Raw genomic sequence first — 114,391 nt, forward strand, 5'->3', positions numbered from 1 at the left:
TCGTTAGCGATGTCTTTGCGTGTAAAGCCCCCTTTAGAAACATTGAAGTCTTAAAAACAAGAAGTAAGTATGTGTCTTGATGAGCCTTAAATGGTCCCAGGCGAATGACCACATAGGACCTAACTGGGCCACCTTTAAAACCCAACGTGGAGCACAACAGACTCTAACGGACCAGAGGGAGAGAAGCAAGTCATGGATCTGGGATAGGTGCGTAACACAGGGTATCAACAGGTCTGCACCTTCATCTACAATGGAGCCTGTTGAGTAATTTGCCACAGACAGCAGGACAGAGCTGCTAGATGACCCCCTCATTTGCCACTGCCCCCCATTCTTATTAGCCTCTTCACATATAAATGTTTCTCCCATCCATACTGCACATTATAGCAATAGTGAGAACTTTCTTCTGGGAGAGATGAGACGGGTGGGTGTATTCACGTTCTTCTGGTTGTGGGACCTAGAAGACTAGGAGGCTCTTGGTTTCACCCATCATCTGAGCTCTAACTTTAAATTTCTTGCATAAACATGTCTGTGTATTTTTCTCCAGTATGTGTGTAATGTGAATGCAGCTGTATGTGTGTATGTAAAGAGCTTTTGTTACACATCATGTGTGTGTTTGTATACATGTATATAATGTGTGTGTGTATACTTGTAGATGATAACAGTTTCACTGACGGCTGAATAGTTTTCCAACCAAGCTCATAGGAAAAGCCCTTCATGTAAGTACCGTATATGATGTTACTTCCTGCTTATACCGGGGAGGGAAGCAGATACAACAGGACAGTCTCGCCCGGTGATCTGCAAGGAACCCACCGTTGACGCTTCTTCAATTTGTATCTGACGGAGCACAGAGATCCAGGTGAGTCCAAAGTCCTTTCATGTTTCCTTTCTCTTTGCAAACTATTGTTTTGCAATTTTTTTCCTGTCGTTAAGACTCTTAACAAAACACTACGCCTAAAGTCTTAAAGGGAACCTGTCACCAGTTTTTTCACTATTAAACTAAAAGTAGCACCATATGCACCTTCTGGGCTGCATTTTATGAATCTGCACCTTGCTCCCTGACTCCCTTTGCAGACCCCAAAAATAACTTTAAAAAAGCTGACCGCCACGTATGCTAATTACCTGATCTAGTCGGATGGGCGTCCTCTTTTTCGGCTCCTGTCCCCCTCCTGCTGCTGATCGCCGTCCTTCTTTCATGACTGACGAGATGACGCCTCCGTCATCATCCACGTTGCTCTTTCAAATTTTTTGCCTGTGCAGTCATGTCCGCTCGCGCAGGCGCAGTTCGATCTGCCATATCGCGGGCAGAGCAGAAAATATAACTGCCCTCACACGCGCCGGTGAGCTAAATGTGCAGGCACGAGGATTAGGTCGGGTACGAGCATGATGCAGTGATGCTATGCACAGCGCTGACCATAATCTCACGCCTGCGCAAATAGCTCACTGGCGCGTGCGAGGGCAGCTATGTTTTCTGCTGTGCCCGCGATATGGCAGAGCGAACTGTGCCTGCGCTAACGGACATGACTCTACACAGGTATTTGAGAGAGCAAGGAGGATGATGATGGAGGCGTCATCCACATCAATCAAGAAAGGAGGATGGTGAATAGCGGCAAGAGGGGGGACAGGAGCCGAAAAAGAGGATGCCCATCCGACTAGATCAGGTAATTAGCATACGTGGCGGTCAGCTTTTATCAAGTTACTAGCTGTAATACCTGGGAGTTGCCCGGGATAGTGACTGTCACTGTCTCTCTCCCAGTGTCTGTCTGTGTTTCACTGTCTGTCTGTCTGTCTCTCTTTCCTTGTCTGTCTGTTTCTATCTCTCTGTCTGTATTTGTTTCAGTCTATCTGTCTCCATCTGTGTGTCTGTCTCTATATGTGTGTCTGTCTGTCTCTCTCTTTCCTCGACTGTCTCATTCCCCGGCTGTCTCATTTCCAGGGCTGTCTCTTTCCAGGGCTGTCTCTTTCCAGGGCTGTCTCTTTCCAGGGCTGTCTCTTTCTGTCTTTTTCTGTTTCTCTCTATGCATCTCCCAACCGACATCTTATTACCTCACATATAAGCTTCTTATACTAACAAACATAGTCTATGAGTCACATGGAGTGTCTGTGCAAAATTTTGAGGCTGTAGCTGCCACGGTGCAGATGCCAATCCCGGACACACACACACACACACACACACACACACACACACGCGCATACACACACACACGCATGCATACACACACACAAACACACATTCAGCTTTATATATTAGATTTTTGGGGTCTGCAAGGGGAGTTTAATAGTGAAAAAACTGATGACAGGTTCCCTTTAAGGGAAACCTGTTGCTCGCTGTTGTTTAGTTCTTTTCAAACAGTTTCTGACTTTATTGTCACTGCAGATTATGAGAATCCATAGTTACATTCTTCTTGTAAAACGTACTTAAATACATGGCTGGGCCTTTTAATACTATTTATAAGCTTTGTGTTATCCTGGGGGTGAAATGTGGGTGTGAAGTGTTTCTATATATAGAACACATGTATAGACATAGAACACATGGATGTCTCCAGTATATAAAGTGTTGGGCTCAATGGTCAAAGTACAGATGTGAAGATAATGCAACACCTGAAAGATGTCCGTGATGAAATGGAAGAAAGAAAAACACACATTAAATATATATATATGAGTATGACTTGAGGCAGTTTATTCAGTGCATATAGAGAGAGAGAGAGAGAGATATGATATATATACTGAATATATATATAGATAGATATGTATACTATATAAGATATATATGTATATCTATAAATATATATACATATCTATATATATAATTGCCTTATTCTGTCTGTCTGCCTGTCTGTCATGCTCCAAAATTGTGTCCTTACGGTGACACAAAACTGATTGGCCGCTGGGCTCGCCATGGCCCCGCCCCCCCACACGGATTGGCCGCTCGCCCAGGCTGCGCCCCTACACGGATTGGCCAGCCGCTCGCCCAGGCTCCGCCCCCCGACAGATTGGCCTCTCGCCCCGGCACCCTGCAGGCATTGGCAATTCGGCCACGCCACGCCCCGCCCCCCTCACGCAATGCACGCTAGCTCTGGCCCCGCCCCCTCCCTCCGCGCATTCCCCGAACTGACACGGCTGTCACGGAGGTGAGTACTGTACTCCCCCACCCCACCCACCCCCACCCCCCACCCCCGGCCCCCGCTCGCACGGGAGTGGTGTGGATACGTTGGTAACCATGCTCGCATGGTTACAAGCGCATCAAGGTCCTGCTGCGGCGGAAGATCCACACGCACACACATAACAGCACACACACAAACATACACACACATCAGATCACACTCACTCTCACACACACCTCACACACACCTCACATCGCATCCACACACTCACAGCATCCAGCGATATCGCTTGCTTCTTGGCCTCGATACTGTGCTGTTGTGACCTTCCAGGACCTGATGGAGGATCACATGGCCAGAGGCATGTGGTATCTCCGGATGTTGTGAGTGTGAGCGCGTATGTGCGATATCGTCAGTGTCTGTGTGTGTGAGTGGATGCGATCGGGTGTGTGTGAGTGGATGCGATCGGGTGTGTGTGAGTGGATGCGATCGGGTGTGTGTGAGTGGATGCGATCGGGTGTGTGTGAGTGGATGCGATCGGGTGTGTGAGTGTCGGCAGAGGAGCACGGCGTGCTGGAGGAGGCTGGGAGCAGAGAGGCTGATCATGGGGAAGGCTGGGAGGGGGAGGCTGATGCTGGGGGAGACTGGGAGGGGAAGGCTGATGCTGAAGGAGGCTGGGAGGGGGAGGCTGGGAGGAAGGAGGCTGGGAGGAGAGAGGCTGATCCTGGGGAAGGCTGGGAAGGGGAGGCTGATGCTGAGGGAGGCTGGAAGGAGAGAGGCTGATGCTGGGGGAGGCTGGAAGGAGAGAGGCTGAGGCTGGGAGGAGAGAGGCTGATGCTGGGGAAGGCTGATGCTGAGGGAGGCTGGGAGGGGAAAGCTGATGCTGGGGAAGGCTGGGAGGACGGAGGCTGGGAGGAGAGAGGCTGATCCTGGGGAAGACTGGGAGAGGGAGGCTGATGCTGGGGGAGGCTGGAAGGAGAGAGGCTGATGCTGGGGGAGGCTGGAAGAAGAGAGGCTGATGCTGGGGGAGGCTGATGCTGGGGGAAGCTGGGAGGAGAGAGGCTGATGCTGGGGAAGGCTGGGAGGAGAGAGGCTGATGCTGGGGACAGAGAGGAGAGGCTGATGCTGGGATGAGAGAGGCTGATGCTGGGAGGAGAGAGGCTGATGCTGGGGGAGGCTGGGAGGGGGAGGCTGATGCTGGGGGAGGCTGGAACGAGGGAGGCTGATGCTGGTGGAGGCTGATGCTTGGGGAGGCTGATGCTGGGGGAGGCTGGAAGGAGAGAGGCTGATGCTGGTGGAGGCTGATGCTTGGGGAGACTGGGAGGGGAAGGCTGATGCTGAGGGAGGCTGGGAGAGGGAGGCTGGGAGGAAGGAGGCTGGGAGGAGAGAGGCTGATCCTGGGGAAGGCTGGGAACGGGAGGCTGATGCTGAGGGAGGCTGGAAGGAGAGAGGCTGATGCTGGGGGAGGCTGGAAGGAGAGAGGCTGATGCTGGTGGAGGCTGATGCTTGGGGAGGCTGATGCTGGGGGAGACTGGGAGCGGAAGGCTGATGCTGAGGGAGGCTGGGAGGGGGAGGCTGGGAGGAAGGAGGCTGGGAGGAGAGAGGCTGATCCTGGGGAAGGCTGGGAAGGGGAGGCTGATGCTGAGGGAGGCTGGAAGGAGAGAGGCTGATGCTGGGGGAGGCTGGAAGGAGAGAGGCTGAGGCTGGGAGGAGAGAGGCTGATGCTGGGGAAGGCTGATGCTGAGGGAGGCTGGGAGGGGAAAGCTGATGCTGGGGAAGGCTGGGAGGACGGAGGCTGGGAGGAGAGAGGCTGATCCTGGGGAAGGCTGGGAGAGGGAGGCTGATGCTGGAGGAGTCTGGAAGGAGAGAGGCTGATGCTGGCGGAGGCTGATGCTGGGGGAGGCTGGAAGGAGAGAGGCTGATGCTGGTGGAGGCTGATGCTTGGGGAGGCTGGGAGAGGGAGGCTGATGCTGAGGGAGGCTGGGAGGAGGGAGGCTGGGAGAGGTAGGCTGAGAGAAGAGAGGCTGATGCTGGGGGAGGCTGATGCTGGGGGAGGCTGGGAGAGGGAGGCTGATGCTGGGGGAGGGTGGGAGGAGGGAGGCTGGGAGGAGAGAGGCTGATGCTGGGGAAGGCTGGGAGGAGAGAGGCTGATGCTGGGGACAGAGAGGAGAGGCTGATGCTGGGAGGAGAGAGGCTGATGCTGATGCTGGGAGGAGAGAGGCTGATGCTGGGAGGAGAGAGGCTGATGCTGGGGGCAGAGAAGCTGATGCTGGGGGCAGAGAGGCTGATGCTGGTGCAGCATGGGGATGGAGCACGATGGGGGGGTGCGCAGCATCGGGGATGGAGCATGATGGGGGGGTGCGCAGCATCGGGGATGGAGCACGATGGGGAGTTCGCAGCATGGGGGATGGAGCACGTTTGGGAGTGCGCAGCATGGCGGGTGGAGCACGTTTGGGAGTGCACAGCATGGGAGATGGAGCACGATGGGGGGTGCGCAGCATAGGGGATGGAGCACGATGGGGAGTGCGCTGCATGGAAGATGGAGCACGATGGAGAGTGCGGAGTATGGCGGATGGAGCACGATGGGGAGTTCGCAGCATGGGGGATGGAGCACGTTTGGGAGTGCGCAGCATGGGGGATGGAGCACGTTTGGGAGTGCGCAGCATGGCGGATGGAGCACGTTTGGGAGTGCGCAGCATGGGAGATGGAGCACGATGGGGGGTGCGCAGCATAGGGGATGGAGCACGATGGGGAGTGCGCTGCATGGGGGATGGAGCACGATGGGGAGTGCGCTGCATGGGGGATGGAGCACGTTTGGGAGTGCGCACCTCCCCCCAACACACACACACACACACACACACACACACACGCACACGCACACACGCGCGCACTGCACAACACACCACACACCACACACACACTGGGAACCACAAACAACTGCCCTACACAGACACCCACACACACAGACAACGCTGCACACACACAACACCCAACACACAAACACCGCGGCACACACAAATATACGCACATACCGCACAACACACACATTGCACAAAACATACCTCCCCCCAAAACACACCACACACACACAAACCGCGCAACACACACACAACGCTACAGACACACAGCGCTCAACAAACAACGCAACACACATACAACACCGCTCTCACCCCCCGTCACACCCAGACAACACCCAGAACATGTACAGCGCCCTACACAAACACTTGGTAACTACACACAACAACATCTATATATATATATATATATATATATATATATAACAAAAATCATACATGAACTACACAATACGTAAATTCTAGAATACCCGATGCGTAGAATCGGGCCACCTTCTAGTATATATATATACATATATATCTACATAAATATATATAAATATATATAAATATACATATATATATATATATATATATATATATATAAATATATAATATATATATATATATATATATATATATATATATATTTTTATATATATATATATATATATATATATATATACATATCTATATATATATTTTTATATATAGATAGATAGATAGATAGATAGATATAGATATATTTATATATCTTATATAGTATATATCTCTCTCTCTGTATGTGTGTATATGTGTGTATATATATATATATATATATATATATATATATATATACATATATACCGTATTTTTCGGACTATAAGACGCACCGGACTATAAGACGCACCCTGGTTTTAGAGGAGGAAAATAGGAAGATAAAACTTTAAGCAAAAAAATGTGGTCATGACACACTGTTATGGGGCGAGGATCTGCTGCTGACACTGTTATGGGGGTAATATCCCCAAATTCTCTACTAAGGTACCCCATCCTGGTACTGATCCTCCTGCCTTGTATATGATCCTGCTATAAACCCCCATCCTGCTTATATACCAGCATAATGCTCATATTCCCCCATCCTATTCATATACCCCATCCTGTTCATATACCCCCATCCTGTTCATATACCCCCATCTTGTTCATATACCCCCATCCTGTTCATATAGCCCCTATCCATCCTGTTCATATAGCCCCCATCCTGTTCATATACCCCCATCCTGTTCATATACCCCCCATCCTGTTCATATACCCCCCATCCTGTTCATATACCCCCCATCCGTCCTGCTCATATACTCCCATCCTGTTCATATACCCCCCATCCTGTTCATATACCCCCCATCCATCCTGCTCATACAGTGCCTACAAGTAGTATTCAACCCCCTGAAGATTTAGCAGGTTTGATAAGATGCAAATAAGTTAGAGCCTGCAAACTTCAAACAAGAGCAGGATTTATTAACAGATGCATAAATCTTACAAACCAACAAGTTATGTTGCTCAGTTACATTTTAATAAATTTTCAACATAAAAGTGTGGGTCAATTATTATTCAACCCCTAGGTTTAATATTTTGTGGAATAACCCTTGTTTGCAATTACAGCTAATAATCGTCTTTTATAAGACCTGATCAGGCCGGCACAGGTCTCTGGAGTTATCTTGGCCCACTCCTCCATGCAGATCTTCTCCAAGTTATCTAGGTTCTTTGGGTGTCTCATGTGGACTTTAATCTTGAGCTCCTTCCACAAGTTTTCAATTGGGTTAAGGTCAGGAGACTGACTAGGCCACTGCAACATCTTGATTTTTTCCCTCTTGAACCAGGCCTTGGTTTTCTTGGCTGTGTGCTTTGGGTCGTTGTCTTGTTGGAAGATGAAATGACGACCCATCTTAAGATCCTTGATGGAGGAGCGGAGGTTCTTGGCCAAAATCTCCAGGTAGGCTGTGCTAGCCATCTTCCCATGGATGCGGACCAGATGGCCAGGCCCCTTGGCTGAGAAACAGCCCCACAGCATGATGCTGCCACCACCATGCTTGACTGTAGGGATGGTATTCTTGGGGTCGTATGCACTGCCATCCAGTCTCCAAACGTCACGTGTGTGGTTGGCACCAAAGATCTCGATCTTGGTCTCATCAGACCAGAGAACCTTGAACCAGTCTGTCTCAGAGTCCTCCAAGTGATCATGAGCAAACTGTAGACGAGCCTTGACATGACGCTTTGAAAGTAAAGGTACCTTACGGGCTCGTCTGGAACGGAGACCATTGCGGTGGAGTACGTTACTTATGGTATTGACTGAAACCAATGTCCTAAGAGTCCATGAGATCTTCCCGGAGCTCTTTCCTTGTTATCCTTGGGTTAGCCTGGCCTCGGCACGGGAGGAAACTTTCAATGGCTGTCCAGGCCGTGAAAGGCTAACAGTAGTTCCATAAGCCTTCCACTTCTGGATGATGCTCCCAACAGTGGAGACAGGTAGGTCCAACTCCTTGGAAAGGGTTTTGTACCCCTTGCCAGCCTTTTGACCCTCCACGATCTTGTCTCTGATGGCCTTGGAGTGCTCCTTTGTCTTTCTCATGTTGACCATGTATGAGTGCTGTTCACAAGTTTGGGGAGGGTCTTAATTAGTCAGAAAAGACTGGAAAAAGAGATAATTAATCCAAACATGTGAAGCTCATTGTTCTTTGTGCCTGAAATACTTCTTAATACTTTAGGGGAACCAAACAGAATTCTGGTGGTTTGAGGGGTTGAATAATAAATGACCCTCTGAATAAACTTTTCACAATTTAAAAAAAAAAAAAAAAAAAAGAAATAACATTCTTTTTTGCTGCATTTCACACTTCCAGGCTGATCTACAGTCCAAATGTCACAATGCCAAGTTAATTCCGAATGTGTAAACCTGCTAAATCTGCAGGGGGTTGAATACTACTTGTAGGCACTGTATACTCCCATCCTGTTCATATACCCCCATCCTGTTCATATACCCCCATCCTGTTCATATACCCCCCATCCATCCTGTTCATATACCCCCATCCTGTTCATATACTTCCATCCTGTTCATATACCCCCCATCCCTCCTGCTCATATACTCCCATCCTGCTATATGCCCCCATCGTGCTCATATACCATCCTGCTATATGGCCTGTATCCTATAGCACAGAGAAAAAAAACCAAACGTTTATACTCACCTTTTCCTCACTCCCTCCAGCACCGATCATCTTCCTCTCTGCGCCGCTGACCTGTGTGTGTGGAGCCGTTCCCCTGCAGCACAGATCAGCTGACCGGCACAGACAGGAAGACATCGCGTGCTGCGGGGGAACAGCTCCACACACGGGGACGGGTGAGTGTACTGATTCACTGCACCCCGCGCTGATAATGATGTGCGGGGGGCAGTGAATACAGCCGCACATTATCACTCCAGGCTGTAATTGCCAGGGGTGATCATGTGGACCGGCTCTTTACTATGCGCGCGTCCCCGCTCGTCCTCCCGCCCACCTGTCAGCGCCGGCTTCTGCGCTGAGAAATGGGCGGGAGGATGGGCGTGCATATGTAATGAGCGGGCACACGTGGTCACGGCAGGCTGCTATAGTAGCCTGCTCGTGCCCCCGATGACCCGCTCCACCGCAGCACCCTCATTCCCCGCAGCCACAGTCAGACCATAAGACGCACCCCCAACTTTCCCCCAACATTTGGGAGAAAAAAGTGCGTCTTATGGTCCGAAAAATACGGTATATATTATATGCAATGCACTATCCCCATTGCTGTTCTGCATAGGCTTAAATCCCCTCAGTCAGATAATAACAGAGTCTGGCTATGGATACAAGTTCAAGAGTTGAAGCATCATCAGCCACCTACTCTACATGGATGACATCAAGCTGTATGTGAAAAATGAACGAGACATCAGTTCACTGATCCACCTGACCAGGATATACAGCGATGACATTGGGATGTCCTTCGGACTGGAGAAGTGTGGCCGGCTGGTCATAAAGAGAGGCAAGGTAGTAAAGACTGATGGAGTAGAACTACCGGCAGGGCACATAGCAGATGTACAAACCTGCTACAAGTACCTTGGCATCCCACAGGGATACGGTAACCACGATGAGGAGGCAAGGAAAGCAGCAACATCCAAATACCATCAAAGGGTAAGACAGGTCCTAAAGAGCCAGCTCAATGGGAAGAATAAGATCCGCGCCATCAATACATACGCTCTGCCAGTTATCAGATACCCTGCTGGCATAGTGTGCTGGCTAAAAGAAGAAATGGAAGCTGCAGATGTGAAGACCCGGAAGCTCCTCACAATGCATGGTGGTCTCCACCCCAAGTCAAACACGCAAAGATTGTATACCAACAGAAAGGAGGGTGGTCGAGGCTTGATAGGTGTCCAAGCCACCATCATGGATGAAACAAGAAGTATCCAGGAATACATCAGAAAAATGGCACCAAAAGATGAAATGCTGAAGGAGAGCCTAAGACAGCAACAACAACAGTCCGAGAAGTAAGAACAAGAACATGAAGTGCCATGGCAAGACAAGCCGCTGCATGGGATGTTCCATAGACAGATAATGGAGGTGGCTGACATGAAGAAATCCTACCAATGGCTGGAGAAAGCTGGACTCCAGGACAGCACAGAGGCACTAATCATAGCAACACAAGAGCAGGCGCTAAGTACCAGATCCATAGAAGCAGGGATCTACCACACAAGACAAGACCCAAGGTGTAGACTATGTAAAGAAACCACGGAAATAATCCAACATATAGTGGCAGGATGCAAAATGCAAGCAGGAACAGCGTACACCGAACGCCACAACCAAGTAGCGGGAATTGTATACAGGAATATCTGTACAGTGTATGGGCTAAGTCCCCCTATGTCCAGGTGGGAGACACCAGAAAAGGTGGTGGAGAATGAAAGGGCTAAAATCCTGTGGGACTTCAAGATCCAGACAGATAAGCAAGTGGTAGCTAACCAACCAGATATCGTAATAGTAGACAAGGGTCAGAAGACAGCAATGATAATAGATGTGGCAGTGCCTAATGACAGTAATATCAGAAAGAAGAATATGAGAAGCTGGAGAAATACCAGGGCCTTAAAGAACAACTGGAGAAGATGTGGAAGGTGAAGGTAACAGTGATTCCAGTGGTGATAGGAGCACTTGGAGCAGTGACCCCTAAGTTGGAAAAATGGCTGCAACAGATTCCAGGAGCAACATCTGAGCTCTCTGTCCAGAAACGCGCAGTGCTGGGAACAACTAAGATCCTGCGCAGAACCCTCAAACTCCCAGGCCTCTGGTAGAGGACCCGAGAATGAGGAAGGACAAATAACCACCCACAGGGGGTGAGAAGGTAATTTTTTTATGCACTGAATAAACTGCCTCAAGTCATACTCTTCTTCAAGGTTTTTCAAGTTCCAGTTGATGCTGGTAAACCTGGATGTAATCTAGAGATGAGTAAATCGCTTCAAACCAGATCGAAATTGTCTGGCGTTTCACAAACAATTTAGATAAGCCAGAATCCAACTTTCAAGTGAATCCAGTAAAAGGGTGGCCGATGGAATCATCTGTTTTATTCTATTCTCTTGTGAAGTCCTCACTGGACCATCTCCAGTGTCTAGGCCACGACACATGCCACGCTACGTCATGAGTCTGACATCAATCATGCCACCTCATAACTCCTAGGCTTGTTCAAAATAGAAGAGCTTTGGTGCGCTGTCTGCCGAGGAAAAGTCTCTTAACCCTTTAGGAGAACCTCAACGGGAAATATTCAGTGCCACAGTCCTACACAGATTTATAGACAACACACTCACCACTGCTTCCATATCCATCTCCACCTAGTGCATTCATAACGCCGTAATTCAATGTTTAACTTAGGAGACTCGGAAAGGCCGGGCATCAGAAGATGCTGAAGATTGTCTCATTAAAACCAAACTGGTGACGAGACTGAAGAAGAAAATGTTTTTTGTTCTGGAGAGACCACAGAGCAAAAAAATGTATTCTAATAAAATTAGAGCAAATTTAATTTCCTAGCTAAATCTTAGGGAACTGATGAATTAGAATTTCCGATTTGTTCATCACTTGTGACATGAAATATGGCGGCCACCTCAGAATTGCCACTGAGATCTCTTAGATTTCCATTTAAATTAATTTCTGAATCTCTCTCTCTCTCTCTATCTATCTCTTTATCTCTTTATCTCTTTATCTCATTTTTTATCCACCCACTTTTTAAGGATGGACCATATATGCGCAATAGAATTGACATCTGGAGAATTTGCTTGGGCGTAGACTCACATTTTCAATGTTTTGTTCATGAAACCACTTAGCAATTATTTTTCTCTTGTGACGTTGTCTCCTTCATGCAGGCAAACGTATTATTCATCACAAAATTGCTTCTCAATCGTTGGAAAATTAAGTCTTGGAGGAATATGTAGATATCATCTTTTATTCCTGGTAGTTTTCTTAGACAAATTATGAGTAAGCCCCATCCTTTGGATGAAAAGCCCCGACACATGAGTGGTTTCAGGATGCTTTACTGTTGGCAAACACAAGATTCATTCTAGTGCACACTTTTTCTTCTCTGGTCAATCATTCTTCCAGATATTCTAGTATGAAAGGGGCTTCATCAGAGAAAATAATTTTACATAGGTTTTCTGAAGTCAAGTCCAATCCATGTAGTTTGTGCAGAATATCCATCTGCTCTTTCTGTTTTTCCTATAGAGAAGTGGCTTTTTTGCTGCCCCTATTGACACCAGACAAGTTTCCAAAAATCTTTACCTGACTGCATGCAGATGCCCTGACACCTGCCTGCTGCCATTCCTGAGCAAGCTCTGCAGGGGTGTTAAATCAATCCTGTAGCTAAATCCTCTTTAGGAGAGAATCTGGAACTTGCTGAACTTTCTTGTATGGGCTGAATCATTCTTCAAAGCAATCAAACCTTTCTTTTTGAAGTTTTTGATGATTTGATAATTGGTTGATTTAGGGGCAATCTACACAAGCAGCAATGTCCTGGCCTGTAAAGCCCTTTTAATGCAAAGCAATGATGACTGCACAGGTGTCCTTGGTGGTAACCATGGTTAACTAAAATAGACAATGATTTCAAGCACCAGAAACCTTTTAAAGCAGTCGGCCCTTATAATTCATCCAGCATGACTGCGTGATATCAGTTGCACTATATCCTAAACTACCAAGATGATCACTGAAATGATGTAAACAGGTCATTTTGTGTCAAGGCGAAAATTTAGTGTAAATGAAGTTTCTGTGAGGAAGTTACTTTTCATGGGAAGGAATGGTTTTACAATTTTGGCAATTCATCTGGTCATTCTTCAAAACAATCTAGAGTTAATGCAAATTATCAATATAGAAACTGAACAGCAAACTTTGTAAAAACTAAAATTGGTGTCAGTCTGAAAACATTTACTATGAAGGTTAATAAAAACTGAGTTTGGTTCGGAGTTCGGGTGCATTACGTATGAACACCACTCCTGCAGGCATCTGGTACGCTTCATGCTCAGCCCAGTGCGAGCCACTTGCAGTGAATGCATGGCTCCCACTGGAGGTAACAACAGCGTGATTGGATGTAGTGTGCACCCCCTCACAAAAAAAGGAAAAACCCCACCCAGAAGTGATCTGTTTAGGGCTGACTAAATGTGGGCAGAGAACCGAACTGGCCAATTAGTGACTTCCATTGGGTTCAGGTCAAGTCCGGGTCCCAAACCAAACTTTATGTAAAGTCCAGCTGAACCCGCCAAACCGAACTTCCACGGGTCTGCTTATCTCTAGTTACTATTCCATATTCTTATAGGGAAAAGTATAAACATTTTATCTTTATACAGTGCGTCCACCCATATCCTGTCCACCGCCATTAACTTGAAAATGGCGGCAGCTATAGGCAAAGAAATGGTGACTAGGTATAGTAAAGTAGCCATGCGCTACTCAATGAAACTACATATAACGCACCTGGTGGAAAACAACGGAGTTAGCAATTTTATCTCGAAAATGGAACGAGATAGAGAAAAAAAGTAACTTAAAAAGTTGTAGGGCATCATCAATTCAATACGAATCGACACCTTGTATACAGAAATGCTATGATTAGAACGTGTAAAACTCACAAGGCTGCGGATGGAAAGCGATACCTCATGGAGACCTTTCTACAAGTCATTGGGTATGGTGGCTGTGTGGAGTGGCCTCCGCTCACCTGACCTGACCCCATTGGACTTCTTTCTGTGAGGTCACATCAAACAGCAGGTGTATGCGACCCCTCCATCAACATTGCTGGACCTACGACGACGTATCACAGATGCTTGTGCAAATGTGCCCCCTACCATATTGCACAACGTGCAGCAAGATACAGTATGCTGTGCAGAGTCCAGATGTTTATTGCAGCTGACGGGGGCCACTTTGAGCTTCAAAGTTAAATGAGCGCCATATCTCTGACCAGTATTCAATGTTTTTGGGGGGGTCATCATGGGTTTCATATCAAAGCATTTCTGTATGCAAGGTGTCGATTCGTATTGAATTGATGATGCCCTACAACTTTGTAATTCACTTTTTATCTCTATCTCGTTCCGTTTTCGAGATAAAAATGCTAACTCCGTTGTTTTCCACCAGATGGCGGTATAGGTGGTTTCATTGTGTAGCGCATGGCTACTTTACTATACCTAGACACCACTTCGATGCCTATAGCTGCCGCCGTTCTCAAGTTAATGGCGGTGGACATGATATGGGTGGATACACTGTATGTAATTTTATCATAGAGGACAAGAAAATTTACAGGTGACAGCCAGGTTGCATAACACACTCTTGTATACATTGACTGTAATACCATGTATTTAATGTTCCTGTAGATCACAATGGAGCTGGGAGTGTCAGGGACTCTTTTCCTTGCTGTCGTGCTCAGCCTTGTTCTGTATTTCTTCACTTGGAAGAGGAATCTAAAAATGAAAAATATGCCCCCCGGACCACCGCCTCTGCCCTTACTGGGCACTCTCCTGCACATGAACACTAAAGAACTGCATACATCTCTGATGAAGGTGAGTCTGGGTGCCAGAAAAAGTACTACGATGGCTGCACAATATGTCCTTTATTTGTATATGTTCAATACTGAGATCCCCATTCTCACTAACCTCTGCAGAAAATCCTTATTTCATTATTTTTACATGGGTCACATACAGCAAAGCTCCCTTTAAAGTGTTGTGTTACACACGTGTCCCGGGTCTGTGCTCTGCTCCCTCCATCCCAGTCCATTAGACTTTCTTGTGCTCCATGTTATGCTTTGCAAGTAACCTATCGTGCTTCCATGTGATGACCTTCCTAAGCCTATTTAATGGCTTTCAAGACACACGCCTGGGTCTTGGTCTTAAAACTTTCTAGTAAGAGTTTTAATCTGGCCTTTTGTTCAGTCTCTAAGAAGTCTTTCTGGCCGCCTGTGGCTTCCAATTCCACAGTTACCTATCTGCCGGCAGTTTCCACCATCACTTTCTACAACCGATTTGCCTGCGGTTTCCAGTATCTCACAATGTTCCTGTGATTTCCAGTATCCTACAACCTGTCTCTGGTTTCCAGGACGTCTTTCAGGCTGTCTGTGGCTTCCATGGTATTTAGACTTACTGGTTTCTCCTGAGTTCCGTTGGTCTTCTTGGACCTCTTCTACGTGTTCGCTTGCCGTTTCCAGGACATTTTTCTGGCTGTCTGTAGCTTCCCGTTCCACTGTTACCTACCTGCCTGTTTCCAGTATAGCTGCAGTCTCCAGTCCCTCTGCTGTGCGTGTCCTGTGTATTTCACCCTTCTGCTACATGATTGCCCATGGCCCATGTGCCCACCCAGACCTTGGTCTTAGACTTAGAGGATCTACCTCACCGAGTGAGTGCCATAACAGGTTAACTCACCTTGTTAAATGTATAAAATTGCATCCATGTTGGATCTGTCCATCTTCAGTGCACATGAGATCCTCTAAGGCGGGCTTAGCACACTATGACATTGCAGGTGTGATGTTGGAGGGGTCATGTCGAAAGTGACGCACTTCCGGCTTCGCTCTCGACATCGTAGTGTGTAAATCCTAGATGATACGATTAATGAGCGCCAAAGCGTCGTAATCGTATCATCGGAGTAGCGTCGGCGAATTCCATAATTACGCTGAGGCGACAGTCCGATGTAGTTCCTCGCTCCTGCGGCAGCACACATTACTGTGTGTGAAGTCGCAGGAGCGAGGAACATCTCCTACCTGCGTCACCATGGCTCCCGTCGGCTACGCGGAAGGAGGGAGGTGGGCGGGATGTTTACGTCCCGCTCATCTCCGCCCCTCCGCTTCTATTGGCCGCCTGCCGTGTGACGTCGCTATGACGCAGCACGGCAGGCCAGAGCGACGTCGCACGGCAGGTGAGTGCATGTGAAGCTGCCATAGGGATAATATTCGCTACAGCAGCTATCACAAGGATATCGCAGCTGCGACGGGGGCGGGGACTATCGCGCTCGGCATCGCAGCATCGGCTTGCGATGTCGCAGCGTGCAAAGTACCCCTAATACTGCAAAGACAAAGCCGCCTCTGTGAGTAGCAGTATTCCACGGCTCTGAACTGTCACTCTTAAGGCATGCACAGCTTCCTTGACAAAGAAGAAGGCGGGAGAAAGGAGAAAGAGGAGCAGTGTATACTGGAAGAAAGGAGATTGGAAAGATGCTTTAATTTGACACCAATAGGATGCGATAGATGCAGCTGGGTGCAGCTCTAATCATGTAATGAACTGTGCACCTACAGTTGAAACCAGAAGTTTCCCTCCGCTCTCTATAAAGACGCATCTGCAGGTTTTTCCCTCCGCTCTATAAAGACGCATCTGCAGGTTTTCATCTTCGCTCTCTATAAAGAAACATCTGCAGGTTTTTCCCTCCGCTCTCTATAAAGAAACATCTGCAGGTTTTCCCCTTCGCTCTCTATAAAGACACATCTGCAGGTTTTCCCCTCTGCTCTCTATAAAGACACATCTGCAGGTTTTCCCCTTCACTCTCTATAAAGACACATCTGCAGGTTTTCCCTCCGCTCTCTATAAAGACACATCTGCAGGTTTTTCTGACTATATATGACATGCAATCAGGATAAACCTTTCCTGTTTTCGGTCAATTATTATTAACCAAAATTATTTATATTTGCCAAATGCCAGAATAATGAGAGAGAGAATGTTTTAAGGCATTACTTTCTGCAAAACCAAAGTTTACATACATTTCATTAGTATTTGGTGCCATTGCCTTTAAACTGTATGACTTGGGTAAAATGTTTTGGATCCTTCCACAAGCTTCTCACAATGGTAGCAATTTTGGCCCATTTCTCCTGACAGAACTGGTATAGCTGAGATGTTTTTAGGTCACCTTGGTTGCACCAGCCTTTCCAGCTTTGCCTATAAATTTTCAATCAAAATGGAGTAGAGAAGGGGTTAACGCACCGCACATCAGCCAAATGAAACTGTAGAGATGTTGATGAATAATATCTTTCTTTTATTTCATCGGTCTAACCGTTTCGAGGTCGAAACCTCTTCCTCAGGACCAGTATATCAACAAAAAAAAATGCTTTTGTTGATGTACTGGTCCTGAGGAAGAGGTTTCGACCTCGAAACGCGTAGACCGATGAAATAAAAGAAAGATATTATTCATCAACATCTCTACAGTTTCATTTGGCTGATGCGTGGCGTTAGCCCCTTCTCTACTCCATTTTGAACGCTCATTCACTTGGGGCTGCAGCAGATGCCATTATCTTATGCTTATCAGTGGTTGTGACTCTCACAACCAAATTAGCTGAATGTATATTTCCTATATACTGCACTTGTTCATCTGGTGTTACACTATCAGCGCTTCTTATTATTAGATTTGCATATAAATTTTCAATATGACTGTGATGGCCACTCCAAAACATTGACATTGTTATCATTAAGCTACTTTCTAACCAGTTTGGTAGTATGCTTCTGGTCATTATCTATTTGGAAGACCCTTTTCTGCCCAAACTTGAAGTTCCTGGCCAATGTTATGAGATGTTGCTTCAGTATTGCCACATAATCTTCTTTCCTCCTGATGCCATCTATTTTGTGACGTGTGCCGGTCCCTCCTGCAGCAAAACAACCCCACAACATGAAGCTGCCGCACCCGTGTGTCACACTTGGGATGGTGTTATTAGGCTTCAAAGCTTCTCCCTTTTTCCTCCAAACGTACCGATGGTCATTATGGCAAACATTTACATTTTAGTTTCATTAGACCACAGGACGTCTCCAAACATTAAGGTCCTTTGTGCATTTGAAGACATTAATCTGGCTTTTTATATGTCTTTTGGAGTAATGGCTTCTTCCTGGCAGAGTGGCCTTTCAGCCCTGGTTGATACAGTATTCGTTTCACTGTGGATAGTGATACAATCTTACCAGCTTCCACCAGCATCTTCACAAGGTCTTTTGCTTTTGTTCTTGGGTTGATATGCACATGTCTGACCACAGCACGTTCATCTCTGGTATACAGAATGCATCTCTTTCCATAGCAGTATGATGGCTGGACATTCCCATCTTGTTTGTACTTGCATATTATTATTTGTACAGATGAACGAGGCACCTTCAGCATGTTCTGAAATGTCTTCCTTCTGATAAACTCGTTGGTTTCCAAATGTCCTAAAGACAACAATTTCACATACATTTTTTATTTTTTTTTGGCAAAAACAAGCAACTTGTAATTTGCCTCTTTCAAAACTAGCTGTCCTTACGAATAGAGGGATGTTCAGTTTCATAATTTGCTGTTAGTTGCCTTGGTTTCTGGCCAATTTTGCAGTTTCAAAAGTGTCTGGTTTCCTAGACATGAACCACATACTTGCAAGATCTTTAATTCAGAGCAACAGTCTAAAGCTGGCGGGATCAATGGAGCCTGCAAATTTCAGTTCCCCGCTCTTCTCCGATGCTGGAGAGGTAAAGTTGCCATTACGTGGAAGTACCGAGCTGCCAAAATTGGCATAGGGAATACAAGTGATTTCGACAATTTTTATTTTTGAATATTTCTCTTCCAGCTGAGTGAGACTTATGGTCCGGTGTTCACCATCTACATGTCAAAGGTACCTGCAGTTGTCCTTGTTGGTCAGGATTGCATAAAAGAAGCTTTGATAGACAATGGGGATGTGTTCAGTATGAGAGGACATCTTGAACTGTCTAATCTGTTCACCAAAGGTTGTGGTGAGTAACAGATCTTACATGGAGATTGTAGCATTGTGGATAAACGTGTCATAGAGTTATGAGAAAGAAAGAATTGATCCAGTTCAGCTGTGGCAGGGTCCGCCATGCACAGATAGACACTCTGAAGGTGCAGGAATGCAAGTAAGGAAAGGAATCCAGCTTCCGGAATATAGTAAAATCTTTTCCGAACTTTATTTTGAAGAATATAAAAAATATTCAATACAAAGCTGAGCAGCAGCACTCAATGTCAAGCAGCAGCTGCTAAAGCAAACAAGATTTTAGGGTGTATAAAAAGAGAGATAAGATCCCGTGATCCCAACGTATTGTTACCCCTCTATAAATCACTTGTAAGGCCACATCTGGAATATGGGATCCAGTTTTGGGCTCCACACTTTAAAAAGGACATTCAGAAGTTAGAGTCAGTTCAAAGGTGGGCAACTAGATTATTACTAGGAATGGAGGCCCCCATATGATGACAGGCTGGAAAAGTTAGATATGTTTAGCTTAGAAAAAAGACGTCTCAGAGGAGATCTCATTTATATGTATAAATACATGTGTGGTCAATATAAAGGACTGGCACATGACTTATTCCTTCCAAAGACAATACTAAGGACCAGGGGGCACTCACTGCGAGTGGAAGAAAAGCGATTCCGACAGCTAAATAGGAAAGGGTTCTTTACAGTTAGAGCAGTCAGACTGTGGAATACACTACCACAAGAGGTAGTAATGGAAGATACTATAACAGCTTTTATATCAGGGCTGGATGATTTCCTCAGTACACAACATTGTTGGTTATAAATGACTTAGTGACCAAATGTAGAACTGGTGGAGGAAGGTTGAACTAGATGGAGCAGGGTCTTTTTTCAACCTTAGTAACTATGTAACTATGTAACTATAAAAATGGATAGGGAAGGGAGCCAGGTACGGCAACGTGTTTCGAATGCTACCTGCATTCTTTGTCAAGCCTAAGGTTTAGCCTTAAGGGGGCTTTACACGCAACGACATCGCTAACGAGATGTTGTTGGGGTCACAGAATTCGTGACGCACATCCGGCCTCGTTAGCGACGTCATTGCGTGTGACACGTATGAGCGACCGCTAACGATGTAAAATACTCACCAAATCGTTGATTGTTGACACGTCGTCCATTTCCCAAATGTTGTTGCTGGTGCTGGACACAGGTTGTTGGTCATTCCTGAGGCAGCACACATCGCTACGTGTGACACCCCAGGAACGACAAACAACACCATACCTGCATCCTTTGGCAATGTGGTGGGCGTGTCTTTCATACGGCTGCTCTCCGCCCCTCCGCTTCTATTGGGCGCCTGCCGTGTAACGTCGCTGTGACGCCGCACGTACCGCCCCCTAAGAAAAGAGGCTGTTTGCCGGTCACAGCGACGTCGCTAGGAAGGTAAGTCCGTGTGATGGGTACTAGCGATATTGTGCGCCACGGGCAGCGATTTGCCCGTGACGCACAAACGACGGGGGCGGGTGCTTTCACGAGCGACATCGCTAGCGATGTCGCTGCGTGTAAAGCTGCCTTTAGGCTTGACAAAGAACGCAGGTAGCGTTCGAAACATGTTGCCGTACCTGGGCTTCCTACCCTATCCATTTATATTGAATATTTTTTATATTCTTCAAAATAAAGTTCGGAAAAGATTTTACTATATTCCGGAAGCTGGATTCCTTTCATTACTGTCATATAATTTTGGTTTACCTAATAAAAAAATTCTATACTTTGCACTATCTGGCTTGATGGAAACCCATAGGGACAACGTTTGTCATGACATTCTGATTAGACAGTGAACTCAAAAATAGCAGAATAGGCAGTAAATCCCTAAGCTCCATCCAGGGGCAGTGAAAAGCAGACTGGACTTTACATGTTTCATCTATAGGTATGCATGGGATCTAGGGCTCTGGATGAAAAAAACAATACTGCACTGACCACTAAGAGGTAGAGTTGAGCAAAATTTTCTAAATTTGATTTGGATATATTTGCAAAATTCAGAGCTGGCATTTGACTCACTTTTCTCCTTGGCCAATCCACCGACTGGCTCCACTTTGTTCATCTTCCAACGACCTACGGGTTTTCCATGAGACACTAGCAATGTTGCTGATTTGGCCCCATACTGTCAAATAAGGCATGGTGTAAAGGGTACCCGCCCCCGTCGGTTGTGTGTCACGGGCAAATCGCTGCCCGTGGCGCAGAACATCGCTTACACCCGTCACACGGACTTACCTTCCCTGCGACGTCGCTGTTTCCAGCGAACCGCCTCCTTTCTAAGGGGGTGGTTTGTGCGGCGTCAGAGACGTCACACAGCAGCCGTCCAATAGAAGCGGAGGGGCGGGGATGAGGGGGCGGAATATCCTGCCCACCTCCTTCCTTCATCATTGCCGGTGGACGCAGGTAAGAAGATGTTCGTCGTTCCTGCGGTGTCACACATAACGATGTGTGGTGCCGCAGCAACGACTAACATCCAGCGGCATGCACCACCAATGATCTTATGAAAAGGAGCGACGTGTCAACGATCAACGATTTTTGACATTTTTGCGATCGTTGATCATCGCTCCTTGGTGTCACACGCTGCGATGTCGCTAACGATGCCGGATGTGCGTCACTAACGACGTTACACCGACGATATATCGTTAGCGATGTCGCAGCGTGTAAAGCACCCTTAAGTCAATAACATGTGCAGCTAGGCACATTGTTAGAAAAACTGGAGAAGGAAGAGAATCCGATGCGTACCCTCATGGCAGAATAGGTATAGAAAGAGCCAAGAACAGTATAAGAGGTTTCTTTATTAAAATCCATGAACCATCAAAATGTATGCAACCATTTGCAATGTACGCAAAATGAATAATACTAAATTCAGATTCCCCCAAATCCACAAATTTGGGGAAATTCTTTTAGAAATGACTCACTCGCCATTTCCTAAAAAGGTATATACAGAGGGTGAAATAAGTATTGAACACGTATCCAATTTTCTAAGTAAATATCTTTCTACTCCAGGTATCTGTGATAACTCATGCAACCCACTCAGGCAAAGAAATCAAACCAAGATGTCTATAAATTAAGTTATGTGTAATAATGAGAAATGACAAATTGAAAAAGTATTGCACATTCTTCCTAAAATTTATTTAATACTTAATACAAAAGCCTTTGCTGGTGATGAAGCTTCAAGATGCCTCCTGTATGGAGAAAGTAGTCATATGCATTGCTCAGGTGTGATTTTGGGCCATTCTTCCACACAGACACTATTCACATCCTGAAGGTCTCGTTGGCTCCTTCTACCAACTCTGAGCTTTGGTTCCTTCCATAAATCTTCAATGAGATTCAGGTCAGGTGACTGGCTAGGCCACTCTAGCAGCTTTACTTTTTTCTCTGAAACTAATTGAGAGTTTCCTTGGCTTGTGAAGTGGAGTCCTGCGTGGTGAGCGTGCATACAGGCCATGGAGGTTGAGTGCATTTACTTATTGTTTTGCTTTGTTTTTTATACCAATGTACCTGCTGTACCTTAACAATCCAAAGAAGAAACAGAAAGGCACTCACCGGGCTGCTGTGAAGAATCTTATTTAATCTGACATGAAATTACAGGGGATATAAAAGGCTGTGGGGGAGGTGCACAGAGCACGTGGGACGACGGCCGTTTTGTGCCTATACGGCACTTCGACAGGTCCACCACTGGACCTGTCGAAGTGCCATATAGGCAGAAATGGCCATCATCCTGCGTGCACCTCCCTCCCCCACAGCCTTTTATATCACCTGTAATTTCATATCGGATTAAATAAGATTCGTCACAGCAGACCGGTGAGTGCCTTTCTTTTTCTTCTTTGGATTGTTCATGAATCTCTCAAGCTTTGAAGTGAGCACCACAGGAGACGGCTGTTTATTGTACTGCTTTGCTAAGCGGGACTGTCTGATAGACAAAGGTAGCTTGATTAACGGAATCACTCTATTGATAGAAGCAGTGAAGAGGACTGAAGTGCCCAGTGTTCTGTCTTTTTTCCGGTACCTGCTTACCTTGGCTCTTGGACAACTCTTCTGACACTTATTTTCACTCCTCTGTCTGAAATCTTGCGGGGGCCATCTGATTGTGGCCGGTTTATGGTGATATGATATTCTTTCTACTTCTCGATTAACAGTGTTCACTGGAACCTTCAGTAGTTTAGAACTTCTATAGCCAATTAAATCAGTATGTTATGCAGCAATACGTTTGTGAATGCCTTGAGACAGCTCATTGGTTTTACCCATCATAAAATGTTTCTTGTTTTGCACCTCGGTAATGAGACACCTTTTTATGTTCCATCAGATGATCCAACTGAAATTATTTTTCACTAAGTGACAGGATTGTGTTCTAATTACTAATAGATTTCACCTGTTGTCATACTTCTCATTGGATCTCTCTTTCTTCAGGTGTTCAATACTTTTTCCCTGTGTCATTTCTCATTATTATACTTACTAAATTTATGGACATAGTTTGATTTTTTTTAACTGTGCAGATTGGATAGATTGTTACTGATATCTGGTTAGAAATTCATGTCAATAGCACTTTTAGAAATATAATTACTGAGAAATTTTTTGACGTGTTCAATACTTATTTTACCCATTATACATGAAAAAAAATGAACCTGTATAGAATGATGAACAAAATACATGATATTAGAATACGGAAATTCACTTTGTGGTGAGGTGATGTTTCTTGTTATCGAGAAGGACATCTATTTAATGCATTTTAATCTCAGGAGTGATATTTACCAACGGGGAGAGATGGAAACAGATGCGCAGGTTTTCTATTACTACTCTAAGAAATTTTGGAATGGGGAAGAGAGGCATTGAAGAACGAATACAAGAAGAAGCGCGTTACCTGACGGAAGAGATTGGGAAGATAGGAGGTGAGATACGGATGTGGCAATAAATAATGTTTGTTTATTTTTTTATCCTTTACTTTTAATGTCCTATTGATGCATTGTGGAGCCGGCTTTCAGTCAGTGTCGGGTGTGATTATAGCTGCAGCTCTCAGTGCTCTGAGCGGTGAATGAAATTGCTCTAGCCACGCCTCCATGACTGAAAGCCAGCAGCTCCCAGGAGAAATAAAGTTCATTTGCTCCCGGGTGCTGCACTTTTAGGACAGCGGCTAAGCACCTTAATAGCTCTATTAACCTGCAGATTAACCTACAGTACAGACCAAAAGTTTGGACACACCTTCTCATCTCTAGAACAACTATTAAGAGGAGACTTTGTGCAGCAGGCCTTCATGGTAAAATAGCTGCTAGGAAACCACTGCTAAGGACAGGCAACAAGCAGAGACTTCTTTGGGCTAAAGAACACAAGGAATGGACATTAGACCAGTGGAAATCTGTGCTTTGGTCTGATGAGTCCAAATTTGAGATCTTTGGATCCAACCACCGTGTCTTTGTAGAAAAGATGAACGGATGGACTCTACATGGCTGGTTCCCACCGTGAAGCATGGAGGAGGAGGTGTGATGGTGTGGGGGGGCTTTGCTGCTGACACTGTTGGGGATTTATTCAAAATTGAAGGCATACAGAACCAGCATGGCTACCACAGCATCTTGCAGCGGCGTGCTATTCCATCCGGTTTGCGTTTAGTTGGACCATCATTTATTTTTCAACAGGACAATGACCCCAAATACACCTCCAGGCTGTGTAAGGGCTATTTGACTAAGAAGGAGAGTGATGGGGTGCTACGCCAGATGACCTGGTCTCCACAGTCACCAGACCTGAACCCAATCGAGATGGTTTGAGGTGACCTGGACCGCAGAGTGAAGGCAAAAGGGCCAACAAGTGCTAAGCATCTCTGGGAACTCCTTCAAGACTGTTGGAAAACCATTTCCGATGGCTACCTCTTGAAGCTCATCAAGAGAATGCCAAGAGTGTGCAAAGTAGTAATCAAAGCAAAAGGTGGCTACTTTGCAGAACCTAGAATATAAGACATATTTTTAAGTATTTCATTCCACATGTTTTATTGCCTTCGATATGAATCTACAATTTTCAGTCATGAAAATAAAAAAAACTCTTTGAATGAGGTGTGTCCAAACTTTTGGTCTGTACTATAGATAAATGCAAGTTAATATTGTTATTGGACATAACAGATTCCTTTTTATGATGCATTTTGTTGTTTGTATGCTATTTAATAAAAAAAATGGCGCTGAAGCCATTACATCTCAAGTCACACAGTGTTGTTTAATTACTAGTTAAAGGGTTTTCCAGGACTAAATTAGAAAATAATTTTTTTTACTATGTGTTGAAAACCTAAGGCTATGTGCCCATGGGACAACATACCCACAAATTTTGCCGTGGAAAACCTGTGGATTTATCTGGATTTTCAAGATAAATCTGCAGGTTCTAGCAAGTACAGACACTCCCCTATGGGATTTGGGGAGTGGTGTATCAATGGTGCGGTATGTGCGGCTGCGGAATATGCTGCGGATTTCCCGCAGCCGCACGCAACTGCATGTCAATTATTCCTGCAGAAATACCTGCGGAAATCCCGCTCCTCCACTATGGAGATAGAGGCCGGGAATTCCGCAGGTATTTACGTACTTGTCCCGCAGGTTTACCGCAGCAATAATGCTCGAAACCCGTAGCAATGGATATTTGCAGATTCCGGGGATCAGCTGCTGGAAACCTGCGGACAAACGTGTGGAAATATCCGCGGGTACGTTGTCCCGTGGGCACATAGCCTAAAGGCTACTTTACACCCTGCAATATCGGTACCGATATCGCTAGCGAGCGTACCCACCCCCGTCGGTTGTGTGTCACGGTCAAATCGCTGCCCGTGGCGCACAACATCGCTAACACCCGTCACACGGAGTTACCTTTCCTGCGACGTCGCTCTGGTCGGCGATCTCCCTCCTTTCTAATGGGGTGGTTTGTGCGGCGTCACAGCGACATCACACGGCAGCCGTCCAATAGCATAGGAGGGGCGGAGATGAGTGGCAGGAACATGCCGCCCACCTCCTTCCTTGCTCATTGTACCTGTGGACGCAGGTAGATGTTTGTCGTTCTTGCGGTGTCACACATAGCGATGTGTGCTGCCGCAGGAACGACGAACAACATCGTACCTGCACCTGCAACGATATTAAGGAAATGAGCGACGTGTCAACAAGCAACTATTTTTCACGTTTTTGCGCTCGTTGATCGTCGCTCATTGGTGTCACATGCTGCGATGTCGCTAACGGCGCCGGACGTGACCCGACGATATATCGTTAGCGATGTCGCAGCGTGTAAAGCACCCTTAACAGGCAGATATTGCTAACCAGTTAGCAACTACCTGCCTGTTCTACCCGTAAAACTGCTGGTTCCAAAACAAAGTAAAACAGACACTTGTTTTTTAACCCATGAGTCCTGATTTTTAGAATTTTTTAATTGTGGATAATAAAACATTTTTTTGCATGAATATTTTATAACATATTTTTATACCATTATCTATTGTTTTCCCCTCTTTTCTTTGCCTTTTATACATGTAAATGTGTGTGCTGTTACATGCGTCATTCCTACCCGCCAATTTTTTTATTTTGGGGGTGTGGCTTGACATTTTTTTCTTTTTTCTGGGTTGTATATATGCTGGGATCCTAGGATCAACTGCAGATATGTTTTTTTTGTACTGTATGTCCTGATGAAGGGAGCAGAGCTCCTGAAACGCGTAGACAACAAGCTACAATAAAGGAACATTGACCATCTCTTTGTCCTCCTTCCTGATGAACAGCGCGGCATAAAACCCCTTCTCTATTGTTCTCTGTTATCAACCACGGGGCTGCAGCAGACTTCATCTCTACAAAATAAGCTTTTATAGTAGTTGTGACTGTCACAACTACTGAAGGTTAGTGCATTCCCTTTAATTTTTTCCCGGATATATACCGGGTAAGACCCTATTGCGCTTTTTCTTTCCACAGTTTATTTCGCTTTCTACCCAGAGCCGACACAGGGCAGTCATTGACCACTACTGCGGACAATTGAGCTGCTCCACATCAACAGAGTAGCTCTTCTTCTTTTGGGCTGCTCTGTTGACGAGATGTGACTGCAGCTGGGAGCCGGCTGTCAATCGGTATGGCATTGTCAGCCACATCCCATCAGCACACCAGAACAGAAGAGAAGCCACAGCTCTGTCAACATGATGTCAGCGAAAAACTCAGAATCGCCAGCAGGAGTGACTGCTTTGTGTCCTCAGAGATCTGCACTGGACACACACAAATGAACTGTAACGTCCCTCTCACAGAGGAGTGAGAGATGCAGTAATAAGGCTGTACACTAGGTGGCACTGGGTATACCTAGACGCTGAGGGAAGTCAGACAGGTTGGGGTCAGAACCGAGAGGACATGGAGAGACACAGGTAGCAGACAGGAGAGAGGTCGTGAGACAAGCCGGAGGTCAGGTAACCAGGTGAGAAAGTATGAGCACAAGGGGAAGACAACAGAGTTGTCAGGAGAGTAAGCCGGGGTCAGGAGCCAGACGGGAATGGAGAAGTCAGAGAGGAGTAGACTGAGGCACGTCAGGAGGTCAGTCCAGGGTCGAGTACCAATATCAGTCACTATACCAGGAGACAGACGCTTGCAGCAACACAGAGAGAAGATTATACAACTGGCAGAGTTCTGGAGGAGCACGCTCAGTAAAGAAGCCTGAGCAATTACCCAGAGGGTAGAACAGCTGAGCAATCAGCACCTCCCAGAATCAACCTGGACTCCAGTATAGTGACCAGGCTGCTAGATATGTAAGTGCCGCAGAGCATCTCCAGGTCTGTGAGATGCTCTGCACAGAGAACGGTGACATGAACATTCGTTCTTAGGCCAACAATAAAAAATGAATATAAGTAGACATATCACTCTCTACTCGCTGCTGACATTACATGTCTCCTCTGCTATCACTTCAGTGTAGGAGAGAGCACACACATCCCTCTCTCCTCGCTGCTGACATTACATGTCTCCTCTGCTATCACTTCAGTGCAGGAGAGAGCCCACACATCCCTCTCTCCTCGCTGCTGACATTACATGTCTCCTCTGCTATCACTTCAGTGCAGGAGAGAGCGCACACATCCCTCTCTCCTCGCTGCTGACATTACATGTCTCCTCTGCTATCACTTCAGTGCAGGAGAGAGCACACACATCCCTCTCTCCTCGCTGCTGACATTACATGTCTCCTCTGCTATCTCTTCAGTGTTGGAGAGAGCACACACATCCCTCTCTCCTCGCTGCTGACATTACATGTCTCCTCTGCTATCACTTCAGTGCAGGAGAGAGCCCACACATCCCTCTCTCCTCGCTGCTGACATTACATGTCTCCTCTGCTATCACTTCAGTGTTGGAGAGAGCCCACACATCACTCTCTCCTCGCTGCTGACATTACATGTCTCCTCTGCTATCACTTCAGTGTTGGAGAGAGCCCACACATCACTCTCTCCTCGCTGCTGACATTACATGTCTCCTCTGCTATCACTTCAGTGCAGGAGAGAGCACACACATCCCTCTCTCCTCGCTGCTGACATTACATGTCTCCTCTGCTATCACTTCAGTGCAGGAGAGAGCACACACATCCCTCTCTCCTCGCTGCTGACATTACATGTCTCCTCTGCTATCACTTCAGTGTTGGAGAGAGCCCACATATCACTCTCTCCTCGCTGCTGACATTACATGTCTCCTCTGCTATCACTTCAGTGCAGGAGAGAGCACACACATCCCTCTCTCCTCGCTGCTGACATTACATGTCTCCTCTGCTATCACTTCAGTGCAGGAGAGAGCACACACATCCCTCTCTCCTCGCTGCTGACATTACATGTCTCCTCTGCTATCACTTCAGTGTTGGAGAGAGCCCACATATCACTCTCTCCTCGCTGCTGACATTACATGTCTCCTCTGCTATCACTTCAGTGTAGGAGAGAGCATACACATCCCTCTCTCCTCGCTGCTGACATTACATGTCTCCTCTGCTATCACTTCAGTGCAGGAGAGAGCACACACATCACTCTCTCCTCGCTGCTGACATTACATGTCTCCTCTGCTATCACTTCAGTGCAGGAGAGAGCCCACACATCCCTCTCTCCTCACTGCTGATATTACATGTCTCCTCTGCTATGACTTCAGTGCAGGAGAGAGCCCACATATCACTCTCTCCTCGCTGCTGACATTACATGTCTCCTCTGCTATCACTTCAGTGCAGGAGAGAGCACACACATCCCTCTCTCCTCGCTGCTGACATTACATGTCTCCTCTGCTATCACTTCAGTGCAGGAGAGAGCACACACATCCCTCTCTCCTCGCTGCTGACATTACATGTCTCCTCTGCTATCACTTCAGTGCAGGAGAGAGCACACACATCCCTCTCTCCTCGCTGCTGACATTACACGTCTCCTCTGCTATCACTTCAGTGTTGGAGAGAGCCCACACATCCCTCTCTCCTCGCTGCTGACATTACATGTCTCCTCTGCTATCACTTCAGTGCAGGAGAGAGCACACACATCCCTCTCTCCTCGCTGCTGACATTACATGTCTCCTCTGCTATCACTTCAGTGTTGGAGAGAGCCCACACATCCCTCTCTCCTCGCTGCTGACATTACATGTCTCCTCTGCTATCACTTCAGTGTTGGAGAGAGCCCACACATCACTCTCTCCTCGCTGCTGACATTACATGTCTCCTCTGCTATCTCTTCAGTGCAGGAGAGAGCAGACACATCCCTCTCTCCTCGCTGCTGACATTACATGTCTCCTCTGCTATCTCTTCAGTGTTGGAGAGAGCACACACATCACTCTCTCCTCGCTGCTGACATTACATGTCTCCTCTGCTATCTCTTCAGTGTTGGAGAGAGCCCACACATCCCTCTCTCCTCGCTGCTGACATTACATGTCTCCTCTGCTATCACTTCAGTGCAGGAGAGAGCCCACACATCCCTCTCTCCTCACTGCTGACATTACATGTCTCCTCTGCTATCACTTCAGTGCAGGAGAGAGCAGACACATCCCTCTCTCCTCGCTGCTGACATTACATGTCTCCTCTGCTATCTCTTCAGTGTTGGAGAGAGCACACACATCACTCTCTCCTCGCTGCTGACATTACATGTCTCCTCTGCTATCTCTTCAGTGTTGGAGAGAGCCCACACATCCCTCTCTCCTCGCTGCTGACATTACATGTCTCCTCTGCTATCACTTCAGTGCAGGAGAGAGCCCACACATCCCTCTCTCCTCACTGCTGACATTACATGTCTCCTCTGCTATCACTTCAGTGCAGGAGAGAGCAGACACATCCCTCTCTCCTCGCTGCTGACATTACATGTCTCCTCTGCTATCTCTTCAGTGTTGGAGAGAGCACACACATCACTCTCTCCTCGCTGCTGACATTACATGTCTCCTCTGCTATCTCTTCAGTGTTGGAGAGAGCCCACACATCCCTCTCTCCTCGCTGCTGACATTACATGTCTCCTCTGCTATCACTTCAGTGCAGGAGAGAGCACACACATCCCTCTCTCCTCGCTGCTGACATTACATGTCTCCTCTGCTATCTCTTCAGTGTTGGAGAGAGCCCACACATCCCTCTCTCCTCGCTGCTGACATTACATGTCTCCTCTGCTATCACTTCAGTGCAGGAGAGAGCCCACACATCCCTCTCTCCTCGCTGCTGACATTACATGTCTCCTCTGCTATCACTTCAATGCAGGAGAGAGCACACACATCCCTCTCTCCTCGCTGCTGACATTACATGTCTCCTCTGCTATCACTTCAGTGCAGGAGAGAGCACACACATCCCTCTCTCCTCGCTGCTGACATTACATGTCTCCTCTGCTATCACTTCAGTGCAGGAGAGAGCACACACATCCCTCTCTCCTCGCTGCTGACATTACACGTCTCCTCTGCTATCACTTCAGTGTTGGAGAGAGCCCACACATCCCTCTCTCCTCGCTGCTGACATTACATGTCTCCTCTGCTATCACTTCAGTGCAGGAGAGAGCACACACATCCCTCTCTCCTCGCTGCTGACATTACATGTCTCCTCTGCTATCACTTCAGTGTTGGAGAGAGCCCACACATCCCTCTCTCCTCGCTGCTGACATTACATGTCTCCTCTGCTATCACTTCAGTGTTGGAGAGAGCCCACACATCACTCTCTCCTCGCTGCTGACATTACATGTCTCCTCTGCTATCTCTTCAGTGCAGGAGAGAGCAGACACATCCCTCTCTCCTCGCTGCTGACATTACATGTCTCCTCTGCTATCTCTTCAGTGTTGGAGAGAGCACACACATCACTCTCTCCTCGCTGCTGACATTACATGTCTCCTCTGCTATCTCTTCAGTGTTGGAGAGAGCCCACACATCCCTCTCTCCTCGCTGCTGACATTACATGTCTCCTCTGCTATCACTTCAGTGCAGGAGAGAGCCCACACATCACTCTCTCCTCGCTGCTGACATTACATGTCTCCTCTGCTATCACTTCAGTGCAGGAGAGAGCAGACACATCCCTCTCTCCTCGCTGCTGACATTACATGTCTCCTCTGCTATCACTTCAGTGCAGGAGAGAGCCCACACATCCCTCTCTCCTCACTGCTGACATTACATGTCTCCTCTGCTATCACTTCAGTGCAGGAGAGAGCAGACACATCCCTCTCTCCTCGCTGCTGACATTACATGTCTCCCCTGCTATCACTTCAGTGCAGGAGAGAGCAGACACATCCCTCTCTCCTCGCTGCTGACATTACATGTCTCCTCTGCTATCTCTTCAGTGTTGGAGAGAGCACACACATCACTCTCTCCTCGCTGCTGACATTACATGTCTCCTCTGCTATCTCTTCAGTGTTGGAGAGAGCCCACACATCCCTCTCTCCTCGCTGCTGACATTACATGTCTCCTCTGCTATCACTTCAGTGCAGGAGAGAGCCCACACATCCCTCTCTCCTCACTGCTGACATTACATGTCTCCTCTGCTATCACTTCAGTGCAGGAGAGAGCAGACACATCCCTCTCTCCTCGCTGCTGACATTACATGTCTCCTCTGCTATCTCTTCAGTGTTGGAGAGAGCACACACATCACTCTCTCCTCGCTGCTGACATTACATGTCTCCTCTGCTATCTCTTCAGTGTTGGAGAGAGCCCACACATCCCTCTCTCCTCGCTGCTGACATTACATGTCTCCTCTGCTATCACTTCAGTGCAGGAGAGAGCACACACATCCCTCTCTCCTCGCTGCTGACATTACATGTCTCCTCTGCTATGACTTCAGTGCAGGAGAGAGCACACACATCCCTCTCTCCTCGCTGCTGACATTACATGTCTCCTCTGCTATCTCTTCAGTGCAGGAGAGAGCACACACATCCCTCTCTCCTCGCTGCTGACATTACATGTCTCCTCTGCTATCACTTCAGTGCAGGAGAGAGCACACACATCCCTCTCTCCTCACTGCTGACATTACATGTCTCCTCTGCTATGACTTCAGTGCAGGAGAGAGCACACACATCCCTCTCTCCTCGCTGCTGACATTACATGTCTCCTCTGCTATCTCTTCAGTGCAGGAGAGAGCATACACATCCCTCTCTCCTCACTGCTGACATCACTCAGGTATATCTGTGTAGCCATTTACATATTACAATAAAGTTATTTTTTGGGACCAATACAGGAACAGATTTGAAATTAAAACAATGATTTTTATTGTCTTCCATCTTGTATAAGGCTATGAGGATAGCTCATAGACTAGTCGTACAGCAGCTTTACAGGATGAATGTCTATAAAGCTACACATTAAACGGATAGATATTTGGTATTGCAATGTGATAAATCCTCCTTTATGAAGTATCTCCCTGTTAACATATACATTGTACAGATATATTCACATCAGTATTTTTAGGTCATTGATTCAACAGGTGTGGACTTCTCCTTGCAGGCGCCCCCTTTGACCCAACACATCGATTGAACTTGGCGGTCGCCAACGTTATCTGTTCTGTTGTGTTTGGAGAACGTTTTGACTACGAAGATGTCAAATTAAGGGAACTTCTTACCCTAATAAAGAAAATCATGCAGCTTATGACTTCCATTTGGGGATTAGTAAGTTTACATTTTACATGACTTCTAGTAATCCTACAAGGCAATTAACGGTGAGGCATCGTGTCTCAAGGCATAAATATAATGAAGAACGGTATATGTAAGCATTGAATGGCTTGACTTTACGTTATTTATTTTTACTGTGTTTGTTTCCTTTGGCTGCTGTGCCATTTACCATCTCATCTATTAGCTGTAATACCTGGCATTGCCCAGTATAGTAACTAAGTGTCTCACTGTCTCTCTCTGTGTCTGTCTGCTTATGTCGCTCTGTCTCTCTGTCTTTCTTTCTGTTTCTCTCTCTGTCTGTCTCTCTTTATCCATCTCTCTCTGTCTGTCTGTTTCTTTGTCTGTCTCGGTTTGTCTCTCTCCCTCTCTGTCTGTCTCTATGTCTCTCTGTCTCTATGTCTCTCTTCCTGTCTGTCTCTCTCTCTCTCTGTTTATGTCTCTGTCTGTCTGTATGCCTCACTGTCTCTCTCTCTGTCTGTCTCTCTGCTTGTCTCTATTTGTCTCTCTGTCTCTCTGTCTTCCTCTATGTCTTGCTCTCTCTCTGTCTGTCTCTTTCCCTATCTGTCTGTCTCTTTCCCTGTCTGCCTTTGTCTGTCTCTCTGTCTCTTTCCCTGTCTGTCTGTTCCTGTCTGTCTCTCTCTGTCTCTATGTCTGTCACTCTTTATCCATCTCTCCACCGAAATCATATTACCTCACACATAAGCTTCTTATACTAAGACTGTCCTTTGTTCCTATAGCAACCAATCACATCTCCTATTAATGACCTGTAGCTCCCACCTCCATTAACTTTAATGGAGGCAGGTTTCTTGGTGAATAACTGTAAAGCTGCGGGGTTACATTTTTCCCTCAAAACATAGTCTATATGGCGTTCCCTGAGTCAAATGAGGCGGCTGTGCAAAATGTTGTGATTGTAAGTGCGGATTTCTTTAATGGAGATACACACACACACACACACACACACACACACACACACACACACACACACACACATATATATACATATACATACACACATATATACATATACACACATACAGTATATACTCACACATATACTGTACATACACACATACATACAGTACATACACACATGATACATACACACATACATACTGTACATACACACATGATACATACACACATACACATATATACATATACACATACACATATATACATATACACATACATATATAAATACAAATATACACACACACATATATACATACACACACACATACATACACACACATATATGCATATACACACACATATACAGTTAGGTCCAGAAATATTTGGACAGTGACGCAAGTTTTGTTATTTTAGCTGTTTACAAAAACATGTTCAGAAATACAATTATATATATAATATGGGCTGAAAGTGCACACTCCCAGCTGCAATATGAGAGTTTTCACATCCAAATCAGAGAAAGGGTTTAGGAATCATAGCTCTGTAATGCATAGCCTCCTCTTTTTCAAGGGACCAAAAGTAATTGGACAAGGGACTCTAAGGGCTGCAATTAACTCTGAAGGCGTCTCCCTCGTTAACCTGTAATCAATGAAGTAGTTAAAAGGTCTGGGGTTGATTACAGGTGTATGGTTTTGCATTTGGAAGCTGTTGCTGTGACCAGACAACATGCGGTCTAAGGAACTCTCAATTGAGGTGAAGCAGAACATCCTGAGGCTGAAAAAAAAGAAAAAATCCATCAGAGAGATAGCAGACATGCTTGGAGTAGCAAAATCAACAGTCGGGTACATTCTGAGAAAAAGGGAATTGACTGGTGAGCTTGGGAACTCAAAAAGGCCTGGGCGTCCACGAATGACAACAGTGGTGGATGATCGCCGTATACTTTCTTTGGTGAAGAAGAACCCATTCACAACATCAACTGAAGTCCAGAACACTCTCAGTGAAGTAGGTGTATCTGTCTCTAAGTCAACAGTAAAGAGAAGACTCCATGAAAGTAAATACAAAGGGTTCACATCTAGATGCAACCATTCATCAATTCCAAAAATAGACAGGCCAGAGTTAAATTTGCTGAAAAACACCTCATGAAGCCAGCTCAGTTCTGGAAAAGTATTCTATGGACAGATGAGACAAAGATCAACCTGTACCAGAATGATGGGAAGAAAAAAGTTTGGAGAAGAAAGGGAACGGCACATGATCCAAGGCACACCACATCCTCTGTAAAACATGGTGGAGGCAACGTGATGGCATGGGCATGCATGGCTTTCAATGGCACTCGGTCACTTGTGTTTATTGATGACATAACAGCAGACAAGAGTAGCCGGATGAATTCTGAAGTGTACCGGGATATACTTTCAGCCCAGATTCAGCCAAATGCCGCAAAGTTGATCAGACGGCGCTTCATAGTACAGATGGACAATGACCCCAAGCATACAGCCAAAGCTACCCAGGAGTTCATGAGTGCAAAAAAGTGGAACATTCTGCAATGGCCAAGTCAATCACCAGATCTTAACCCAATTGAGCATGCATTTCACTTGCTCAAATCCAGACTTAAGACGGAAAGACCCACAAACAAGCAAGACCTAAAGGCTGCGGCTGTAAAGGCCTGGCAAAGCATTAAGAAGGAGGAAACCCAGCGTTTGGTGATGTCCATGGGTTCCAGACTTAAGGCAGTGATTGCCTTCAAAGGATTCGCAACAAAATATTGAAAATAAAAATATTTTGTTTGGTTTATTTGTCCAATTACTTTTGACCTCCTAAAATGTGGAGTGTTTGTAAAGAAATGTGTACAATTCCTACAATTTCTATCAGATATTTTTGTTCAAACCTTCAAATTAAACGTTACAATCTGCACTTGAATTCTGTTGTAGAGGTTTCATTTCAAATCCAATGTGGTGGCATGCAGAGCCCAACTCGCCAAAATTGTGTCACTGTCCAAATATTTCTGGACCTAACTGTATGCAGACACATATACAGACACACACATACACACACACACACACATATATATATATATATATATATATATATATATATATATATACAGTTAGGTCCAGAAATCTTTGGACAGTGACACAATTTTCGCGAGTTGGGCTCTGCATGCCACCACATTGGATTTGAAATGAAACCTCTACAACAGAATTCAAGTGCAGATTGTAACGTTTAATTTGAAGGTTTGAACAAAAATATCTGATAGAAATTGTAGGAATTGTACACATTTCTTTACAAACACTCCACATTTTAGGAGGTCAAAAGTAATTGGACAAATAAACCAAACCCAAACAAAATATTTTTATGTTCAATATTTTGTTGCGAATCCTTTGGAGGCAATCACTGCCTTAAGTCTGGAACCCATGGACATCACCAAACGCTGGGTTTCCTCCTTCTTAATGCTTTGCCAGGCCTTTACAGCCGCAGCCTTCAGGTCTTGCTTGTTTGTGGGTCTTTCCGTCTTAAGTCTGGATTTGAGCAAGTGAAATGCATGCTCAATTGGGTTAAGATCTGGTGATTGACTTGGCCATTGCAGAATGTTCCACTTTTTTGCACTCATGAACTCCTGGGTAGCTTTGGCTGTATGCTTGGGGTCATTGTCCATCTGTACTGTGAAGCGCCGTCCGATCAACTTTGCGGCATTTGGCTGAATCTGGGCTGAAAGTATATCCCGGTACACTTCAGAATTCATCCGGCTACTCTTGTCTGCTGTTATGTCATCACTAAACACAAGTGACCCAGTGCCATTGAAAGCCATGCATGCCCATGCCATCATGCTGCCTCCACCATGTTTTACAGAATATGTGGTGTGCCTTGGATCATGTGCCGTTCCCTTTCTTCCCCAAACTTTTTTCTTCCCATCATTCTGGTACAGGTTGATCTTTGTCTCATCTGTCCATAGAATACTTTTCCAGAACTGAGCTGGCTTCATGAGGTGTTTTTCAGCAAATTTAACTCTGGCCTGTCTATTTTTGGAATTGATGAATGGTTTGCATCTAGATGTGAACCCTTTGTATTTATTTTCATGGAGTCTTCTCTTTACTGTTGACTTAGAGACAGATTCACCTACTTCATTGAGAGTGTTCTGGGCTTCAGTTGATGTTGTGAACGGGTTCTTCTTCACCAAAGAAAGTAAGCTGCGATCATCCACCACTGTTGTCATCCGTGGACGCCCAGGCCTTTTTGAGTTCCCAAGCTCACCAGTCAATTCCTTTGTTCTCAGAATGTACCCGACTGTTGATTTTGCTACTCCAAGCATGTCTGCTATCTCTCTGATGGATTTTTTCTTTTTTTTCAGCCTCAGGATGTTCTGCTTCACCTCAATTGAGAGTTCCTTAGACCGCATGTTGTCTGGTCACAGCAACAGCTTCCAAATGCAAAACCACACACCTGTAATCAACCCCAGACCTTTTAACTACATTGATTACAGGTTAACGAGGGAGACGCCTTCAGAGTTAATTGCAGCCCTTAGAGTCCCTTGTCCAATTACTTTTGGTCCCTTGAAAAAGAGGAGGCTATGCATTACAGAGCTATGATTCCTAAACCCTTTCTCTGATTTGGATGTGAAAACTCTCATATTGCAGCTGGGAGTGTGCACTTTCAGCCCATATTATATATATAATTGTATTTCTGAACATGTTTTTGTAAACAGCTAAAATAACAAAACTTATGTCACTGTCCAAATATTTCTGGCCCTGACTGTGTATGTATATATATATATATATATATATATATATATATATATAATATTAATTACGTTCAGCTTTATATGTTAGATAAGGAAGGGGTCTTATCCTATTTTACCTCTTCTTACCTTTGCCTCTACCCATATAGGTGACTTGTGATTTTAATTTTGACGTATGTATGAATTGGCGTATTTTTTGCCATACTTGCATTTTTACTATTATATCTCCACTTTATCCGTGACCGCTTTCTTAGCATCATAAGGTATGAGGCACAATGTTACCTCTATAAGGCAAGATTTAACTCCAGGATCGAGTCAGACTACAAGTGACCAATTTCTTATTTATCTCATAGTCTATGCACTATTTTCATGTTAACGTTGCAGCCATTTGTTATGTATAAGTATTTACTTATTTTTCGAGTCAGTTGGGTTTCTGATCGTCTCCCCTTTTTTTAAATATTTTGGGTTTTTTATCACCATAATTAAAAAAGGATATTTTTTATTCTTATTTGTGTCTGGTAAAAATGAGTGGACCCGTAGAAGTTTGGTTCAGTGGGTTCATCCAGACTTTACATAAAGTTCGATTTCGGACCCAGAATTGACCGGAACCCCAATGGAAGTCACTAACTGGGCAGTTCGGGTCTCTGGAAGCCATACAGTAACTCTGTTTTTTTGTGTAAAGTCTGTCTTTGGTACGAACACCAAACACCGATCCTTGAGTTCGCTGACCTCTAGTGTTGAGCATTTGCTCCCCCTTTTTCGTTATATTTACAATATTACTGCACAATCACTGAGCCGATAAAACAAGACGTTGAACTCACTGTGAAGCGCGACTGACTCCGGCGTTACTCAACCAACAGCATAGAAGCAGAGAGTGCAGAAGTCCAAAAAAAGTAATGAAGTGGTGGCACTCACCAATGATGATCAGTCTTTATTTCTTCACTTAGTAAGAACAAGCAGTTGGGTAGGTGTGGAATACCTACGGATGTCCCGCACCTACCCAACTGCTTGTTCTTACTATGTGAAGAAATAAAGACTGATCATCATTGGTGAGTGCCACCGCTTCATTACTTTTTTTGGACTCCTGGATTTATGACTTCAAGTAAATAGTGATGAGCGGGCACTACCATGGCTCAGGTGCTCGTTACTTTTTTAAAATTCTTTACTTATACAACAGACCCTTACAAACCATAAAGCAGTCAGTTGGCAAAATAGACAAAAACAGTTGAACAGAGTTTAGGAGAATACATCTCAATACAAAACCAATAGCATCTGAGCCAACCCCACAAATTATCGAACAAGGTGCTCGTTACTTATAATGAGCAGTTGGATACTCAGATGGGCGCGACTCGAGCACTTGAATATAATGGACGTCAATGGGGAGCTTGGGCATTTTTCCCGAAGATTTCCCGGAAAAATACTCGAGTTCCCCATTGACTTCCATTATACTCAGTATACGATTCATGCCCATACAAGCGTCCAACTGCTCATTACGAGTACTGAGAACCAGAACATGGTAGTGGTCACTCATCACTGGTTACGAGTATTAAGCAACCGAGCATGGTAGTGCCCGCTCATCACTAGTTACCAGTACTGAGCACCCGAGCATGGTAGTGCCCGCTCCTCACTAGTTACAAGTACGGAGCACCTGAGCATGGTAGTGCCCGCTCATCACTAGTTACCAGTACTGAGCACCTGAGCATGGTAGTGCCCGCTCATCACTAGTTACCAGTACTGAGCACCTGAGCATGGTAGTGCCCGCTCATCACTAGTTACCAGTACTGAGCACCTGAGCATGGTAGTGCCCGCTCATCACTAGTTACCAGTACTGAGCACCTGAGCATGGTAGTGCCCGCTCATCACTAGTTACCAGTACTAAGCACCTGAGCATGGTAGTGCCCGCTCATCACTAGTTACCATTACTAAGCACCTGAGCATGGTAGTGCCCGCTCATCACTAGTTACCAGTACTGAGCACCTGAGCATGGTAGTGCCCGCTCATCACTAGTTACCAGTACTAAGCACCGGAGCATGGTAGTGCCCGCTCATCACTAGTTACCAGTACTAAGAACCTGAGCATGGTAGTGCCCGCTCATCACTAGTTACCAGTACTGAGCACCTGAACATGATAGTGCCCGCTCATCACTACTAGTAAAGTCTTTGGTAGAAGGAATTTGGAGTCTTTGGAGCTTAATGACCCTCTTGTTTTCCCTCTTTTTCAGCTTCTTAATGTCTTTCCCAAGATTTTCACCTATGTTCCTGGACCCCACCAAAAGATTTTCTCCTATGTAGAGAAACTGAAAAAGTTTATTTTGGAGTCTTTGGAAAGTCACAAAGTGACAATTGACCCAAATTGCCCTCGGGATTTCATTGACTGCTTCCTGATAAAAATGGAGGAGGTGACGTATTACATTTCCGAAAAAACAGACCCATCACAATGTCATAGGGCAGTTCTAGAATAATAAATGGTTTGTGACTTTGCAGGAGAAGAGCAATCCGAAATCTGAATTCCACTCTGATAACTTATTTGGCACGGTTATGGACCTCTTCGTTGCCGGCTCGGATACAACAAGCACAACCTTAAGATATGGGTTACTCTACCTGCTCAAATACCCAGATGTGCAAAGTAAGCGCTTCTTATTATCTTAAGAGAGACAATGTTTGTCTAAAATCACGGGATTACTTTAGTGAATATCACTGATATTGCAGAGGGAGAACTTAGGCAGTCTTAATAGAATTATCTCTCACTCTCTATGACCGATTCCTAAAGGCTGCTTTACATGCTTCAATTTCTCGTGCAATCGCACCCGCCCCCATCATTTGTGCGGCACGGGCAATTTCTTGCCCGTGTCGCACAAAGTCCTAAACCCCCCGTCACACGTACTTACTTTCCAAACGACCTCGCTGTGGGCGGTGAACATCCTCTTCCTGAAGGGGGAGGGACGTTCGGCGTCACAGCTACGTCACACGGCAGGCGGCCAATAGAAGCAGAGGGGCGGAGATGAGCGGGATATAAACATCCCGCCCACCTCCTTCCTTCAGCATTGCCGGCGGGACGCAGGTAAGCTGTGTTCATCGTTCCCGGGGTGTCACACGTAGTGATGTGTGCTGCCACGGGAACGATGAACAACCGGACGTTCGATTTTAGAAAATGAGCGACGTGTCAACGAGCAATGATAAGGTGAGTATTTTTGCTCGTTCACAGTCGCTCGTAGCTGCCACACGCTATGATATGTCATACGATGCCGGATGTGTCACTTACGACGTGACTCCGACGACATATCGTATGATATATCGTAGCGTGTAAAGCCCGCTTAAGTAAGGTTATGTGCACATGAAGCTTTTTTGTTGCATTTTTTTTGTACGGATTTGGTGCAGAAAATACTGACAGTACCAGCTGAGTGGATGAGATCTCCGAAATCTCATGCACAGGCTACTTCTTTTTTTCCCATGCAAGTTTGTGTCAGATTACAATCTGCAATATATAAATTCTATGCAGATTTTTGGTGTTTATTTCACCCATATTAATGAGTGGGGAATAAAACGCAACAAAAAGGGAATAAAATTAGAGCATTTTTTATGCAGCCTTTTCCCTGGCAACACAACAGGATTTACAGCAGAATTTTGTGCTGTAAATTCATACCGTGTGCACATAGATGGGAATGGGTACTGTGTAATGCTACATTTTTCTGTGGTGGCACTCCTGGAAATTTAAATATTTACTGATGGAGTTCCCCTCTTAAGATAACAGCGGATCATTGGAGGTCACGTCAGGGGGGTACTTTAATGTTCGCTTATCAGCAAAGGTCCTTTCTAAAGGGTGCTTTACATGCTGCGACATCGCTAGCGATCTCGTTAGCGATGCGATACGCCAGATCGCAGATAAGATCTGCCGAGATCGTACATGTGACCGGTGCTTTAAAAAGAACGACCTATGTGCGATCTCGGCAAATTGCATCTGTGATCTGGTGTCGCGGGCGGAGGAGGGGATGCTGCGCTCTCCCACTGCTCGGGTCCGGCTGCTGCTGCCGCTGCTGCTCGGTGGTGGCTCGAGCGGTGGGCCGGATCCCTGGGACTCGAGCGGCGCTCCTCGCCCGTGAGTGAAAAGGGTGTTTGATTGTGGGGATTGGATATTGTCTGTGACGCCACCCACGGTTGTGGTGATATTGGTGACACCACCGCTGCTCTAGACGGGAATCCAGGGAGCGGTGACAGGGAGCAGCTTTGTTGTTAGTTCTCCCCTCCGTGGGTAGGGGGTTGGTTGTCCCGGGGCCCGGTGATGGGGTAGGGATGGATGGCAGGCGGGTTACGGGGCCTGGTGAGGTGCAGGGTCGCGGGGGCAGCCCTGTGCCGCACGGCACGGTGGTACTCACTCAGCCAATGATGAGGACACAGTTCTCGGTAAAACACACGGCTGGGTGGACGGGTCCCACAGACGGCTGCGGTGTTGTTTCTCCCGGCAGGTTGATGGTGACTGCCTTTCCCTGCACCTATGTACTGTAAACGGTTCCAATGGGTTCCCACCGGTAACCCGCTCCCCAGCTTGGATGGGAGCTGAAGGAGCCCCTTTTGCCCGCAGGCTCTGGCCCTGGGAACGGTAGCCTTGGCGGTGGCTGTGTTTCCCTCTCACGGTTGGACTGTTGCCTTCTGTCGGGACTTGGCTGCTGGGAAACCCAGGAGGTTCCCTTCGCTGACGGATTTGGCAAATTCACGGCGACTCCTAGCCTTGCCGGGGTCCGTAAGCCCCTGCCGGATGGTGCTGGCTTCTCTTTGCGTACCGGTCCGGTACCGCCGGGCCACCGCCCGTCCACGGTCCTTACGGTATACTCCGATAGGCCACTCCTGCAGATGGTCACCACCGTCTGCCAACCTTGCTGTACCGCCCGGGCCACACACCCGGACGCTGTCAGTTAGTTGCTCCACTACCACTTTCCTTCCTTCCACTTTCACCTCCAAAACTAATCTGTCTGGTTTTCCCGCCTCCAGGACTGTGAACTCCTCCGTGGGCGGGGCCAACCGCCTGGCCCACCCCCTGGTGTGGACATCAGCCCCTGGAGGGAGGCAACAAGGGTTTGTGTCTGACTTCGGTGTGCCTGACCGGGAGTGTGGGGTGTGTAGGTGTTGTTCTCTGTGGCCCCTGGCTTGTCCTGGGCGCCACACTGGCGTGTCACATCTCTAACGAGATTGCTAGAGATGTTGCAGCGTGAAAAGCACCCTTAAACAGGAATTGTCCACAGTGGAGGATTAATTAAATACATTCCACATTAAAAGATATAGTAAAAAATATGGCTGCTACTATGACTACCATGCTCCTGTGCTCAGTACTCATTACTAGTGATGAGCGGGCACTACCATGCTCGGATGCCCTGTACTCGTAACTAGTGATGAGCGGGCACTACCATTATCGGGTGCTCTGCACTCGAAACTTGTGATGAGCTAGCACTACCATGCTCGGGTGCTCTGTACTCGTAACTAGTGATGAGCGGGCACTACCATGCTCGGGTGCTCTGTACTCGTAACTAGTGATGAGCGAGCACTACCATGCTCGGGTGCTCTGTACTCGTAACTAGTGATGAGCGGGCACTACCATGCTCAGGTACTCGGTACTCGTAACTATTGGTGAGCGGGCACTACCATGCTCGGAACCTCGATACTTGAGCATGGTAGTGCTTGCTAATCACTAGTTACAAGTACCAAGTACCTGAGCATGGTGGTGCTCGCTCATCACTAGTACTGAGCATGGTAGTGCTCGCTCATCACTAGTTACGAGTACCGAGCAACTGAGCATGGTAGTGCCCGCTCATCACTAGTTACGAGTACCGAGCAACCGAGCATGGTAGTGCTCGCTCATCACTAGTTACGAGTACCGAGCAACCGAGCATGGTAGTGCTCGCTCATCACTAGTTACGAGTACAGAGCACCCAAGCATGGTAGTGCCCGCTCATCACTAGTTACGAGTACAGAGCACCCAAGCATGGTAGTGCCTGCTCATCACTGGTTACGAGTACAGAGCACCTGAGCATGGTAGTGCCCGCTCATCACTAGTTACGAGTACTGAGCACCTGAGCATGGTAGTGCTCGCTCATCACTAGTTACGAGTACCGAGCAACTGAGCATGGTAGTGCCCGCTCATCACTAGTTACGAGTACCGAGCAACCGAGCATGGTAGTGCTCGCTCATCACTAGTTACGAGTACCGAGCAACCGAGCATGGTAGTGCTCGCTCATCACTAGTTACGAGTACAGAGCACCCAAGCATGGTAGTGCCCGCTCATCACTAGTTACGAGTACAGAGCACCCAAGCATGGTAGTGCCCGCTCATCACTAGTTACGAGTACAGAGCACCTGAGCATGGTAGTGCCCGCTCATCACTAGTTACGAGTACCGAGCAACCGAGCATGGTAGTGCCTGCTCATCACTAGTGTTAGGTTATTTACCTTACAGTCCGAAATTTTAGAACATCAGCTGTTCCAATACTGTCACATCCCTTCAAGAAAAAAATATTTTAGTTGATCTTCTATTTAAGCCTCCTTTTATGGAATAAAAAACTGGGGGAAGTTTGCAGGAATCCACAGAAAAATCTTGAAATCTAAGCAAATGTTGTCTTTCAATGACCAGATGTCATGAAAACTGTCTAATGATTCCTCCGATCAACTGGGTGACTTAAGCACTGGATCCTGTGTTTCGTAAATCCTAATTTCTCTCATTTCTGCTTTTTTCCTAAATTGTGTTCAGTATAATACTATGAGATATAATAATAATATTGCTAATAATACATAAATCAGTACAATATTAGGTCTAAAGAAATGAATTTTGGTTTCTCCATTAAACCCTGAATTATGATATGTGCCCATAAAGGTAAGATTCAAGAGGAGATAGATAACGTGATTGGCCAGAATAGATGTCCATCAGTGGAGGATCGTGTCCAGATGCCTTACACAGATGCCGTTATACATGACATTCTGAGGTTCGCGGACATCACCCCAATGGGAATTCCACATGCAACCGGTCAAGACATAACCTTCCGAGGATACCACATTCCCAAGGTAAGAAGCAAGAAAACATCAACCACCTCATGTGGTGGCGGGCAGATGTTTGAAGCATGTCCTAGGAACTTTTTTTTATTTTTGCCATGATGAGTCTTTATTTTAGCTTTCTGAACTTCAAGATAGCCATGTCGTATACACTTACATCCAAAGAAAAGTAGCAGACGTGTCATGGGATGGGAAACCATAGGTGATTTGGGTGTTGGTAAGTGTCTATGATGTGAAGGTCATACTCTCTTCTACATGTTTGCAGGACACTCTAGTTTTCCCAATGCTGACATCTATACTGAAGGATCCCAAGTCTTTTAAGAACCCAGAACAATTTGATCCCACAAACTTTCTGAACGATGATTGCAGCTTCCGGAAGAACGAGGCCTTTGTGCCTTTCTCTTTAGGTAATTATTTATGACTATTTATTTCCTGGTGGATATTCCATACCTTACCTTAATTTTCCATAATATATGACACATATTTCAACTTCTGCAATGATGTTGATTGTTTGTTATGATCAAATACATCGATGTCAAGGGTGTATCAAGGTGGGGGTTGACAGCATTGATGGGCAGGTTTGCATCCTGAGACAGAGTTTGCCCAAGGGAAGTTAGTGCTATTAATCATGGAGGTGGAGGATTTACGAGCATAGTTTGTAGATTTTCTATGGGTGAAACAAGTGCACAAAACCTAATTTTCTTACCACATAAAAGTGTCACAGGGTATTTAATGATGGAACAGGGGCCCCTAGGCTGGCCCTCAGACTCGAGACCCTTCGCTGTCCCTTATTTCGGAGGTAAGCTTGATGGTAGCCAGGTCTGAGCCCCCTGCTTGACCCTGACTCCTTTCAGAGCCCTGATTCTACTCCCATTTTCCCACACCCTTGTGGCGGGCCGGAAACACAATAACAAAACCCCACAGAAACGACACGGACAAAGGAGAATGAAAACTCATACACACTGCAGTCAAACACAAAGGAGAGATGATATGTGTACAGGGGAATAAAGAAAAGGGAAGGAAGTTATGCACAGCAGGGGAACTTCCACACCACTCAGAATCGTAAGACAGATCACCATAAACAGGATCACCACTAAGACCGGAATCACTGAAGCTACTTTCAGCACATACTGGAAGAAACCCATACCTTAAATAGGGAGGAGACAGCTGCACATGGTAATTAGCAACCTGAGCTCTTAGTTTCTGCTCACCAGTCTGCAGGAATTAACTCCCGCAGGGCTGAAGACCAGTGAACCTGACTCAGCCGACGCCTGGCTCTGGCTGAACAATTCTGAAGCCTCAGGATGCTAGTGTGAACAGAGTCTGACACTGCCGTGCCACCAAGTGCGTGCCGAGTTGAACATCGCATGACAAAATTATTTACATTATCTGAACACAAGCCCACAGATTTGGGGAAGAAAGGTATTATTCTTAGAATAAGCTGCCCCACATGACAATTGGCTTAGTTTAGCACATAGTCTACCCCTGACTAACTTAATTTAAAGGATCATACTTTTGGAGCAGGGACTATAGTTGGGGTGATTGTCTTGTTTTGCACCGCTCTAGGCTAATACTCAATGGAGAAAAAATGTAGAATGATTACACTTTGCAAAGCAAATTATAGGTGTGGTCTCCTGGCTTACAAACAAGTCCAACCATCTAATTATCATTTATGTTTCCCTTTGCCACAGGCAAGAGAAGTTGCATTGGAGAAGGTTTGGCACGAATGGAATTATTTCTCTTTCTCACCACCATATTACAAAGATTTAACCTGAAACCAGTGGTAGATCCGGAGAAGATCGAGATCTCCCCACAACCAAATACAAGCGGAACAATACCAAGGACCTACCAGATGTATGTGACGCCCAGATAACTGAGATGCTCCTAGGAACCATTTCCTTATTTCCTGACCTATTAACATTTGATTTTAATTGCTGAATGTTTGTTAGAAATAGAAATTATTTTTTTTAGAATTCAAAACCTATATTAAAAATGTATAATGATGATCCATTGTTTTGCCTCCTATCTTTGTGTAGGTATTTACTGTATATAATCTGTCAAATATAAGGCATATGGTGGAACCTGTCTGGGCCTCACTGCCTCCATTTCATGACATATAGACTCTGATAAGCATCGTAGTAACAGATTCTCCTCTAAAAGCATTGTTTATATCACCCATTGCATGCGACTTTCATGACCTACAGACTATTCGTTCGTACCTATCGCACACTAGGTCGTTCCTAACTTTCTAGAAGAAACCGTCTCTTACCTTATCAACTAACCCCTTGTGGGCTAGTCCCAAAACTTAACTATCTCTAACCCTATTGTTTGGTAGTTACCTATTCGACACCTATGCCATGTACATTATTTTATAGTACCCTATTACATATAATTTTACTGTATGTTACTGTCACTCTAGGTACGGGGAAGTACCGCACAAATGGTGGAAGGGAAGGGAAATACTGTGTCTAGGGAAGGGTAAGATGATGACCGCTGACCAAACCTACTGCTGGTCCCTGGGGTCCCTCACCAACCTAGATAGGTTCTACACCTATGCGCCGAGCTGGATACCTGACCCTAGGTATCCCTAGTGCTGGGCCCTAACTAGGGAATGGGTGGGATGAGCTCATCAACCCCACTAAACACTATAGAAGACACAAGGAGGACACACGGGGAAAATGCATGAACTGCATTAGAAAACCATAGCAAATAATTATGATTACAAGTGATCCATGTCTACAGCCTAAAATTCTGATATGAAGATGTAGCACCCACGGGGCAGGGGGTTGAAAGGTTACTTGTCGCCGGTGATGTCGGATCAGGGGATGTCACGGGTCGCCCCGCCTGGTTTCGTGGCCCCGAAGTGTACAATAAAAGGGATGGGATGATGGTGGAGAGATGATGAGGATGATTGTCTCGTACAGCCACCTGTGATATGCGGCCAGAGATTAGCCGCCGCTGCGGGTGCTGTCCTCTGGGGCTGATGGTATCGCAGTTGGCATGGTTCTGCTTCCCAGAGGTAGAGCGGGCCCCAGAGAGGATAATGGGTTGGCAGTCTATGGCGGTGTACGCTGGGGTGCATGGCTGAGTACGCCGACAGTAACTGGACAACACAGGCTGGTAGTTTCTTTTACTGGTCAGTCTTTATGGTCCCGAGTTACAGTGGTCTAGTCATCCTGGTAGCAGTGGGTATCTCTCTCTCTGCTAGGTAGTTTGGAGGCCTTCCTAGTGCGCTCTGTGCGTGGGTCACTGTGGCCTGAAGCAGCACAGTGTCCATCTTTTGAGATGCTATATGCCTTGTCCCTTGTGATGGGCAGCGCGAGCCGGATGCAGGGTCTGCTTCTATTTCCGCGGCCCCAGGCTCTATTGTGCTACTTTGCCTTGGGATTTTCTAGAAGCCAGGAGATGTGTAATCTCCTGCTGTCCGGGTTTTACTGCTGGGCCATTAGCACCCGACAATCGAGGACCCCGGTGTCCTGGTTCTTGCGCTTGGTCCTGGAAAGCTTATACACCAGCTCTCTTACAGCAACCATCCTCTTTACTCGCCTCTCGTGTTCTGAGGTATCTCTTCCTGTTTCCCTGTCTAACCTCTCCCCAGCCCAGAATGCACAGGGAAGCTCGTCCTAACCAGGACTTGAGCTCCCCCTTCTGGCCTGAGTTAGGAAGTGTTGTGTGTGTGATTGCACCTGACAAGGAGATTTCACCTCTGCTTCCAGGCATAGCATTGCCCCCCCCCCTGAGGAGGAGAACAACGCTGCTGTTGCTCCCATGACCACTGAGGTGCCACAAAGACATCAGCTGCATTCACTGTGAACTGTAAAATTATGATAATTACAGTCAAAATAATAATCAAAATCATGGACGCCTTAAATTTTTTACAGATAGAGGAAAAAAGTGACCAATTTTATGGACCTTCCTGGAATTTCTGGACGGTTAGGAATCCAGAGTGGGCTCTAATTGAGATGTCACCAACGCGAAAACACAGACTGAGAGACAGTCATAGAGCAGGTGCTGGAACCAGTGTCGAAATGGCTGTAAAACTGGACAACCGTAAAGTTATTTTGCATTTTATCAAAAGTGGCTCCGAAACATATTCCTAGTTTTAAAATTGCAAACAGGGCAGTATCTGTAAATTTTGTAATTATGTGTTCGAACAGCTTTTGTTCAAATCGAAAATCCCTTTAAGGTTGCCCAGTGTTGCTGCCATTGGGACAGTTTTTGATTACAGTACCTGATTCCTAACCACAGTAATGTAAATTACAGTCTGTAGTGCAAAGAAAAAAACAAGACAGCCAGCACTAAATGTGCACTACTGCACTAAAAATTCCAAACTGTACTTATTAAAATTTGAGATTTTTGGCAAAAAATTGCAATTTCTTGAGCAACCCCGCCACGTCACGGCAAATCTCTTCGGGGCAGTCCTACACTAAAATATTTTTATATTAAATGTGCCGTACGGCCTCACATATGAAAAGTAGAACTGCTCTTAGCAGAACTTACTTGGTGCTTTTCAATCCCGTACCCATGACTGAATCAAGGCTGTGGGCGGGACAGGCCCAAGCAAATGCTGCTTGAAGTAAATAGCCTGTGCACAGGGCCTGATGACTGAATGTGAATAGCCACCAATTGCCAAAATCAAGACAGGTGGAATACAACCCAAATTGGGGTGCACGGCAAGGTGGGGGTCATCCACTGACCAATTCAATGAAAAGTGCTGCCTTTCTTGTTTTTTTTATTGAATTTGTCGGTGGCTGACCCCCACCTTGCACCCCAATTTGGGATGTATTCCACCTGTCTTGATTTTGGCAATTGGTGGCTGTTCACATTCAGTCATCAGGCCCTGTCCACAGGCTATTTACTTAATGCAGCATTTGCTTGGGCCTGTCCCGCCCACAGCCATGACTCAGTCATGGGTACGGGATTGAAAAACACCAAGTAAGTGCTGCTAAGAACAGTTCTACTTTTTCATATGTGAGGCCGTATAGCACATTTTACATAAAAATAATTTACAGTAGGACTGCCCCAATGAGATTTGTCGTGACATGGCGGGGTAGCTCAAGAAATTGCAATTTTTTGCCAAAAATCTCAAATTTTAATAATAAGTACAGTTTGGAATTTTTGGTGCAGTAGTGCACATTGAGTGCTGGCTATCTTGTTTTTTTCATTGAGTCTGTAGTGCAAAGTCCACAGGAATGCTGCCAATGGGAGAAGGTAAATAATACGACTGCTAACCAAAGTGATCTGTTATATAACGATATAATAGGAAATTGCTGTTTGAGAAATTGCCAAAGCCTGTCTGACGAGGAGTTAATTGTAGGACATCTCCCACTGGCGGGGCCATGATGCAGGACATGTTATATATGACTATCCTGTAGATTGCATGGTATATAATCAGTCTGAGCTCTGGACTGAGAGGGTGTAGAGGATCATTATACTGCTGCTTATTGGATTGAAGACCTTTACACAGTGGGGGAGGGCTGAACCTGTTCGGTGTCGTTATTCGGGACAGTGTTGACATATCGGTTGCAGTGCACAAGCTCCCGGACACAGTTAGTGACACCGAGAGAAAACTTACAGTAGGTTTTCTTTAAGGTACAGGTAAGGTTATATTGGGAAAAACCCGGGGACATTTTCCTTTTAAATCTACATAAGAATATAAGATCTAGCTATTCCCAATATTTCAAGCCTGAATGCATGAAGAATCCTCTAGAATATCCGTGTATATCTATCCACAATAAAAAAAATGGAGATTTGTTACTATGTGATGTTATAACAGAAAACGGAGAAATTCTTTAAAATGGATGCTACCGGTACTGTCATCTAGTGTTGCTGTTTACCTCTGAGTGCCGCAGCGTTTTCTAAATTCGGAACATACAGTATCCCCGTAATCTCGAGGACAGCTATGCTCAATGTTGCGTCTATTCAAATAGCGGTATCAAAGGGAAAATGTCACCAGGATTTACCAATATATAGTACGGCCACCACCTTTAAGGCAACATTTACATCTTCCTAGTAATCTATCTGTCCCAATCCTCCCTGTATAGCACAAAAAACCCTTTCATTATACCCACAGATGGCGCGATCTGGTCCAATGGGCACCTCTAGTCTTGATCTGGCGCCTCCTCTCTTCCTGCATTAGCCGTCCTCCTTCCCTGCTTTGTGAGGATGATGTGAAGAGGGGAGCCGGGTGATGTCCGGCAGGGCTCCACTCCCCTTTCTCAGAAGTTGTGCATGTGTTTTGCTCCAGCTGGGGGGTGCGACACTCGTGTCTTCTGTGGTATGTCCACCGCCGGTCACCGTCGAAGACGTAGCTGGATAACACATCACATAGGCAAATTCTTTGCAATGCAACACAACAACAAACTCCTTATTTTGCTTGTAATCGTCATGACAGACAACTCCAGGACAGACATGGCCACTTTCCTTCTTTGTTCCTGTTCTGCTGCCGCTGTTCTGTCAGTTACTTTCCTGTCTAGCCCTCTCCTTGGGTATAAGTGTGCCGCCCCCGTGCCAGCAGCTGCCCGGATCCGGGCCTTCAGGGGTGGTGGCTCGAGGGTCTCCGGACCCTGGGGTCTCGTGGACACGCCGAATAAATGGGGGGACGTATATGTACGGGCTGAGCCGTAATAAGTTTGTGACGCCACCCACGGTGTGTGGTGAGGTGGGACACCACCGCTGCTGTTATGGGGCACCCGGGGGAGATGTTGTGCAGCAAGTTGTTAACCCCTCCGTGGTCAGGGATGGTGGCCCCGGGACCTGGTTGGCGTATGCAGGGGATGGTGACTGCAGGGGGTGCTGGTGTACTCACTGTTAGTAAAACACACAAGTCTCTGGTAAACCAAGGTGATGGTGACCGGTGCCGCGGCCGGTTGCGTTCTGGTCCCCCACCCGGCTGGTGGTCTCTATTCTTGTCGTCCTGCAGTGCTGTGTGAAAGGAGGACTTTCCTAATGTGAAACTCAGGAGTTCGCTCCCGGCTGGATGTGGCCTAAGGAGCCGTGCCCGCAGACGCTGGCCCATGGGATCTATGGGCCCTGGCGGTGACCTCTTATCCCTAATTGGTGGGCTGTTGTCCTCTATGAGGGACTTTGGGTGGGACAGGACCTCTAGTCCTAGCCTCAATCGGTTAATTAACCAGCTCCAGTAGGTTCTGGTCCTGGCTTCAGCGTCCGAGTACCCCACTTTGTGCTACAGTTTCTGGGTCGGTTTCCCGTGTCGGTACCGGCGGGCTACAACCCTGTCCCGGTCCACCTCGGTTCCACTGAGCCGTCTTCCCGTCTCCTGCTGGTGGAGACCACCGTCTGCCTCCTAGCCAGTGGCACCAGGGCTCCTACCCTGGTACCGTTCAACTTGAACTTCACTGCTGGATTTACCCCTAGCTCCGGCCCACACTCCTCTTCAAACTGAAATCAAAACACTTTCTGCTTGTTTTCCCGCCCCGGGCTGTCTAGACCCCTGGGTGGGCATGTCCCAACCACCTGGCCATGCCCACTGTTGTGTCTATCTTTCCCTAAGGGGGGTGACTAGGGTTTCTAGGTTGGCTGTGTGTTTCCTAATGAGGGAAACTAGCTGTGACTACCTGGTTTTGCCAGGGCGTCACAATTCCCCTTGGTTAAACACAGACCGTCCGTGGGCTGTCCGACCACCACCATTTTAATGAACAAGAAAAAGCGAGATAAAACGGGTAAAACATTTTACAATTATAATAACATATTTACATTTAGGTAGATTGTGTTTTCTTCCCTTACGGGAGGCATGTTTCTTAAATGTTGCACATATAAACAACCGGGACAGGACGGACTGGGTCCTTTTCACTTCACCCAACCAAAACAACCTACCCCCTGGTGCCACCGCTAAGCAATGGTGTGCACCCCTTTGCCCAAGTCCAAGGTAGGTCCGGGTGTTGCCCAAACGGGCCGGGTAAAAAGTTCCTTACCTGGCAGTCCTTTTTCAAGGGCCCCACGTCCAGGGGACCCCTGACCCGGAGGGTAGTCACCGGTTTTGCTGGTGACAGGGCCTCAGCCGACTCTACCACAGGCCCATCCTCTAACCAGCCTCTTCAGAGACTGCGGCTTAGTGAAAAGGTTGGTCTGGGGCTATTTACAAGCCCCAACAGTTTATGGGCTGGCTCGCAAGTAGAGATGAGCGATGTTCGAGGTTCGCCAATTTCATGTTCGAGTGATTTTGGGGGGTGCTTGAGATCGAACTCGAGCTTTTTGCTAAAAGCTTGACAGTTCGAGTTACATTAGAGAACGGTGCGATCACCAAAAGCAGGGCTTTTTACAGCTACAGTGTGCAGGGAGCCATCGCTGGCAGCCTGCGGTAAGCTGGTAACCAATGTAAATATTGGGTATCCAAGCAAAGCGCTTTGCTTGGTAACCCGATATTTACCCTGGTTACGTGTGCAGGGAGCCGGCACTTCCCCGCTCGGCTCTGCCCCCTCCTGCACTCGGCATGTACACACACACACACACACTCACACTCACCTGTCCCCAGCCATGCAGTCCCCGGCACTGACGTCCTCAGCGCCACATGGCCCCGCTAGGCTCCACTCACCTCGCACTCCGCCGCCTGCACACATGGCCCCACTAGGCTCCACCCACCTTGCACTCCGCACCCATTACCCTGCTTGGCTCCACCCACCTCGCACTCCGCACACATTACCCTGCTCGGCTTACCTGCGGTGATGAAGTCCTGCTCTCCCGACCTCAGCGCTGTCACTGTCCTCCATGGCCGCCGCTTGTCACATCTCCTCCTCTCGCTGCCGACCCGAGACTGGGACTAGCGGTGACGTCACAGGCTCCCGCGATACTTGGCTGTGAAGGTGGCGGTCATTGAAGTCAGTGACAGCTCTGCTATCAGCAGTGCAGGAGATTGTCACCGCAGGTAATGTACCTCGCTCCTGACAGCAGCACTTGTCATGCCCTGCAGTGACCTGGGCTGACCTATTGATGTTAGCTCAGGTCACTGCATTCCTCTCCCCGCCAATGGGGAACATTCTGTTCTTCATTGACTGGGACAGTGACTATTGTATGGATCGTCATAGGAACCCCTTGGATTACAGCAGACTTGGATTTGTTTTTCTTTCTAATAAATTGGTGAAAGAGGGAATGTTTTGGGAGTGTTTTTTCAAATACATTTTTTTTGTCTATTTTTTTTGTTAGTACTGACAGTTTGTGATGTCGGGTATCTGATAGATGCCATGACATCACAAACTGCTGGGCTTGATGTCAGGTGACCTTACAGCTAGTATCAGCCCCATTTATTACCCCGTTTGCCACCGCACCAGGGCGGGGTGAAGCGCCAGGATTGGCGCATCTAGTGGATGCGCCACTTCTGGGGCGCCTGCAGCCTGCTATTTTTAGGCTGTGAAGGGCCAATAACTATGGACCTTCCCACCCTGAGAATACTAGACCACAGCTGTCTGCTTTATCTTGGCTGGTGATCCAATTTGGGGGGGACCCTACTTTTTTTTTGTAATTATTAATATTTATAAAATACTTATAAAAAAGAGCCTGGGGTGACCTCCACATTGGATCCCCAACCACGGTAAATCTGCCATCTGTGGTTTTCAGGCTACAGCCGTCTGCTTTACCCTAGCTGGCTATCAAAAATGGGGGGACCCAACGTCATTTTTTTTTTTAACTATTTTTTTAAATAAAAAAAATTAATGGGCTTCCCTGTATTTTGATTGCCAGCCAAGGTAACGCCAGGCAGATGGGGGTGGCAACCTGTAACTGTCTGCTTTATCTGCGCTGAGAATCAAAAATACCGTGGAGTGCTACGTCATTTTTTTTAAAGATTTATTTTTACAGCACTGTGATGTCCAGCAATCAAAATACAGGGAAGCCCTTTTTTTTTTTAGTTATTTAAATAAATAATTAAAAAAAAAATATATGGGCTCCCGCTGCATTTTTTGTATTGCTAGCAAAGGGTAATCCAAGCAGCTACTGGCTGCTAACCCCCACTGCTTGGTGTGACTTTCACTGGCAATGGAAAATCCAGGGAAGCATTTTTTTTTTTGCCGAAAAAGTACAAAAAAAATGACGTGAGCTTCGCTATATTTTTGTATGCTAGCCAGGTACAGCAAGCAGGTACAGGCTGCCCCCAACCCCTAGCTGCCTATTTGTACCCGGCTGGGAACTAAAAATATAAGGAAGCCCTTTTCTTTGGCGCTCCATTGGGAGACCCAGACAATTGGGTGTATAGCTATGCCTCCGGAGGCCACACAAAGTATTACACTAAAAGTGTAAAGCCCCTCCCCTTCAGCCTATACACCCCCCGTGCTGCCACGGGCTCCTCAGTTTTTATGCTTTGTGCGAAGGAGGCAGACATCCACGCATAGCTCCACAGCTTAGTCAGCAGCAGCTGCTGACTATGTCGGATGGAAGAAAAGAGGGCCCATAACAGGGCCCCCAGCATGCTCCCTTCTCACCCCACTCTTGTCGGCGGTGTTGTTAAGGTTGAGGTATCCATTGCGGGTACGGAGGCTGGAGCCCACATGCTGTTTTCCTTCCCCATCCCCCTTAGGGCTCTGGGTGAAGTGGGATCCTATCGGTCTCCAGGCACATGAGACCGTGCTCCATCCACAGCTCCTAAGGACTCTGCTGGATAGGAGCTGAGTATCGTTCAGGGACATGGCCCTGCTACTTTGAGGTACTCTGTGTCCCCGTGGGGACCGCGCACAGCAACACTCCAGCATTGCTGGGTGTGCTAGTGCACCGGGGACCGCGGCGCTGACTGCGTTTGTGCCTTTACACACTGCAGCGTCGCTGAGTGTGTTAGTGTATGGGGACTGCCGCGCTGACCGCCGCTGCCATTGTTATCATGCGGCGCGGCTGGGACTGTTAGTGCGCCGGGGACTTCCGCGCCGACCGCGCTTATACGGCGGCCGCGCTGATAACTCGAGTCCCCGGCTTTTGCGGCCTAGTCTCATTCTTTTCCCGCCCCCAGGCCTGCCAGTCAGGGGAAGGGCGGGACGCTGTAAAGGACGTCAGCAACTGAGGCTGGAGCATGCTTTGCATACTCCACCCCTCTCACTGTGCACAGTGGGGCACCAGATTCCCGCACTTTCTAGGGCACGCCCACGGCCCCCTCCTCTCCTCAGGACGCCGGCAGCCATTCCTGTCAGCTCTGCTAACGCTGGAGAAGGGAGACAAGCTCAGGGAGACCCAGGCAGGGATTCTGGTGACCACACAACCGCATTGCGCGGGCGGTAAGCAGCACCTAGGTGCTGGCCCCACTGGTGCAGAAGTGTACTTATAGATTATATGATTATAGGCTATACTTTACACTGTATGGTGCACGGTTGTTTTTGGCTATATACCCTCCTGTATTGCTCAGAGGAGACAACAGCATGTCGTCCACAAATAGCAAGGGTGCCAAAGCACAGACTTACTATGCTGCCTGTGCAGCATGTACGGCTATACTGCCGGCAGGTTCCACTGACCCTCATTGTGTGCAATGCTCGGCCCCTGTGGCACTTACTCAGCCGGAGCCTCTGCTAAGGGTGGCCCAGGGAGAACCACCTGTTAACACTGTCCAGGTGACAGGGACGGAGTTTGCAGTTTTTTCTGAAAGACTTTCTGAGACTATGGCTAAGATATTAGAAGCCTTGCAGTCCAGGCCGGCATCTCAAGCCATGGGCACTGTGGAATCATTGCCCCCTGGTCCCCCTCAGTTGGAACAACAATGTTCTCCCGGGGTGTCTCATAGATCCCAGGGTGAGGTCTCTGACATGGAACGCAGTCCCAGACCGACTAAGCGAGCTCGCTATGACTTCCCCTCGACATCATCACATTGTTCAGGGTCTCAGCGAGAGGACTCTCTGTATGATGAAGCGGAGCTAGCTGATCAGGATTCTGATCCTGAAGCCGCTCTCAACCTTGATACTCCTGATGGGGACGCCATAGTGAATGATCTTATTGCGTCCATCAATCAAATGTTGGATATTTCTCCCTCAGCTACTCCAGTGGAGGAGTCAGCTTCTCAGCAGGAGAAATTCCGTTTCAGGTTTCCTAAGCGTACAACGAGTATGTTTCTGGACCACTCTGACTTCAGAGAGGCAGTCCAGAAACACCGAGCTTGTCCAGATAAGCGTTTTTCCAAGCGCCTTAAGGATACACGTTACCCCTTCCCCCCTGACGTGGTCAAGGGCTGGACTCAGTGTCCCAAGGTGGATCCTCCAATCTCCAGACTGGCGGCTAGATCCATAGTTGCAGTGGAAGATGGAGCTTCACTCAAGGATGCCACTGACAGACAGATGGAGCTCTGGTTGAAATCCATCTATGAAGCTATCGGCGCGTCTTTTGCACCAGCATTCGCAGCCGTATGGGCACTCCAAGCTATCTCAGCTGGTCAGGCGCAAATTGACGCACTCACACGTACGTCTGCGCCGCAGGTGGCGTCCATAACCTCTCAAACGTCGGCTTTTGCGTCCTACGCTGTTAATGCTGTCCTGGACTCTGCGAGCCGTACGGCGGTTGCAGCCGACAATTCGGTGGCAATACGCAGGGCCTTGTGGCTACGGGAATGGAAGGCAGATTCGGCTTCCAAAAAGTGCTTAACTGGTTTGCCATTTTCTGGCGACCGCTTGTTTGGTGAGAGATTGGATGAAATCATCAAACAATCCAAGGGAAAGGAAACATCCTTACCCCAGGCCAAACCAAAAACACCCCAACAGAGGAGGGGACAGTCGAGGTTTCGGTCCTTTCGGGGGGCGGGCAGGTCCCAATTCTCCTCGTCCAAAAGGCCTCAGAAGGATCAGAGGAACTCCGACGCATGGCGGTCCAAATCACGCCCTAAAAAGATCGCCGGAGGTGCCGCTACCAAGGCGGCTTCCTCATGACTTACGGCCTCCACACACCGCATCCTCGGTCGGTGGAAGGCTCTCCCGCTTTTGCGACACCTGGCTGCCACAAGTAAAAGACCGTTGGGTGAGAGACATTTTGTCTCACGGTTACAGGATAGAGTTCAGCTCTCGTCCTCCGACTCGATTTTTCAGAACATCTCCGCCTCCCGAGCGAGCCGAGGCTCTCCTGCAGGCGGTGGGCATTCTGAAGGCAGAAGGAGTGGTGGTCCCGGTTCCTCTTCAGCAACAGGGTCACGGTTTCTACTCCAACCTGTTTGTGGCTCCAAAGAAGGACGGTTCTTTCCGTCCTGTTTTGGATCTAAAACTGCTCAACAAACACGTAATGACCAGGCGGTTCCGGATGGAATCCCTCCGCTCCGTCATCGCCTCAATGTCCAAAGGAGATTTCCTAGCATCGATCGATATCAAAGATGCTTATCTCCACGTACCGATTGCTCCAGAGCATCAGCGCTTCCTGCGCTTCGCCATAGGAGACGAACACCTTCAGTTCGCGGCACTGCCGTTCGGCCTGGCGACAGCCCCAAGGGTTTTCACCAAGGTCATGGCTACAGTAGTTGCGGTCCTCCACTCTCAGGGTCACTCGGTGATACCTTACTTAGACGATCTGCTGGTCAAGGCACCCTCTCAAGAGGCATGCCAACACAGCCTCAACGTTACTCTGGAGACTCTCCAGAGTTTCGGGTGGATCATCAATTTTCCAAAGTCAAATCTGACACCGGTCCAATCGCTGACATATCTTGGCATGGAGTTTCATACTCTTCCAGCGATAGTGAAGCTTCCGCTGGACAAACAGCGTTCACTACAGACAGGGGTGCAATCTCTCCTTCAAGGTCGGTCACACCCCTTGAGGCGCCTCATGCACTTCCTTGGGAAGATGGTGGCAGCAATGGAGGCAGTTCCTTTTGCGCAGTTTCACCTGCGTCCTCTTCAATGGGACATCCTACGCAAATGGGACAGGATGCCGACGTCCCTGGACAGGAACGTCTCCCTCTCTCAGGCAACCAAAGCTTCCCTTCGGTGGTGGCTTCTTCCCACCTCATTATCAAAGGGGAAATCCTTCCTACCCCCATCCTGGGCGGTGGTCACGATGGACGCGAGTCTGTCAGGGTGGGGAGCAGTCTTTCTCCACCACAGGGCTCAGGGTACGTGGACTCAGCAAGAGTCCTCACTTCAGATCAATGTTCTGGAGATCAGGGCAGTGTATCTTGCCCTAAAAGCGTTCCAGCAGTGGCTGGAAGGCAAGCAGATCCGAATTCAGTCGGACAACTCCACAGCGGTGGCTTACATCAACCACCAAGGTGGAACACGCAGTCGGCAAGCCTTCCAAGAAGTCCGGCGGATTTTGATGTGGGTGGAAGCCACGGCCTCCACCATCTCCGCAGTCCACATCCCGGGCATAGAAAACTGGGAAGCAGACTTTCTCAGTCGCCAGGGCATGGACGCAGGGGAATGGTCCCTTCACCCGGACGTGTTTCAGGAGATCTGTTGCCGCTGGGGGATGCCGGACGTCGACCTAATGGCGTCACGGCACAACAACAAGGTCCCAACATTCATGGCTCGATCTCAAGATCACAGAGCTCTGGCGGCAGACGCCTTAGTTCAGGATTGGTCGCAGTTTCAGCTTCCTTATGTGTTTCCTCCTCTGGCACTGTTGCCCAGAGTGATACGCAAGATCAGGTCCGACTGCCGCCGCGCCATCCTCGTCGCTCCAGACTGGCCGAGGAGGTCGTGGTACCCGGATCTGTGGCATCTCACGGTCGGCCAACCGTGGAAACTGCCAGACCGACCAGACTTGCTGTCTCAAGGGCCGTTTTTCCATCTGAATTCTGCGGCCCTCAACCTGACTGTGTGGCCATTGAGTCCTGGATCTTAGCGTCTTCAGGATTATCTCAAGAGGTCATTGCCACCATGAGACAGGCTAGGAAACCAACGTCCGCCAGGATCTACCACAGGACGTGGAAAATATCCCTGTCGTGGTGCTCTGCTCAGGGTTTCTCTCCCTGGCCATTTGCCTTGCCCACTTTTCTGTCCTTTCTTCAATCCGGATTGGAAAAGGGTTTGTCGCTAGGCTCCCTTAAGGGACAAGTCTCTGCGCTCTCTGTGTTTTTCAGAAGCGCCTGGCCAGACTCCCACAGGTACGCACGTTCCTGCAAGGGGTTTGTCACATCGTCCCTCCTTACAAGCGTCCGTTAGAACCCTGGGATCTGAACAGGGTGCTGATGGTTCTTCAGAAACCACCGTTCGAGCCAATGAGGGATATTTCGCTCGCACGCCTTTCGCAGAAAGTGGTTTTTCTAGTAGCAGTCACTTCACTTCGGAGAGTGTCTGAGCTAGCAGCGTTGTCATGCAAAGCTCCTTTCCTGGTGTTTCACCAGGACAAGGTGGTTCTGCGTCCGGTTCCGGAATTCCTCCCTAAGGTGGTATCCCCCTTTCATCTCAATCAGGATATCTCCTTACCTTCTTTTTGCCCTCATCCAGTTCACCAGTGTGAAAAGGATTTGCACTTGTTAGATCTGGTGAGAGCACTCAGAGTCTACATTTCTCGTACGGCGCCCCTGCGCCGCTCGGATGCACTCTTTGTCCTTGTCGCTGGCCAGCGTAAAGGGACACAAGCTTCCAAATCAACCCTGGCTCGGTGGATCAAGGAACCAATTCTCGAAGTTTATCGTTCCTCGGGGCTTCCGGTTCCCTCAGGGCTGAAGGCCCATTCTACCAGGGCCGTGGGAGCGTCCTGGGCCTTGCGACACCAGGCTACGGCTCAGCAGGTGTGTCAGGCAGCTACCTGGTCGAGCCTGCACACTTTCACGAAACACTATCAGGTGCATACCTATGCTTCGGCAGATGCCAGCCTAGGTAGGCAAGTCCTTCAGGCGGCGGTTGCCCACCTGTAGGACGGAGCCGTTACGGCTCTATTATGAGGTATTATTTACCCACCCAGGGACTGCTTTTGGACGTCCCAATTGTCTGGGTCTCCCAATGGAGCGCCAAAGAAGAAGAGAATTTTGTTTACTTACCGTAAATTCCTTTTCTTCTAGCTCCAATTGGGAGACCCAGCACCCGCCCCTGTTTTTTTGTGTACACATGTTGTTCACGTTGAATGGTTTCAGTTCTCCGATATTCCTTCGGATTGAATTTACTTTAAACCAGTTTATAATTTTTTCCTCCTTCTTGCTTTTGCACCAAAACTGAGGAGCCCGTGGCAGCACGGGGGGTGTATAGGCTGAAGGGGAGGGGCTTTACACTTTTAGTGTAATACTTTGTGTGGCCTCCGGAGGCATAGCTATACACCCAATTGTCTGGGTCTCCCAATTGGAGCTAGAAGAAAAGGAATTTACGGTAAGTAAACAAAATTCCCTTCTTTTTAATTATTTCATGAATTTCATAAAATAATTTAAAAAAAAACCCGACATGAGCTTCGCCCCATTTTTGTGTCCAGCCAGGTACAACTAGGCAGCTGGGAATTGGAATCCGCAGCACAGGTTAGCCCGAGCTTTCTGGGCCCCTCTGTTGCAAATTGCAGTCCGCAGCCGCCCCAGAAAATGGCGCTCTCATAGAAGCGCCTTCTTCTGGCGCTGTATCCAACTCTTCCAGCTGCAATGATGCCGGTGGCTCGCTGGGTAATAATGAGTTAATACTAGCTTTGTTTTACTAGCTAGTATTAAGTCAGAGATTCTTAATGTCAGGCAAGTTTGACCCAGACATTAAGAATCTCCAATAAAGGGTTAAAAAAAAGACACCACACAGAGAAAAAATACTTTAATAGCAATAAGTACACAGACACACTTAGAGACTCCATGTTTATTACTCCCTCTTATCCCTCCACGATCCATGGTCTTCTGTCTTCTTTCTCCTTCAGCCCATGCAGCTCTGCTCCATCAGCAGCACTGCATGGGAGAAAGACGCTGCTGCTTCCCGTGCAGGCTTTTCACTCAGTGAGTGATCAGTGCTGCTGGCTGTTAGCGGTAACGTCACCGCTGACAGACGGGTTACCATAGCAACGGTGCTCCGATCACGTGATTCCCGGTGCCGCGGCGTGCTGTTAGCAGTGACGTCACCACTAACAGGCGCGTTGCTATGGCAACGGTGATCTCCGTTATTGACCGGCTGTGTCAGCCGGTCAATAACGGAATGGGGAAGCAGAACTGGGAGTCGACTGTGTGCCAGAGCATGTCGCCGGTACATGGCGATACACAAACGTGCACCGTGTACCAGAGAGATGCACTGACAGCTCCTAGCATGACGTCAAAGCCATGTGACCAGTCTGTAGCCAATGAGATAATAGACACATGACTGGTCACATGCTATTTTGATGTCACGATAGGTCCTGTCATCAGTGCTGGTTACCAGGAGGATGCAGCGATTACCGATGGAAAAGCGGCGGGAGACAGAGTGCAGGATGGATCACAGGGACAGGTAAGTGTTATGGAAATGTTTATTAACTGTATGTGTACATTTATAATGTGTTTTTATGTGTTTGTGATTGCCTCCCATTGCTTTCAATGAGGTTCGAGAGGTTCGTCGAATGGTTCGTCAAACGGGGCACCGTTCGATGAAACGAACCGAACTCAAACTCTAGGGGGTGTGGCTCATCTCTACTCGCAAGTCCTAAGCCATTGTCTTTTTTTTTAACTTTTTAAACTGGAATCACAGACAGTCCCAACGGGGAACTTTAACTTTTTGGTAGCCGGGAACCACTACCTAATACTCTTCGTAATCTGGACTGGAGAGTGGCGGAGAGGGGTGGACGTGCAGCTGGGCACCCATTCTCACCCTCCTTCTGACGTCAAGGGCAAACTACCCCCTCTCGCCGCAGTGCCGGGTGTAGGTCACTAGCTCCCCGGGCTCAAGTCCCAGTCCGGGTGGCCGACGGACAGATGAGGGGCCACGTCCCTCCGGGACACAAATATCTCGGCCTCCATGCCTGGCTTGTATATGAACCCCCATCCCTTTTCGGAGTTAAAATTCCGGACCTGGCCTTCATATGTCGGGCCTCTCACCCGGAACGTGGCATTCCGCAGATTGTCCTTTTCTGTGTATGTCCGGGACAGGACCTCCGCCTTCCTCTTCTCCCGGGCGGTGATCTCCTTTCCCAGCTGGCGCCGCTGCCGCTCCCAGTATGGGGCATCGGCTGCCTGCTCCAGCTCATCCTGTGCGGGGTCTGGGCCCAGCCGGAGTCCCTCCGTGCCGGCTATGACCAGCACCTTTGGCAATGGGGGACCCCGCTGTGACGTGGCCTGCTCTGCTGCCTTGCAGCTGCAACTCTGTGTCGCCTCAGCCGAGCGTTGCTTGCTGTGCCGGATTCCGGTCGGGAACCGCCTCCGCTTTTTTCCGGGCGGACTGCCGGGGCCGTTGTCATCTGGGGCGTGGCCTCTTCCGGGATCGCTTTCGGGTTCAAGGCTGGACGGGGCACCTTCCGGGCGCTTGTCTGGCGTGGAGCCGGTACGGGTGCTGGGACGGTGACTGGCTGGTTGCTGGCAGCTTCCTTGGGCTGGTCCTCGTGGGCCAGTGGAACGAACACCGCTGCCGGTGCTGGTGGCAGCGGACCAAGCGGGGTGTCAGCGGCAGGTGCAGGCGGTGAGGGAGGCAGCGTGGCGGGCAGGGGCAGGCCGGGCCCCTCAGCCTGGTCGTCCGGTCCCTGAGGGACATAGGGGCATGGGTCGCTTACCCGCTCCTCCAAGGTTGCCTCCACTTCACAAGCCCGCACGGCTGCAGCAAGCTCTGCCATCTCGGCCGTCCATCGCTCCAAGATATAGCGTGCCTGCGCCTGGATCCGCTGGCACATGCGTTCCGTCTGGGCTTCTACCCAGGCCGCTGTTCCAGTCACGGGCTCCTGCACTCCGGGCTTGCCAGACGGGTCGGCCATGTTGCTCTGATGGTGTCCAGGAACAAGAAGGGTGGCAGGGTCCTAGAGTCCGTGCCCTTTATCTGCTCGGTCACATGTCGCAGAATCTTCTCTTTCAAGCCTGTTAGTTTCACTTTGCGACTTCCGGCTCGCTTTCCGGCCACATTCCCAGGGGGCGGGGCTTCGGCTTTCGTGCTCTTTTCTTGGGGAAGAAGACGCTGGGCTGTGGTTTCACGTCCAAATGACGGCAAGATGACGACTTCTGAACATTTGGCAACGGATCACTGCTGACTGTCCAATACAAGGCGCACTTCCACAAGGTAAGTGGATGGGTAAGTATCCTGTTCGTGACGCCAAGTTTCGGGGTGTGCCGCCCCCGTGCCAGCAGCTGACGCTGCTCGGATCCGGGCCTTCAGGGGTGGTGGCTCGAGGGTCTCCGGACCCGGGGGTCTCGCGGACACGCCGAATAAATGGGGGGACATGCATGTACGGGCTGGGCCGTAATAAGCTCGTGACGCCACCCGCGGTGTGTGGTGAGGTGGGACACCACCGCTGCTGTTATGGGGCACCCGGGTGAGATATTTTGCAGCAAGTTGTTAACCCCTCCGTGGGCAGGGATGGTGGCCCTGGGACCCGGTTGGCGTGTGCAGGGGATGGGGACCGCAGGGGGTGCTGGTGTACTCACTGTTAGTAAAACACACAAGTCTCTGGTAAACCAAGGTGATGGTGGCTGGTGCCGCGGCCGGTTGCGTTCTGGTCCCCCACCCGGCTGGTGGTCTCTATCCTTGTCCTGCACTGCTGTGTGAAAGGTGGACTTTCCTAGTGTGAAACTCAGGAGTTCGCTCCCGGCTGGATGTGGCCTAAGGAGCCGTGCCCGCAGACGCTGGCCCGTGGGATCTATGGGCCCTGGCGGTGACCTCTTATCCCTAATCGGTGGGCTGTTGTCCTCTATGAGGGACTTTGGGTGGGACAGGACCTCTAGTCCTGGCCTCAATCGGTTAATTAACCAGCTCCAGTAGGTTCTGGTCCTGGCTTCAGGGTCTGAGTACCCCCTCTTTGTGCTACGGTTTCCGGGTCAGTTCCCCGTGTCGGTACCGGTGGGCTACAACCCTGTCCCGGTCCACCTCGGTTTGACCGAGCCGTCTTCCCGTCTCCTGCTGACGGAAACCACCGTCTGCCTCCTAGCCAGTGGCACCAGGGCTCCTACCCTGGTACCGTTCAACTTGAGCTACACTTAGCTCTGGCCCACACTCCTCTCCAAACTGAACTTCAAACACTTTCTGCTTGTTTTCCCGCCCCAGGCTGCCTAAACCCCTGGGTGGGCGTGTCCCAACTGCCTGGTTTAGTAGTAAGACTAGTGTCTTGTAGGCCTGCTCACTAGTCAGGGCAAGTCCAGAGTCAGCCAGGGCCTAGGCACGTGTTGCATGCATGGGGGAAAAGGACATACCTAGTGATATTAGTGAGCTCAGAGATCAGTCACAGATCAGTTGAGTGGTGATCCCTATCCCCTCTCCCTAGCATCAAGGCCTACCTTTACATCTTCCCTGCTTTATCCCTCCTCTTGCACTGCACGCTGAGCATTGCCGCGCCCCGGCGTTACAATAGGACAGGAGGTGGCTTTAATTCAATGTGAATGATGCTACTAATTGAGGAAAATACCAATACCAGAAACCGTCCATGGATAAGATAGGCACGGGTTCTGCAAGAAACAATTCATGTTTGCTAAATAGCGGCAACGTGGATTTTTATTTTCATCTGTTCCTTTATCGCTCTTAACATTGGAAAGGGAGCAATGGCTGATTGTGTTATTTCTAAATTTCAGTTCCACTGGCAAAACCTCTTGATGACCATGGACCTTACAGGAGCGGGGACCCTTATCTTGGGTTTTTGCGTTACATGTCTTGTTCTTCTCATCATGTGGGTAGAGAACAATAAGCGGAAGAAGATGCCTCCTGGACCAACTCCTCTCCCTCTTATAGGAAACATCCTGCAGCTGAACATGAAGGAGCTACACCAGTCATTCAAGAAGGTGAGAGCAAAAAGGGCCCATCCAAGTCCTTTCTTGGAGTTTGCTAATAGCACCCTAATGTGGTAATAGCAGTTGTAAAAATTATGTTCTACTTTTTCCTTAAACACATAAAATGTGGTCCAGCCACCTTGTCGTTAGTCCATAGCTACAGAGCACGGCAAATCTCCCACCACCTACGACATATCCCCAATGCCTCCACCTGACTGGCATGCCATGGGACTTCATTATAATGCTGTGTGATGCATTTGTAATATCAAGGATAACCAGAAGAGGTGCCAGAGATGCCACCGGTAGGAAATGCTCTGTCCATCAGCTGCCGACTATCAACGTGGCAGCTGTAATAGGGTAATGTGATACTTTTTGTTCAGCTCTGATGACTAAATAAAGGATCATCTAAGGCAACACATTGTGGAGTGCGATGTGATTGAGGGATTAAAAGAAAACCAAAAGGATCAGTCATTCGCCACTCAAAAGGACCCTAGACTAGACATAAAATAGTGTATCACTTGCTGGATACTTTAGTGACAGTCACTGTACATTAGAGATGAGCGATGTTCGAGGTTCACCAATTTCATGTTCGAGTGATTTTGGGGGGTGTTCGAGACAGTCGACGAACTCGAGCTTTTTGCTAAAAGCTCGACAGTTCGAGTTACGTTCGAAAACGGTTCGAGCACCAAAAACGTGGCTTTTCACAGTAAGGCTATGTGCACACGTTGCTGTCTGCATGCGTCCTGCGTACCCAGCACAATCCCTCTCTCTTTCCTACTCACCGATCACGGGCGTCTTGCTGCACGGCTGTCACAAATCTGCGGCGTCTCTTCCTCTTTTGAAAATGGCTACCGCTTCATTATTCATTCAGTAATTCCGTGCTTTCCCCGCACACCGGCGCCCATGATTGGTTGCAGTCAGACACTCCCCCACAATGAGTGACAGCTGTCTCACTGCAACCAATCACAGCCGCCGGTGGGCGGGTCTATATCGTGCAGTAAAATAAATAAATAAGTAATAATTTTTTTTTTAAAAAAAATGCGGTATCCCCATATTTGATACCAGCCAGGATAAAGCCACACGGCTGGAGGCTGGCATTGTAAGGATGGGGAGCGCCACGTTATGGGGAGCCCTCCAGCCTAACAATATTACCCAGCAGCCGGCCCGGAATTGCTGCATCCATTAAATGCGACAGTCCCGGGACTCCACCCAGCTCATCCCGAATTGCCCTGGTGTGGTGGCAATTGGTAAATAATGAGTTAATCATGCCAGGCGTCTCCCCGAGATACCTTCCATGATTAAACCGAAGTGAAAGTAAAGAAACACACACAGCAAAAAATCCTTTATTTGGAATAAAAGACAAAAAAAACCTCATTTACCTTTTTATTAATCCCAAAACAACAATCCAGGTCTGAAGTAATCCACACGACACTGTCAGTTCTGCTAGCTCTGCTACATGAAGATGACAGGGAGCACTCTGTGTCCTCTCCATGTACGCATGTTCCTCATTGGAGCCAGTGGCTGAATGGATAGAGTGGTCGCCTAAGAAGCAGTACTTCACGAGTTCTAGCCCCCTGGCTGTCCCGGTAAAAAATTTAATTTAATTTTAAATTAGAATTATTTATTTATAATTCTAATTTAATTTAATTATGCACTGAGGGGAGGAGCCGGACATCAGCTGTGAGCCACACCTCTAATATCGGAGCAGTTCACGGAATGAGGCTGCATTGCTCTCTCTCTTTCTCTCAGTCAGTCAGTCTCAGTCAGTCAGTCTCAGTCAGTCAGTCAGTCTCAGTCAGTCAGTCAGTCAGTCTCAGTCAGTCAGTTAGTCTCAGTGAGTCAGTCAGTGAGTTAATCAGTCTCCATCAGTCAGTCTCAGTCAGTCAGTCTCAGTCAGTCTCAGTCAGTCAGTTAGTCAGTCTGTCAGTCAGTCTCAGTCAGTCAGTCAGTCAAGTCTCAGTCAGTCAGTCTCAGTCAGTCAGTCAGTCTCAGTCAGTCAGTCAGTGAGTCAGTCAGTCTCAGTCAGTCAGTCTCAGTCAGTCAGGTCTCAGTCAGTCAGTCAGTCTCAGTCAGTCAGTCTCAGTCAGTCAGAGTCAGTCTCAGTTTCAGTCAGTCTCTCTCTCTCTCCTCTCTTCTCTCTCCTCTCTCTTCTCTCTCTCTCCTCTTCTCTCCTCTTCTCTCTCTTGTCTATCTCTCTCCTCTCTCTCTTCTCTCTCTCTCTTCTCTCTCCTCTCTCTCTTCTCTCTCTCTCTTCTCTCTCCTCTCTCTCTTCTCTCTCTCTCCTCTCTCGCTTCTTTCTCTCTCAGACCTGGCGATGATCAGCTGATGTGGTCACCTGACGGAATCAGCTGACACTATAAGCCGAGCGGTGAGGCCGGCTTTTTACCTCCCGGCCGGCTAAACTATCAGCTGATGCTGTCGGACAGGAGTCTGCACAGAAGTGTGTAGGTTTTTTTTGCACTGATGCATCATTTGATTGCATACAAGCCGTTTATACAATCAGCTGCTGTATCATGTGATTCAGGCCCTTGAACCTGACACATCATCTGATCACTTTGCCTTCCAGCAAACCGATCAGATGATATTGGATCCGGTTTGGACTGCGCGGGACCCTGGACCCAGGATTACTGTGGAGGGGGGTTCTTTATTTCAATAAAGATGGAGTCACTAATTGTGTTGTGTTTTATTTCTAATAAAAATATTTTTCTGTGTGTTGTGTTTTTTATCTGTACTAGAAATTCATGGTGGCCATGTCTAATATTGGCGTGACACCATGAATTTCGGACTTAGGGCCAGTTGATAATATACAGCTAGCCCTAACCTCATTATAACCCAGCGAGCCACCCGTCACCAGGGCAGCTGGAAAAGTTGGATACAGCGCCAAAAGATGGAGCTTCTATGACAGTGCCCTTTTCTGGGGCAGCTGCGGACTGCAATTCGCAGCAGGGGTGCCCAGGAAGCTTGGGCACCCTGATCTGCGGATTCCAATTCCCAGCTGCCTAGTTGTACCTGGCTGGACACAAAAATTGGGCGAAGCCCACGTCATTTTTTTTTTAATTATTTCATGAAATTCATGAAATAATTAAAAAAAAAGGGCTTCCCTATATTTTTGGTTCCCAGCTGGGTACAAATAGGCAGCTGGGGGTTGGGGGCAGCCCGTAGCTGCCTGCTGGACCTGGATAGCATACAAAAACATAGCGAAGCCCACGTAATTTTTTTTTGGGGGGGGACAAAAAACTCCTGCATATAGTCCTGGATGGAGTATGCTGATTCCTGTAGTTCTGCAGCTGCTGTCTGTCTGTATGGAGGAGAGCAGACAGCAGCTGCAGAACTACAAGGCTCAGCATGCTCCATTCACTAGTGTATGCAGGAGAGCAGACAGCAGCTGCAGAACTACAAGACTCAGCATCTGCATACAGTCCTGGATGGAGTGAGTTTTTTGCCCACCAAAAAAATGACGTGGGCTTCGCCATATTTTTGTGTGCTAGCCAAGTACAGCAGGCAGGTATGGCTGCCCCCAACCCCCAGCTGCCTATTTGTACCCGGCTGGGAACTAAAAAAATAGGGAAGCGCTTTTTTTATTTCATGAATTTCATGAAATGATTAAAAAAAATATCGACATGAGCTTCGCCCCATTTTTGTGTCCAGCCAGGTACAACTAGGCAGCTGGGTTAGCCCAATCTTTCTGGACCCCTCTGCTGCGAATTGCAGTCCGCAGTTGCCCCAGAAAATGGCGCTTTCATAGAAGCGCCATCATCTGTCGCTGTATCCAACGCTTCCAGCTGCCCTGAAGCCGGGTGGCTCACTGGGTAATAATGAGTTAATACTAGCTTTGTTTTACTAGCTAGTATTAAACCAGAGATTCTTAATGTCAGGTAAGTTTGACGCGGCCATTAAGAATCTCCAATTAAGGGTTAAAAAAAGACACCACACAGAGAAAAAATACTTTAATAGAAATAAATACACAAACACACTTAGAGACTCCATGTTTATTACTCCCTGTCAGCCCTCCACGATCCTGCTCTTCTATCTTCTTTCTCCTTCAACCCATGCAGTTCTGCTACATCAGACAGCACAGCATGGGAGGAAGACACTGCTGCTCCCATGCAGTCTATTTACTCGGTGAGAGTGAGAAGAGGCTGCAGGCTGTAAGCGGTGACGTCACCGCTGACAAGCGGGTTACCATAGCAACGTGCTCTGATCATGTGATTCCCGGTGCCACTGCGGGCTGTAAGCGGTGACGTCACCGCTGACAGGCGGGTGCTATAGCAACGGTGATCTCCGTTATTGACCGGCTGTGGCAGCCGGTGAATAACAGAATGGGGAAGCAGAACGGGGAAACCGACCATGTGCCAGAGCATTTCGCCGGTATACAGAGATGCTGGAACGATCACCGCGTACCGGAGAGATGCACTGACAGGACCTAGCATGACGTCATAGCCATGTGACCAGTCTATAGCCAATGAGATAATAGACACGTGACTGGTCACATGCTTTTTTTGACATCACGAAAGGTCCTATCATCAGTCCTGGTTACCGGGAGGACGCAGCGATTATCGGAAGGAAAAGCGGCGGGAGACAGAGTGCAGGACGCATCGCGGGGACCTGTAAGTTTAATGGCAATGTTTATTAACTGTATGTGTACATTTATAATGTGTTTTTATGTGTTTGTGTTTGCCTGCCATTGTTTTCAATGGGGCTCGAAAGGTTCATCGAACGGTTCGTCGAACCGAACTCGATCGGGGCCTCCGTTCGATGAACCGAACTCGAGCGTTCAGAGGCTCGCTCATCACAGCAGATGTGCAAAGAAGTTTATGAAGCTGGCTCAGCAGTTGAGCCTGCTCCATATACAGTTGTGTTATAAAGTCAACACTTGCCTGTAACTTTTAAGATCGGAGCTAGTTCTAAAATGTGCTGGTTATTTTAGAGCCTTGATCTCAGGAACGTTAGAGGTCCGAGGGGTCCAAGTCTGGGTGGTCAATATTGGGAATAACCCTTTAGTGATCATCCTGTTACAATTTTTAATTTGTAATAAAGCTGTATCCAGCACTCATGGCAAGGTTCAATAAAAAATTGCTATTTATTGGAAAAGTTTAAAATCCAAAAATATAAAAAAATACACGTGTATAGACTGTTATGTGTTTCGAACCATAGAACATGGGTTCTAAGTTGGAACTGAGTAGTGCACTACCTAGCTGATTATACCGTGGACTGTGTCTCCAAAGGAGGATCGGCTCAAGTGATACTTTTTGTTTTTTGCCTATGATCACCAGGCAGGGAACATTGGCACTATTTACTTGATTAATGCCACTCTGCATTAGGTGGCCTAGAACGCCCCTGTATAGAAGAAAAACCTGTAGAACTCACAATGTTGAAGGGGAAGCTCCTTAATTTTCCAGGATCAGTCTTGGTTGTGTAGGTTGGAACCACAGTAACCATTAAAGAGTCTAGGACTTTTATACTGATGGCTCCTATTTGGTATGGGTCAGGAGTATCTTATAATCGGGGGTGAGACACCCGGCACCCATGCAAATCAGCTGTTCCTGGTTCTGGTAACAGCCAGAAGTGTTCAGCACAGAACAGCTACATAAACTGTTTAGTGTCCACGACTGGGTACTGCACATGTGCCCACTATTCATATCAATACAGGGCAGATGTGCAGTACCCGGCCACAACCACTATACCATTGACGGAGATGTGCTGTACAGCTCCGAAACTAAGCCCTTCTGGCTGTTACTAGCATCGGGAACAGCTGATTGCTGTAGGTGTCAGGTAGTCCACCCTCCTGATCAGATATTGATGACCTACCAATGGAATGTCCATCAGTAGAAAAGTTCCAGACAACACCTTTCATTGCTGATACCATGGTTATCTGTCTACATATACTGAGGTCAACATTACCCCTTGAAGCCCTTTTTTTAATTTGTGCACACTTCTGGTGGTCCAGTATTGGGAAAACATGGTTGCTTATTTCAAAGCCAGTATCATGCCTTTCCATATATCATTTGGTGCTGCAGGTAAAAGGAGCTAGGTTGCAAAACCAGTTACAACGCATTGGAGGTATGGCAATGATGGCAATGTTTCTAGATAAAAGTAATCAAGCTTTTTTTTATTCTTGGCTAACCTCTTAATATGTCAGTAATCTCTGTAACTACACACTTGTGTGTTAATCCTTCTTTAGCTTGGAAAGGTTTATGGAGATATTTTCACTGTCCACCTTGGGCCAAGACTGGTGGTTGTGCTCCATGGATTCGATGCAGTGAAGGAAGCGCTAGTGGACAGAGCCGATGTCTTCACCAACCGGGCAAAAGTTCCATCAGCAGAATTCATATTTAAGGGCTATGGTAAGCATCAATCATCTCAGCTGCACTCAATCAGGAGTGTTTAGATCCTTCTCTGGACTGAAAAATAAAAAGTAATTGTCTTCATGTTGAGCTCATGCATTGGTAGATGCCATTATTGAGAAGACAGATCATATATGTTGAAACATGATGTACTATTTTGTCTTCAGGAGTTATTATAAGTAATGGTGAGCGATGGAAGCAACTTCGGCGATTTTCCCTCACCACATTGAGAAATTTTGGAATGGGTAAGAGGAGTGTGGAAGAGCGGATCCAAGAGGAGTCAAGTTTTCTTAGAGATGCGATTAAGAAACTTAAAGGTGGGTATAAGAATCACCATGTCATAATAGATACTAGGTTACATAGTAATATGAGGTCAATATCAACAGATGCAAATAGCAAAATAATAATAATCTAACACAAAACGTTATTGATGGATCCATTAAAGCCCGCTTTACACACTACAATATATCTTACGATGTGTCGGTGGGGTCACGTCGTAAGTGACGCACATCCGGCATTGTAAGGTACATTGTAGTGTGTGACAGGTACGTGCGATTGAACGGTAAAACATTCATCGCATGCACGTCGTTCAATTCCTAAAAATTGGACGTCAGATTGTTCATCGTACCAGGGGTAGCACACATCGCTGTGTGTGACACCCCGGGAACGATGAACAGATCTTACCTGCGTCCTGCGGCTCCCGGCCAGCAATGCGGAAGGAAAGAGGTGGGGAGGATGTATACGTCCCGCTCATCTCCACCCCTCCGCTTCTATTGGCCGGCTGCCGTGTGACGTCGATGTGACGCCGAACGTCCCTCCCACTCCAGGAAGTCGACGTTCGCCGCCCACATCGAGGTCGTATGGATGGGTAAGTACGTGTGAAGGGGGTTAATCGTTTGTGCGGCACATTCAACAAATTGAACGTGCCGCACATACGATGGGGGCGGTTACGATCGCATACAATATCGTATGCGAAATCGTAACATGTAAAGCAGGCTTAAGGCTAGGTTCACATTTCCATTGTTTTAAATCCATGAGGTCCGTCAGCGACGGATCATTCGTTTTTTAGATGTTAACTGACGCAACGGATGTGTTTTTCACAGGATTCCTTTCACCGGAATCCTGTGAAAAATCTGATCCGTCGCATCCATTACATCCGCTGTGCGTCCGTTTTTTGACTGATCAGTCATGATCCGTTTGTGTTTGGGACAGCCCAGTGGGTGTGCCAAACATGCTGGGCATGCTCAGTAGAGCATGACGGAATCCAGCGCTGGATTCCGTCGTAAGACGGATTACGACGGAATCCAGCATCATAGACAAACATTACAAGCTTGACGGATTCCTGCGCGGTGCGTTAATTTTGACGGCCCGAAAAATGTTACATTCTGCATTGTGTCCACCCAGTGCAGCGGATGCAACGCAAGGTAATCAGTCGCAATCCGCCACTAATACAAGTCTATGGGACTTGTATCCGCTAAACGGATTCCGTTGCTTACCAGAGCCGCGGATTGTGACTGATACAATTTAACGGAAATGTGAACCTAGCCTAAGCCGTAGACGTAATTATCTTTTAACTTACATGGGATTCTAAAAGGACCTTTCATCAAATTTGTCATGCTGAACTAGACACACCATGCAGTTGTGGCTGCAGAATGTACTATCATTATTTTTTTTATTTCACCTCTCTGTGTTGGAAATATCAGCAATCAAATTTTTGCACATAATGAGTTAACTTTAGTTAAGTCATGGACTTTATGGACTTTCATGAGTTAACTTTAGTTAAGTCCAAGTGGGTGTTATCAGATCATTTTCACTGGGGGGCGTGTATTTCTGTCTGCTGTAAGACACTGACCAATCAGAAGCAAGCAGCAACATAGAAGTGCAGAATGACCTGTTAAGATGTCAGCAAGGCCATATGACCTGATGGACCACAGGTCCTACCAGCTGGAGTATGCACCATAAATATTGCTACTTCCAATAGGTGGCACTAGCGTTCAAATCCTCTTCCTCTCTGAAGAGACAATTTGCATATTTAATTTCCAAGAGGAGAATTCCAAGGCATTTAAGTCTCCTCATACTAATAAACACAGGAGCTGTGGAAATTAAGCGCAATAGGGTCTTACCCTTATAGGTACAGGGCACGGGTAGGGGGAGCAATACTACTCACCAAATGTAGTTGTGAAAGTCACAACTACTATAATCGCATGTAGAAGTGGACCACGGCAGCGGCAACCCAAGCGGCTGATAACAGAGAAAAGTATAGAAATAGGGTTTCTAAAAGCCGTGCCAATGATCACAGCCAGGACATCAGATTAATGTGACTTTATTGCAGCATCGGTCTACGCGCACTATGGCTATTTAATGTACACTTGTATCTTACATGGTAGATTTGATGTTGTCTTTTCTATGGTTCTGAGGAAGGGGGCAGAGCTCCTGAAACGCGTAGACCGATGCTGCAATAAAGTCACATTAATCTGATGTCCTGGCTGTGATCATTGGCGCGGCTTTTAGAAACCCTATTTCTATACTTTTCTCTGTTAGTCTCCTCATACTGGCATGTCACTCTCCACAAGGAAAAACCTTGCCCTTATATCTTAGTCTTTGTCTCTCACCCAGCCAAATCAAGTCTCATACTTTGCACTGAGGAGGGGCAATGCCCCAAAACACTGTGTCTGCAAATTGAGATTCTGATCTGGCTGATATACTAAATCATACGGCAAAGCTCGTTGAAGGGTCAATATGGAAATTTAGAATTGATATTTCCAATAGGTGGCGCTAGGGTTCAAGTTATCTTTCTGAAGAGATACACAACACAGACGTGTGGAGATATTAATTGGAGTTAATCTAGATACTCAATGGGATTTAGGTCGAGACTATGATTTTCACACACATGAATATGCTTTGATCTAAACCATCCATTGTAGGTCTGACAGGATGTTTACGGTCGTCGTCCTGATAGAAGTTGAACCTATGCCCCAGTCTCGAGTCTTTTGCAGCCTCTAATGCATTTTCCTCCAGGATTGCCCTGTATTTAGATCCATCCATCTTCATATCAATTCAATCCCTGCTGAAGAAATTCCTCCCCATGGCAGGAGGCTACCACCACCATGTTTGTTAGAGGGGATGGTGTTTTCAGGTTGAGGTGCAGTGTTAATTTTCCCCTACACATAGCATTTTGCATTTAGCACAAAAAGCTCTACTTTGATTTCATCTGACTAGATCACCTAGAGCACCTAGCATGTGTAAGGAAGGAGGTGATCTGGTCAGATGACGTCAAGGTAGACATTTTGGGGTTAAATTCAAAATGCTAAGTGTGGGGAAAAACTAACATTGCACATTATACAGAAAACACCATTCCCACTGTCACACTTGGTGGTGGTAGTGTGGCGCCCTGGACAAGCCAGGACGTCACAGGTACTGCAACAACACACCCCACACCCCGGTTAGGAACATCTAAGTCAGACACAAATCCTTGTTGCTTCCCTCCAGGGGCTGATGTCCACACCAGGTAGGGCGGAGCCAGGTGGTTGGCGCCTCCCACCGAGGAGTTCACAGTCCTGGAGGCGGGAAAGAAGGTCAGATAGTAAAAAGGAGTTGAAGAGTGAGGGAAAGAGAAAGGAGTAGGAGCAGACTGACCGTGTCCGGGTACATGGCCCGGGCACCTAGAGCAAGGTTGGCAGATGGTGGTGACCGTCTGCAGGAGAGGCCGATTGACGCACAACCGTAAGGACCGGGGATGGGCGGTGGCCCGCCGGTACCGGATCGGGGAGCGAAGAGAAGCCAGCACCATCCGGCAGGGCCTACGGACCCTGGCCAGGCTAGGAGTCGCCGTTAAACCGGTCAAATCCGTCAGCGACGGGAACCTCCGGGGTTTCCCAGCAGTAAAGACCCGACTGAAGGCAACCGTCCAAACCGTGAGGGAGATAAAGCTACCGCCAGAGCTAGAGCTCCCAGGACCAGAGCCTGCGGGCAAAAAGGGGCTCCCTTAGCCAACATACCGCTGGGGAGCGGGTTACCGGTGGGAAGCCATCGGGGCCGAGAACATAACACCGGTGCAGGGAGAGACAGTTACCGGCAACCTACCGGGAGTGACCGTCGCAGCCATCTGTGGGACTCGTCCATCCAGCCGTTTGTTTTACCAGAGACTCCGTGTGCGTTACTGGCTGAGTAAGTACCACCGTGCCGTCTGGCACTGCGCTGCCCCGCGACCCAGCACCTGGCCAAGCCCCGCAATCCATCAAACAGACAACAACTCCAGGCCCCGGGACTACCAAAATCCCCCTACCCACGGAGGGGAGAGAAACATCCCAGCTGCTCCCTGTCATTGCTCCCGGGATCCCCGTACAGAGCAGCGGTGGTGCCCCAACCTCACCACACACCGTGGGTGGCGTCACAAACCGACATCCCAAACACCAACAAACCACCCCTTTCACTCACGGGCGAGGAGCGCCGCTCGAGTCCCCGGATCCGGCCCACCGCTCGAGTCACCGAGCAGCAGCAGCAGCGTCGGACCCGAGCGTGGTGAGCGCAGTGCCCCGCCGCCCGCGACAGTAGCATACTGCTGTGAGGAGGCTTTTCTTCAGCAGGGGCAGGGAAGTTGGTCAGTGTTGATGCACAGATGGATGGAGCGAAATACAGGCCAATTCTGGCGGAAAATCTGGATACAGGCTGCAAAAGACTTGCGACTGGGGCATAGGCTCACCTTTCAGCAGGACAATGACCATAAACATCCGGCCAGAGCTATTATGGATGGTTTAGATCGAAGCATATTCCTGTGTGTGAACGGCCAGACACAGTCAAGACCTGTATCCCATTGAGAATCTGTGGGAAGACTTGAAAATTGCTGTTCACAGATGCCTCCATCCAATCTCACTGAGCATGAACGGATGTGCAAAGAAGGGGAAAAAATGTCAGCCTCTAAAAGTGCAAAGCTGAAGAGACATCCTCGAAAGATGTGAATCAGTAATTTCAGTGAAAGGTGGTTCTACAAAGTGTTGACTGAGGGGGGTTGAATACAAATGCACCTCACAATTTTCAGATTGACATTTTTTTAAATATTTAGAAAACTATGGATTACTTCCTTTATAACTCACTAGTGCTTGCTACTTAGTGTTATTATATCTCATAAATTACCAATAGGTTTGTGGTTGGAATATCACAAAATGTGGAAAAGTTCATGGAGTATCAATACTTTTTCAAGGCTCTGTACATATAAATCTATTACCTATTTTAAAAAATGGTATCAATATCATAAAGGACGATTTGACTGCTCATATTATTTTTCTGATAGTAGGACAACACATAAGATTACATGTTAAAAAGTCATTTGGGAAAGCCAATTACATCAAATAAAGTATACATTTTGTTTTAAGGGAAAGTGACTGCTCTTCTAAGATTACGGTAAATTCATTACTTATTTTTTTGAAGGTTCCTCCTTTGACCCAACTTATCTATTGACTTTGGCGGTTTCTAATGTAATTTGTTCCATTGTCTTTGGTGAGCGTTTTGACTACGAAGATGAAAAGTTCCTTAGTCTATTGGCTATGTTGAAAGAATCCTTCAAGATTATAAACTCATCAACTGGACAGGTAATATAATTAGTTGTCTGATATTCCAAGGCTTCAGATGCTGAACTATTATAGATGTGATTCCCCCAAATGGAGAACCTTACATTTGGGAAACAAATCTGTAGATAATTGTCATGAGATGTTAGGCTCTGCATACACCTGCTGGCACGGCGTTGTTAGACTCTGTTCACACCACAGAGTCTGACAAGCAACCTGAGGCTTCTGGATTGTTTAGCCTGAGCCAGGCGTCGGCTGGTTCAGGTTCACTGGTCTTCAGCTGTACAGGAGTTAATTTCTGCAGACTTGTGAGCAGGACCTAAGAGCTCAGATTGCTGATTGCCTTGTGCAATTGTCTCCTCTCTAATTTAGGCCTCTTTCACACGTTCGTGAAAAACCACGCACGTTTTTCACGGACGTGTCAGAGGTGCGTTTTGCCCTCCGTGAGAGTGTTTATGGGCTACGTGTGTTCTCCGTGTGTTATCCGTGATAACACACGGAGAACGTGAACTTTCTACTCACCTGTCCCTGGCTTAGCTGTCCGTGGTGCTGATCTTCGGTCTCCGATCCTGCCGACTCCCCGCTGCTGCTGCTTCCGGCCGCAGTGAAGTGAATATTCAATTAGCATAATGACCGGCGGTCGGCAGCAAGTGACAGCAGCGGCAGAGACAGGAGGGCAGGAGAAGGTGAGTAAAAGTTTTTTTTGTTCTCTCAGAGACGCGTCTTATCTCCGGTGCGTGTCACATGGAACACATCCATGTGGTCCGTTTGCATTACGTGTGACACGTTTTCGGTCTGTGTGACACCTGTGATGCTGGAGAGAAAACGGACATGTCGGCGTGAGAAACACACGGACACACGTAAGTATGGAACGGACACACGTTCCGTGCGAAAATACTTACATGTGTCCAAAACCATAGGAATACCTAGGTCTACGTGTGTACGTGTCTCCGGTACGTGAGAAAACTGCCAAACACGTACCGGAGGCCTAAAGCACAGCTCTTTTTCAGTATGCACCGATGATACCTTCAGTTTTAGCGCAAGCGATTCCCGGTCTTGATGGTTATTCTGTTTATGGTGATCCGTGTGGCACTTTTGAGTGGTGTGAACATTCTGTAGCACCCCTGCGCTACCAGGTGGCACAAATGCAACCCGTGGAACCCAAACCCCAGAATATCCATGCCAGTAAGTACACCAGCACCTTCAGGCCACATACACAACACCGACACTAACCTGGGAGACTGCCTTGTAACAGGTAAAAGGGGAGGGCACTGATTGATTGTAGCCACCCAGCCTGTTGGGAGAGACCCAGTGAGGGGGAGGGGCGAGTGGTCAGTTGAGAAACTGGCAGGAAGTGAGTAGTCAGTTTAGTGAGGAGTTGAGGAGGAGTAGGAGTTTAGTGAGGAGAAGAAGGAGAGAGGAGTGAAATGAAAGAGAGAGTAAAGTACTGAAAAACACACCTGCAGAGACAACGGAGAGCTGTAAAAGGAGTGAGGACTGTGGAGTACAGAACCAGGCACTGTGGGTTACCTGTGTAAGCAGCAGTCTCCACGAACCACGTAGGGCCTGTGGAAGTTCGGAACCAAACTCACGGGACTCGGCACAAGGTGGGGTTCAGACCCTAGGACAGTGGGACACTTTATGGTCAGCTGTTAACTCTGCTGGGCGAGAAGATCTCCAGGGTCAATCGCCAACCTAAGAAGCCTGAAGCACAAGCAGCAAAGAGGGGACCAGGGACTGAACCCCTTAAATAGTCCAGGCTGCCTGCATTAGGGCCCAGACTGAAGAGAAGGGACTTCCAAGTAGCTCCACGCCACGGAAGTCCAATCACAACAAGTGTGCACGGAGGACAGCCATCCCAGGTCCAGCTGGCATGGAGAACAAGGACAGCGGGTACACCTGGAACTGGCACCCGTGGTTCCACCATCATCAAAAGTAAACAAAGTAAGTTAAACTGCAACATTGGTGTGGACTGTTCCCTTAACGGCGTGCACTCACATAGACTGTTTTCCCACTACAACCCCCATCATCCACTGCTGGGGCCTGTCCCTGCTTGTGGAGATCTCTAACCATGCAGGCTGCATCACTCCATAAGCCCTAGCAGAAACCTGCAGCGGCGGCCCCAGTATAACCTGGCCGCACACCGCAAATGGCGTAGTCGACAAACACTTTTATTATTTTATTTTATTTTTACCAAAAAACCCTTTTTCTTTCCTGAGGGACGGCACTCCAAGGGCCACGGTACTGGGCTGCAACCACGACTGACCCCACCTAGCACTACAGAGCCCGGGACCGAGTACCCTACAGCCCTTGGGTGTCACAATTCCCTTGTTGCGCGTTACTGCATTCCCTTTTACCTTGTTCCCAGTACACATATTGTCTCTCCTATGTGTTTTGAGTGCTGTGTATTCGAATTTCCATTCTCTCTTGTCTGTGTCATTTTGTACGGTTTTGTCTTTGTGTTCTCTGGCCTGCCACAAGTTTGTGGGAGAGAGGGAGTAAGATCAGGGCTCGGACAGGAGTTAGGGTCACACTTGGGGCTCGGACCTGGCTACCATCAAGCCTACCTTCAAGATAAGGGACAGCGCAGGGTCTCAAGTCTGATGGCGAGCATAGAGGCCCCTGTCCTGTCATTTCATACCTCATGACACAATTCATTTTATCCCACTGATTGAAAAAATTTGGCAGCAACGGTAAGTAAATGAAGTCAAAAGACTATCATGAAGATACTGAGCCTCTACACACATTCTGTAATTTCCTGCTATGAGTTATGTATATGATACAGTGGGGAGAATGCTGTCCTGCAAGGAGAGAACATAGTGGGAAATAGACATATGACAACCTATGAAAGATCTTTCCTCGCCATGGCTGGATTAACAATGATGGAGTCTAGTTGTTTTAGATATTGAGTGAGGACCTTTCTTCTCCGAAGAGTGGAAGCAGAAGAGCAAAGATGGTGGTGGGATGGATGCAGGAGCAGTTGAATCAAGTAAAATATGTGTATTTAATAAATGATGACATCAATTATTTGAATGATTTTTGCTTGAGAGATGGAGGAGTCTCCCATGAAAGTGCCATATTTGCTTTCCCATAGTGCCAAAGTAATTTATTTTTTTCACATGACCAACAATCCTGTTGTAAAACGTATTTTCTATAAAAAATGCATATATTTTTTTTTCCATTTTAGCTGCTCAACTCTTTCCCAGGAATATTCCTTCGTATTCCGGGACCACACCAGAAAGCTTTTAGTAATATCTATACCATAAAAAAGTTTGTGATGGAAAAAGTGAAGGAGCATCAAGAGACCCTGGACCTGAACTGCCCCAGGGATTTCATAGATTGTTTTCTTATAAAGATGGAGGAGGCAAGTAAGATGAGTATAATGTGATATATATGTTCATATTTAAAGGGAACCAATCACCAGGATTTTCGTATATAAGCTAAAGCCAGTGCTATACTGGCACTATCAGGCTTATTCTATACATACCTGTAGTGGTCAGCTCGGATGTTTAAGTTTTGAAATCCAAGAAAGTAAAGTTTATAAAATGTTCAGCTTCTTGAGTGACAGCAGCTGAGGATCAGATAATATGTGGGGGGATTCATAGTTATTCCCTCCTCATGTTAGAATTAGCATAAGTATTATAAAATCGATCTAGCAGGACCTCTGTGAGGTCATACCCATGTGACCAGAAGGGGCGGGGCTTCAGCAAATAGGAAAATGTTGCTTCCTGATATCAGCTTTGTTGGCTGAGGCCCCGCCCATTCTGGTCACATGGGTATGACCTCACCACAGGTCCTGGAAGTGAAAAGTTACATCGATAAGTGATGATTGAAAAAAACTATTTTACTGCAATGTTTTATTTACTACTTTTCTAGGACAATAATGTCCCTAACACAGAGTTCCACTTCGAAAACTTATTTGCTACTGTGATGACTCTCTTTTTTGCTGGGACAGAAACAACAAGCATGACTTTAAGGATCGGTCTGAGGACTTTACTCAAACATCCAGAAGTTCTAGGTAGATATAGTCATTTATGTAACTTGGGCATAAGTCTCAGGCTTAAAGAAGTGGGTCACCCATATTCATTATTGGCCCTGTCCATATTATGTTGAGAAACAAGGTTTCTCTCAAATACGTTGTGTTGCCAATAGTGCCTGTGAGCGGCGCTATTGTGGACTACTGTTTCCCCATTGCCTGATCCCCGAGCTCCGTGACCTCTGCGATACGGTGATGTTGTCGCGGGCGGGGAGGAGGGTGTCAGCACACCGCGCCCACCCCTTCTGCTCGGGTCCGGCTGCTCAGTGGTGGCTCGAGCCATAGGCCGGATCCCGGGGGTTTCCTCGAGCGGCACTCCTCGCCCGTGAGTGAAAGGGGGTTTTGGGGTGTTGGGATAATGTCCGTGACGCCACCCACGGTTGTGGTGATTGAGTGTACACCACCGCTGCTCTACGTGGAGGTCCCGGGGATGGTGAGGCGGAGCAGCCAGTTGTTGCGTTGTCCCTCCGTGGGTAGGGGTTGATGATCCCGGGGCCCAGTGGGGTGCGGGGGCGCAGGGGCAGCGCTGTGCCTTGCGGCACGAAGGTACTCACTCAGCCAGTAAACACGACACAGTTCTCGGTAAACAAACGGCTGGTTGGACGGGTCCCTCGGACGGTTCACGGTGCTGCGGTTCCCTGCAGTTAGCGGTGACGGTCTCTTCCCTGCACCTTGGAAATGTTTGTTTGGTAGCGATGGATTCCCACCGGTTACCCGCTCCCCGACTGCAATCTGGGCCGGAGGAGCTCCACACTTTGCCCGCAGGCGCCGGCCCTGGGAAACTGGTGCCTTGGCGGTGGCGGTGTTTCCCCGTTGTGGTTGGACCTTTGCCGTCAATCAGGACTTGCTTGTTGGGAGATCTACGTCCCCTTCACTAACGGATTTAGCAATTTACAGCGACTCCAAGCCTTGCTGGGATCCGAAAAGCCCCTGCTCTGGTGCTGACTGCCCTTTGTATCTGCTCCAGACCACCGGGCACACAGCCAACAGGGTCCTTCCAGTAACCTCCAGACAGTCCCACTGCAGACCTTCACCGCCGTCTGCTGACCTTGCTGACTCCGTCTGGGCACACAGCCACAGACCAACTTCAGGCTTTCTGTCACTTCACTGCTGTTTCACTTCACTCTAGCTCCCTCCTGAGCTACACTCCGTTGTTTTCTCCTTCCACTTCCTCCTCCTTTCTCTATCTGCCTGGAACTTCCTGCCTCCAGAGCTGTGGCCTCCTAGGTGGGCGGACACCAACCGCCTGGCTCCACCCCCTGGTGTTGACACCAGCCTCTGGAGGAAGGCAACAAGGATTTGTAGGTTAGCTGGTGTACCTGCAGGGAATGTGGGTGTGTGTGTGTGTTGTTGTGACCTGTGACCCCTGGCTTGCCCAGGGCGTCACAATGTCACATCAACTTCCTGCTTGCCTGACATCACCACGACCAGCCCCAGTCTTCCTGAGTGACTGGGGGCTGTGGGTGGCATTTCACTGCTCATCACAGCCCAGAATGTCTCCTGCTTGCGCGCTCTGCAGTGAAGGAGGAGAGAGCAGGGAGACGCTGTGCTGTGACGCTGGGCTATGATGAGTGGTGAAACTCCGTCCACAGCCCAGTCACTCAGGAAGATTCCGGCCATCCTCAGTTGACGTGACATCACCAGATCTGCGTCCACCCTCAGTTGACGTGACATCACCGAATTCCAGAGCTCACAGAGCCCGGGGTCACGCAAAGAGGGGGAGTGGACCGCAGTAGCGCCTCTTACAGGCACTATTGGCAACATAAGGTATTTGAGAGAAACCTTGTTTCTCAACATAATATCGATGTGGCCTGTAATGAATACGGGTAAACCACCCCTTTAATCATAGGTAAAGGTATATACTAACAATCAATTACTTAGATGAGAAAGAAATACCCCTTCATTCCACAAGTCATAGTCAAAATCCATTGGGAAGTGCAATATTCTAATCTTATTTTTGATTTAAGCATTATGATTTAAGAAATTTATTGACAATAAACTTTTTTTCCCTTAGCTAAATTTCAACAAGAAATTGACCTTGTTGTTGGCTGTAACCGATGCCCATCTGTGGAGGACCGAAGTAAAATGCCTTATACAGATGCTGTTATATATGAGATACAGAGATGTGGAGACATCTTGCCTTTGGGTGCTCCACATGCAGCTGCTGAAACCACTGTCTTTAGAGGATACACAATCCCCAAGGTTGGAAAAAAATAACTCTTTGTATGGCATGCAGTTTAGTGCCACGTTACACCCCCCTCTGACTGACCTCATTGTAACCACAACTTGCATGTATGCACATGGGCACGGCCTGAGCCCGGCAATGTGTGCATAGTATCAGTGCCAGTGCGCGTACAGTGTGGGTGGACACATTAACGGGAAAAGTTTTACTAGAGAACAATATCCATGAGATGGTTGGAAGACCTTCAACTTGTTCACTTCAGATAATGTTGACTCTTCTTATTACTCGAAAAGTGTGTAAGTTTTCAGAGGTTGTTACTGTTGAAACTACTAAAGCAGGAGCAGAATTAAAGGCAGTGGGATGTATATGGAACCAAATTTGTACCTGAAAGTAGGTTATCTTGTAATTCTTCTGTGTGACATGCCTTTGTCTACCTTGGAGAAGAAATGGCTCAGTATGGAGTTTTATTTGCTATACTCAATAGGAAAGAGTGCTCAAATGAGCTCTCTTTTAGAAGGAAAAACTACATACTCTGTTTTTAAAGTGTTTGTCCACTACTTGGATAAATCCTTGTCATGCCATATATTTGGCCCTATTAAAATACAAAAAAATATACTCACCTCTTGTACCAGCTTGGTTTCAGCAGTGTCAGAGCTCACGTTCCTGGGACTCACGTGATGTTACAACCTCATTCCCAATCACTGAAGGCTTCTCTCTCTCCACCTTCGGATATATGAGTTCCTGAGACTCGCGTGACATTACAACCTCATTCCCAATCACCGAAGGCTTCTCTTTCCCCACGTTCGGATGTATGAGTACTCAACAGGAAGTGAGGATCAGTTGCAGCTTTCACTTCCTGTTCATTAACTCACATGTCCAAAGGTGGGAGAGAGAAGCTGGTGGTGATTGGGAGCGGGGCATGTGTGACGTCACAACCTCACGCAAGCCCCGGAACGTGAGCGCTGACATGACTGTAACCGAACCGGCACAGAAGGCGAGTTTAAGCTTTTTTATTTCAATAGGACCAAATCAGAAGAGTTTGTCCTAGTAGTGGTTTTCTTAAAGGAAATCTGTCAGTAGGATCAACCCTCTTAAATGGTCTATATGGGCATGTGTGTCATAGAAAATTGTATAAAAATGATATCCTGATACAGTATCTGCTATCCGATGTCGTATTCCAGAGAAATCCATGTCCATCCATTTTCTTAATATGCCAATAACTTGTTAAGATCTATGGGCGGACATAGATCTCCAGGAGAATCTGTCCCCAGAGCTTATTTTAAGTGACAGAGGTTATTGTTATTAGTGATGAGCAAGCACTAAAATTCTTGAATGCAGGTCAGACACTCGATTTGAGTAACGAGCATAAGGGAAGTCAATTTTGAAACTCAAGCATTTTCCCAGAAGATCCCCCTAGGAAGGCTTGGGGGTTGGAAGCAAAATCAGTGAAATGGATGGAAGCAGCGCTCAAATGAAATGGGAACTAAATAAATATATAATGTGAAAAAATGAAGTGGGGTCTCCCACATTTTTGAAACCCAGCCAAGGTAAAGCAGACAGCTGGGGTCTGATATTATCAGGCTGGGAAGGTCCATAACTATTGTTCCCTTCCCAGTTTAAAAATATCTGCCCGCAGCTAACCCATAATTGGCACATCACATAAGATGCACCAATTCTGGAGCTTTGCACGGCTTCTCCTGATTGCAGTGGTGCGGTGGCAATAGGGGTAATATTTTTGGTAGCATTAGTAATGGAGAGGCATCTAGCAGACACCCGTATGGCTTTTTTTTTAATAAATTGGTTAATCAGGGCAAGAGACTGGGAGTGTTTTTTAAATTAACTTTTTTTTTTTATATAGGTTTCTATATAATTAGAAGTTTTACACTAAGTTGTAATATACACATGGACCCTGCGGTCTTATATTATTTTATGTGGATTAGTACAGTAAATAGCTGGTTCTATTTTTCATCATTTCTATTTCATCTTCTTGAAGGGCACCACAGTGTTTCCTCTCTTGACCTCAGTGTTGAAAGATCCCAAATACTTTCAAAACCCAGATAAGTTTGATCCAGATCGCTTTTTGGATAAAACTGGAGGTTTACGGAAGAATGAAGCATTCATACCATTTTCAACAGGTACGGATCAGTGAGAGACGTTAGGAGCAGCTGAGGGTGAAGATTGCAATATGAGACAAGTGACAGATTTAGACCTTGAGAGTCATTTTCCATTCTTGACTCTCAATATTAAACGTGTTTCCTTTATTTTGGCATCTGTAGGGTTAACGTCAGTATTCCTTGCCAGCAAGCAGGCTAATTATCAGCTCAGGTGTTTACAGTTTGGGACCACTCTCAGTCCCAGTATATACCCTCTGCTACCAGCAGAGGGTGCCGGTTATTCTCTTTGCCATTTGAATGCTTGGTCTGGAGGTGGAAGGACCTGCTGAAAACCCTCTGCTGAAGTTGCTGGTGTGGTTGCAGTCTAGGTGCTGACTGCAGCAGTCTGTTGTTGTGTTTTCTCCTGCTTGTCTTATTTCCCTGGTGTGTTGTTCTAGGGCAGAGGTGAGGCTAGCAGCCATCACCTGCCCACTCCCTAGCCAGGGACTATTGTAGGGTCATCTCAGGGCTTCAGGTTCCTGCTCTGAGACAGATGAGGAACCTGTATAGGGACTGGTTAAGAGTGCAGGGTGGCAAGTAAGTGGGGGAGGTGAACATCTCCCCTCTCACTAGCATTAGGGCTCACCATTGTTAAAGCGTCCCTGGTGTACCCCTTGTTTGTTGTGGTGTGACCCCTGTTGGTGTGCGGTTTGTCTCACGCTAGACCGTCCCCAGTCCGTGCCGTGACATATAATTATTGAATGACTTTTACCTTTTGTTATTCTTATAATCCTTATATTTTTTCCTTTTTGCCTACAGGGAGGAGAATCTGCCTTGGGGAAGGAATGGCAAGAATGGAGATCTTTCTTTTCCTCACCTACATATTACAGAATTTCAATTTGAAATCTGATGAAGACCCTTCTTGTATTGATCTCACCCCACTACCTAATAGCAATGGTGTAGTCCATCGCCCATATAACATACAGTTGGTTTCTCGCTGACTCAATGGTGTAACCTAAATATTCCTGTTTCCAATTAATGATCCCCTCAATTATCAGTTCCAGCTAAGGTCTACTTATACTCATGGAAGTCAACCATGGGGCTCAAGGAGGCTCAATATTTCGAGGTCAACCAAAATCTCTACAAGCACTACTGAACAATCCTGCACAAACTTGTTCAATGGATATCAATTGTCAAATTAATGGAAATTGATCTGATGTGTAATGAATAAACTGGTTAATTACATAATCGATATCATGACAATATTTTGTTGTCAAAAGGTAGACATAATGGTTAGACACAAGGAATTAAGAGATGGACAACCCTATGCATGACAAGATGGAATTATCAGCCTGAGATGATCGGGTTTTATGTGCCATGTAAAAACAAACTTCACAGAACAGCTTTCTAACTTCTGTGTATCTAATGTGAGCACTATGGCCCAATGGATGACCATCAAACTCGACATGAGGCTTTCTGTAAATCAGGGAAAATTTCACACGCGCTGATGTTCTTTATAGAAGGGGTAAAATAGTCCACATTATAGTCACATTGACAAAGCTCTATATCACAGAATACATGGCGAGGTGAGAATGGTGAAGGAACCTCTTACTTCTTGGTTTACCAGGCATCTTTGGTTATCCCTTAAAAGTCTTAAAGTGGTGATCCACTACAAAGCATAGTGGCCAAATTGATGTTAATCTGAAAGAGAAGGCTTTTTCGAAATACCTTCTGTTGTCAAGTCTGCCTTTGAGCGGTGCTATCACTGTCTGCTCATCCCCATCACGTGACTCCAGGCTGTAGTGATGTCCGGTGATGTCATGTCACCTTCCGAAATTGGAAGTTGACCCAGCAGCACCAAGGCTCCGTGAGTGACTGGACTATGGGCGGAGTTTCAATGCACATCATATCATAGTTAAGCATCTCGTGTGCTCTTTTGCCGCAAGAGCGATGCTGGGCTGTGCTAAGCGGTGAAACTCTGTCCACAACCTAGTCACTCACAAAGACTGGGTCCTGCCTCGGTGATGCTGGGTCAACTTCCAATTCCGGGAGTTGACGTGACATCATCAGACATCAGAGGTCACTGCGGCTGGGGGGGTTATGTGATGGGGGATGAGCGGACAGTGATAACACCACTCAGACAGAACTGACAACAGAAGGTACTCAGAAAAAGCCTTCTATTACATCTCTACATCGATGTGGCCACTATGCTTTGTAGTGGGCCAACTCTTTAAAAGTTATTAATAAAAACAATCGACATCTAAATATATGACATACTTATCAATATATTCATTGATAAAATAGAGATTTTAACCCCACACGACATTTGACGTATGTTTATGTCATGGTCGGGAAGAGGTTCCGCCAAACTGACGTAAATATATGTCATGGGAACCTCCGGTCACCGTGTCCTCAGACATGGTAATCAAATTAAGGTGCCTGCTGATTCTGACAGCAGGGCACAAGGAATCGTCATCACTGGGGGGGATTCGTAGCTCCCAGAATTTGTGATCGCTGTAATTGGCTGTTCAATTGTGAACAGCCAATCACCACTATTTCAATGTTTCAGCAAATGAAATTGTTTGAAACATTGAAGTCCAGGTATGATACAGCACCGGTCATAGCCTGGTGCTTTGGAGCATCAGCAGCCCCAATACCGATTGGAGCAATTGAACGATGATCTCCGATCGCACCAATCAGTGGGCAGAAACGCGGTCAGACCTTACACTGACCGCTCCGCATCATTCCAGCTTGGAGACATGAGGAGAACGGTCACTGTGCTGTTCTGCTGTGGATCAGTAGGGACTAGTGGTGCCACAGACAATTTTAGCTTGTGCCACTATTTTTGCTGCTGCTGACTAAATAGCGGAAGAAAAGAAGAAAGAAATTCCTGACCTGTTCCTATCTTATTCCTGTCCTCTACTTTTTTTCTTGACCACTGAGGAAGGATTCTCCGGTCGTGATGGTTAGTATACCCAACTTAACCTAAAATAACACACCGACTGCATATGACTTGGTTAAACAAATTGGCCACAGCAGCCTTTATTACCTATTATTAACATACTAACACAAGGGGGCGCCGTCCAACGGGCGACCCCAAACACACAATAATAGGTAACACATAATAAACAAAACATGAAAACCTTATGTAGGCCCGATCCAGAAACCAATTCCTACGCCAATATCCCTGGCCGCAACACTCCGACCCAGAGATGAGGTATTAATCACCCCGTGGATTAATACCCCCCAAACTTTGCAGAACCCCGTGCCTGCAATTTACCGGAACCCGGAGACACCATACCCAGACAGTGCCTCTCGGTCCAGCTACCAATCCCTTACAACCGCTTCTGGACCAGACCTACCCCCGCTGCTGCGACTAACATACATCCCTTTCAACATTGTTTTGTTTTTTGTTTTTTTTTTTTTTTTTTTTTTTTTTTTTTTAATATTACCTTTCCCTTTTTTTTTTTTTTTTTTGAACATAGCTAAAAACAAAACGCCTTCACAAACCACAAAGGGAGGGTGGGCGGGAATCTGTCGCCGTCCGGAGTCAAAAGGGGAGGTAAGACCCCTCCCCATTACTTATATACTTCCCCCCCCTCCCCTATAGGGACCCTTTCTCCACCAATCCCCTATATCCTCCCATAATGCCCTATTTCAACTTTATTAACCCCCTCACTCCCTTCCTTCCCTCTGGTCATGTCGCCCCTCCCCCCTATGGGGTCCATGGCTTTCTAATCCACACAATCCCTCTCTTCACCCCTTCCCCCTCTATCTAATCCCGTCCCCACCTCCGAGCACTGATCAGTAGTTGATTGCTTTTTTTGGCATTTTTTTTTTCATTTGCACCACCTCCATGCGTGCGTCCTGCAGCCGCCGATTGCTTATCAGTGACGCACATCACTGACCACCATCTGTGCTCACTTTGTCTTTTCCTGTCCATTTTTCCCACCCTTTTGCACCACATCCGTGCTGACTTCCTATAGCTGATCAGTGACGCACATCAATGACCGCCATCTGTGCTCGCTATTAGCCAGGAACTTCTTTTTTTCCCTGTCCATTTTTTCCACAATTTTGCACCACATCTGTTCTTGCGTCCTGCAGCTGCCAAGCGCTGATCAGTGACACACATCACTGACCACTGTTCATGTTCGCTTTTGACAAGGACCTTTTTCTATTCCTGTCCATTGTTCCCCCTTTTGCACCACATCTTTTCTTGCGTCCTGCAGCCGCTGAGCACTGATCAGAGACGCACATCACTGACCGCCGCCTGTGCTCTCTTTAGGCCAGGACCTTTTTCTTTCCCTGTCCATTTTTTCCCCCTTTTGCACCACAACCATGTGTACATCGTGCAGCCACCGAGCGCTGATCAGTGCCGCACATCAATGATCGCCGTCCGAGCTCACTTTTGGCCAGGACCTTTTTTTTTTCCTGTCCATTTTTCCCCCTTTTGCACCCCATTCATGCATGCGTCCTGCAGCCACCAAGCAGCTGATCAGTGACACACATCACTGATTAGCATCCGGTTGTGTGTTTTTTTTCTAAAGTGTATAAAAAGAATCAAAGAAAAGCAAAAATTTACATTAGTTTATAGGGCTAGATTAGGGACAGTAATAGTATACTGTAGTAATCAGCTTATACTACAGTATTTTTTACTGAATAAAGTCAGATTTAACATCAGATAGTAGTGTAAAAAAAAAAAATCTAATAAAACTAATAATTTAGATTAGTTAATAGAGCTAGATGAGGGATGGTGTAATCCACAGAAAAAATATACTGTACTATGTGCTGAAAAAGTAATCTCAGAATCACCACGATCCGTTGAAGTGTTGCGGAGTAATTACCGCATAAAGTGACACTGGTCCGAATTGAAGAAAATTGTCCTGGGAAGGAAGGTGAAAACAGGCTGAGGGTGAAGGGGTTAAAATCCTTCCTCCAGTCCCATCTCGGGAACGCCCAAATCCCACTTTTATTAAGAGCTGCTTGTAGACGGCCAAACGTTGGGCGCTGCCTGGAAGAGGATAAAGGGAAGTTGTGGTAGGGAATGAAAGAGCTGGTTTATTAGGGCTCACTCACACTTGCGCTATTTTGACGCAAACGGAATCCGTCACTAATTTAGTACAGTTCATTTATTTACAGTGGAAGCGCGACACCGTGTGGACACAAGCGGGTACTGCATGACACACACACGCGCCATAGTAACGCGCTTCCACTGTAAATAAATGAACTGTACTACATTAGTGACGGATTCCGTTTGCGTCAAAATAGCGCAAGTGTGAAACTAGCCTTCGATATAAAACATGTTTTCTACGATAGAAAACAAGTAACCTAGCAGGCCTGCGAGGCCCCAGGTATGCGTTCTAGGGTTAAAGAAGCCCTTGCTGCAGTGCCCTGTCCTGCTTAATGAATCTGCAGCATCGCAACCACCATACATTTCTAGAGTAAATTACGCCACTTTTGTGACATAGCTGTACATGGCAAAAGTTGACATTTTTTTGATCAAGTGCCGAGTTGCACAAAAATATTACCACTTTTTAAGGTGTTTATCACTGGGGTGATCACCTTGATGAATCAGCCTTGTTGTTTTTGTGTGGGGCTCATGCTGTATATAGGCGGCTTTGTGGGTGCTCATACTGTATATAGGAGGCTACATGGAGGTTCATACTGTATATAGAAGGCTGGGTATGGGTTCATACTTTATAAAGGTGGCTATATGGGGGCTCATACTGTATATAGGAAGCTATGTGGGGACTCATACTATATATAAAAGGCTATGTGGTTCTCATGATGTATAAAGGAGGTTATATGGGGGCTCATACTGCATATAAAGAGGCTATGTGAGGTATCATACTGTATATAGGAGTTTATGTGGGGCTCATACTGTATAAGGCTATGTGCACACGCTGGGTTTTTTTGACGCTGCGTTTTTGTGCGTTTCTGGCCGCTAAAAACGCACAAAAACGCACCCACGGCAAAAACGCGGCATGCGTTTTTACCACAATTTGGTGCGTTTCTGATCTCTGCGTTTTCCTGCGTTTTTCTAATGCATTGCATGAAGGAAAAACGCAGGAAAGAATTGACGTCAGTTTTTTTTTTAAGCTAAAAAACGCAGCTTAAAAAAAAGTTGTGTGCGGACAGCAAAAATGAAAACTCATAGACTTTGCTGGGGAAGCAAAGTCATGCAGTTTTTGAGGCCTAAAACGCACCTGAAAAACGTGCAAAAACGCCTCGAAAAACGCACTGTGTGCAGTGCACATTGCCTAAAGGGAGCTATGAAGAGGCTTATAATATATATAAGAGGCTCTATGGAGGCTCATACTATATATTGAGAGGCTATGTGAGTTCATACTGTGTATAGGGAGCTATTTAGAGGCTCATACTGTATATAGGAGGCTATGTAAGTGTGGCGCCCTGGACGAGCCAGGCCGTCACAGGTACTGCAACAACACACCCCACACCCTGGCTAGGCACATCAAAGTCAGACAAAAATCCTTGTTGCCTCCCTCCAGGGGCTGATGTTCACACCAGGAGGTGGAGCCAGGCGGTTGGCCCCACCCACCGAGGAGTTCACAGTCCTGGAGGCGGGAAAAGGAAGAGGGGAGTTCAGTTTTGGAGAGTGGAAGAGTGAGGTGGTTGTGGAGCAGACTGACCATGTCCGGGTGCGTGGCACCCCACCACTGCTGGTGCATCCCGGGCACATACAGCAAGGTTGGCAGACGGTGGTGACCGTCTGCAGGAGGGGCTGATTGACGTGAACCATAAGGATCAGGGACGGCGGTGGCCCGCCGGTACCGGATCGGGGAGCGAAGAGAAGCCAGCACCATTCGGCAGGGCCTATGGACCCCGACCAGGCTTGGAGTCGCCATAAAACCGGTCAAATCCATTAGCAAAGGGAACCTCCGGGGTTTCCCAGCAGTCAAGACCCGATTGAAGGCAACCGCTGAAACCGTGAAGGGAAATACAGTCACCGCCAAGGCTACAGTTCCCATGGCCAGAGCCTGCGGGCAAAAGGGGCTCCCTCAGCATCCATCCAAGCTGGGGAGCGGATTACTGGTGGGAAGCCACCAGAACCGAGAACATAACACAAGTGCAGGGAAAGGCAGTCACCGCCAACCTACCGGGAGAAGAACCACCGCAGCCGTCTGTGGGACCCGTCCATCCAGCCGTTTGTTTTACTGGAGACTTTGCATTCATCATTGGCTGAGTGAGTACCACTGTGCCGTGCGGCACCGCGCTGCCCCCGCGACCCTGCACCTCACCAGGCCCCGTAACCCACCTTTCGTTCCTTCCTCACCGGGCCCCGGGACAACCAACCCCCTACCCACAGAGGGGAAGAACAACATCTAAGCTGCTCCCTGTCATCGCTCCCGGGATTCCCGTCCAGAGCAGCGGTGGTGTCACAACCTCACCACAACCGTGGGTGGCGTCACGGACAATAAATCCCCAAAACCATTCCCCTTTTCACTCACGGGCGAGGAGCGCCGCTCGAGTCCCCGGGATCCGGCCCACCGCTCGAGCCACCGACCGAGCAGCAAGCGAAGCAGCAGCAGTGCCGGACCCGAGCGTGGTGAGCGCAGCGTCCCCTCCCCGCCCGCGACATAAGGGTTTATTATGTATATAGGAGGCTATGTGGGGGTTCATACTGTATATGGGGAGCTATGTAGGCACTCATACTGTGTATCGGAGGCTATGTGATGGCTGATAATGTATTTAGGAGGCAATGCGGGGGCTCATACTGTTTATAGTGGCTATGTGAGGGCTCATACTGTATATAGGAAGCTATGTGGGAGCTCATAATGTATATGGGGAGCTATGTAGAGTCTCATACTGTATATAGGAGGTTATGTAACGGGTGATAATGTATATAGGAGGCTATGTGGGGGCTCATACTGTATATAGGGGCTATATGGGGGCTCATACTTTTATATAGGAGGTTATGGAGGGCTCATAATGTATATAGTGGGGCTGTGTGGAGGCTCTTACTGTATAGAGGGGCCATGTTAGGGCTAATACTGTATATAGAGAAGCTATGTGGGGGTTCATATGCCGCGGGTGGCGGGGCGCTGCGCTCACCACGCTCGGGTCCGGCGCTGCTGCTGCTCGGTGGCTCGAGCGGTGGGCCGGATCCGGGGACTCGAGCGGCGCTACTCGCCCGTGAGTGAAAGGGGTGTTTTGTTGGTGTTTGGGGGTGTCGGTTTGTGACGCCACCCACGGTGTGTGGTGAGGTTGGGCACCATCGCTGCTCTATACGGGGATCCCGGGAGCGGTGACAGGGAGCAGCTGGGATGTTTTCCTCCCCTCCGTGGGTAGGGGGATTGTGGTAGTCCCGGGGCCTAGAGTGATTGTCTGTTTGACGGATTGCTGGGCTCGACCAGGTGCAGGGTCGCGGGGCAGCGCAGTGCCAGACAGCACGGTGGTACTTACTCAGCCAGTAACGCACATGGAGTCTCTGGAAAACAAACGGCTTTATCTCCCTCGCAGTTTGGACGGTTGCCTTCAGTCGGGTCTTTATTGCTGGGAAACCCCGGAGGTTCCCGTCGCTGACGGCTTTGACCAGTTTTACGCCGACTCCTAGCCCGGTCGGGGTTCGTAGGCCCTGCCGGATGGTGCTGGCTTCTCTTCGCTCCCCGATCCGGTACCGGCGGGCCACCGCCCATCCCCGGTCCTTACGGTTGTGCGTCAATCGGCCTCTCCTGCAGACGGTCACCACCGTCTGCCAACCTTGCTGTTTCTGTGCCCGAGCCACGTACCCGGACACGGCCAGTCAGTTCCTCCACTACTACTTTCCTCACTCTCCTCTACACTCGACTCAACTCGACTCAACTGCACTGCACTGACTTCCTTTTCCCGCCTCCAGGACTGTGAACTCCTCGGTGGGTGGAGCCAACCGCCTGGCTCCGCCCCACCTGGTGTGGACATCAGCCCCTGGAGGGAGGCAACAAGGATTTGTGTCTGACTTAGATGTTCCTAACCAGGGTGTGGGGTGTGTTGTTGCAGTACCTGTGACGTCCTGGCTTGTCCAGGGCACCACATTCCCCCTTGGTTAAACGCAGACCGTCCGCGGGCTGCTCGTCCATCACCGGTTTTATTTTCACAACTGTAAAAAAGGTAATAAAACGGTAAAACATGCAAAATCACAAACATTTTATAACTTCCCACAACGGGAGGCACAGTGCTTTAACGTTACCAACGTTTTATTAACGGTATGGCTTCCGCTCTCCCCCCCGCCCAAACAACCTGGCCCTGATGCTGCCCCTAAGAAGTGGGCAGCACCCCTTGCCCCAGTCCAGAACCAAATTGCCCGAGCAGGTACGGTCTCTTTCAGGGGACCCACGTCCATGGGGAACCCCTGAACCCCCGGAGGATTGCCACCGGTTACGGTAGTGGCGGGCCTGGGCCATCCATTTCCTCCAGGCCCAGCCTCCCAAATCAGCTTCTCCGGAGGCGGTCACGGTATCAAGCCAACATTTTATTTACACGCCACAAGTTTGTGGTTGCCCTGCGAGTTCTCGGGCTTGTCCGTAAGAAGTTCCTTATGCAAGGTGCAAGGGGTCCCAACGGGGACTAGTTGCCGGCAACGGCCGGTTTAATCACGGTGTTAATCTGATAAACTTCTTCGGTTGATTCAATCTTATCATCAGTTACATTCAACAACATTTACGAACATCACAACGGTGCTGGTGGTCCCAACGGGGACAACTTGCAGCGGGGAACCACTGCCATCACTGCTCGCTTCCATCCTCTTCACTCGGCCCCGGGTGGAAAAACACGGGTACCAGCCCCTCCAGCGCATAGTAGGCGCGACGAGGGAGGGCCGCCCGGTATCCATTATTCCCGTTCCTGGGGATATAAGTGGGCTCCATGCCACACACGGCGACAACCCCCTCGTCCTCCGAGACAGGTTCGGTGTCAGGCCCGGAGTCGCTATCGTCCGTGCCTTTGCCAGGCGGGTTGTCGCCAGCTGCCGCAGTCTCCGGGTTCACCGCTCCTTCTGCTGCCATTACAAGGGGCCGCAAGCGAGATGCACCAGCAGTGGTGGGGTGCGCAAGCAGGGAAAACGGAGGCAAGATGGGGGCCAGGGGTAGACCAGGCCCCCCAGCCGCAGTGGCCGGTCCCTCCGGGACATAGGGGCGTGGGTTATTCACCAGCTCTTCCATCGCAGCCTCCATTCCGTACACCTGAGCGACCGCAGCGAGCTCCTCCACCTCCGCGGTCCACCGCTCCATCAACCGACGTATCTGGTCCTGGTAACGTCGGCAGACCCCTGCCACGCGGGCTCTGATCCATGCCGCTGTTCCGGGCACCAACTCCGGGACCTCTGCGTGGTCGGGCGGGAAGGACATGCCGGCAGCGGTTTCTTCCAGGAACCGGAATCTGGCCGCAGAGTCCTGGCGTCCCTGCCTTTATAGCCACAATCTACATGCGGCCAGACGCCATCCGTGCCCCCTCGGTTTCTTTCCGGCACCTCCTCTTCAGGGGCGGAGCTTCGGCTTTCGCGCCTCCACTGCTCGGGAAGACGCTCGAGCGGGGAACTTTTCGCACCCAATATGGCGGCTCTCGTAAATTTTCGGCCGGACACCTCCGGCGGGACACAAGGCGCACTTCCACCAGGCGGTAGAACGGTAGGATCCTGTTCGTGACGCCAAGTTGTCACGGGCGGCGGGGCGCTGCGCTCACCACGCTCGGGTCCGGCGCTGCTGCTCGGTGGCTCGAGCGGTGGGCCGGATCTGGGGACTCGAGCGGTGCTCCTCGCCCGTGAGTGAAAGGGGTGTTTTGTTGGTGCTTAGGATGTCGGTTTGTGACGCCACCCACGGTGTGTGGTGAGGTTGGGCACCACCGCTGCTCTGTACGGGGATCCCGGGAGCGGTGACAGGGAGCAGCTGGGATGTTTTCCTCCCCCCCGTGGGTAGAGGGATTGTGGTAGTCCCGGGGCCTGGAGTGATTGTCTGTTTGATGGATTGCGGGGCTCGACCAGGTGCAAGGTCGTGGGGCAGCGCAGTGCACGGTGGTACTTACTCAGCCAGTAACGCACACGGAGTCTCTGGTAAAACAAACGGCTGGATGGACGAGTCCCACAGACTGCTGCAACGGTTACTCCCGGTAGGCTGGCGGTAACTGTCTCTCCCTGCACCGTAGTTATGTTCTCGGACCCGATGGCTTCCCACCGGTAACCCGCTCCCCTGCGATATGTTGGCTAAGGGAGCCCCTTCTTGCCCGCAGGCTCTGGCCCTGGGAGCTCTAGCTCTGGCGGTAGCTTTATCTCCCTCACGGTTTGGACGATTGCCTTCAGTCGGGTCTTTATTGCTGGGAAACCCCGGAGGTTCCCGTCGCTGATGGATTTGACCGGTTTTACGCCGACTCCTAGCCTGGTCAGGGTCCGTAGGCCCTGCCGTATGGTGCTGGCTTCTCTTCGCTCCCCGATCCGGTACCGGCAGGCCACCGTCCGTCCCCGGTCTTGTGCGTCAATCGGCCTCTCCTGCAGACGGTCACCACCGTCTGCCAACCTTGCTGTTTCTGTGCCCGGGCCACGTACACGGACACGGCCAGTCAGTTCCTCCCCTACTACTTTCCTCACTCTCCTCTACACTCCACTCGACTCAACTCAACTGCACTGCACTGCACTGACTTCCTTTTCCCGCCTCCAGGACTGTGAACTCCTCGGTGGGTGGAGCCAACCGCCTGGCTCCGCCCCACCTGGTGTGGACATCAACCCCTGGAGGGAGGCAACAGGGATTTGTGTCTGACTTAGATGTTCCTAACCGGGGTGTGGGGTTTGTTTTTGCAGTACCTGTGACGTCCTGGCTTGTCCAGGGCGCCACACATACTGTATATAAGGAGCTATGTGGAGGCTCATAATGTATATAGAGGGCTGTGTGGGGGCTCATACTGAATATAGAGAGGCTATGTGCGGGCTTATACTGCATATAGGGGGCTATGTGAGGGCTAACACTGTATATAGGGAGGTTTTATGGGGTTTCATACTGTATATAGGAAAGTATGTGAAGGCTCACACTGTATATAGAGGGCTATTTGGAGGCTCATATTGTATGTAGTGGGGCTGTGTGGCCTCATACTGTATAGGGGGGTGTCAGCATACTTAATTCTTCTTACTATTAAGTTATAACATTAATATAAAATAATAGTTAATATTAATATTGATCTGAATTTCAGCCTATTGGTTCGGTTCTCCACACCAGTCATGGTCTCTCATTTGGCCTCTGGGGAAAATGAATTGTCCACCCCTGGTCTACAGTGTATACGGGGTGGAGTAGGAGGAGGATATGTATCCAAAGATCTTTACGCAATAGAGAAGGTCCAGATCTCGTGTTTTGGTCATATTTCAGAACAGTGTTGTAACAGGTTGAAGTCAGGCAGGCAGGAGACAAGGTAAGAGGCACAGAGAGGAAACCCAGCCGTACCGGGAGATATCCTGATGTGTGCTTTGTAGTATTAGTATACATTGGTCTAGAATTAGTAGTGACCCTTTTTATGTGCATTTTCATTGTACCTCCCAAAAATGAATAATGGTTGTGTGACACACTCATGAAATTTTTTCTGTGTACTTGTCTATTCTTTATAACTGTGCTCCATCCAATATCTCATATATATCTTGTAGCTATTTCTTTTTTACTTTTTTTTTTTTGCTGTGAGTATTGTCTTTTATTTCTTTCTTGTAGGGGCCATATACTGTATATACGAAGCTGTGATGACCCATACTGCATATGAGTGCTGTCGGGGCATCATACTGTATATAGTGAGCTGTGGGAGGCCCACACTGTATATAGTGAACAGTGGTGCCCCCATATTATATACTTATGCATATAGAGATGTGGGGGGCATCATTCTGTATGTAGGGAGCTGTGGACATGTATATAGGGGGCTGTGGCACCTGTATATAGGGAGCTGTTTGGAAATCATATTGTATGTAGTGAGCTGTTGGAGCATCATACTGTATATAGGGAGTAGTGGTGCCCCCATATTATATACCTATGCATATAGAGGAGATGTGGGGGGCATCATTCTGTATATAGGGAGCTGTGGATGTGCTGCCCCCGCGACAGCCAACGGGCTGCTCGGTTCCGTATCCGCAGTGGCTCGAGGGGTCTCTGGACCCGAGGCGGGGTCGCGCAGCCGCTCGAAATGAAAAAGGGGGAAAAGATATTTACAAAAGGGGGTGAAAGGATTAGATAGTGTTTTTGACGCCACCCACAGGTCGTGGTAATGCGGGATACCACCGCTGCCGCGTTTGTGAGGGAGCGCCCGGGAGCGATGGGATGGCAGCTCGTGATGTTAACCCCTCCATGGCAGGGGGATGATGTCCCGGGGCTCGGTGATAGTTGGCTGGGGACCCGTTGGGAGTAGAGGGGCACAACATACTCACACAGTCCAGAGATGCTGACACCGACACCGAGTAAACCAACGTCCTGAATGCCCTGTAGCCTTTGGTTGAGCACGCTGGGTCCGTGCCCTTTTGGCGTTGCTAGTTGGTCTGAAGCCTTGTCCGTTGGCACTGTGTTTACTCTGCGGATCCCTTTTGCATGAAACTACTCGGGTCCCGCTCACCTGCGTGGCTAGCAGGGTGAGCTTGCTCTCAGGATTCACGCTTGGGATTTTCTGGACGGTTTTGGGAAGTCCTATCCCCCTCGTTGCTCTAGTACCCCGATTTTGGAGCGGGTGGGGAATGGTTCGTGAAGATTCCGTCCTCGTCGGGTGAATTACTGGGCTGCATAAAGCTCCTTCACAGCCTATGGTCCACGTACCCCGCCGTGCCCTGGCCCCTGCCCGGTTGTAGCACAAGGCCACCGGTCTGCCCTCCGTGGCAGTCCGTGCCCCCTGTCACTACCCCCTGTGACCGGGATTCCAGCTCCTTCCAGGCCAGGCCAACGTCTGGCTCCTGGGACAGGTACAGGAGCCCAGCTCCGCAGCGTGACCTTGTCCTGTCAACGCTTACGGACACTCTCCCTACTACTCACTACTCCTGACACTTCTGGCCCTCCTTCTACCATCCCTCCATCTGGGTGGCCCTATTCCCCCTCAGGCCGCCCAATGGGTGTCTGGTGGGTGTGGTGCAGAGTGTTCCTCAGGATTTGTGTATACCTGTTCATAGCAACACCAAAGGGACTGGACCCGTAACCAAGGAGGAGCGGGTGCCATGCAGAAGGGCAGATTGCATGGCACCCTTGTGACGACCTGAGAGGCCAGGGCATCACATGGACATCATACTGCATATAGGGGGCTGTGGCACCTGTATATAGGGAGCTGTTTGGACATTATATTGTATATAGTGAACTGTGGGGGTATCATACTGTATTTTAAATGCTGTAGGAACATCATGTTGCTTATAGGGGAACTATGGCACACCTTTTACTGCATATAGAAGCACTTTGGGATCCTCATACTGCATAGAGAGGTGCTGTGGAGAACATAATACTGTATGTATGGAGCTGTATGGACTATAAGGCTATGTGTGCACGCTGCGTTTTCTTGACCTTGCATTTTTGTGCGTTTTTGGCCGCAAAAAACGCACCAAAACGCACCTGCATCAAAAACGCACCGGTAAAAACGCATACGTTTTTACCGCGTTTTGGTGCATTTTTGGCTGCGTTTTTGTTCCTGCGTTTTTCAAATGCATTGCATGGGTGAAAAAACGCAGAAAAATGCAGAAAAAATTGACATGTTGCTTTTTTTTGTCAGCTTAAAAATGCAGCTAAAAAAAAGCACAGTGCGGACAGCAAAAATGAAAACTCATAGAATTTGCTGGGGAACCAAAGTCATGCAGTTTTCTGACCAAAAACGCACCCGAAAAACATGCAAAACCGAGGCAAAAAAAGCAGCGTGAGCACATAGCCTAATAGTGTATATAGGGAGCTGTGGGGGCTATTATACTATATATAGGGAGCTGTGGGGGCTATTATACAATATATAGGGAGCTGTGGGGGCTATTATACTATATATAGGGAGCTGTGGGGGCTATTATACAATATATAGGGAGCTGTGGGGGCTATTATACTATATATAGGGAGCTGTAGGGGCTATTATACTATATATAGGGAGCTGTAGGGGCTATTATACTATATATAGGGAGCTGTGGGGGCTATTATACAATATATAGGGAGCTGTGGGGGCTATTATACTATATATAGGGAGCTGTAGGGGCTATTATACTATATATAGGGAGCTGTGGGGGCTATTATACTATATATAGGGAGCTGTGGGGGCTATTATACTATATATAGGGAGCTGTGGGGGCTATTATACTATATATAGGGAGCTGTAGGGGCTATTATACAATATATAGGGAGCTGTGGGGGCTATTATACTATATATAGGGAGCTGTAGGGGCTATTATACTATATATAGGGAGCTGTAGGGGCTATTATACTATATATAGGGAGCTGTGGGGGCTATTATACAATATATAGGGAGCTGTGGGGGCTATTATACTATATATAGGGAGCTGTAGGGGCTATTATACTAATATATAGAGAGCTGTAGGGGCTATTATACTATATATAGGGAGCTGTGTGGGCTATTATACTATATATAGGGAGCTGTGGGGGCTATTATACTATATATAGGGAGCTGTGAGGGCTATTATACTATAAATAGGGAGCTGTGGGGTCTATTATACTATATATAGGGAACTGTGGGGGCTATTATACTATATATAGGGAGCTGTCGGGGCTATTATACTATATATAGGGAGCTGTCGGGGCTATTATACTTTATATAGGGAGCTGTCGGGGCTATTATACTATATATAGGGAGGTGTCGGGGCTATTATACTATATATAGGGAGCTGTAGGGGCTATTCTACTATATCTAGGGAGCTGTGGGGGCTATTATACTATATATAGGGAGCTATGGGGGCTATTATACTATATATAGGGAGCTGTGGGGGCTATTATACCATATATAGGGAGCTGTGGGGGCTATTATACCATATATAGGGAGCTATGGGGGCTATTATACTATATATAAGCAGATGTGGCGGCTATTATACTATAGATAGGGAGCTGTGGGGGCTATTATACTATAGATAGGGAGCTGTGGGGGCTATTATACTATAGATAGGGAGCTGTGGGGGCTATTATACTATATATAGGGAGCTGTGGAGGCTATTATACTATATATAAGGAGCTGTGGGGGCTATTATACTATATATAGGGATCTGTGGGGGCTATTATACTATATATAGGGATCTGTGAGGGCTTTTATACTATATATAGGGAGCTGTGGGGGCTATTATACTATATATAGGGAGCTATGGGGGCTATTATACTATAGATAGGGAGCTGTGGGGGCCATTATACTGTATATAGAGAGCTGTGGGGCTATTGTACTGTATATAGAGAGCTATGGGGGAATCATGAAGTACATAGGGGTGCTGTGGGGCCCCTTTTACTGCATATAGTGGTGCTTTGATGTTAAAGGGGCGGTTGGGTGCCGTGGTAGTCACAGCAGAGACTACTGTTCGACCGCAGCCCTGTGGTTTTCTCCTGTCCCACAATCGCCTCTTTAGTGCAAGAGGATTATGCTGGGATTTGTAGTGCGAGGTACTCACTTTTAGGTTGGAGGCCAGGACTGAGTCACTCTTCTGCTCCACTTTCAGGCTGCTGACTGCAGCAGGTCCGAGTACCTTCAAACACCACACACATACACAGTTCTCTTTAACCAGCAGCGTTTTTTGTCTCTCATCACATCTGTGACAGGCACATTACTCCTCGTTACTGGGGCCACAAAAATACTTTTACATAACACTTCAGCCATACGCTCCGGTTCCCCAACGAGGTTACCAATAGCAACCAGAGTTGCACTTAATTTGCAGGCCAGCCACTTCCCTGGTAATAGGGCTTCCGGTCAAGCTCCTAAACCCCTCATCCCCTCACTCATCTTCATACTGTCGGACAGGTTCAAATAGTCCTCCCGGTATCCCGTCGTCCGACCCACAGGGATTTTCAGCTAAAAGCTAGAAAAGGCCTTTTGGTGGCCTGTGTGCATGACGTAGGATGCGTCATGCACTCAGGCTTCAGAAGAAGGAGGACAAAGATGGCCAAAAGAAGAGGCGCTAGACCCGGAGAATGGAGACACCCATCCAACCAGATTGCACCGAACCGCCCCTTAGTTGAGTATTCTAAAGTGATTTTTACGTTATACACAGCGGCCTGGGTTCTTATATACAGTATGTTATACAGTATGAATACTGTATATAAGAGTCCACTGGTGGTGGCCGCGGCTTATAGTCACCAAATCTGTGAAAGGTTCCCTTTAATATCCATCAGAACAGGAACCCAGAACACTGCAATACTTATACAATTCCCAGAGATTATTTATAAATTTACCTGTGGAAAGATGATACAAAGGCTAATCCCTTTACTTGGAAAACTAAAAATAAATCTAAAATTTGCACGATGAGCTCCAATACTACAGACCTGTAAAACAAACATATCCTTGTCTTCTCCAAAGAAGTAGACTCAAAAAATTCAGAAGTATCTATAGTCTAGGAATAAAAAACAAGGGATTCCAAAAATATGTCTGTTCAATGATTCCACACAAATCACAAGGATTTACTAAACAGAGATTTTTAATGTTTCTCTCATCTTTAACCAAACGTAACAATCTCCCACAATCAAGCCCGTGGAGATGTTGGCTATGGCTGATCGCGTTCTTTCTAAGTTGCAGTTATACCGGTGAAACCTGTTGATGGCCATGGACCTCACTGGAGCTGGGACCCCTATCTTGTTTCTTTGTGTCATGTGTCTAATTATTTTCATCATGTGGACAAAGAACAATAAGCGAAAGAAGATGCCTCCTGGACCAACGCCTTTCCCTCTTCTAGGAAACATCTTGCAGCTGAACATCAAAGAGTTGCCGAAGTCATTCATGAAGGTGAGAGGAATGAGTTGACTCTACTGCCTTTCTATTTTTTCACAGCTGGTTTTAAAAAGAAGCAGATGTAAGAATATTTACAACAACCATTTTGTTAAAGAGGGAATTGCTTACCAGCTCTCTGTCTAAGGCAAGGGACACAAGACCGTATTTGCTCTCATCCAAGAAAATCGGTCAAATTACGCTAATCGTACTGCGATCGGAGTGTGATCCGATTTTCTCAGATGCGGAGAAGATGGGAGAAAAAAATTATCCATTTTATCCATTCTGTCAGTGTGTGAAGATTGTACTGTGCTCAGATCACACCCGAATGCGGACCGATTTTCTCTGCAGACCCATTGACTTGTAAGGCCGAGTGCAATCCCATTTGTGGATGAAAATGACACATGCTGTGATTATTTTCATTGGACACACTTGGCCCAAAGAAAGAAAAAAAAAAAGTTGGACTTGTGCACAGCCCCATAGACTCGCATAGGTCCGAATACGATCCTATGATTAAGGACCCTGTCCAAAACGCGTCAGGTGTCAACCTTTTTAATTACACCATGTTTAATATAGACAAGAGCTTTAATTAAGCCTGGTACTGGATATCACCTTAGTATACCTTTACTCTGTGGATGCCAGAGACATGGATCTGCTTAAAACCAGCCTAACAATATCAGTGACATATTGTCCTGTGTAAACAGGAGACGTGCTGCTATTTGACATTGGAAACGGTTTTGAATTGGATAACAGCCATTGTTGAAAGTTGGCTCCATCCACGACTGTTATAAGTGGATGCCGATAATCGATATGTAATATATACGATATCTGCCATGTATGGAGGAAGCTCAGCTTCTTTCTGTCTGCATAGAACTCTGGCCAGACTGGACTTGTTCCTCAAAGGTGGTATTGGTGGAACATACCCTATGGAGGTGTAGGAATTGTCCAGTGCGAATGGACTGTGTTATGAATTTTGGGTGAGAGGAGGAGGCATGCAAAAGTGTATTAGAGGAAGTCAGTTTCCTAAACAAATCAGTTTGTGTGATGTTGTTAGAATCTTTTTGGAGGCTAACTTCCAAGAATTCGAAGTTATTGTGCTCACAGTGGTAGGTGATATGAATATTAGGTTTGTTGTTCTTTTGCTGTACAAATTTTTGGACGTTATCCTCAAAAGAGTTTCTAACACCTTCTCACAAACTGATTTGTTTAGGAAACCGACTTCCACAAATGCACTTTTGCATGCCTCCTCCTCTCACCCCAAATTCATGATGCAGTCCATTCTCACTGGACAATTTCTACGCTTCCGTAGGGTATGTTCCATCAATACCAACTTTGAGGAACAAGCCCAGTCTTGACAGAGTTCCATGTGGACAAAATTACTTTGAGAAACAAGTCCATGAGTTGAAAAATAGATCATTTGAATGTGGGTATAGCAAAAGGATGGTTAAAGGGGCTTACCAGCGAGGTAAGTACTCCATTACTGAAATTGATTCAAGATATCATTAGGGGACAGTGGTGAAAGAAACTGTTGTAAGTGACCACAGGGCCACCCACTGATAACGTCCTGTTCTGGGGGAAGTGATAGACGTTAATGGGAAGTGAGTGAAGGCCTTCTCCATTTGAGACTTTCCTCAAGCAAAACATCACCAGAAGTAAAGTAAAAAAAAACAAAACAGATATAGGGATTAGCTATAAAGAGATTATGCAAATTAAAAACAATAGGGTGTTTGGGTGTTTCCCCGAAAATAAGACACTATCATATATTATTTTTTTGCCCCGAAAAATACGCTAGGGCTTATTTTCAGGGTAGGGCTTATTCTTGGGGAAACACAGTTGGGGGAAGGTTTACCACCCAAAAAATGTAGATCCCCCTTCCAAGGAGAGTCTTACTACCAGATCCTGGGCGTCTGCGGCGCTCTCAGGTCCTCCTGTGATCTTTAGTGGGCACTCCCAGCAGGTATGCTTCATGCATCCTTCCCTGCTTCTGGCCGACGCTCACATACGTCAGATCGCAGACACATACACATCAGATTTCCTACACATACTCACCACATCCGGCGATACCAATTGCTTCCGGCGGCAGATGAATCTGGAACGGCAGTGGAGTAGAGCGTGAGGACCTCTAGTAGAAAGCATAGAGGATCTGTAGTGAAACACATCGATGCGTTTGACCTCAGGTCCTCCATGTGTGTGATCTGATGTGTGTTTGTGTATGTGATCTGATGTGTGTGAGTGTGTGTTCCACTGCACCTCCTCCTATTCGGTGAGTATGATTGCAGGGTCTTCTGTCTTCTTTCTTCTTTTCTGGGGGTGTCTGCTTTCTATAATGGAGTGTCCTGCAGTATTTTTTAACTTTTTTATCTGAATGGACACTTCATTATTGAACTGTGACTATGGCTTATTTTCGGGGTAGGGTTTATATTTTAGCCTTACACCGAAAATGCTGAAAATTAATTTTCGGGGAAACACGGTTAGAGCTAAAAATAGTTATTCATATAGGGATTTATATGTATCAGACAACATTTTTACTCTGGACTTAATCCCTCTAACTATGTGCCTGTGTTCTAATACTTATATAGCTTGCAAACATTTATGGAGATGTTTTCACTGTTCATCTTGGGCCAAGGACGGTGGTTGTGCTGCACGGATATGACACGGTGAAAGAAGCTCTGGTGGACAATGCTCATGTCTTCAGCGAAAGAGCAAAATTTCCTGGAGCAGAATTTGTTTTTAAGGGTTACGGTGAGTGATCTATCATCTTGGCTATTAAGAGTCATCATAGATATGGCCATGACTTAGAAGTTAAAAGTATTTGGCTCCAATCGACCCGTTAGTAGAAGCCATTATCCTCTTCTCACCACAGCCAATTTTTTCTTCTGCATTTTCATTTTTTACTCCCATTCATCAAAGAGCCGTAACTAATTTTTAGTTTTCTGTCAACATAGACAAATGGGGCTTTACCACTTCACAGGACAAATTCCAGTTTTTAATGACACCATCCATTTTAAAATGCAATGTACTAAAAAAATGACAGGGGGACATCCAAGTGAAAACTGTGAAAAAAAATCAATTTGATCATTGGTTTTTGGCCTTTGCTTTTATTGTGTTTATCTAATAATGTAAACCTGAGTTTTTGTGTGTGTATGTCCGCTACAGGAATCCGCACCATCACATTTACAATCACAAAATTTTGCACAGACATCTCATGTGACTCAGGCAACGTCATAGACTATGTTTTGAAGGGAAAATCTAACCCCGCGCTTTACAGTTACACTCCAAAAAATCTGCCCCCATTAAAGTCAATGGAGCTGCGAACTATAGGTATTAATAGCAGCTGTGATTGGTTGCTATACGAACAAAATACATTTTTAGTATAAGAAGCTTATGTGTGAGGTAATAAGATGTCGGTGGTGAGACGGATAGAGAGAGACAGAAAGAGACAGCTAGACATAGACACAGACATAGTAAGAGACAGACAGGGAAAGAGACAGACAGAGACAGACAGACGGAAAGAGAGAGAGAAAGAGACAGACAGACAGTCAAAGAGACAGACAGAGGCAGACAGGCACAGACAGGGAAAGAAATAGACAGACAGGGAAAGAGAGAAAGAAACAGTCAAAGAGACAGACAAACAGGGAAAGAGATGGATAGAGAGAGAGACAGACAGACAGACAGACATAGACACAGACAGAGTAAGGGGAAGACAGAGAGACAGAGACAGACAGGGAAAGAGACAGACAGACGGGGAAAGAGACAAAGAGACAGACAGTCAAAGAGACAGGCAGACGGAAAGAGGCAGAGACAAGGAAAGAGACAAACAAGGAAAAAGACAATTACAGGGAAAGAGACAAAAACATAAAAAGAGACAGACGGGCAAAGAGACAGACGGGCAAAGAGACAGACGGGCAAAGAGACAGACGGGCAAAGAGGCAGACGGGCAAAGAGGCAGACGGGCAAAGAGACAGACCTGGAACGAGACAGGCAGGGAAAGAGACTGACACAGACCCAGAGATAGAGACAGACACACAGACAGACATGGATAAAGACAGAGACACACATGAACGGACAGACAGAGAGAGACGGTCAGACAGAGAGAGACGGTCAGACAGAGAGAGACGGTCAGACAGAGAGAGACAGTCAGACAGAGAGAGACGGTCAGACAGAGAGAGACAGTCAGACAGAGAGAGACGGTCAGACAGAGAGAGACGGTCAGACAGAGAGAGACGGTCAGACAGAGAGAGACAGTCAGACAGAGAGAGACAGTCAGACAGAGAGAGACGGTCAGACAGAGAGAGACAGTCAGACAGAGAGAGACAGTCAGACAGAGAGAGACAGTCAGACAGAGAGAGACAGTCAGACAGAGAGAGACGGTCAGACAGAGAGAGACGGTCAGACAGAGAGAGACGGTCAGACAGAGAGAGACAGTCAGACAGAGAGAGACAGACAGAGAGAGAGAGACAATTACTATTCCAGGCAACGCCGGGTACTACAGCTAGTTGTTTAATATTAATGACCTGGCAACATGATTCTTGGTGTTAGTATGATTTCGATGACCCCAAACTTCTATAGTTTTTTTTTATTATTTTAGTGATAAAAATAATTGTGAAGTTTTTAAAATAATAAAAACCAATGTAGTTTGTGTTTGTATCTTCTGACAGCCATACGTTTTACATGGTGATCTGATATTATTGTTGACACTATCTTGGGGTACATATGATGTTTTGGTCACTTTTTTTTGCATTTATTTGAAGAGGTTTACAAGCAATTTTATGGGATAAAACATTTTATATTTTGATAAGTTGGACTTTAACAGATGCAGTGATTCTAAATATGTTTGTTTTTTAGGTTTTTATTTTCATGGGGGAAAACGGGGTTGATTTAGTATTTTAGTCCTTCCTTTTTTAATTCTACAATGATATTCAGATGTTGTGGGTTTTTTTGGTTTATTTTTTTAAAGTCCCTTAGGGGACTTGATTGGTTAAGAAACAAAAATTCCTAAAATATATAAATATTGGATATGCATTAAAAAAACACAACAAAAAAACTCTCCATAAAAGGTACTCATGCAGAAACAAAATTATGCATGGGGAGGAGGTAAAAAAATGTGATAAAATATACAATTAACACCTGCAGGGCATTGAAAGCTGTCCCTAGGGGCTGACCCTACCTGACCGTGGAGGTTGGCACCCTAGCATGACACAAATGGTGCCCCCGCTCACTGTCAACTCACCCTTAGAATCCCTCATAGGATATAGTAGCATGTGACAGCTACGTGCAACGGTGAACGAGCAGAAATACTCACCTTCTCGTTCATCGTTGACACGTCGCTCATTTTCAAAAAATCGAACGTCCGGTTGTTCATTGTTCCCGAGGCAGCACACATAGCTCCGTGTGACACCCCGGGAATGATGAACACAGCTTACCTGCATCCTGCTGACAATGCAAAAGGAAGGAGGTGGGCGGGATGTTTACATCCCGCTCATCTCCGCCCCTCCGCTTCTATTGGCCGGCCGCTGTGTGACATCGCTGTGACGCCGCACGTCCCTCACCTTCAGGAAGTGGATGTTCGCCGCCCACAGCGAGGTCGTCCGGGAGGTAAGTGCATGTGACGGGGGGTTAACGACTTTGTGCGACACGGGCAACAAATTGCCCGTGACGCACAAACGACGGGGGAGGGTACGATCGGTCGTGTGATCGCATGGTAGATTGTCCCGCGTGACGCCGGCATTAGAGTCCACAATGAGTCCTCAAAGTTCCGGGGGCGCCACCCGGCAATCCGACGCCAGAGAACACATAGAAGGAATCCTTGGAAGAAGGCAATGGATCCAACAGATGAGGGACACAACCCAATCCCACGCGACAGCTTCCATAAATCCATACATGGGTGGCAGGGTCTTGCCCAGTTGCTTGAACCTCAGCCCACACCTAACTAACTGATCCACCATCAGTCTGTTCTCCAGTGCCTGTAGATCCATCCCTGAAAGGGGAAGGGTTCACACCCACTTTTGAGTAGTGGCTATATCTGGAGAAGTCTCCAGAAGCTCATGGCTCCATTATCTCCCAAAGGCCTGTCTATTGGAGTCACCTCCAGCTGAAAAGAACAAAGACAGCCAAGCAAGGCCGGGGGTTGGGGAAGGACACCTCGCCACAGAAGGTCAGTCTTTAGTTTGGCTTCACAGAAGCAACATTATGGCAGCCTGGAGGCCTGCAGTAGGCCCATGGTTGTCATAGCAATCCATCAGTACTCTTCAATTATGTCACAGAGGGCCGCTAGGTGCCAGGAATGCCCCACTTCCTTTATCACATGCCTTAAATACCATTGTCAGAGATTGACAGCCGGATTTAAGGGGATGACCGCAGCAATCAGAGTTTAGTGACGACCAGATACTGTTACAGATAGATGTTGGCTGTATAACACAGCTGATAATTACAAGGTATAGCACAGGCTCATCTTCTGAGCCCGCTCCATACACCTGCACCTGACATGCATCATACAAGTATGGTAGATGTTGAGAAAGGGTTAATCAGAGGTCACATTATAAGTATTAAAACATCATTATTTTTCTTCAGGAGTTCTTCTGAGTAATGGTGAACGATGGAAGCAACTCCGACGATTTTCCCTCACGACATTGAGAAATTTTGGCATGGGTAAGAGGAGCGTAGAAGAAAGAATCCATGAAGAATTACGATGTCTTAGAGATGAACTTAAAAAGCTTAAGGGTAAGTTCACACAGTGCGTTTTTCGCGGCCAAAAACGCACAAAAACGCAGCGTCAAAAAAACGCAGCATGTGCACATAGCCTAAAGGTCAGTATAAGAATAACCAGGAGTGTAAGAATGACCAGGCCGTATTTTAGTTACTAGACAGATTGCAGAGTAAAGTAGAGTTTTTGTGATCGAGTCATCAGCAAACTCTAAAGGGGTTGTCCAATCACAGCAGGTTGTTGATGATGAGGATGATGATTGATGATGATGACCTATACATGGAACAGGAGTATACTGAACATAACATATACTATAATAAAGAGACTGTTGTACTCTGAAATGCTAAGGCATGGAAACAATGTATACGGGAACCTGGAAATGCATCTGTAGCGCCCCTGGACTGGTTGCTACAGGGTATATAATTTTATCCTTCCCGGGCAGGTAAAGATGTTAATCCGGTAAGTTCTACATACACCTCACACCACCATACAGCAGGGAGAAGCAGTCACTAGGAAAGGGGTAACAATGTTTCTACACACACAGTTCCTGGCAGACGCCAGGTGGCCTCCACTAATTAGAACAAGAGTAGTTGCCATAGCAACTTGCAAAGGTGGGGGCATGGTCAGTTAGGAGTAGAAAACAAGCAGTTTCACTTTTAATCAGGGAGAACAGCTTGGACACGAGACAGAGCAGACGCACAGTGTGTAGCTCCCTGAGGGTTGCTGTCAGGCCCTCAGAGAGACAGCACAGCCAGTAACCTCTAGAGAGACTCTGCAGCAGCGGCTAAATCCTGCGAAGCATTCCCATTCCCCATACAGTACTGCTCCTGGGAGAGGACTAGTCGCAGGAAGGAGGCCGAAACCCCAGTCACCGCTGCAACTGGTGACACACTTTCCAAGGGCCTGTCACCCTCCTTCCATTCCCATCTGTACTGGACATTTGTTTGTTGTTTGTTCTTCATGTAGCCGATGGGGTCACAGAACCGGGCCAGGCCAGTCACAGCTACCCCAAGGAACCACTGGCCCGGTGATGAGTACCCTAAGGCCCTGTGGGATGCTACACATTACTGTTAAGGAAAAACATGAAAAAATTGAGATAATGGAGTTTTATGTGTACCCAGTAGCCACATCAGGATGTATCTCATTACTGGGTCCTCACCTAAGATAATGCCTTTCTCTGGGTTTAAAACCTCTCAGAACCTCCTATATATGGACAGACAGGGACCTGAAAATGAACGAGCTGCTCTTTTAACAAGAAATGTTGCAAAGCTCATTAAAGCGAATGTGTCAGCAGGATTTTGCTATGTAATCTGAGAGCAAAATTGGAAGGGGGTTGAGACACAGATTTTATGTATGTGTCAATTATTAGACTGTGCGCTGTTGTTTCAATACAATGAGTGTTTTATCATCAGAAGATTATGATTGCTGGACTAGCTGCCCAGGAGCCTCCTGGTCCAACCCCACTCCCAACTCTGATTAGCAGCTCTATGTCAATATACAATGTATATAGAAAGCTGCTATGGGCGGGGTTAGCTTTCTGAGCTCTGCTACATCTAAAAATTCTGATTGCATTATAGCTGCAGTAACCAGTAAACTAAGTGATATATCATTGGATTCAGAGTCTCTTTCCCTACATTACGCTGATCTCAGAAAAGGTAGCAAAAATCTGATATTCCTTTTAAAGGGTCGGACATTGACTTATAGGTTAGATGCGTCTCCTAAGTGACCCTTGTAAGAGTTTTCTTTTCAGATCTTACTCTATATCTGTCCACAGAGTATTACCAATACGTTCAATCAGTCTTTTAATAGAGAGCCAGTTTATGAAACGGTAGAATATGGAAGAAGCCATCCAAGAAAATATTTTGAATTAATTTAATGTGTCAGTAGCTTTTTTTTTTAAATTTTATTTTAAGGTTCTTCCTTTGACCCGACTTACCTATTGACTTTGGCGGTTTCCAATGTGATTTATTCCATTGTTTTTGGTGAGCGCTTTGAATACAAAGATGAAAAATTTCATAATCTTCTGACCATGTTGAAAGAAGCTTTCAAGATAAGAAACTCATCAACTGGGCAGGTAAAAAATGTAATTGTTTGTGATTTGGACTTTTGATGAGGTGAGGCCAAATGCTACTGTAGCTCTGATTCCCACCTAGTGTCACACTAGGTATGGGGGAGTACCAAGTGAATGGCGAAAGGGAAGGGAAACCCTGTGTCCAGGGAAGAGGGAAATGGTGACCCATGACCAAACTTACCGCTGCTGCCTGGGATCCCTCACCACCCTAGATATGTTTCGCACCTATGCGCTGAGCCGGATAGATGACCCTGGGCCCTAAATAGGGAACGAGTGGAATGAGCTCTTTTTCAACCCAACTAAACGCTAGAGAAGACACAAGGAGGACACACCGAGAGGGGAAATGTATACACTAGTTATTCACAAATAACTCATGTAGAAGTTCAGCAAAGTTTCAGCAACAAGACTACAGATGAGAGCAAGCCACCTCCTTGCAACCAGAGCTAGAATTAACTGAATAATATCACCAGCGCCAGTCCAGGGAAAATGAGGGTACTTAAGCACATGGAGAATACTGATAATCAGCAATAGATATTGTATTTCATCCCATGCATCGTCAAATCTTTCTAGAAGAGTAGGCAACTAGGATCAGGGCTCCTGGGTCCAAATGTGTAAACCGAATTTTCAAAGAAGGTGGCATATGGCATCTGACATAAAAGCTTACTAATACTCATGTTTAAAATACCATTGGTGGAGTTGAGTTGTTGTGATTCTGGGTTCGGACTCCTCGCCAATAGTTTTTGCTTGAAAAGAGGCATAAAGGCAGAGGAGGTGCTGGAATTGGTAGGACCTTGTCCCTAAGCATAGGAGGAGCCAGGCCAAAGATTAATATTTTAATAATTTTGGATAGGGTGATTCAGAAATTCCCAGGAAAAGTGACCATTTGCTTTCGACAAAGGGCATCCATAATTTATATTTTATTTATACATAGACTATGATCCTGTTGTAAAATCACGAGTGTGTTGCACCCTGCTGAGACCTAGTGTGGGATTTTCAATCAGAAGGTCACAGCGTTTAGTTGATGGCAGATTCGTTTTAAAACCCACTCATTATTTATCTTGAGTAGGAGCATATTTAATTCCATTTGGAGCTGAAGGGGTTAAGGTTTCTTTTCTATCCTGCTGAGACTGACTTGTAGCTGGTAATCTCAGCTGCAGCCACTCTCTTCTGCTATATAAAACTCACTTCTCACTCTCACTTATGCCGGCTATAGTTCATTCTATGCTGATCTGTGAAGGAGTTGTCTCTGGAGAAAGCTGTGGTTCTTTTTCCAGCAGGATACCATAGAGTCCCTCCAAGAGAAGAATTGGAGTTTCTGTTGCTGTTTCTGTCTTCCCTTGTGTGTCCCTTCTTCCTTGTTTTGCATTTTACATTAGTAAGACTAGTGTCTTGCTTGTCTGCGCACTAGTCAGGGCAAGTCCAGGGTCAGTCACGGCCTAGGCACGTGATCGCGTACAGAGGGGAAGAACCCATCTAGGGATGATTAGGAGCTCAGGAATCGGCCACAGGTGAGTTTAGTGGTGACCCCTCTTCCCTCTCCTTAGCATCAGGGTCTACCTTTACCTCTTCCCTAGAATATCCCTCCACATTCCCACACCCCGGTAAAAGACTTTAACAAATATAGTGCATAATGGGGTTTTTTTTCCATCTTTAGCTGCTCAACTCTTTCCCAAAACTTTTCCTCCGTCTTCCTGGACCACAGCAAAAAGTTTTGAAAAATATTTCTTCCATAAAAGAGTTTGTGTTGGAGAAAGTGAAGGCACATCAGGAAACGTTGGACCGGAACTGTCCTAGAGATTTCATAGATTGTTTTCTTATAAAGATGGACGAGGCAAGTACGGTAGATATAAAAACTTCATTTTTTATAGTGTTATTGTCGTAATATGCTTCAGCAAAGTTTGGTTTCGGTAAAGAGGTTGTACAGAATTAGGAAAATCTAAAAAGCATTTATGCAAAAACAA

The 114,391-nt window shown here is 47.3% G+C and overlaps 3 protein-coding genes across 3 annotated transcripts in view; all 3 read left to right on the forward strand.

The window, feature by feature from the left end:
* Positions 1 to 768: 768 nt before the first annotated feature.
* Positions 769 to 46,888, forward strand: LOC142251091 (cytochrome P450 2G1-like). The gene is made up of 10 exons (XM_075323604.1): positions 769 to 856; positions 14,790 to 14,975; positions 18,968 to 19,130; positions 23,872 to 24,021; positions 33,004 to 33,164; positions 40,028 to 40,204; positions 40,290 to 40,431; positions 44,663 to 44,850; positions 45,104 to 45,245; positions 46,530 to 46,888. The coding sequence occupies exons 2-10, from the start codon at positions 14,796 to 14,798 to the stop codon at positions 46,709 to 46,711; spliced, it is 1,485 nt and encodes a 494-aa protein (XP_075179719.1). The 5' UTR covers positions 769 to 856; positions 14,790 to 14,795; the 3' UTR covers positions 46,712 to 46,888.
* Positions 46,889 to 50,304: 3,416 nt separating this feature from the next.
* On the forward strand, positions 50,305 to 87,017 carry LOC142251094 (cytochrome P450 2A13-like). Its single transcript, XM_075323607.1, has 10 exons — positions 50,305 to 50,414; positions 65,372 to 65,578; positions 71,748 to 71,910; positions 72,078 to 72,227; positions 77,338 to 77,498; positions 80,662 to 80,838; positions 81,351 to 81,492; positions 83,525 to 83,712; positions 85,686 to 85,827; positions 86,605 to 87,017. Exons 2-10 carry the CDS (start codon positions 65,393 to 65,395, stop codon positions 86,784 to 86,786), a joined length of 1,491 nt encoding a protein of 496 aa, XP_075179722.1. The 5' UTR covers positions 50,305 to 50,414; positions 65,372 to 65,392; the 3' UTR covers positions 86,787 to 87,017.
* Positions 87,018 to 103,494: 16,477 nt separating this feature from the next.
* LOC142251093 (cytochrome P450 2C18-like) overlaps positions 103,495 to 114,391 on the forward strand; it is a 19,371-nt gene continuing 8,474 nt past the window's right edge. Inside the window, exons 1-5 of the mRNA XM_075323606.1 lie at positions 103,495 to 103,674; positions 106,236 to 106,398; positions 110,227 to 110,376; positions 112,273 to 112,433; positions 114,085 to 114,261. Coding sequence (XP_075179721.1) covers positions 103,495 to 103,674; positions 106,236 to 106,398; positions 110,227 to 110,376; positions 112,273 to 112,433; positions 114,085 to 114,261 — 831 coding nt within the window. The remainder of the gene's footprint in view (positions 103,675 to 106,235; positions 106,399 to 110,226; positions 110,377 to 112,272; positions 112,434 to 114,084; positions 114,262 to 114,391) is intronic.

This window comes from Anomaloglossus baeobatrachus, chromosome 9 (assembly GCF_048569485.1).
Source record: "Anomaloglossus baeobatrachus isolate aAnoBae1 chromosome 9, aAnoBae1.hap1, whole genome shotgun sequence".
In the NCBI taxonomy this organism is placed as follows: domain Eukaryota; kingdom Metazoa; phylum Chordata; class Amphibia; order Anura; family Aromobatidae; genus Anomaloglossus; species Anomaloglossus baeobatrachus.

Excerpts from the sequence above, each read along its gene's own strand:
- LOC142251091 (XM_075323604.1), top strand. The coding sequence starts at position 14,796 with ATGGAGCTGGGAGTGTCAGGGACTCTTTTCCTTGCTGTCGTGCTCAGC. Across the intron at positions 14,976-18,967 it reads TGCATACATCTCTGATGAAG|CTGAGTGAGACTTATGGTCC; the intron begins GTGAGTCTGGGT and ends TTTCTCTTCCAG. Across the intron at positions 44,851-45,103 it reads GAGGATACCACATTCCCAAG|GACACTCTAGTTTTCCCAAT; the intron begins GTAAGAAGCAAG and ends ACATGTTTGCAG.
- LOC142251094 (XM_075323607.1), top strand. The coding sequence starts at position 65,393 with ATGACCATGGACCTTACAGGAGCGGGGACCCTTATCTTGGGTTTTTGC. Across the intron at positions 80,839-81,350 it reads TTCTTATAAAGATGGAGGAG|GACAATAATGTCCCTAACAC; the intron begins GCAAGTAAGATG and ends CTACTTTTCTAG. Across the intron at positions 83,713-85,685 it reads GAGGATACACAATCCCCAAG|GGCACCACAGTGTTTCCTCT; the intron begins GTTGGAAAAAAA and ends ATCTTCTTGAAG.